This window comes from Chiloscyllium plagiosum, unplaced genomic scaffold (assembly GCF_037043375.1).
Source record: "Chiloscyllium plagiosum isolate Xiang-an unplaced genomic scaffold, Cpla_swu_hap1 HiC_scaffold_48, whole genome shotgun sequence".
Classification (NCBI taxonomy): Eukaryota; Metazoa; Chordata; class Chondrichthyes; order Orectolobiformes; family Hemiscylliidae; genus Chiloscyllium; species Chiloscyllium plagiosum.
In genome coordinates this window covers 21,486,028-21,630,206 of record NW_028270186.1, presented here as the reverse complement: position 1 = coordinate 21,630,206, position 144,179 = coordinate 21,486,028, and the positions used below count along the sequence as shown (strand labels likewise).

General features: G+C 43.1%; 1 protein-coding gene across 5 annotated transcripts; it reads right to left on the bottom strand.

The window, feature by feature from the left end:
* Positions 1-77,488: 77,488 nt before the first annotated feature.
* LOC122543205 (NACHT, LRR and PYD domains-containing protein 3-like) lies at positions 77,489-142,594 on the bottom strand. 5 transcript variants are annotated; one of them, XM_043681652.2, is made up of 16 exons: positions 142,415-142,592; positions 134,770-134,852; positions 128,609-128,699; positions 121,991-122,085; positions 119,569-119,725; positions 110,107-110,273; positions 105,193-105,364; positions 105,029-105,094; positions 99,881-101,651; positions 97,133-97,219; positions 94,546-94,716; positions 94,244-94,414; positions 92,504-92,674; positions 90,130-90,300; positions 80,992-81,159; positions 77,489-80,823 (listed from the first exon to the last, which is right to left on the bottom strand). In XM_043681652.2, exons 6-16 carry the CDS (start codon positions 110,254-110,256, stop codon positions 80,727-80,729), a joined length of 3,195 nt encoding a protein of 1,064 aa, XP_043537587.2. In that variant the 5' UTR covers positions 110,257-110,273; positions 119,569-119,725; positions 121,991-122,085; positions 128,609-128,699; positions 134,770-134,852; positions 142,415-142,592; the 3' UTR covers positions 77,489-80,726. The 5 variants fall into 5 exon arrangements, with proteins under 5 accessions (XP_043537587.2, XP_043537590.2, XP_087840544.1 ...); XM_043681655.2 differs by lacking the exon at positions 121,991-122,085; XM_087984418.1 differs by lacking the exons at positions 121,991-122,085; positions 134,770-134,852.
* Between the last annotated feature and the right edge of the window lie 1,585 nt (positions 142,595-144,179).

The following is a 144,179-nucleotide window of genomic DNA, read 5'->3' as shown; positions in this document are numbered from 1 at the left end:
TTCATCATATCTGTGTCATTCCCCAATATCTGAATAATTCTCTCCATTGCATTCTATTACATACCATTACCCTTTCTTCCATTCTGATTCTCTCTGTACATCATCTTCCCATCGCAGTGCGTTTCTTTTTCTCTTCCCCTCCCTATATCGCTCCCCACATTTCCCTCTATCTCTATATCCACTCTGTAAATTTCTCCCACTCATTGTCATTTTAACTATTTCCCTATTTGCAGTGATCTCTCGTGCCCTTTATTTCCTGCTTAACAGCAAATCTATTCTTTCAAAAAACAACCTGCCTCACTGCTATCAAGCTTTTCAAATAGTACCACTCACAGCTTGAGCTCATTTCAGCCTGGGTTCAAACATGATAAATAGAAATAAATTGAGTAGTGAGGTGGCAGTGTTTGTTATTGCCATCAATATTGCACTTCTCTGAGAACCACATCAAGATGCACAAATGGAGTCGATGAGAATAAGGGGGAAAGCTCTCCGCTGTTTGCAGACATACTCGGCACAAACCTGGTTGTGTTTTCTTTTGCAGTCATTCACCTCAGCGACGAGACAGCTCTTCGGGAGTTCGTAAGGATACCATCCTCGGTCCACCCATCTTCTTTAGCTTCATCAACGATCTTCACTCCACCATAAAGTGGGAAATGGGCTTATTCGCTGGTCATTGCACAAAATTCAGCACCGTTCGTGACTCTTGAAATACTGAAGAAGTTCATGTTCCAATGCAGACAGACTTGGTCAATATCTAGGATTGGGCTGATGTGTGACAAGTAACATTCTCACAACACACTTTCAGACAACGGGCACTTTCAACCAATCTCTCACCTGTACATAGCGTCACGATCGTTGTACCTCGCTCTATTATCAGTCTGTGCGTTATCATTGAGCAAGAGCTGAAGTTGACTCGCCATATGATTATTGTGGCTCGAAGACTGGCGTAGAGAGGAAGAATTGTGAAGCAAACCACTCACGTGCTGCCTCGGAGGTGAAATCGTCAAGGCACAGGTCAGGAGTGTTTTGGAATATGCCCGACTGACCTTACTGATTGTAGCTCGAACAACTGTCAAAAAGCCTTGGCAACATTCAGGGAAAAAAAGCACGCGAATTATTTGCACACGATCCAAACAAAATCACTCTTTCCACTTCCCTTGCTCAATAACAGTATTGTGTTCCATAAATTCACCAGCAATAAGTTGACAGTGCCTTCCAAACCCACCATCATTTCCATCCACAAGGCAAGGCAACATGTGATACATGAAAGACCACACTGGCATATTCACCTCCATGTCACTCACTCCTGATTTGGAAATTGAATCTTTTCCTTTTCTTCTGCATCGCTGGGTCAAGATTCTGGGATTCACTCCCTCATGGAATTTTGGATTTCCCTACGTCATGCATACTTCTGTCAATCACGTCCTCTCATTTTCCTCCTCCGTTATCATTCTCTGCATTTCTTAATCTCGTTCGATGACCCTGATCATGTCACCGTTCTGTCTCAATTCCAGTCCCTTTATAATTTTTCTCCCAAAATGTATCTGTCCGTCATTCATCATGAATTACCTTTCTAGTCGAATGTTATTTGCTTTTATAATCTTTGAGTAACACACTATATATCTCTGTTCCAAAGTGAGTGTCACTTCATCCCGTTCTCTTTCTTGCCTCTCCTGCATTCTCTGTACAACACTATCTCACTGGTTCCCTGCCCCATATTCTTCTTCGCAAAGCAGGAGAAACAGAAAGAGGAATATATGCTCCCTTCTTTCAAAGTATCCTCGGGTATCGCATATCATGTTGACTGGTTCTGATTCAATGTCTTCTCTTGAACTCGAACACTAGTTTATTTCTAATTGACGAAGAAAATTATTCATTCAAGAAAATGGCATTGGAAAGACTGATTGCAATGCTTGAAGGACGATAAACAAGTGAATGCGGGTTTGCAATAATTGCCAAAATGAGCACTCACAATGTGAGGAGAAAGATTAATCCTTACGACGTATGCTGCATGCTGTGATGTGAATGATGTTATCATTTCCTGGGAGAACTGAATGATCATTTAATCGAAAGAATTGTAGTGTTACAGGCATATGGGACGAAATAGTTGGAGGCAAATTCCTCATTTTGACAGCTTCTTCATGGAAAGCTGAACCAATAACTTTCTCCTGTTTTACCGATTGTGTGATTATGTGACGTTTGCAATAGCCATTATAAATAGTGCAGTAAAGGTTGGAACTTCTTTCACTGGAGCGGAGGAGTGGCCTTACAGAACTTTCTAAAATCAGGAGAATTATTAAAAAGGTGAGTAACAAGAGTCATTCTGCAGGTTTGGTAAGTTCAAAGCTAAGGCTATGTCATTAAGGTGAAAGGAAAAAGGTTTAAATAGGACATGAGGAACAAGTTTTTCAGTACTTGGTGTCACACGCTCAGCGCATCATCGCTGATGTCACGCGCTCAGTGACAGCACTTCCGCTCCTCACATTATCGCTGATGTCTCACGCTCAGTGACTTCCGCCCCATACTGCCGTGTATGCCACCACTTCCGGCCCCACGAACGCCACTCATCTGCATTCTGCTGACATGCCCCCTCCCCCCACTGTCACCATCCGCGCCCCCTAGAACCTTGAGGGGAACATCACCACTGCTCATGACTCTACCCCCATGCTCCCACCACCACACCCATTTTAGTTACAGTCTCCGCCCCCCTCCAATCTCTGCACCCACGCTAGATCACAGCTCCAAGCCCTGCCGACTTTTCACCATCCCACGAGACCTCCCCCTCACAGGACGAATGATCAGTTCTCAGCAAAGGACTCACCTTCATCCCCCTCCATCCACACATCAATAAATTTAATACACACCGTGACGTCCAGATTACAGAGTGCTGGATGTCTTGAAATGGTTAAAGATGGGTAAATCCCCAGGACCTGACCAGGCGTACCCGAGAATTCTGTGGGAAGCTAGAGAAGTGATTGCTGTGCCTCTTGCTGAGATTTTTGTATCATCGATAGTCACACGTGAGGTGCCGGAAGACTGGAGGTTGGCAAACGTGGTGCCACTGTTTAAGAAGGGCGATAAAGACAGGGAACTATAGACCGGTGAGCCTGATCTCAGTGGTGGGCAAGTTGTTGGAGGGAATACTGAGGGACAGGATGTACATGTATTTGGATAGGCAAGGAAAGATTAGGGATAGTCAATATGGCTTTGTGCGTGGGAAATCATGTGTCACAAACTTGATTGAGTTTTTTGAAGAAGTACCAAAGAAGATTGATGAGGGCAGAGCCGTAGATGTGATCTATATGGACTTCAGTAAGGCGTTTGACAAGATTCCCCATGGGAGACAGATTAGCAAGGTTAGATCTCATGGAATAAAGGGAGAATTAGCCATTTGGATGCAGAACTGGCTCAAATGTAGAAGAAGGAGGGTGGTGGTGGAGGGTTGTTTTTCAGACTGGAGGCCTGTGACCAGTGGAATGCCACAAGGATCGGTGCTGGGCCCTTTACATTTAGTAAGTTTGCAGATGACACTAAAATTGGAGGTGTAGTGGACAGCGAAGAGGGTTACCTCAGATTACAACAGGATCTTGACCAGATGGGCCAATGGGTTGAGATGTGGCAGATGGAGTTTAATTCAGATAAATGCGAGGTGCTGCATTTTGGGAAAGTAAATCTTAGCAGGACTTATACACTTAATGTTAAGGTCCCAGGGAGTGTTGCTGAACAAAGAGACGTTGTAGTGCAGGTTCATAGCTCCTTGAAAGTGGAGTCGCAGGTAGATAGAAGAGTGAAGAAGGCGTTTGGTATGCTTTCCTTTATTGGTCAGGGTATTGAGTACAGGGGTTGGGAGGTCATGTTGCGGCTGTACAGGACATTGGTTAGGCCACTGTTGGAATATTGCGTGCAATTCTGGTCTCCTTCCTATCGGAAAGATGTTGTGATACTTGAAAGGGTTCAGAATAGATTTACAAGGATGTTGCCAGGTTTGGAGGATTTGAGCTATAGAGAGAGGCTGAAGAGGTTGGGGCTGTTTTCCTTTGAGCTCAGAGGCTGAGGGGTGACCTAATAGTGGTATACAAAATTATGAGGGGCATGGATAGAATAAATAGACAAAGTATTTTCCCTGTGGTCGGGGAGGCCAGAACTAGAGGGCATAGGTTTAGGGTGAGAGGGGAAAGATATAAAAGAGACTTAAGGAGCAACTTTTTCACACAGAGGGTGGTACGTGTATGGAATGAACTGTCAGAGGACGTGGTGGAGGTTGGTACATTTGCAACATTTAAGAGACATTTGGATGGGGATATGAATAGGAAGGGTTTGGAGGGATATGGGCCAAGTGATGGCAGGTGGGACTAGATTGGGTTGGGATACCTGGTCGGCGTGGACAGGTTGGACCAAAGGGTCTGTTTCCATGCTGGATATCTCTATGAGTCTATGGCTCTATGACTTGTTCCGCCGCCACCACCTCCGAGCTTATTTTCACAATCAGGACTCCCGCCCACCTTCCGAGGACCCCTTCGCCCACTTCCAACACACTGCACCCACCTGGACAACCCGTGCTGGCCTATTATCCGCCCTCAACCGCTTCATTTCCAATTGCCACCGGGACCTTAGCCGCCTCATCATGTCTACCCCTTTCCCCTACTCCAACCTCTCACCCTCACAAAGTACTGCCCTCCACTCCCACTGCTCCAATCCCGACCTCACCATGAAGGCAGTAGACAAAGGATGTGCAGTGGTAGTCTGGCGCACTGACTTTTACACTGCTGAAGCCAGGCGCCAACTCGAGGACTCCTCGTCCTACCGCCCCCTCGACCATGACCTCATCCCCATCACCAAACCATCATCTCCCAGACCACATGGAACCTCATCACCTCAGGAGATCTCTCACCCACAGTCCGTGAACCCTGCACTGCCCAGTTCTAACTCCTTTTCAAGATCCACAAGCCTGACCACCCTGGCCAACCCATTTTCGCAGCATGCTCCTGCCCCACTGAATTCATTTCTACCTATTCCCCCAGTCCGGGAACTCCCCACATACGTTCGAGACACCACCCATGCCCTCCACCTTCTCTAAGAATTCCGTTTCCCGGCCCCCATATCTTCACCATGGATATCCAATTCCCTCTACACCTCCATCCGCCATGACCAGGGCATCCAAGCCCTACGTTTCTTCATCGCCCGACGTCCCCAACAACACTCTTCCAATGACACTGTCATTCGTTTGGCCGAACTGACCCTCACTCTTAACAATTTCTCTTTTGAATCATGCCACTTCCTCCAGATCAAAGGGGCAGCCATGATCATCCGTATGGGCCCCGTATGGGCCCCAGCTATTCCTGTCTCTTTGTTGGCTACGTAGAATAGTCCATCTTCCGTAATTACTCCAGCACCACTCCCCACCTCTTTCTCCACTACATTGATGACTGCATTGGCACCAACACGTGCTCCCGTGAGGAGGTTAAGCAATTCATCAACTTCACCAGCACATTCCACCCTGACCTTAAATTTACCTGGACCATCTCTGACACCTCCCTCCCCTTCCTGGACCTCTCCATCTCTATTAATTATGACCGATTTGACACCGAATCTCATAGCTACCTGGATTACACCTCTTCTCACCCTAACTTCTGCAAAAATGCCATCCTGTATTCGCAATTCCTCCGCCTTCTCCATATCTGCTCCCAGGAGGACCAGTTCCACCACAGAACACACCAGATGGCCTCCTTCTTTAGAGACAGCAATTTCCCTTCCCAAGTGGTTAAGGATGCCCGCCAACGCATCTCGTCCACATCCCGCACCTCCACCCTCAGACCCCACCCCTCCAACCATAACAAAGACAGAATCCCCTGGTGCTCACCTTCCACCCTACCAACCTTCACATAAACCAAATCATCCACCAAATTTTCCGCCACATCCAAACGGACCCCACCTCCAGGGATATATTTCCCTCCCCACCCCTTTCCACTTTCCGCAAAGACTGTTCCCTCCGTGACTACCTCGTCAGGTCCACACCAACCTACAACCCACCCTCCCGTCCTGGCATCTTCCCCTGCCACCGCAGAAATTGCAAAACTTTCGCCCACACCTCCTCCCTCACCTCCATCCAAGGCCCAAAGGAGCCTTCCACATCCATCAAAGTTTTTCTTGCACATCCACCAATATCATTTATTGTATCCATTGCTCCCGATGTGTTCTCCTCTACATTGGGGAAACTGGACGCCTCCTAGCAGAGCGCTTTATGGAACATCTCTGGGACACCCGCACCAATCAACCACATCGCCCTGTGGTCCAACATTTCAACTCCCTCTCCCACTCTGCTGAGGTCATGGAGGTCCTGGGCCTCCTTCACTGCCACTCCCTCACCACCCGACGCCTGAAGGAAGAACGCCTCATCTTCCACTCGGAACACTGCAACCCCAGGACATCAAGGTGGACTACAACAGTTTTCTCATTTCCCCTTCCACCACCTCACCCCAGTTCCAAACTTCCAGCTCAGCACTATCCCCATGGCTTGTCCTACCTGCCTATCTTCCTTTCCACCTATCCACTCCACCCTCCTCTCTGACCTATCACCTTCATCCCACTCCCATCCACCCATTGTACTCTTTGCTACCTTCCTTCACCCTCCTCCTTGACCTATAACCTTCATCCCCACCCGCAACTCACCTATTGTACTCTATTCTACTTTCTCCCCACCCCCACCCTCCACTCACTTATCTCTCCACCCTTCAGGCATTTTGCCGATACTCCTGATGAAGGGATATTGCCTGAAACGTCGATTTTGCTGGTCCTCGGATGCTGCCTGAACTGCTGTGCTTTTCCAGCACTACTAATCCAGAATCTGGTTTCCAGCATCTGGAGTCATTTTTTTTTTACCGAGATGATCTGCAAGGTGAGTTGGTGAATGCAGGAATTGGTAACAAATTTTGAAAATATGGATGAGTTCATTTCGAGGAAAGGTTTGGAGGCAGATGGGCCAAGCGCGTGCTTGTGAACTCGTTTGAGAACATGGTCGTTGTGGACTGATTGGAGGAAGGGTGTGTTTCTGTGCTCTATGATTCTATGATTCTAATAAAATGCCAGTGTTTGTTTGAAGCAAAACTGGATGTTCATGCACAGAGATGGAGCTTCAGATGGACAGCGCATTGATAATACTGTTTACAATACTGCTCACCATCCCGTTGGAAAGTTGCTAATACTTTGGATTTGTTCAGAGAAGATTTGCGAAATTTCTATCTGGAATGAGTAGATTAAAATATTAGGGAAAGGTAGACAGGTTAGGCTATGTAGAAAGGGAAAGGATTGGCCCACTCGAGGAAAATCAGGCAATATATGTATGGAAATGGAAAAGCTAAGGGCGGTCCCAAATGAATATTTTGTGTTTGCATTCACCTAAGCGAAGGAAATGTGAAGGATGATGTCAGTGACGTGAGTGCCGAATTTCTAAGCCATGCTGTTATACAAGTATTAAGCTAGATAAATTTCTGCATTGCAGAGTCACCAGAGCCGACAGCACGGAAAGAGGCACATGGTTTCTGGCCAGACGGGCCACAGGAAATAATGAACTTATGATGGAGAAAACAAAACCTATCATCGAGTGACTAAAGGTGGACAATGATTAAATCACGCTGGGAAATTAAGCCAGCCTTTACGGGAGTAACTGTGTCAATCCACATGCTGTGGATTCCAGTCAAGCTACAGATACCCCAGACTGGTTTATTAAAAAATACTGTGCAGTATGAACCCGAAGTTAGACTTGAATGGGACAATGGAATTGCGCCCTTGGGACAATCGGGAACAGGGAGTTATTTGCTAGACACGAGACATCTCATACCTTTATTTGGAGGAGGCGACGTGAAAGCAACACCTACCATAACGACATCTACCATAAGTGTCAATGTGCCAACGCCTCGTTGGGTCTGATTGATCAGGGTAATTACATCTGGTCAATCTATTGGCAGTTCATCCTGACACCCAAAGGGCGCAAAGACTCAGAAGGATAACAATCGCCTAAAAACGCTGCGCAGGGTGGTAACTCGAGAATTACCACAGCAACAGAAGACACCTCCAAGACCATTGGAAGAAGAAGATGCCATCACCATCTGGAGCCCGGGCAAGTTCTCGCGTGGGGGTATACGATCATTCAAATTTAAGGAGAAAGTGAGGACTGCAGATGCTGGAGATCAGAACTGAAAATGTGTTGTTGGAAAAGCGCAGCGGAAGATTCGGAACACACTGATGATGACTGCTGGGTAGACAGAATTGGGTACTGCATATGCTGGAGATTAGAGTCAAGATTCGAGTGGTGCTAGAAAACCATAACAGGTCAGGCAGTCTCCGAGCAGCAGGAAAATCAATGTTTCTGGAAAAAAGTCCTTCATCAGGAATCACAGTTGGAATGAATGTTGGGTGCCTATTTGATTGGTGCACTCCTTCACGAATTCAGGTGAGGAAACAAGTACTACCAGGCACCAAAAGCAAGGTGCAACTGTTTCTGGTATTCTAAATTTGTTTGCACCTGCTAAGTATTTCAACTCTGATTTCTGTGGACGCTGTTCGGCAAACCAATATAATGTTTCTGCAACTGCCTCTCACTTTCCTGAGATTTAAAGCATTGATCTCCTGAGATCGTCTTTCATCTTCACTTATTTTTAAATTTTAGGCCGTTCTGACAGCATGGTGGCTCAGTGGTTGTCACTGCTGTCTCATCCCATCAAGAACTTGGTTTCGATTCCAGCCTCGGGTTACTGGCTGTATGGAGTTTGCACATTCGCCCCGCTTCTGTGTGGGTTTCCTTCCACAGTCCAAAGATGTGCAGGATAGATTAATTGGCTAAATTGTCCATCCTTTTTTAAAGGATGTGTATGTTAGGTGCATTCGTCAGGGGAAATGTATAGTAAATAGGGTAACGGAATGGGTCCGGGTGCGATATTCTTTGGGGGTCAATGTGGACTTGATGCGCCGAAAGACACGATTCTACATAGTAGAGATTCTATGACCGCCTCGTTGTAGCCCACTAGACAAAGCATCTTCATTTTACATTGTCTGTCAAACATGGGGCATTATGATCACTTCATTTCAGTCATTCCTAACCGCATCGTGGTCACGTCATCTCAACCACCCTTATCCCTAACACTGAAAAACCGATGTTGGAGCCTCCTAGGCCTCTAAACCTGACTCAACATTCTATACGGGGTTCTCATTCCTACTTTTCTTCAATTATTTGTGTAGAGAAGAAACGTGAGTGAGGATTAGGGCATATGCATCATAGGCATTTCTTTGCTTCAAAAGTATTCAACTGGTCAACAAGGATAAAATTAGAAATGACCTTGATCTCTCTCCAGGACAATCATGACTGGATGGAATGTAATCAAGATGTACCTCATCAGGATTATAATTGTCATCGAAAACAATGCCCACAAGACGCCAATTTGACCAGGAACTACGCCTGGAGACCTCACGCAAAATTACGGTACCCCGCCCCGATCCCTGAAACATTTAAAATATTTGACTAGGTGTGTCATGAATTTTATTTAGCATTGAGCATGTTCTTCAATTTTGTTTTGCATTTCTTCTTATTATCAATGTATCTTTTCTGGGTTTGTAGCGTTCATTTGATTTTTCATTTTTTCTGACTTTTTTCGGAGATTTTTGATATTTTTGGCTATTTCTCCAATGTGTAATATATTTCCCTTTTTTTTCAATTTTCAAATTCCCTACTGAAAATTTCTGTTACGACTTTTTCTTTCCGGTGGTTTGATAACATTGTTTCAGTACAAGTTTTTTTTTTGTATCTGTTGATATTTTTGTTGTTGCTGTTGTGTGGTCTATAATGTTTGCTTTCTTTTCATTTTTCGTTATGAATTTGTTTTGTATTTGCTCATTGCTCCTGATTTATTTTGTTTACAATAGCTGCTTGATTCTCATGTGTGGTGTAAAGCGGTTTAAGTACAGATTACGTTTTGCTTGAGTTTGATGATCCTGTACTCACCGCACATCAGACTGGTCTTTTATTATGTGATCCATCACGCATTCAGGATCAAGAGGAGCGACTGTGGTGGACAGACCGTTCCAAATGATAAATCTAAGTTACATTTAATAAAGTGGGCAAGTACTAAAATATTCTTCAAAATGAAGCCAGTCTTGACTGAAGTGATCGTGTCAATTCATATGCTGCAGAATCCAGACAGGCTGCAACTGCCCACAGTCTCCAACCAAATTGGATAGCAGCAGACCCTGCAACACAGACTAGAATTTGGGTTTGAATGGGTCACTAGAATGACCCCCACGGGACAATCCGAATCATCAACGTTTGCGCCTGGCACGGAGGTGCCTCACATCCTTATTTGGAGGAGGCTATGTGCTACCAGAATCTGCAGTAATGGGCACTTCAGAACCATCTGCCTTCAGCATGCCAACAATTCGCTGCAGTCGATCTATCAGGGTGATCGAATGTAATCAATCCATTTAATGAAACTGAAGATTCTCCCAAAAGAGTAGAAATTGCTGCCACACCAACCTCAGGAGTGCTAACTCGAGTGGTAACTGGAGAGCAGTAAATCGATAACAACCACCAAAAAAGAAGACTTCTCTGAAACAATCGGAAGAAGATCAGACGACATCACTATGTGGAGCCTGGCCAAGTCCTCGTGTGATGGTACATGACTTTTTAATGTTAGTTACAGCATAAGGAAAATATATGGGTTTCTTTTACCATTATTTCATATTGTTGTTCTAATGTTAATTGTGTCAAATAAACAGATATTATTGTTTTACTGTTGCTTATAGTCCACTCAGTTTTTTTTTGCTCAATAGAAGAGCTCAAACACACGCAACGTTGTTTATGTCCAACTATGTCTCGTATTCTTGCTTGCGGATGTTCTGCTGCTCTTTGACATGACAGATCCTCCTTTCCATTATGGAACTTCACATTATCTGACAGTCATCTCTTCTCCTTTGCTCTTTGCTATTTGGTATCTGACATCTGCTTCCCGTGTTCCTGTGATGCTCCAAATTGCAGTCTCATCTTCCCAAATGATAACGTACTTCCTCCATTGATTTACTCCATTCGCTTATTTTTGTGATCCCACAATCAGAGCTGCTCTCTCAGTTGCATTGATTGTTAGTGGGTTGAATATTTTATGCAAAAGTAGCTTCGAATGGGTTGCTGAGGTACTCTGAACTCGGACAGGGATGTCACATTGACAGTAGTGCTCGTGCAATAGTTCAAACTCCGCATCCATTATGCAACTCATTGAAATTTATATATATCAACACTATCTAAACGATCATCAATATCAAAATTATGTATATAACGGCACATAGCCAAAAAAAATGAAGCTGCCAGATATAGAGCAGAGTAAAATTACTCACTGCCTTCTAATTTCCATCCCTGTGTCCCTGGAATTGTCTCCCTTATTCTGAACCTTCTGTCCCTTATGGACTCGACTGGCCAATAAAATGCATTTTCTTGTCAGAGCGTTGAGGAACAGACTTAAGGTAAAAAAAAGTATTGGTGTCAGTATCTATTCAAAGATGTCAAATTCTCTCCATGCAGGGTTTTCATAATCTCCACCTGAATTCGTATGGCTCCAGAGTACATTGTTAATAATCTTGGAAAATTCAATACTAATGTAGATTGGATGCTGTTCTGGAAACAGGGCAGATGGCTTATTGCTGCGAGAACTACAGTTGCAGTTTCCTCAGTGCAGTATTTGGTGTTCAATATCTCACAACAAATGGTGACATAGCAACGGGTCCTCAACTCATCTGCTACCTTTGCCTTCAGGCTAGAGACAATTTATATTTGTTTGTTTTCTTTCCTCACCGTAAATATAGGAATGATTTTCCTCCCTTTCTTAAAAAAAAACTGTGTGTTCCCTCCATGAGTTAGTCATGCTGGTCCACAGCAGCAGCTAATGTTTCAGTTGTTATCTTCGATCTGGTAGTGAGATACATTCTGATCCTTCACAATGAATGTACGTGATACTGAAGTACAGTGGTTAGCACTGCTGCTGCACAGCGCCAGGGTCCCAAGTACCACTCCAGCCTTCGAACCCAGTTTTTATGGAGGTTGTGTTTTCTCCCTGTGTTTACTTTGGTTATGCTCGGATGTTCCAATTTCCTCCCACAGTCGAGTGCTCTGCATGTAAGAGTGGCTTGTCCATGTGAAATTGTCCCAAAGATGTGCAGGCTAGTTGGATGAGCTATGGGAATTACAATGTTTCAGGGAGAGAGCTTCGTTGTGTGGGATGCTTTTTCGAGGGTCTGTGCAGGCACGTTGGGCTGATAGTCCTGCTTCTGTACTGTGAGGAGAAAGTGAGGTCTGCAGATGCTGGAGATCAGAGCTGGAAATGTGTTGCTGGAAACGCACAACCCAGATGGCCTCCTTCTTCAAGACCGCAATTTCCCCCCCGACGTGGTCGACGATGCCCTCCACCGCATCTCTTCCACTTCCCGCTCCTCCGCCCTTGAGCCCCGCCCCTCCAACCGCCTCCAGGACAGAACCCCACTGGTCCTCACCTACCACCCCACCAATCTCCATGTACAGCGCATCATCCGTCGTCATTTCTGCTACCTCCAAACGGACCCCACCGCCAAGGATATATTTCCCTCCCCTCCCCTATCAGCATTCCGTAAAGACCACTCCCTCCGTGACTCCCTCGTCAGATCCACACCCCCCACCAACCCAACCTCCACTCCCGGCACCTTCCCCTGCAACCGCAGGAGGTGCAAGACTTGCGCCCACACCTCCCCCCTCACCTCCCTCCAAGGCCCCAAAGGAAACTTCCATATCCGCCACAGATTCACCTGCACCTCCACACACATCATCTATTGCATCCTCTGCACCCGATGTGGCCTCCTCTATATTGGGGAGACAGGCTGGTTACTTGCGGAGCGTTTCAGAGAACACCTCTGGGACACCCGGACCAACCAACCCAACCACCCTGTAGCTCAACATTTCAATTCCCCCTCCCACTCCACCAAGGATATGCAGGTCTTTGGACTCCTCCATCGTCAGACCACAACAAAACGACGGTTGGAGGAAGAACACCTCATCTTCCGCCTAGGAACCCTCCAACCACAAGGGATGAACTCGGATTTCACCAGTTTCCTCATTTCCCCTCCCCCCACCCTGTCTCAGTCAAATCCATCGAATTCAGCACCGCCTTCCTAACCTGCAATCTTCTTCCCGACCTCTCCGCCCCCACCACAGTCTGACCTATCACCCTCACCTTGACCTCTTTCCACCTATCACATTTCCGACGCCCCTCTCCCAAGTCCCTCCTCCCTACCTTTTATCTTGGCCTGCTGGACAAACTCTCCTCATTCCTGAAGAAGGGCTTATGCCCGAAACGTCGATTCTCCTGTTCCCTGGATGCTGCCTGACCTGCTGCGCTTTTCCAGCAACACATTTCCAGCTCTGCTTCTGTACTGTGGAGACTTGTATTCTCCTGATGTACTATATAATATAATAACCACACATATTGCATTATGCAGACGCTGACTTTTGTCTCTGAGTCACTGTTACCGATTTTGTCCAGAAACTGATAATGCAATATGGCAGCGTGAAAAGAGCGGCTGTTTTTTTATTCTGGAATATCACAGGTAAAAGCTGATTTAACATCATTTTCTTATATTTTATATTCAGACTTATAGTGTAGCAGTCGATATATATAATCTTTGAGTCTCCACATCAATTGCGTTCGTCCACCACATTCTAATTTCGACTATCCCATTTCTCATCATTCTGCTGCTCAAATATTCCACGATCAGACACATTTTAATGATTAACAGAGACTGCATGAGACTTCGGTCTCACAGAAGTAAACAATCTCACCGGGTTGCAGCATTGGAGAGCTGAGGCAATCCATAAATTTAAATTTTGTTTTAACAACCAATTTGATTCTGTTCTGATCTACATTAATGGTTTATTGAATTAGAACTGGATGCAGAGTTTATTGTATCACTTTGTGCATCTAGGTGGTTCATGATGGAATTGGGCTTCATGCTGGACTTCATTAGTTGCTTCAGAATCACAACATTTGTGCCATTAAACAGATAAAACATAAGATTTCAACAGAGGTGCTGGGACACTTTTTTGATGAATCCAAATACCCAGAAAAGCTCAACACGTTTCGTCATCTGTTAAATTATGTTTGACAGTGACCTCTCAAATGTCAGTATTTAAAGAAAATAACATCAATTTATTTTCTGTATTCTAAATCTAAACAGTAAACAACTATTCACAGCTGTAAGTCCCCATTTCTGTTAACTGCTTATTATCTGCCTCCAACTCTAAGAATATGCTGTTCCAACAAAATTACAAGGTCACATAGCCGCAGTCGTCTTCTGTGTCTTTCGTTTTCTGGCTGTGAATTTCTCAGAGTCGTCTTCTTTCTTTTTACTGCAAGTATATTCATATGGAAAGATAATTTTGATGGAGCGCGTTTTCTAATTTATTGGAGAGTAAACTCTTACATCCATAGGATTGTCGGTCTTAATAGCAGTTCCTCTTTCTCCAGCTTCCAAGCTGCCCGCAAGATACTCCCATTGGACCGTCTCATAATTTCGATGATGGCAACTCAATAAATTCAAACTTAATTTGTTTTTAGTTTCTTGAGGAATAATTTAAAATGTTTTGTTACATTTCAAATGTTGTCAAAAGAGCAACCAAAACTCAGGTCTCCATTTCACAGCCAAACATTACATATTAATAATTTTCCAGTGCACTAGAGGACTGCTAGCTAGTTATATACTCAGGTGCTCGTAATCTCGCAGTTCAGAACAACATCTCTCTCTCTTCAAGGTACATTACACGCCTTCAGCTTCATAAAACATCATCTCTGAAGAAAAAATGTGCCATCATGATGGATTCCATTTTTTCCCCTCTAATTCGTAATCGAATTACTATGAAATGTATATGTAATTAATCTAAATTTGGAGTTTCCGGTGTTTCACTGGTGTTGAACAAGTTTAAAAATCACACAATACCAGATTATAATCTAACAGGTTTATTTGAAAATGCTAGCTTTTGATGCGCCGGTCCATCATCAGGTGGTTCTCGAGGATCGGATCATAAGACACAGAATTTATGAGCATGTTATGAAAATGTGGGTGCGGTGTACTGTTAAGAGAGTTATAAGCTAGAACTATCTAATAGCGCTAAGCGTTCTGAATAAGGCAACACCGCAACACTGGGTTTAAAGCTAGATTAGCTGGTTGCTGAAAATGACAAAACAGATTCGATTCGGGCAAATCAGTTTAAGTTATACCCCCAAAAATACCAAATTCCAGTCAACTTTGTATTTGGTATATTAACCATCTTGAAAGACAATGTTTTGGGGGTGTAAGACTGGCGAAAACTGAACAGTTGAGAGGAGAACTGCCAAGTCGATAACATCTGCAGACTGCCCAGGGAATAGCTCGCTTAAAGCTACCTTTATCGATCAGTAAACTGTGAAGCAGAAATTTCGAAGAAGAAGAAAAGAAGATTCGACATCTGGCTAGTTTTTGAAAAGTTGAATTTTTGTAACTCTTTATCGGAGGTTTTATCAAACACGTCTTATAGAGATGAAAGTAAAAGAAAAGTTCTAGGAAGGATTTGCAGATAGTTGTTAGTGAATTATTATCTATTATACGTTAGGAAATAACGTTGTTACTTAACTTTAACTCATTCTTGGCCTTTCGAGTTTTCTCAGATTACTGCACGGGATAAATCTTTGTTGTAGTTTAAATTAAGCAGGAGGATTTACCCCATGTCGTCACAATAGGAAAAGTGTTATAGTGTCATCGAGCTGTAATGATACATTAAACAAATTTAGAGTAAGTTTTCATCTTTTAGAATCCGTGCGAGCTTCAATTCATTAATATGTAAATCCCAGAACTCATTTTAAGTTACATTCTCAAGATTTATTTAGCTTTTCTAACAATAAGTGTCATCTCCAACTCCGACAATGGCTTAAAGGTGTGAGGTTTAAGACTATCTGTGTCCCAATGTTGAATCAGACTGATTCTATTTCTAAAGTGAGACTTACAGAATCTTATGCAGTGTTTGAGCAAGATAAAATGTAATAATGCAAGTATTACATTTGCAAGTAATAATGCCAATACAAATTCAGTCCATAAACTCATATGTGTGTGCGTGAAGGTTCATGGCAGACTGCAGGTGGCTCCACTGCACTACACACTCTACCATTCCCTGTCTCTCACACACACTCCTCCATACCCACACACTCGGGCAGACAATCTCTCAAACGCAACATCTCGTATGCACACAAGCAAATGCGCCCCACTCCACACTCAAACACACGCATGCACTCTCACACAGGCTTACTCCCCATCAGACTCACACACATACCTGACTAAGCTTACACATACTTTTTCACATACGCTCCACAGACTTGGCCTCCACTGTCTTCTGGGGGAGAGCATTCCAATTATCCACCACTTTCTGCTGAAGATATTTTTCCTCAACTCTGTTCTAAATTTTTATTTTTAACTGTGTTCTCTGGTTCTTGCATGGATGTACAGAATTTTTTGACAAAATAAAACGTAAAATCTGCAAATACAATTTCATCCTGCATTCATATACATCAGATGTTATGGGATGAATTTGTATTTGTAGATTTACATTTTATTTTGCTCAAAAAACTCTATACATCCATGCAAGATTCTGGAAGTTCCATGTTAGAAATAGAATAAGTCTGACTCGACATTGGGACACAGACGACCTTTAACTTCACAGCTTTAAAGATTGTCTGAGCTGAGATGACACTTATTGTTCGAGAAGCTAAAGTTATCTTGAGAATGTAACAAAAGGATTTCTGGGGTTTACATATTAAAGAACTGAAACTAGTATATCCCATTCTAAAAGATGAAAGACTTAATAGACAATAGTTGGAGGAGTAAGCCATTCGGCCCTTCGAGCCAGCATCACCATTCATTATGGTCATGGCTGATCACCCACAATCAGTTTCCTGTTCCTGCCTTATCCGCATAACCCTTGACTCCATTATCTTTATGTGCTCCATCCATCTCCTTCTTGAAAGTATCCAGAGACTTGGCCTCCACTGCCTTCTGTGGCAGAGTATTCGATATATCCACCACTCTCCTCAACTTTGTTCCACATGGCCTACCTCTTATTTTTAAACTGTGTTCTCACCCATCAGCGGTAATATGATTCCTGCCTCCAGAGTGTGCAACCTATTAATAATCTTATATGTCTCAATCCGATCCCCTCTCATCTTTATAAACTGAAGTGTATACAAGCCCAGTCGCTCCAATCTTCTAACATATGACAGTCCCGCCATTCCGGGAATTGACCTCGTGAACCTAAGCTGCACTCCCTCAATAGCCAGAATGTTCTTCCTCAAATATGGAGACCAAAACTGCAAACAAACACCAGGTGCGTTCTCGTCAGGGCCATGTATAGCTGCAGAAGGACCTCTTTGTTCCGAAACTCAATTCATCTTGTTATGACGGCAGCAAGCCATTAGCTTTCCTCACTGCCTGCTGTACCTGCATGCTTGCTTTCATTGACTGATGATCAAGAACACTTAGATCTCGTTGCACTTCCCCTTTACCCAATCTGACTTCGTTTAGATAGTAATCTGCTTTCCTGTCCTTGCCAACAAATTGGATAACCACACCTTTATCCACAGTAAACTGCACCTGCCATGCATCCAACCACTCAACGAGCCATTCCAAGTCACCCTCTATTCTCAACATCCTCCTCACATTTCACCCTTCACCCAGCTTTGAGTCATCAGAAAATTCGCTAATATTACTTTTAATACCTTAATCTATATCATTAATGTATATTGTAACCAGCTGCAGTTCCTGCATCGAACCTTGTGATATTCCACTGGTCACCGCCAGCCATTCAGAAAATGTCCCGTTTATCATAACTTCTTGTCTACCAACCAATTTTCAATCCAAGTCAGTATTTTGCCCCTAGTACCATGTGCCCTAATTTTGGTTACTAAGCGCCGATGTGGGATTTCCTGAAAATCCAGGGACAGGACATGCACTGGCTCTCCCTTGTACACCTTCGTAGTGACATCCTCAAAACATTCCAGAGGATTAGTCCAGCACGACCTCCGTTCGTAAATCCATGCTGACTCTGAACTTTCCTGTTACTGCTATTCAAATGAGTCGTATTTTCATGTTTTGTATTTGACTCCAGCACCATTCCCACCACTGACGTTAGGCTAACTGGTCTATTATTACCTGTTTTCTCTCTCCTGCTTTCTTGACAATTCGGAAACATTAGCCACCTTCCAATCCGCAGGAACTAATCCTGAATATATAGAACATTGTAAAATGATTACCAATGCGTCCACGATTTCTAGAGCCACCTGTTAAGTACCCTGGGATGCAGACAATCAGGTGGTGGGGACCTAACAGTCGATCCGATACCATTTCCTGCGTAATACGAATTCCCTTCAGTTCATCCGTTTCCCCAGGTCCTTCAGACACTATTACATCCGTTAGTTTGCTTGTGTATTCCCCAGTGAAGACAGGTCCAAAGTACCTACTCAGCTCTTCTGCCAGTTCCTTGTTCCCCATAATAAATTCACCCGTTTCTGTCTTCAAGGACTCAATTTAGCCTTAACCATTTCTTTTTTTCCTTTACAAATACCTAAAAAAAAAGCTTTAAGTATTCTCCGTTATATTTTTTGCCAGTTTGCTTTCGTACCTCATATTTTTCTCCACGTATTGCCGTTTTTAGCGATCTTCTGTTGCTCATAAAGCGTTTCCTAGTCCTTCGGCTTCTGCTCATCTTTTCTATGTTATACTTCTTGTCTTTTATCTTTATGCTGTCCTTAACTTCCGTAGTCAGCCAGGGCCGCCCCTGCCTCCTCTTAGGATATTTCTTCCTCTTTGGAATGAACTGATCCTGCACCCTCTGCATTACATCCAGAAATACCTACCATTGTTGTTCTACTGCCATTTCCGCTAGAGCATTGAACTTTGGCCAGCTCCTCCCTCACAGCTCCATAGTTCTCTTCTCTCTATAGTTCTCAGCTGCAATATTGACACTTCGATTCTCCCTTCTCTCTCTTAAGTTACACATTTAAACGATCATATCATGGTAACTATTTCCTAATGGCTCCTTTACTTCGAGGTCCCTCATCAAATATGGTTTGTTGCACAACGCCAGATCCATATTTGCCTTCTCCCTGGTAGGCTCCAGTACAAGTTCTTCTAACAATTTATCTCGGAGGCACTCCACAAACTGCCTTTCTTGGGATCCAGTACCATCCTGATTTTTCCAATCGACCTGCATGTTTAAACCCCTCACAACACCTGTAGTAATACCTTTGCGACAGGCCAATTTCAATTCCTCATTCAATTTACACACTACATCCAGACTACTCTCTGGGGGCCTATAGATAACTCCCATTAGGGTTTTTCTACCCTTAGAATTTCTCAGCTTTATCCATACTGACTCTCCATCTCCTGATTCTACGTCCCCATCGCAAGGGACTGAATATCTTTCTTCACCTCCTCTATCCGTCTGTCTGTACTTTTAGTAGCACGTATAGCCTCGAATATTCATTTCACAGGCCCTCTCCACTTGAATCCACGTCTCAGTTATCTCCACAGTATCGTAACTGCCAATTTCCCACTGAGTATCAAGCTCATTCACCTTATTTATTATGCATCGTGAATTCATGTGTAATATTTATTATTTGTTACTCCCCTCACCCTTCCTATCAATCCCTATTTTACTTGACCATACTGTATGATTCCTTTTTCAGTTTTATGCACTGTTGATTCTGTTGACTTTCTTAACTTCTCTTATTCTCTCTTTCCCTTTCACTTCATCCTAGAATTTCCAGTTTGTCACCCCCCGCTCCCCCCACCCCCCCACACACACACACTACTTATTTTAAACACAACTGTGTTGCAGTGGCAAATCTGCCTGCCAGAATGCTGGTCCCCCACCTATTTGTGTGCAATCTGCCCCTCTTGTATAATTTATCCTTACGGCAAAACGTACATCAGTGATCCAAGAATTTATATCCTTGCTTCCTGCACCAGTTCCTCAGCTACACATTCAAGTGTATTCTCTCCCTGTTCCCGAGGAACAGAAAGCAAACCAGAGATAACCACCCTGGAAGTCCTCCTTTCCAACCATCTTCCGAGTTTTCTGACGTCCTGCTGTAGAATGACTCTCCTCTTCTTTCTGACCACCACCTCTGGCCCTTCACCTACACCTTGAGGATTCCCTGCACTCTGTCGTTGACGTCCACGATCCTGGCATCAGGACGGCAGCACACCATTCTCAAATCTCGCCTTGTTGCCGCAGAAACACCTTTTAGTCCCCTCTGACTGTAGAGTCTCCTATTACTACGGCCCTGCATGATGTTGGATGCCACCGCTCTGCCTCCATGCCAATCTTCAATTGGCAGACCTGTCCGCCTCTTAGACTGGCAGTGTCGTCTGTCTCGACAGTTTCCAAGAAAGTAAACCTGTTCACCAGAGGTACTTCCCCCGGGGTCTCTTGTGCTTGAATAATCTCTTCCTTCCTCATCGTCATCTCCCTTCTCTCTGCTGGTACGCTCATTGTAATGACCTCCGGAAAGTCCTGTCCAGATAATTCTCGTTCTCTCAGATGAGTCTGAGGTTATCTCATTCTTTCTTCAGTTCTGTTACATGCTCTGTCAAAAGTTGATGGTGTACACACTTTCCACAGCTATACGAGTCAGAGACACCATCAGTGTCCCTGACCTGCCACATCATTCACGCAGCACACTGACTCACCTACTTTAACAGCACTCACTTACCTTCCCAACAGCCTCTGTTCTCCGACCTCACTTGCACCCACCTTCCGCCGCTCTCTGCTGCAAAGAAGAATGCTGGCTTCGAGGTAAATACTTAAATAGTATTCACTAACTTTCCAATAACCTTTGTGCTCCGACCTCGCTTCCGCCCAGTTCCTGCCGCTGTCTGCTGCTAGATCTAAATTTGTTTAATATATCGTTACAGCTCCATGACACTGTACACTTTTGGCTATAAATTCTGTGTCTTATAATCCTGTTGTCCACAAACTCCTGATGAAGGAGCAGCTGGTGGTTCCAAATAAATTAGTTGGATATAATCTGGTTTTGTCTGAGTTTTAACTTCATTCAACTAAATTATACTTTCCTGTTAATTTCTTCGTGTGTACGTGTGTGGGTGTGTGTATGTATGTAATATATAAAATATTTGAATCTGTTAGATACGCACCTGTACCTTTTCCTTTAAATCCACGGTAACACATCTGCTATGACATCGTTTTGACCCACAACTTGTACAATTTGTAAATTAAATGTCTGCAAATACAAGCCTCCAATGCAAAGTCTCATATTTTTGTCTTTAAATCTTTCCAAGAATGTAAGAGGATCGTGATCTATGTATATAAACGTCTCCGAAACATTGGTCGTGACATAAGCATTAAAATGTTGGAAAACGTGGACCAAACTTTCTTGATGGTAGTGTGTTATCTCTGGCGGGTGTTGAGTTTCATTAAAAAGTATCCAATTAGCCGTTTAATTCCATTATTATGAACTTGTAGCACTATACTTTCAACTCCTATACCGCTAGATTCGATTGCAAATTTGAAGGGTTTAAAAAAAAAGTGGTGCAACTAAAACTGGGGTGGTAGTTAATACTTCTTGTAAATTCACAAATGCCTCTTGGGATTGTACTATCCACCGACATTTTTTGTTCTATTTCAGTAAATCTGTTAGCAGTGCCATCGCTCTGCCAAATCTTTCAAGAAAATTCTGGTAGAAACCGCTTAGTCCCAAAAATCGAAACACTTCTTCCTTCAAGGTTGTCCGTGGAAATTCATTGATGGCCTTCGTCTTCACATTCCTTAGGAGCAACCCTCAATATTCGCTGTTATGTCCCAAGGAACTCGCGTCTGCCTTAGAAAATTCCGCTTTCTTTATGTTTATTACCAGTTTTGCTGCTCGTAATGTTTCAAAGAGTCCAACCAAATCTGCCATGTGATCTTTTCATGACTTGTGAAAGATCATTGTATCATCCAGATAAACTGCATAATTTGTTAGTCCTGCCATTACTCTGTTTATGTGTCTTTGGAACGTGCGTTCTTCATTCCAAAGAGAATTTCAGTTCTCTTTGAACTGAAATACAGAAACATTTTTCACTTTCACAGATAATAGTTCCTGCTGATAGCCAGGCAGTAAGAGCAACTTTGTGATGTAAGTGACTTGTGCAACTGTCTCCATACATTCATCTAATTATGGTATTGGATAGGAGTCCAATTTTGTTATGGCGTTGACCTGCCCATAGTCCATACAAATTGAATCCCGTCAGATTTGGGAACGAACACGATTGGCGAATTCCACCCACCCTGGCTCAGTTCGATGATATCTTCTGGACCTGCATAGCATTGAGAGGATGAATCATGAATGTCTAGTCTTATCGGAACAGCATTCCCGACTTCCATCTCATGCATGTTAGTATTATTCCTCCCCAACCTCTTGCATAGCATGCATCCATACAGCTGCAAAAAATCTCTGAAGTCGGTTCATTGCTGCTGAGACTGAAACCTGACTAACCTACCCCACTCCTCGAGGACTTCTTCACGATTTAACGTATTTTGAGGCACATGAAACTCCACAACGTCTATATTTGATTCCTCGCAGTCACAAGCACCTGAATCCACACTTCCTTGTCTCTATTTTCATGAGGTTTGAACATATTCACATGATATACCCGATACAGTGTTTCTCTATCGGGCCTCTTTACCAGGTAGTTTACCTGATCCAACTCTTTCTCAATTTGATAGGCTGGCGTTGTCTTGATCTCATAAAAGTGGGAATAACACTAATACGTCATCGCCATGGGAAAATGTCCGAATATTCGAGATTGGACCTGCCACCTGCTTCATTCTATAATGTGACCTCTTCAGTTGCTGTTTAGCTAACTCTTCTATACGATTTCATCTCTCCCTCAATATATAATAGACGTGTGAGAACTTCGACTTCAGTCCAATGGATTTTCTTTTCATTAGTTTCAAAGCTCTTCTCACTTCATGTCCGAAAATTAACTCAAATGGTGTAAAATGAATAGATGCATTTGGGATATCTCTAATGGCAAGCTATATGACTGGGATACATTTTCCCAATCATACGGGTAATCTTGACAGTATGCTCTTAACGTGGTCAACAGGGTTTAAAGTGCTGTGTGCGTAAGCCATCAATGACTTCCTTAAACAGCCTAGCAATAAAATTAGATCCTTGGTCTGACTGAATCTTTCTGTGTAGCCCATGCCGTTTAAAGAAAGCTACCAACTTTTCCACCACACGTTTTGCCTTAATACTCCGTAATGGAATTACGTCCAGAAATCTGGTATAGTTTGCAAGTAATAGCTCCACTTTTAGATTTTGGGAGGGGACGTACAAAATCAATCATACTCTGCGTGAAGAGTTCTTCTAATGCAGGAATTGGCAACAAAGGTCTTGGTTTTGTTCACTGCATGAGGCATACCTACCATTTGGCACGTTTGACGTGTATGGCAAAATTTAATAACATTCTTGTGCAGTCCAGGCCAATAGAAATGCCAAGTGACCTCCTGTTGGTAATTTATGTACTATCCATAATACTTCCGGTCTCTGTGGTACCTACAGCACACCTCTGGTGCATTACCGCCCATTTCGCCACTGTACTAACTATCTGTGGTCTCCATTTTCGTCTTAGTATTCTATATAAAAGATAATAACACTTAGAATTAAATTCTGATTTCGCTTCTGAGTATGCATAAATATATGCATCTTTTATTGCCTCGCCTTTCTGTTGTAAGTCCATTAGCCTTTCAGGACTAAACATTTCTGCCTGATCCGCTACCTGTTCATGTTTTGTTTTCAGCAACATTATATCAGACAGGGTGTCAGCTAACTGAACATCAACTTCTTTGTCTTTTTCCTCAGTCTTGGCTTCTTGCTGTGACATGTGACATTGGTTCCTTGTTGCTACCTAGTCTGGAAAGATTTCAGGGTATTTTTCCTTTAACTCATCCGTTCTCTGGTCTTCCATTGGCCTCTCCACAACAGGAGATATAACCCCACATTGGATCCAGCTAAATCCTGCCCAAGAGGAAACTGTATCCCTGGAACTGATATTCTGTCAATGACTCGCACTGTTAATTTCTGAGTCTTGATTTGGATTTCCAAACTGATCTTACACAGGGGAACGCGAAATTTCCGTCCAATGACTCCACAAATTACCTCTCTCTCGGGTAACATGTCAGAAAGAGGTCACGAATAGAGACTGATCAGACTCCGTGTCTCTCAAAGCTATAATTTCCTTCTCTTCTCCCCTCTGTTATTATCATATAAGTCATACCAACAGAGGTTTTTTTTTTAAAATAGAGATCAAGCACTAACTCAACATCTAGCCCCTGCCGAGATTGTGCACTCTCCTGCGGCTCGTCCAATTTTCTTGGTGTTTATAGAGTCATAAAGTCATATAGATGTCTCTACGACTCTATAAACCTCAAGAAATGTCGAGAAGTTGCAGGCGTGTGCACGATCTAAGCAGGTGCTGGGTACTGAGTTAGTGCCGATCTCTATAAAAAATGTTCACCTCTGTGAGTACAATTTACTCAATAAGAACAGGGGGAGAAGGGAAAGAAATTATAATTTTCTGAGACACGGATTCTGATCAGTCTTATTTGTGAGATATGAACGTATTTGACCTGCTGATATGTTGCTCAAGAGAGCATTAATTTGTGGAATCATGGACTGGAATTTTGCGTTCCCCCGTGTAAGATCAGTGGTTTCCGTTACTAATTTCAGTAAAGCCTTTTGTTAACCACACCTCTTCCCACAGTGCCTTTCTTCAATGACCAGCACTATGACTTTAAATGTCCCAACTTATCACAGTGGAAACATCTGAGGCCTTTCACCTCTCTTCCAGCCTCTTGGGTTTCTTTTTTAACCCGTGGGAAACATTTACCAGTGCGCTATCATCTTTGTTTTGTAGTTTTGGATCTCCCCTGCTCCCTATTTCTATCACTCACAGGATGAAACCTTTGCTGGAATTTAAGTTTTGCATTATGCTCCAATGCATATTCATCTGACATCTCTGTGGCTTTTTACACTTCTTGAACTTTCTGCTCATTCATATGAATTCTTATCACATTTGAAAGTTGAGTTTTTAAAATTCTTTCAGCAGATTAATCTGTTTTAGAGCGTCAGAGGCATTAGCACAGATCCTAAACCCCAGACAAATCGGAACCACTGCTTTTTGTAACTCCTCGTGAAAAAAGAACATGGGCAACAGAAGGTTGTTAAAGGAGCAACTTCATCTTAGTGGCCAGAAATGTGCAGTTCTGTTAAGTCAAAATGCAACATTATAGTTTGCAAAGTCCAGACGTAGGACTCCGCGAGGGTCGGCCAGCTGCAAGCTGAGATTACTGCTCAGAACTCATATCATTTTTTTAATACATTGAATTTCGCAGAACCTATACCGGATGAATGCTGGGCAAAGGGCGAGAAGACAACAGGAAAACGGAAATGCTCTTGTTTCTGTAAACCAACTCAAACGCTGGCATTCCCAGTTGGAATGTTGCATCAACCTCGGGCTTTCCCAGCAGACAGTCTTTCCAGTCCACTACTCTCTGACAGCATTGTCTCACTTCTGATGTTGGCCTTACTCCGTGTTTTACCTTGCTATCCTACCCCTTCAAAGACACTTGCCCACTCTGTCTCCCTAATTTATTGAAACTAGAAGAGCTGTGAAATCAGAAACAAGGACAGAATTTTCTGGAAAAGCTGGGCAGGTCTGGCAGCATCTGTGAAGAAAAATCAGAGTTAACATTTTGGTCGAGTGGCCCCTACCTCATTACTGATGGTAGCAAGAAAAATGCCAGTTTACATGCAGCAGTTAAGTTGGAGGGAGGGAGTAAATTGGCGTAAATCACAGTTGGGGTAAAAAGGCAATGGGACAGAACAGTCGAACACAAAATAAATGGATAACGATAGTGCTAGCAGTTTGAGTAACTGTTAATGGGGATTGCTGGTGTCCAACAATGTGTCACAGGAGTTGATGTGATAATATGGCTTGATGTATATGTTGGGGTATTTACATAAGAGAACTCAAGTTGTCGTTGGACTCAATGGCAAATCCAACAACTTTATGACTTGAGCTACCCTGGTTCCTTCCGCCAAATCCCACCGTATGTTGCAGATAAACTGACATTTTACAGCGACCACTAGTTCTAAGCAAGAATCATTCGAGCCGAAACGTTAACTCTAATTTATCTCCACTAAAGCTGTCAGACCTGCTGCGCCTTTGCACGAATCTCTGGCTTTGTCCCTCCCTCATTTATTCCTGCTTCAACTGTCACCTTTGTATCCCCTCCATCATTGGTGGACCATTGTCATGTAAACCTTTTATTGTCTTTCGTCACTTGTCTCCGCTGTGTTCTGAAGATAGAACCCTTACTCGTTGTGGCCATTTCGCTGCATCATAGGAAGAAGTTAAACATTTGAAATGCTGAGTGCTCCATCAATCTGATCATAGACTGAGTTGTAACTTAACTGACCATTTCCCACCCTCACAGTTAACATATTGGTAATTATGTTTCGTAAATAATGGTGTATCTAAATGCATCACTGGTTACCTGATCTCCATTCTGTTACTGGATTAACTGGCAGTTTTACCCAGGGCTTGTTATTTACACGAATTACGACTTCTTTTGTGAAATGTTTCTTTTCCAGAGGATACATGAGCAATATCCGTGATCTCATAATTTAAACAGAAATGGACAGTTCTGTCTGGTTCATTGTCACTTTAAGCTTTGATCAGATTCTGGCCGTTAATGAAAGCTAAGCATGGCACAGAGAAAACGGTAATCGAAGATGTGGAACAGCAATTGTGCCAATCTGCTCAGTCACGTTAATAAATTGATGGAGAACAAAATGCACACAGGAACATCGTAAATCTTGACCAATACAGTTTGAAGTTTCCCCAAACGACAAATAAAAATACTAACAGCTAATGGAACTCCCCTGTCTCCTGATGCAAGAGCATATATCTAATACACTGCTTTCTGGAAAACAGTTGAGTTCTTCCATCAGATCATTTCCCCTTGTTTCCATTTGTCACCATTCTTTTGATCAACGTTGCAATGTACAACACTTTTTTTATTTTCCGGACCAGCAGAACTGTCTGGGCACACAGCAGTGGGAAAACATCCGGAGACCAGGAGATAGAGAGTCAAACATAATGGCTTATTGGATTGGATGTAGTTTGGGGAAATTTCAAGCTGCAATGGTCAACATTTCGGATGTTTCTGTGTGTTTACTGGCATGTAAGATTACAAATCTGTATCATTAAATCTATTTGTGCTGGAATTAAGAAATTGCGACTAAAACCAGAGAGTGGCCCACACTCATGCTGAAGTAACCGTTGACTTCAATTAATCAATTCGTCAAATCAATTGATTGATCAATTATCGCATCACTGAGAGTGCCCAGCAACCAGTAACTTCGAGTTATTCTTCAGTGGAAGATTTGATGGAGACGTTCTGTTTTCAAACTAAATGAATATGTTCACTTTCGTTTTTCCCACAAACTGAGGCAGAGTTTCTTAATTTTATGAGAGAACAAGCATGATTTTCTGTAATACAAATAGGGCTGTCTGATAAATGTAGCTTAATGCCATTAATATAGGATAGATCCTGTATCTAGTGTATAGCCTGCTCTGTCTCAGTCACAATGTAAGTGAACAAGAACTGAGGTATTTATATATAAAACAGGTGCACGGCTCTTAATCGTGTCCATTACCTTCAGCACATATCCCATTCAGCATCCTGAGTAAGCTATCAAATCCAGTCTAACTCTCATTTAACTGCAGCTCCAAGTAATACTACTTGAGACCACTTCTCCAGGTTAAAAACCTATTGCATCGTTGTCGCAACGAAGCACTAGTTCTTGATCACTACCATCCTTGACCACTCCCTCTCACATTCAATTGTCTCTAGTTACTCCCGTCGAACTCGATCCATGCCACTCCTCATTAAGCAACACTTTATTATCTCCAAGATCATTGTTGTCTAGACACATAATTCAAACAGCAATCATCAGTAACGTTGCACTCTTTGACAATCGAACATCATAAATATCTATCTGACTTCGATAGAGAAGACAACCTAACACCCTTACCCGATTTGGACTTCATGTGACACCAGAAACACAAAAACGTGATTGACTCTTAAATAGCCTCTGAAGTGATGAAACAATAAATTCTGCTCAATGACAATAAGGGCCAGATAATTAATGAAAGTCCTGTTAGCGACCCCTGTAAACTTTGAAAGGATGTGGAAAAGAATGTGTTCTGACTTTGAATTTAAATCCTTGTCTTGAGCCAAACAGCTCATGTGGTAACTGGAGGATTTCAGTTTTGCAACATGCTTCCATTTATCAGAGAAACAGGTTAGTTAAAGGAGGACTGGGCGCTGCCATACAGCAAAGTTTTATATAATTTGCTGAAAATCGTTGGGTAACTCAAAGCGATAGCTAATGACTACGCAATTAATAGTTATTACAGATGATAGAGACTAATCAATAGTATGCCATCAGCTTAATTTATCGAGCAGTAGGGAGGGATTGACAGAACTTACCATGTATTTTGCATAGTGATTGGGAATACATTAGAGAGTGTCATCGGAATAACTCACTGAATCATAGGGAGAGTACAATTAGAGGAAATGTTAAGGTACATTATCGAGCAATAGGGAACGATTGACTGGATCTTAGAGATAATAAGAGTTCAAGTCGATGTCATGGGGCAATTTACAGAGAGTGAGGAAGCGATTTAAAGCACATCATGGGATTACTTTGCATACTGAGAAGGAGTACTTAGAGGACAGCATTTGGGAATAATTTGGAGCGATAGTCAGTAATTGATAGAATGTCGCAGTGGTAATTTTCAGATCATGAAGAGGTAATTGAAAAGACACTCTGGTAAATTGTAGACTGTTACAGAGTGAATGACGGGAGTCGGGGGTAATTTCCATCGTGAAATGGAGTTGGAGTACATCACATTGGCACCATGTCAGTTATTTAAGAAGTAATTGATCATATGTGATAACGCAGGCACTCCAGAGTCTCAGGGAATTTATAGAATGACAAGGAATCGAGGGGATAATTTACAGAGTGAGCACTCCACCCACAACCTGCAATCTCGCATTTCTCATGCCTCATGCACACATCTTTGGACAGTGGAAGGAAGCCCCACTCAAACACAGGCAAAATGTGGAAACTGCATACAGTCACCCGAGTCTGGAATCGAAACTGGCTCCTCGCTGCCGTCCTTCCCTGTGAAAAACAATATCTGAAAGGAAGACAAACAGTTCAATTACAGCATGGTCTCCAGTTATTAAAAGGAACCTCATGGTGATAATTTGCAGAACATTTGAGAATAACAGGACGTCATTGCCATATTTTGCATTGTGATCGAGAGTAATGAATCAGACTTCATGTGAGCTGTTTATAGTGAGAGCGAGTGAGTGATAAGATGTAATTGGAGTAATTTACAGTATGACAGGTAATTTAAAAGACATCATGGAATAATTTATACAGTCCTCAAGCATAAGTGAGAGTGTTATGGGTTTAAATGTACTCATAATAGGGAGGGATTTGGAGGAATTCCTTGGGGTGAAGTACAAAGTCGTATGTATGATTGGGGTAACTCAGTGTGTGGTAAGAAGTGACATGGAGGGCGTTCTGCGGTAATATACAGATTGATAGGGAATGGTTCGTAGGAGAGTATAGGCTTAGTTTACATCGTGATAAAGATAATTGTCAGGCTTCATGGGGATTATTTGCAGAGAGATATGAAAGGATTGATGGAGCTCAATGTGGATAATTCACAGAGTGAGAGGGATTGAGTTATGACACTTCATGTAGGTAATATACAGAGTGACAAGGAGTGATTTAAATGTTTTCATGTGGTAACTTGCAGATAGAGCATGACGTGGAGGATGCAAAATCATATTTTACACCGTGATGAGTAATTAATACAGGAAGTCATGCGTATAATTCATGGAGTCTTATGGAGTGCTTGACGTGGTGTCATAAAGGAATTATATTCATGATAGGGAGTGAGTGAAATGACATAATTGCGGGTAATTTACAGAGTGAAATGGAACATGGGAGGTGATGGCCGAGCAATATTATTACAGGGTTGTTAATACAGACGCCAGGTGATGACTTGGAGAAAGTTGATGGGAATTGAAATGAATAAAAGCCTGGGATTAAGAGTTTAACCATTGCCAATTGTCGGGGGGTGGGGGGGTGGGGGGAATAAAACATCTAGTTCACGAAATCTCTTCAGTGAAAGAATCTACTATCTTTGCCTCGTCTGCACTGTAGGTGACTTGAGATCCGCAGAAATAAAATTGACTCTTAAAATGCTATCTGGGCAACTATTGATAGACAATAGGCATTGCCCTATCCAGTGACACACATCATCCTGCGAATACTTTTTTTACGAAGTCTTGCACAATCGTAATTAGGGTTACCTTATTGAGAGTTACGTAGTGAATCACGGGTGTGATGGAGGTAATGTACAGATGAAAGATTTGGAAAGGATTATTAAAGACCGGATTCATAATCATCTAGCAAGCAATAATTTGATTGCAGATAGTAAACATGTCAAGGGCAAGTCATATCTCACGAATCTTATTGAGCTTTTCCAGAATGTGACCAAACAGGTGGATGCGAGTCGGGCAATTGACGTGGTGTACATGGATTTCAGTAAAGCCTTGGTAAAGTTCCATATTGTAGACTGCTGGAGAAAATGAAGAGACATGGGATTGAGGGTGATTTAGCAGTTTGGATTTGAAACTGGCTTTCTGTAAAAAGGCAGCGAGTGGTGGAAAATATTCAGGCTGGAGTCCCGTTACTAGTGGTGTGCTACAAGGATCAGTTTTGGGAACACGACTGCTTGTCATTTTTACAAATAACGTAGACACAGGCAGAGGTGGATGCGTTCGTATGTTTGCAGATGACACTAAAGTCGGCGGAGCGGTGGCCAGTGTGGAAGAACATTGCAAATTGCAAGGGTACTTGGATAAACTGCAGAATTGAGCTGAGACGTGGCAAATGGAGTTCAATGCAGCTAAATGTGAGGTGATTCACTTTGGGAAGAATAACAGGAATGCAGAATACTGGGTAAGTGGGAAGATTCTTGGTAATATGGATGTGTAGAGACATCTTGGAGTCCATGTACGTAGATACCTCAAATATGCCACCCAGGTTGATAGTGCTGTTAAGAAGGCATACGGCATGCTAGGGTTTAATTGGTAGAGGGATTTAGTTCTGGAGCCATAATGTCATGCTACAATATAAAAAAAAAGTGCTGTGGCCGCAGTTTTAATACTGTGTACAGTTCTCGTCTCCCCATTACAGGAATGATCTGGAAACATTAGAGGAAAGGAGCTTTACTAGGATGTTGTCTGGTTGGGAGGGAAGGTTTATGAGGAAAGGCTGAGAGACTTGGGACTGGAAAGAAGAAGGCTAAGAGGAAATTTGATAGAAACATACAAGATCATCAGAGGGTTAGTTTGGGTAGAAAGTAAAAGACTTTTTTTCCCCTAGGACGATGACGTTAGCCTGCACGATGATGCATAACTACAAAGTGAGAGGTGATAGACTTAAGGCAGATGTCAGAGGTAGGTTCTTTACTCAAAATGTGGTAAGGGTGTTGAATTCCCTACCTGCCAATGTAGTTAACTCAGTCACATCAGCGAAATTTAAACAATCCTTGAATAAGCACATGGATGATGATGGAATAGTATAGGAGAATGGATTTAGATTGCAGTTAACAGGTCAGCACAACATCGAGGGTCGATGGGCCTGTTCTGCGCTGTATTGTTCTATGTTCTACGTTCTATGTCATGGGGCAAATTCAGATTGTTTAGTATTCATTTAAGAGTGTCATATGCCTTATTTGTACAGTGATATAATTGACGTCATGCAATAATTTACATAGTGATGGGGAATGAATGACTGGGCCTCGTGAGGGCATTTTATAGTGATATGCAATAAATGAGAAAAGAACAAAAGATATGAACAGTAAAGAAAGAGGCCCTTCAGCCCTCCGAGACTGTACCGATCATTATGCCCTAACCAAACTAAAATAAACTTCTGCTCTTATTTTATCCATATCCCTGTATTCCCTTTCTACTCATGTAACCATCCAGATGCCTATTAAGTATCGCCACCTTGCCTGATTACATTGCCTCGTCTGGCAGGACGTGGTTCCAGGCTCCTACCACTCTTTGTGTGAATACCTTCCCTCGCACATGTCCACACATGTCCTTTAAACATTCCCCCTCTCAACATCAATGAGTGGACCCTTGTATTTAAAACTTCAACTCTAACCATGCCTCTCGTAATTTTTGTAGACTTCTATCTGTTCTCCTCTCAGCTGTCTTTTTTTTTAGTGAAAACAGTGCTGGTCTTTTTAGCGTTCACTCATAACCAATGCCCTCAAAACCAGACAACCACCCTGATGAATCTTCTCTGCACTATCTTAAAAGTTTTTCCGTCCTTCTGGCAGTGTTCAGACCAGAACTGCGTTCAATAAACCAAATGTGGCCGAGCAAGGCTCTTATTTGGCCACAACGTAGTTTGTAAACTCTTGTACTTGATGCCCTGGCCCAAAAGGCAAGCATGCCAGAATCCGTTTTTAAGATCTTGTCCATCAGTGTATAAATATATATATATACGCACACATACACACACAGACACATATGCATTCTGTAACATCCTTTCACAATCATTGGAACTATTAACAACTTCATCAATATTCGCCTCATTGGCAAACGTATTAATAAGACTACCCAAACGTTCCTCCAGAATTTTTAAACATATGATAAATAACAGAAATCCTCAGACTGATCTGAGTAGAACACCAGTAGCGTACCCTTTCCATTCTGAAAAAACCTTGTATCTTCTATTTTCAAGCCAATTTTGTGTCTGTCCACCGAACACATCCCGAATCCCGTGTGATTTTATTTTTTTCTCCACGTGAGACGTTATCAAATGACTTACTGAAGTCCATATACAACCCTTCCCTCATCAATTATCTTTGACACCTCTTCAAAAAGTTTAATCCGGTTGGTGATGACCTTTGCTATAGAAAACCATGTTGCCTGTCACTAACTATTCCATTTTCGCCCAAATGTGCATATATGTTGTTCCTCGGTATCTTCTTCAAGAGCTTCCCAACGCAGATGTCAGGCTTATTGGCCTATAATTTCCTGGACTATCACTATTTCCTGTCTTCAACAAGGGAGCAGTATTGGCTAATTTCCAGTCGGCTGGAAGCTCACCTATGTTCAAAGAGAATGTGAAGACATCTGCTACTGCCCAAAATATTTCTTCACGTGTGTCTCGCAGACACCTCGCAGAGATTCTATCTGGCCCTGCGGACTTTTCTACCTTAATGCAATTTATGATCCCCCAAAATCACTCTCACTCTTGTCCTTGCACATAACTACTCGAAATCTTGTGGAGTTATGCTGACGAAGCCCAAAATGGCACTCCTATTGAAACCAAAGTCACCTGCCTCATTCCTGAATAACAAGTTTGATGGGGCCTCCTCTCTGGTTGTATTGTCAACATATTGTCTCAAGGTTCCCTCACGAGCACATCTAAGAACATGCTCTCCATTCGAGTCCCTCTTTCGAAGAGAATCCCAGTCAGTAAAAGGAAAGCTGAAGTCACCATAACTACACTGCTTTCTCCAGAATTGTCTAATATCTCACGACACAGCTGTTCCTCTATCTCCCATGCACTGTTGGGAGATCTACAGAGCACACTAAAAATTGGGAATTCATCCATCCTATATCTGAGCTCCACTCATACATCCTAGCAGCAAGATCTCTCCGACATATGATGTAATCACAGCTGTGATGTAATCCCTAATCAATAATATAATTCGCCCACCCGTTTCGTTGTAGGACGGCATGGGGACTATTTAAAAATAAGACAGAATGATTCAGAGTACTTCTTTGGAATAACAGAGTGTTTGGGGAACTAATGATAGGATGACACGACGTCATTTACATTATGATAGGGAGTGATTGACAGCACGTCAACGGGGTAATGCACTAAGTGATAGGAAGGGACTGCGATGGCATACTGTCAGTAAATTTTGGAGTGATTCAGAGTAATTGATACGATGTCATAGAAGTAATTTTCAGAGTGACGGTATAGATCTCATTTATCTATACTTGGTCTATAACAATCTAAACCATTCCTACCCATTAATTGGTCCAAATGCGTTTCGATCTTGTTAATCGACACATCTCAACATCTGCTGGTAACTTATTCCATCTGTGTGCCACCATCTGTGCAAAACCGTTATCCCTCAGATTCCCTTTTATTCTTTCCCCTGCAACCTTAAACTGGTGACCTCTCGTCCTCAATTCTCCAAGCCTGGGAAACAGACTGAGTGCATTCACCTATCCATGCCTCTCAGGATCTTATACACTTCTATAAGATCCCGCCTCAGTATCCTACCTCCTCATAAAGAGTTGTCCTAGTTTGTCCAAACTCTCAGTGGTACTTTAACCCTTGAGTCACGGCAACATCCTTGTAAATTTATTCTGCACTATTTCCAGTTTAATAACATCCTTCCTGTAGCAACACAACCAAAACTGAACACAATACTTCAAGTGTGGGTAACCAAAGTCCTTTCTAATTATAACATGACTTTCCAAATTCTGTACTTAATGCCCTGACTGAAGACCAATATGCCACAAGCATTCTTCACTGTCTTGTCCACCAGTGTACCTGAACTCTAAGGTGCCTCTGTTCCACTACACTCCTTGAGTCCATATCATTCTCCATGAAACTCCGACCTTGACTTGACTTTCCAAAAGGCAAATTCTGAATTAGTGGTGCTGGAAAAGCACAGCAGTTCAGACAGCATCAGAGGAGCAGTAAAATCGACGTTTCGGGCAAAAGCCCTTTATCAGGAATATCTCTATGCTACTTTCTCCCCACCGCCACACTCCTCTCATTTATCTCTCCACCCTTCAGGTACTCTGCCTGTATTCCTGATTAAGGACTTTTGCCCGAAACGTCGATTTTACTGCTCCTCGGATGCTGCCTGAACTGCTGTGCTTTTCTAGCACCAGTAATCCAGAATCTGGTTTCCAGCATCTGCAGTCACTGTTTTTACCTTTCCAAAATGCAAAACCTCACACTTATCTACATTAAACTTCGGTTAGACTTTCTCAGCCCACTTCCCCAGCTGGTCGAGTCCTACTGCAATTTATGGCAACCTTCCTTACTGTCAACGATCCATACTATTTTAGTGTCATCTGCAAACTGGGACCCCTCCAGGTTACTTTGTCCTTTCATTCGTTGAACATTTTCATCCAAATCACTGATATCGACAACAACCTGTAATGGATTCACCAAGGACACCTGAGTAACTCCACTGTTCACAGGCCTCCAGTTCAACACAAATCCTTCTACTGTTTCCTTCTGCTTCATACCATCCAATTTGTCCGCAGCTACTGTAATGAAAATGCACCTTTTTCCCTAAAATATGTTCAACTATTTGCTGCATCATTGGAACTGAATTCGCCACGTCCCGGGGGTTAGTGTTGACGATAAACATGACTGGATTCAACATATAAATACAACGGCTAAAAGCGCAATCAAAAGGCTGAGAATACCACAGTGAGTAATTCACTTCCTGACTCGTCAAAGCCTATCCATCCTTCCTTTATCGGTACAACCTGCACCAGCTCAGCTGTGGATAGTATTAACATGTCTCCTTCTTCCATTCCTCAGCCAGCCCATGCAAGACTCCAGACCTTCTCCAATCCGTTAGCCCTGGATTCCATTCGATCTAATCTTCCAGAGCAGTCTGCTGTTTAAAACCACATGAAAGGCCTTACCTCAATCAATATTGACTTCATCGACTGCTCTGCTCTTGTCAATATCCTGGTAGGTAAAAACAATGACTGCAGATGCTGGAAACCAGGTTCTGGATTAGTGGTGATGGAAGAGCACAGCAGTTCAGGCAGCATCCGAGGATCAGTAAAATCGACGTTTCGGGCAAAAGTCCTTCATCAGGAATACCTCTATACTACTTTCTCCCCGCCGCCACACTCCTCTCATTTATCTCTCCACCCTTCAGGTACTCTGCCTGTATTCCTGATGAAGGGCTTTTGCCCGAAACGTCGATAAAGCTGTATTCCTGATGAAGAGCTTTTGCCCGAAACGTCGATTTTACTGCTCCTCGGATGCTGCCTGAACGGCTGTGCTCTTCCAGCACCACTAATCCAGAATCTTGTCAACATCCTATTTACTTCATCAAAGAAATCTAACAAATTTGTGAGGCATGATCTGCCACAAACAAGGCCTTGTTGACTACTCCTAATCCGACCTTGTCTTTCCAAATGCATGTACGCGTTATCTCTCAGAATCTTCTCAAGTAACTTACCTACCAAAGACGCTAGACCTCTTGGTATTTTGTTCCCAGGTTTCTCTTCACAGCCCTTCTTTGATAATGTCACAATGTTTGCTACAATCCAGTCCCCTGGATTCTCACTCGGTGCTACTGATGGTGCAAATATATCATCCAGGGCCCTCGCAATGGGTTCTGCCAACTCTTGCAGTGTGTTTGGAAATATCTAGTCATGACCAGGCGATCTACCCACTTTCATATATTCTAATACGTCCAAAAACTCCACTACCATGATATGAACTCTCCCTAAGGTATCACTTCCAACTTCCCCAAGTTCACAGGTTTTCATGTCCCTCTCCATGGTATACACGAAGGAGAAATATTCATTCACGATCTCACCCTATTTGCTGTGGTTTTTCCAGACTTGTTAACTTCTGATCTGTAGGGTTTCCATTCTCTCCCCCTTTATTCTTTTTCCTTTTATATCCTTAAAGCATCTCCTTGTATTCAGATTAATTTTCTCAACCAAGCCTATTTTGTGCCCCCTTTTTGCCATACTGTTTCTTTTTTTTTCAGTACATTCCTGTATCCCCTCGCTACCTTCAGATTCCCGTGATCCCAGAAGCCTGTATCTGATCCATTCCTCTTTTTTTCTGATCGAAAGGTCAATCTCAATTGTCATCCAGGGTTCCTATTCCTTCCTACTCTGCCCTTCACCCTCACATGAACATATGCGCCTTCAACTCCAGCTATCACTCATTTAAAGGGCTCTTGCTGCCTGGACATCCCCTTATCTGCAAAGAAACTATGAAAAAGTGAGGATTCAGATACCTGGGATTACAGTCAAAAAGTGTGGGGTGCTTGAAAATCACAGCTGGTTAATCAACATAAGAGGAGCAGGGGAAGCTCTTCATCAGGAATGTGGGAGTTTGGAGGTGTTGCCAAGGTGGATCAGAAATAAATGGCCAGAGTTTCAAGCTCGCGAGGGGAGCAGTGAGAGGGAGACTCACTGAGATCCTTGAGGGAGGAGGAGATCTTCGTCAAGGTGTGTATCCTTGGAAGATAAATTCCTGATGAAGAGCTTATGCTCGAAACGTCGATGTTCTTGCTCCACGAATGCTGCCTGATTGGCTGTATTTTGTTCCAGCGCCATACTTTTTGACTCTAATCTCCAGCATCTGTAGCTCTCAGTTTCTCATAGTTGATTATAAACTTACTGCAATGCATCTTCCAACGATACCCACCTTGAAAAAAAATTTGTGATAAAGTTATCACTTCATTACTCCTTTTAAAATATTTTCCCTCTCACCATAAACCAGTGACCTCTAGATTTGCACTCTCCTGTCCTAGGGAAAAGAACTTGACAAGTTGGATAAGTTTGACCAACTATGACTGACAAGGAATAGTAAAGTGAAGGAACCTTGCATGACAAGAGAAGAGGAGCTTCTCATCAAGAGGAAGAAAGAAGCTTACTTAAGATTGAGGAATGACTAATCTGGCACATCTCTAGAGGAGTACATGGTAGCTAGAAACGAACTCAAAAATGGGTTGAAGAGAGCTAGAATGGGTAGGAAAAATCCCGGGCAGGAAAGAATCCGAGAAACCCAAATGTGTTCTACACTAAGGAGAGGAACAAGATAAAGATCAGATTGAGGGTAGGGCCAATCAGGGGCAGTGAGGGAACTTGTGCCTGGGGTCTGAAGAGGTGGTGTGCCACTAAGTGTGATTTTTGCTTCAGTATTTACTTGAGAAAGTAACCATAATGATAGTGAGAACACCGTGGCCCATGATAATATGCTTGAACAGATTGATATTAAGAAAATGGATAAGCTGGAACGTTGGGAAGCATCAAGATAAACGGTCCCCACATATATCCAGGGTTACTACTGGAAGTGAGGAATGAGATTGCTGTCCTTCTGGCGTTAACCTTTGCATCCTCACTCGCATCAGAAGTAGTACCAGATTTGTGGAGGGAGGCAGATTTTGTTCCTCTGTTGGGAATTGCAGACCAGTCAGTCTTACGTCTGTGGTAAGGATTCCGACTATTTTGAAGTACATTGTTTGTTTAAAGATAGTCAGCGTGGCTTTGTGAGGGGTAGGTCATGCGTCACCAGCCTTATTGCGTTCTTTGAGGATGTGATGAGATAAGTTGACGGAGGTTAAGCAGTGGATGTGGTATAAAAGAATTTCAGTGAGGTATTTAATAAGGTTCCCCACGGTAGCTCATTTAGAACGTTAGGAGGTATGAGACACAGGGGATTTTGGCTTTCTGGTACAGAAATGGCTGGCGTGAAGAAAATGTGGCAGTGTATGGAAAGTATTCCACCTGGTGGTCATTTTCAGTGGTGCCCCTCAGGAATCTGGTCTTGGGCGTCTGCTTTTTATTTTCTTTTTATAAATGACTTGTTTGAAATAGTGGAAGAATGAGTTAGTAAGTTTACCGAAGACACAAAGGTTGTTGCTGTTGTAAATAGTGTCAGGGGGTGTTGCTGGATCCAACAAGACATTGACAGGATGCAGAGCTTGGCTGAGAAGACACAGATGGAGTTCTACCTTGATAAATGTTAAGTGATTTATTTTGGAAGGTCGAATTTGAACGTTGAATACACAGTCAAAGATAAGATTACAGGCCGTGAGGATGAACAGCGTGATCTTGGGGCCCATGTGCATCGATCCCAAAAATTTGCCACCCAACTTGTTCAGAAGCCGCATGATGTATTGTCTTTCATTAACGGGGGTTTGGGTTTAAGAGCAGCACGGTTTTGCTGCAGGTCTATTAAACTCTTGTCAAACCACCCTTGGAATATTGCGGCCATTTCTGGTTTTCTTTTTATAAAAAGGCTGTGGGGGGGGGGGGGGGGGGGGAAGAGGGGATTTACCAGGATGCTGCATGGACGGTATGATGGCTCAGTGGTTAGCGCTGTAGCCTCGCAGCACCGGTAGTTCAGGTTGAGTGAGCTATGATTAGATTAGATTAGATTACTTACAGTGTGGAAACAGGCCCTTCGGCACAACAAGTCCACACCGACCCTCCGAAGCGTACACCACCTAGAGCCATACTCCTACATTCACCCCTTCACCTAACACTACGGGCAATTTAGCATGGCCAATTCACCTAACCTGCACATTTTTGGATTGTGGGAGGAAACCGGAGCACCCGGAGGAAACCCACGCAGACACGGGGAGAATGTGAAAACTCCACACAGAGAGTCGCCTGAGGCGGGAGTTGAACCCGGGTCTCTGCCGCTGTGAGGCAGCAGTGCTAACCACTGTGCCCATCATGTTTCTTACTGTAGAGAAGGAAGAGAGGTGACTTGACAGAGGTGATTCGCTCAGTGAATGTTCCATGGTGTTCCCATGGGCCACTCCAGTTCCAAACTACGGGCTCTCAGGAGTTGCACTTGGAGTCTTTTCCTGCTCACATCCCGGACCTGGGAACTGGAAATGAGCCTGGATTCTCACATAGTTCAAAGGGAGCAAACCAGGCATTGAGCTTAACGGCCTTAACTTACTACTTGAAACTAAGCCTTTTGTAGGATGATACTAGCTGATATTCTGTTTCTCTGATCGACTGGGCCCTTGCTAGAACAAAGGAATTTAGATAAATGAAACCATAACTTGCACGACTTTTTCCGTCACTTAGTTTAAGATTGTACAATACAAATTTTCTGGTGCAGGGAACTGTTAAATGTTTCACCCACTTAATTTTCCCGATAGAATCACAGGCTTCATACAGCACCAATAGAAGTAATATTCACCATTTCATCTACATTAGCTGTTCAAGACAGTATGGTTGCCAGGTTCTAATTTCCCACTATTCCATAATCCTTTTGCCATCCATTTCTTTCATTGCAGTACAATACATGTTCTTCACTGGTGATGATTCTTCCTCCCTTCTCCCTTCTCCCAATTTAGCGCCTGATTTTCCTTTTTTTTTGGACATTTCAGTCCACCATAAGGAAGTGTACTTTCACATGTTTTTACTTGTTTTATTTAAAATTATAGATTCGTTTCATTGCTAAGTTTATCAATCTCGAAATGAAACGACATTACACCACTTTGTGATCACTCTGGATCATTGCCCATGTTACTAAAGCTTGTCTTATGCTCTATCTTATGATTTTGTGCAGACCCAGGGAGAATGTGCAAACGTCACTCACACACACACGCAAACACACATACACATACACACGCACACTCACACGCACACACACAACACTTGGTACAGCAAACAACCTCAGTATTGTTACAACGCAACCAATTAGTATGCAGAAAAATACGCTGCACAGGCAATTTAGAGAGGCAACACTCACAAATCAGAGGTACTAGACATATAACCGAGTTTCACAGATGTCTACAAATCAGACACAGAGAGTACAGATTGCATAGAAATAGCTGCGGAATTGATTGTTGATGGTGTAATTTTTCAGTCAGTCTCAACGTTTAATCCAACTAACAAGTGGAGTAAAGGGATAGTTGAACATATTATTCAACTGTTCTCTGAACTTAGGATATATGATGACATACATTGCAGTGTTTGTGCAGCGACTGAGCTCCTGGAGCATGTAGCCCAGTCCCATTACGCAAAGAGGTAGATCAATGAATTGATATCCCAAACTTACCGTTCTCCAATTTATTGAAAATACCATTGATACTGACAACAGTAGAAAATTCCCTGCGATGTGAAACAATAAAATGATGGAATTCATTCGATCTTTCATCTCTGGGTATCTGGCGCTCTTCCTATTCCTTTAATGCTGGAGTCTCTTGCCGGTTTTGTTGGTCACTATAATATTCTGACCGTTAAAAGAGTGAAAAGCAGAATACGAATAAAGAGAACTCCTGGTCTTACTATGTAATGGAAGAACTCAATTGACACCTGAGAAAACTTGACATCTCTTATGATGCAACAAAACCATGTTTTTTTACCCTCGGATAATACTGACCTTTGAACATAAAATACCAGAAAATATTCTTCAAACAGCTCAATCCAGTCAGAATTCCCAGAACCAACGCCATTGTTGTCATATTGCAATATTTAATTTTCAGAAATCGGGCAAAAATGGCCACAAATTGATCAAAGGTGAAGGTGATGGAGAACCAGACAGAACAGTCGGTGGCTGCATAAATCAGGACAGCGTGGGTATTATCCACAGGGATGCCGTCGAAGATATTATGCCTTTCCTTATATACAAATGGAAAGTGTGGCAGCATGAGGTTAATGATAAGGTAGGTGAACTTGCAGCGTGGGTTGGTACCTGGGACTTCGATGTTGTGGCTATTACGGAGACATGTGTAGAACAGGGACAGGATTGGCTGTTGCAGGTTCCAGGGTTTAAATGTTTTAGTCGGGTCAGAGGTGGGGGTAAAAGAGGGGGAGGTGTGGCATTGCTTGTCAAAGATCGTATTACAGCAGTGGAAAGGACGATGGATGAAGACTCGCCATCTGAGTTAGTTTGGGCTGAGGTTAGGAATAGGAAAAGTGAGGTCACCCTGTTAGGAGTTTTTACAGGCCTCCCAATAGTCCTAGAAACGTAGAAGAAAGGATTGCGAGGATGATTCAGGAGAAGAGTGAAAGGGTGGTTGTTATGGGGGACTTTAACTTTCCTGATATTGATTGGAAAAGCTATAGCTCTAGTTCGTTAGATGGGTGGTGTTTGTCCAATGTGTGCAGGAGGGTTTCCTGACACAATATGTAGACAGGCCAACAAGAGGTGAGGCCATACTGGATTTGGTTCTGAGTAACGAACCAGGCCAGGTGTTAGAATTGGAGATAGGTGAGCACTTTGGGGACAGTGACCACAATTCGGTGACTTTTACTCTAGTGATGGAGAGGGATAAGTGTGCACTGCAGGGCAAGAGTTATAGCTGGGGGCAGGGAAATTATGATGCGGTGAGGCATGACTTAGGATGTGTGGCTTGGAAAAGTAGGCTTCAAGGCAAGGGCGTAATTGATATGTGGAGCTTATTCAAGGAGCAACTATTGAGTGTCCTTGATAAGTATGTACCTGTCAGGCAGGGAGGAAAGGGTCGTGTAAGGGGGCCGTGGTTTAATAAGGAATTGGAATCCCTTGTTAAATGGAAGAGGGCGGCCAATGTAAAGATGAGGCGTAAAGGTTCAATTGGGGCGATTGAGAGTTATAAGGTAGCCAGGAAGGATCTGAAGAGAGAGCTAAGAGCAGCAAGGAGGGGACATGAAAGGTCCTTAGTTGGTAGGATTAGGGAAAACCCTAAGGCTTTCTATAGGTATGTCAGGAATAAAAGAATGACTAGGGTAGGAATAGGTCCAGTCAAGGATAGTAGTGGGAAGTTGCGTGTGGAGGCTGAAGAGATTGGGGAGACACTGAATGAATACTTTTCGTCAGTATTCACTCAGGAACAGGACATTGTTGCCGATGTGAATACTGAGTCACAATTAAGTAGAATGAATGACTTTGAGGTATGTAGGGAAGAGGTGTTGGAAATTCTGGAAAGGGTGAAAATAGATAAGTCCCCTGGGCCTGATGGCATTTATCCTAGGATTCTCTGGGAAGCATGGGAGGAGATTTCAGAGCCATTGGCCTTGATTTTTATGTCCTCGTTGTCTACAGGAGTAGTGCCAGAAGATTGGAGGCTAGCAAATGTGGTTCCCTTGTTCAAGAAGGGGAGTAGGGATAACCCTAGTAACTATAGGCTGGTGAGTCTCACTTCTGTTGTGGGCAAAGTCTTAGAGAGAATTGTAAGGGATAGGATTTATGAACATCTGGATAGGAATAATGTGATCAAGGATAGTCAGCATGGTTTTGTGAAGGGCAGGTCGTGCCTCACAAACCTTATTGGATTCTTTGAGAAGGTGACTAAGGAGGTGGACGAGGGGAAAGCGGTAGATGTGGTGCATTTGGATTTTAGTAAGGCGTTTGATAAGGTTCTCCATGGTAGGCTACTTCAAAAAATACGGAGGTATGGCATTGAGGGTGAGTTGGAGGTTTGGATTAGGAATTGGCTGGCTGGAAGAAGACAGAGGGTAGTAGTTGATGGTAAAGGTTCATCTTGGAGTGCAGTTACTAGCGGTGTTCCGCAAGGATCTGTTTTGGGACCATTGCTGTTTGTCATTTTTATAAATTACCTGGAGGAGGGGCTAGAAGGTTGGGTGAGCAGGTTTGCGGATGATACGAAAGTCGGAGGAGTTGTTGACAGTGAGGAAGGATGTGGCAGGTTACAGCGGGATTATAGATAAGCTGCAGAACTGGGCAGAAAGGTGGCAAATGTAGTTCAATGTAGCTAAGTGTGAGGTGATTCACTTTGGTAAGAGTAACAAAAAGATGGGGTACTGGGCTAATGGTCGGATACTTGGTAGTGTGGATGAGCAGAGGGATCTTGGTGTCCATGTACACAGATCTTTGAAAGTTGCCACCCAGGTAAATAGTGCGGTGAAGAAGGCATATGGCGTACTGGCTTTTATTGGTAGAGGAATTGAGTTCTGGAGTCCTGAGATCATGTTGCAGTTGTATAAGACTCTGGTGCGGCCGCACCTGGTGTATTGTGTGCAGGTTTGGTCGCCATACTATAGGAAGGATGTGGAGGCACTGGAACGGGTGCAGAGGAGGTTTACCAGGATGTTGCCTGGTATGTTAGGAACATCGTATGAGGAAAGACTGAGGCACTTGGGGCTGTTTTCATTGGAGAAAAGAAGGTTTAGGGATGACTTGATGGAGTTGTACAAGATGATTAGGGGTTTAGATAGGGTTGACCATGAAAACCTTTTTCCACGTATGGAGTCAGCTATTACGCTTTAAATTAAGGGGTGGTAGGTATAGGACAGATGTTAGGGGTAGGTTCTTTACTCAGCGAGTCGTGAGTTCATGGAATGCCCTGCCAGTAGCAGTGGTGGACTCTCCCTCTTTATGGGCATTTAAGTGGGCATTGGATAGACATATGGAGGATAGTGGGCTAGTGTAGGTTAGGTGGGCTTGGATCAGGGCAACATCGAGGGCCAAAGGGCCTGTACTGCGCTGTATTCTTCTATGTTCTATGTTCTATAATCACCAGGAGATCTGCCATTGCCATATCCATAGCGAAAGACACATTCGGAGAGAACACTTTTTCCGGGACAAGATCACAAATGTTACTACTTAGTTGTGAGGAAAGCAAACAATGAAGTAATAGTTTCTGCTTGGAATAATATCTGTTTACTTGAACATTGTATGAGATGTGCAAATGACACTCTGTATCCATTACTGTAGGCAGAGATTGTGCCAATACTCAGGTTATTCGTTCGCTACACCTACTGTAATTCCATAAAGTGAGCACTGAAAGGAAATTTAAGATGTTCTAAAATTTGTGGTTCCCTGATTTTTTTCTTATATTTTAAATTATTTTTTCACCTAACAGAAACCACGGGAAGTCTAGTTGATTTAGGAAATGCTGTTCTGAGATCAGTCATTGTAAATTTGTACTTTTAAATTAGAATCACATTATCCTTTCAATGTGAAACAGGCGATTTAGACCAAATTGGTCCACACCAACCCTTCGATCATTATCCCACCCAGACCCATTGCCATCCTCCTAAAACTATACATCCCCACACTAATGCATCTTATACATCCCTGAACATAATGAAAAGAAAATGGACAATTCATCGAACTTGCACATAGATTTATTAATTCAGAGAGATGTACAGCATGGAAACAAACCCTTCGGTTCCACTTGTCCATGCCGAACAGATATCACAAACTAATCTTGTCCCATTTGCCAGCAAATAGCCCATATCCCTCTAAACTCTTCCTATTCAAATACCCATCCAGATGATTTTAAATGTTGCAATTGTACCAGCCTCCATCATTTCCACTGGTAGTTCATTCCATTTACACACCACCCTCTGCGTGAAATAGTTGTCATCTATCTTAACCCTTTCACTCTGAACGTATGCCCTCTAGTTCTGGACTCCCCCACCCCAGGTAAACGACATTTTCTATTTGCCATAGCCATGACTCTCATGATTTTATAAACGTCAAAAAGGTCACCACTCTGCATCTGATGCTCCAACGATAACAGCTCCAGCCTATTCAGCCTCTTCCTATAGCTCAATTTCTCCAACACTGGCAACATCCTTGTAAATCTTTTCTAAACTTTCTCAGGTTTCACAATATCATTCTGATACGAAGGAGACCAGAATTGCACGCAACATTCCAAACGTGGCTGAACAAACGGCTTGCACAGCCGCAATATGCCCTCCCAACTTCTATACTCAAGACTCTGAGCAATAAAATAAAGCATAATAAAAGTCTTCTTCACTATCCTAAATAACTGCGTCTCTATTTTCAAGGAGCTATGAACCTGCACACCAAGGTCTCTTTGTTCAGCAACACTCCGCTGGACCCTACTAGTAAGTGAGTAGGTCCTGCTCTGATTTGCTTCTTCAAAGCGCAGCACCACACATTTATATAAATTAAACTTCGTCTGCGACTCATCAGCACATTGGCCCGTTTGATCAAGATCTCGTTGTAATCTGAGGTAACCTTCTTCGCTGTTCACTACACCTCCAATTTTGGTGTCATCTGCAAACTTACGTACCATACCTCCTATATTCACATCCAAATTATTTATGTAAATGAAGAAAAGAAGTGGAACCAGCATCGATCCTTGTGGCACTCCATTGGTCATAGGCCTCCATTCTGTAAAGCAAATCTTCACCCTCTGTTTTCTACCTTTGAGCCAGTTCTGCATCCAAATTAGCTATTTCAAATTAGCTAATATATATTCAATGACGTCAGACCTTATTAAACAGTCTCCCATGGGGAACCATGTCGAACGCCTTACTGAAGTCCACATCGATCAGGTCCACATATCTGCCCTCATCAATCCTCTTTGTTACTTCTTCAAAAAACTCAGGCAAGATCGCCAGACACAGGTTCACATGCACAAAGCCATGTTGAGTATTCCTAATCAGTCCTTACCCTTCTAAATATGTGTCAATCCTGAGCCTGAGGATTCCCTCCAACAGATTGGCCACTACCAGCATCAGGGTCACTGGTCTATAGATCATCGGCATGTCCTTAGCACCTTCCTTAAATAGTGGTAAAAAGTTAGCCAATCTCCAGTCTTCCAGCAACTCACCTGAGACTATCAATGACACAGATATCGCAGCGAGGGGCTCAGCAATCACATCCTTAACTTCCCACAGAGTTCTAGATTACACCTGATCACGTCCTTGGCGATGCATCCACCTTTATGCGTTTCAGGACTTCCATTGAAATATGGACATTTATTCAAGACGTCACCATCTAACTCCCTCAATGCTACATCTGCTATGTGCTTCTGCAAAGTGAACACTGACGCAAAATACTCGTCTATAAACTCCCCCATCTTCTGCAGTTGCATACAAAGGCTGCCTTGTTGATCTTTCAGGGGCCCTATTCTCTCCAAAGTTACGCCTTCACGTATTTGTAAAAACACCTTTTGGATTCTCCTTTGCCATCTTTGACAAAGGCTATCTCATGCTGTCTTTTTGCCCTCCGGATTTGCTTCTTAACTACACTCTTACTGCCTTTGAGATTGTGGGAAGAAACTGGAGCACTTGGAGGAAAGTCACACAGATACAGCGAGGATGCACAAACGCCACACAGGCAGCCACCCGAGTCTGGAAACGAACCCCTGTCTTTGGCGGTGTGAGGAAGCAGTGCAATCCGCTGAGGCATCGTGCTGCCCATGAGCCTGCGTCCCAAATTCAATCATGCACTCATTTTCTGGTAAATGTGGGCAGTAGAAACAGAAACCCTTAGAACATTGAATAAGTATTTAGATGCTAAGGCGTACTTGGCGAAGGACCATGTACTCGAAAATGGCTTGACAATCATCATGTACTCAGTTTTGAATAACAGAGAGATGATGATTTGTATGGTCGTTTCTCCGCTGCAGAGCTCTATATGCTGTGCTGCCAAGCAGATGTATGTTTCTACAAAGTTATTCAGAGTTGTTTGCAGATCCAAATCTATAATTTGATGTTTAATTTCACCACATGTTATAATAACATTAAAATTAGTAATTTGCTGCATTAATTACTGTTTTGGTGCCATTATTAATACATCACTGCTTTTCTAACATAATCCAGATATGTGTTTTCTAAGTTTCATTTCTCTTTTACTGCATAGTATGGCACTGGACAAATTTAGTTCGGTTTTCCACAAAAAATAAAAGGAGTGCTGTAATTGATTAAGTAAACTGAATCCATTCTCCGCGATGGCATATAATGTCAGATTCAAATAACACTAATTGGGTCACGGGGGGATTGTGATTCGTGTTTAGCCTGTTTAGCCTGTTTAGTAGTTCACGTGGGAACATTATACAAATAACAAACAGAGATCGCACAGTTTTAGAGAGGAATAGTGAGCAAGGGGGAAAGGGTACGATATAGTGGAACAAACGAGTGAAGGTGTACGATCTGGAATCAGTGAATTGAGCTTTGCAGCAGTATTCGACAATATGAACAGAATCGCTGGGAATGCATCCTCAAGTGTTTGGAATGTCGGAGCAGCAGACTGGAATTTTCCAACTGATGGCAAGGGATTCTCTTCGGAGGTTCACCTCCTCATTGTGAATTATGATACATTGACGTTAGTATCACGGATCTATCGGGCACTTCGGATTGTAAAATACATTTATTATCCCATACTTGCTGTTGTTGGTGTGCCTGGTAAGTTTTTCTATCCAGCCATTGTATCTTTAAACTACGTGACATGACTGGAGCAATTGTTTCTTATCTTTATTGCTATCAATATTCCTGACCATTATTTACATCTAGCTCATAGAGCTGAGAATGATTGCTCACCGCTTTACTAATCTTCCAGGTGACTCGCTCCCTCTCTGCTCTCTCAGGAGCTTTGATAATTCTCAAAACCAAATAATTTGCTTTGCTAACTCTTCTGCACTTTTTTTCATGGTCCTTCTTTCTCCCATTTTAATTAGTTACCATCGCTCATGATCTGAAATCATGTCTACATTGCCAGAAATCCCAATCATACTCAGAGGCTGATACAGAATTTTCACAAAAGTATTAATCCCTTTCCCCGGAATGAGAACCCACCATCAGAAGCAATTGTATCTCATAGAATTCTTCTGCTCATTGGATGCAGCATGCACTTGAATTTGCAGTCCTCATCTCTCTTTCTCTGTATCGCTCTTAGTCTCGCACTAATGTTTATAGTGTTGATGTTTATAGCAGAGATATAATTTAACCTACTTCATTCATGTTTCTGTTATGCAAGTTAACTTCCAAATAACTTGTTGTGCAAGAATTATATTTTTAAGCATGCGTCTTTATTAATCATCTCAAGATGTGAGCTTATAAAATGTTAAAATTTTCCTTGGAGACCGAATTTTCAAATTCTGGGAACATTCATGCAGCAGTATTTCATGTGTTCACTAAAGATGTGCACTCTTTGCGAAATTGCGTGTCTCAGAAATGGACACCATGTCACAAATCAGGTCTGATAAATGCTTTCGACGGGTTTGAGATTGGTAAAGAGTAAATCATAATCGTCTTGCACTTGACCCTGAAAATGCTTGTCAAAAGTTGTACACAATATTTTTCATTAACTGCATTGCTGGTGTGACCAGACTGATTTGTACTCACATTACATATGTACATATACTCCCTTGTCTGTGATTTGAAGGCGCCAGCGTTGGACTGGTGTGGGCAAAGTTTTAAAATCACACAACATCAAGTTACAGTCCAACAGGTTTATTTGGAAACAGTAGCTTGAATAAAATAGCGTCTTAAAATGTCAATCGTCCCAGAAGCACTTTCAGTTTTGTCCAAGTTCATGGCGCATAACAGTATAGCTTCAAGTCTGTTTTCCAGTCCATTTCCATTTTCCAGTCTCCTTCTATTTAATTGTCAAAACATCTCTGCAGCTCTGCCTTCAAGAATATTAAAAGTTCTTGTTATATCACTTATTTTAACACGCAAGGTTCTAAGGCTCACGTAATGCATGAAAAAACATTTCCCTCATGTTGGTTTCTGAACAATGATCGAAATTATGCCATGCATATAAACATCCTCTCCACGTGTACGCTATCAAGACTGCTGAAGATCTTTCATGCTTCTGCCAAGTTAAGCTTTTCTTATCGAGATTGTGAGTGATAAAAGGCTAAATTGTTCAACCTTTCCTTATTCATTCCAAATATTAGTTCCAAATGGCCAGTGAATTTCCTTCAGTTCAGCTGCATCCTTCTTCAAATCAGACCAAAAGTGAACACCGTTGTCCAGTTGCAGTTTCACTGATGCTTTGTTCATTAAAGTAAATCCTTTTACTTTTAGATTCAATAATCCGTGTGATGAAAGAAAATTTGTATCAGTTTTCATGAATACTTGCTTTCTTTTACATGCCACCCACAACCAGATCCTTCTGAATCCTCGAATCCCGAAATCTTTCACAATTTAGGTAACATTTACTTTTATTCTTCCACACAAAAGGGACAAGTTCACATTTTTCTCTTAATTTCCCAAACCTTTGTCCACACCATTTCAAGTTTGAGATAATTAATACTGATGCACCACTCTTTCACTTGGCACGTCTTTGAAGATTAGAATAAAGACTATAAAGTCACACACACTTATAAAAATAGAGATCCAATAATCTGTTCAGTACGACCTACCTGGTAGTTGCAATTATCTCGAATTGCATATATCCTTATAATTTTGCTCCCTGTTTTAAAAAAAAAAATTCTTCTATTTAGAACTGCTCTGTATAGAATAATGAACTGTTTGAACATATTTCAGGAAGAAATTTCGAAGATGGTGAGCAAAGAATTCCCATCCACTTGCACAATTCACAAAGAAAAAAAATAGATTAATCAAAGGTGTTATTGCGACCAATTTACGTGTGTTGTTCTTTTTCAAATTAATTTCCCATTTAGCTTCTTACATAACAATTCTTGCCTTGAGCAGTGAAGCTTATCATTTGTATACTTAATGATTTTTAGAGTTTTAATTTAATACTTGCACTTTTAGCAGAATAAGGTAACCTATTTAAGAATCTCTCACAATAATTATACAAACCTAATTATTAAAACCGAATGCTTGAAATTTATAATTCTGCTCAGCTTTTTCTTTCTTGCAGTTAATCTAATGGCGATTCACATTCTTTCACGTGGGAAGTGTGGTCTCTCCAAATGCATCACTCGTTACTTATCCACCATGGCAGCAGCGGATCTATTAGTTATTATTATTGACCTGATGCTTAGACATATTCCAATTATTTATCGGGAACATTTTTATTTTCTGTATTCCATCCCTGTTTGTAACGTCCATGCCATCCTGCTTTATACAGTGACAGACTGTTCAGTGTGGTTCACTGTTGCATTCAGCTTTGATAGATTTGTGGCAATTTGTTGTCTGAAACTGAAGAGCCAATATTGCACTGAGAAAACTCAAGTTATTGTTTTGGGAACACTGATTATAGTAAACTTTTCAAAAAATATTTTCTGGTATTTTATGTTAACTGAGAGATATTTGCTTGGCCACAGCCCCTGGTTTTGTGCTGTAACAATCATGGCTTTGCTATCACAGACCTGGATAGTCATCGAAACGATTCACTATATTCTGAATCCCTGCATCCCGTTTGTTCTTATCTTGCTGCTTAATGCTTTGACTGTCAGACATATTTTAATGGCCAGCAGAGCCCGCACAAGACTGAAGGCTAGCAGCAACAAAGAGAGACCCAGAGACCCAGAGATTGAGAACCGGAGGAAATCCATAATTCTACTCTTTGTTATATCTGCGAATTTCATCCTCTTATGGGCCATGCTCATGGTCTATTCTATATGGTACAGAATGTCATGGTTGGGCTACAGTACTGGGTATCTCCACGAATTTGTTCAAGAAATGGGATTCACGTTGCAACTCCTGAGTTGCTGCACAAACACTGGCATCTATGCTGTGACCCAAACAAAGTTCAGGCTTCAGCTGAAACATTTTGTGACATCTCCCTTCATTGCAATTTCTAATTTCATTAAATGATTAGAAAACCTATAAAAATGGATATTCCAGCAGCAAAGGCCATTCTGGCACTGATGAACTGGACAAGATCATCAACTATTTCAGTGATGGTGACATAATTGTAACAATCTCGTCCCTCACGGGATCTCTGATTTAGGCATAGTGAAGAGAACCTTCATCCCTAAGTTCGATGATGCAGCGATGGTTAGATTTGTCTGCGGCCCCATGAATCACACGCATTGGAAAGGTGTACTCTGAAGAGCACTGGAAAATGTGAGGAGTCTTCAGTCATTTAGCACATCGACCTTACCATGCAACACCAACACGAACATGGCTGATTGAACACATTTAGTTCTGACAAATTTGAAAATCCGAAAATTATCATTCTATGACTTAATATATTCAGACATGAGTCGCTGCAGTGCCCTGTGGTGGAGAATTCCAACATTTTGCTATTGTCTGAATAATAATAAAAGTTTTCTCTGACTCACATACGTCGGTTGCATCCCTCTGATGTTGAACTTCATCTACAAGCATCTATCTTGTCTGTACTGTCAATTGCTAATAAGCTTCAATGAGATCACCTTTAATTTTTCGAAACTTTAAAGTTTGCCGGTTAATTTTGCACAATCACTCTTTATAGGAGAATCATTTCATTCTGTCGTGCAATTATAGCATACATTTTATGGTCAACCCTCGATGACAATGATATCTTTCCTTCTAAACGGAGAGGAAAACTGTACACAATGACCTCAATGTTTTGTAAACACGCTACTATATAATTGAAGCAAAATGTCATGATCACATTGAGGTCTGTAAAGCAGACCACTGGAGTATATATATTTTATCCCAATATCAGAGTAAAGTTATACGTTCATCTTATTCTCATCATGCATATTCTTTGTCACTGACATGTCATTGCCTGTCACAATTCATTACGTATCATCCTATAAATCAATCGGAACTTGTTACAGTGTTGTAATAAAACTTCACGATTTTAAAGTATTCACTTAAACTTTCCAGGTTTAACTGATTTTCAGACTCATGTTGATCCAAAGCTTGGATTAGGTCTCCACTGAAACATGGATCACTACTTATTGCAAGTACTTAGACTTTAACGCCATGAAAGCAGCGATCAACCGTCAAATGTTACTCTGCAGGTATAATTTCTGATTGCCTTTCCAAAGCAAACAAAATCTCCCTTATTCTTATGGCGACAAGCCAGCAGACACAGACAAATGAATTAGAAACAAACGAAATTTGAAGCAAGTTCAGTGGTTCCACTTCACTCTTTGCTTAGATGATCCTTTTGTTTCAGATGCTAGCGAAAACATTTTTCAATGTCACTTTTGTTTTCTCCCCATGCTTCCAACATTATTATGGCTTGGTCACTGACTGAAATCCTTAAGTTATTAGTTCAAAATCACAGCTTGCAAGCACAACTAAAGAAAATATGAACTTGTTTCCTTTAAAATGACTGAAACTCTTACTGCTGAGAGCAGAGATACAGCTTCTATGCTCTTGGACCTCAAATCATTTTTCTCAGCTCAAGGTGTTCACTTATCAGTGAAACAAACGCATAGTTGATGCCTGGTGGAAGGATTTGGTCATCGATATCGCCATACTAGAACGGAGACCTATCGATATTCTTGGCACCCATAAACGTCTACTCCATCTACTCTGCATATCTCTGGACTGTGAGGAAACTGAAGAAGCCGCAGGAAACCCACGCAGACACAGGCAGAATGTGTAAATTCCATAAATTGCCCGAGGTTGCAATTAATCGGAGTTTTCTGTCTCTGTGAAGCAACTGTGTTCACCACTGAGCCATACTGCCACCAAAAAACTCTTTTTTTGGAGGCATTTTCAGTGAGAAACTAGTTCGTCTCCAACCTAATTATTACACTGAAGAAGCTGGAAATATTGTGAAGCTACTCTGGGGCTTAATTTACCTATAGGTACTAACAATGTTGTGTTTTGAGGCTGTTTCAGATTTTTGGAAGGCAAGAAATAAGGGGAAACAAGCGTCAGATACTAAAATAAGTTCAGAAGAAAGTAATGTCGAGTATGTGCCGTGACAGCAATTGTTCACGAGGAGGACATGTAGATATGGGCAGAGCAAGCAAGATCGGTAACAGATTGGTAAAGAATGAAGGTTGAACAGGTCACACAGAATGAAGAACGATATGGAGGAAATAATTGTGCCTGAGAGTGGAGACTGAGTTTCACAGAGTTGAGATGGAGATATGAAATGGCAGGTCAAAGTGCCCGAAAGACAGTGAAGGGGAGGGGAGCGTAGAATAAATTAAAGGGAGAGATAGCAATAAAGATTTATTGAGATGGATGGGAGAAGCTGCACAACTAATAAACCATTCACAATGATTCACGAGAGTAGCTGTGTTTTTACTTTCTGTCAGAATGCTGTCTTTTTGAGTGATATTTCAAATTGGTCTCACTCCTGTGGCTTTTTTCCTTTCAGTATCTCAGTCTCTTCCACCAATCTCTTACCATTTCGAAGTTTTACATTACATTTGTGAACAACATAGTTCGTGATAACGCATAATTTTGAACCTGAGCCTCAAATGGTTGTTCTCATAGAAAACAAGGAAACACAGGTCTGATTGTCTGCAATGAAATTGAATCCTATCCAAATCGGTAGTGTGCAATTATTAAACTTGCTTTGCACACTTAGGTTACTTGGTCAATAACATCAGTGGTCAAAGGGACTAATGGCTGATGTGGCTCTTGAAGCATTTCCTAGAAAATACATTGACTGAAACACTGCTACAATATGTCCTTTCAAATATCTCCTTTCATTTCATTGAATTGTAAGTAAACGAGTTGGCACATTAGTAGCACCACAGATGGCGTAATCTCAGAGCCACTGAATATATGGACATAGATTCAAACTCCATCATAGCAGATTAAATTTGGATTCAGTAATTAAATAATGAACTCTAGAGAGTAATGGCAAATTTTCTCCATGTCCCCTATAATGGAGGAATCTGGTCGGCCTACATGTGACTCCAGAAATGTGCTTCTTTGTTCATTGTCTTCCAGCAATATTCAGTGAGCAGTAAAAGCTGGCACAGCGCGATCTTGCATGCATGAATTATTAAGAAAAGACATCCCTCCCTGCATCAATTATTCCAAAGTAACTGCTTGTCTCAAACTGTGTTCACTTCAGTTTCATAATCCTTGCGTTCTTGAGAAATCCAATGTACCATCCAAACGTCTTACAAGGTCTTAATTCCATCCCCATATTCCTCATGCATTATGCCTTTGCACACCGCAGTGTCTCAGTTTACTGAACATTTCGAAAGCAATGAACTGTCATCAGTCCTCTCCAGCTTTCAAGCTGGTGCTAGATCCAACATTTGCTGTTGTGTACCCTGAATTAAAAAGCATTTTATCTCTTGCTTGTTTCACTGCATTCTACTTCAGACGTTCAAATAGATCTCATGCTTTTAATTCTCAATTCTGGTGTTGTGTAAATAAATGATAAACAATCTTCCTTTTATGCCATAGAAAATTGAAAAGAAATACTGAGCAAAATATCTCCTCTTGCAGCTCATTAAAGAAGTGGGAAACGACGAAAATTTCAACACAGAAAAGTTATGTCTTTCACTCTGCTCTGCATCAGCTCAGAATATTCCCTGATTATTTTTATTTCCCTTTTAGTTAGCCTCATTGCAGTCGTCATCCTGTCCCACAGAAAGTGTTCTTTGTCCAAATGCGTCATTAGCTATCTGGTTGGGATGGCAGTGGCTGTCACGGAAGGTAAACTGAGGTGGTTGGCTGCAATTTATTTCCGAGATTCATATCTCCTGATTACTCCTGTTTGTTGTCTCATGACCACGTTGAGTTTTGCAGCCACAGTTGTTTCCATTTGGCTCACTGTGACTTTCACCCGTGATCGATTTGTGGCCATTTGCTGTGAGAAGCTAAACAAAGTACTGCACTGAAAAAAAACCCAGTGGCTCTGGTTCTAACAACAGTGAGCATACTGAGCTGTTTGGAGACTCTTCGTACCCACTTTACACAGGAAGCTCGATTTATGATTGTTGCTGCTGTTCCCTGGGAATGTAGATTGAAACGAAACTTTGTTGCTTCTCGGCATGGACCACATTTGTCATCTTTTGTTTCATATTAACTCCCATTCTCCTGTTTTTTCTTGTTTTGCTCCTCAATATTCTGACTGTCAGGCGCATTAAAGTGACAAGTCGAGTCCGACATGGCCTCCATGGCTGCACCTTTGTAGGGAATCACAAAGACCAAGAGATGGAGAAGCGAAGAAACTCCATTATTCAATTCTTCAGTATATCTGGCACTTTCATTGTTTTATTGGTAACTTGGGTTGTTTATAATAGAATATAGAGCATAGAACAATACAGTGCAGATCAGGCCCTCCATGGTGCGCCGACCTGTGAACTATTCTCAGTTCGTCCCCCTACATTATCCCATCAACATCCATGTTCTTATCCAAGAATTGTTTAAACCTCCCTAAAGTGGCTGAGTTGACGATATCAGCAGGTAGGGCATTCCACGCCCTTACCACTCTCTGAGTAAAGAGCCTGTCCTCTGCCATCTGTTTTAAATCTAACACCCCTCAATTTATAATTATGCCCCCTCGTACAAGCTGACGTCATCATCCTAGCGAAAAGATTTTCCCTGTGAACCCAATCTAATAATCTGACCATCTTGTATGTCACTATCAAATTCCCTCTTTGCCTTCTTCTTTCCGAAGAGAACAGAGCCAACTCTCTCAGCCTTTCCCCATATGATCTTCCCTCCAGAGAGGCAACATCCTGATAAATCTCCTCTGCACCTTTTTCCAATGCTTCCACATCCTTCCCCAAATGTGGGGACCAGAACTGTACACAATATTCCAAGTGTGGCCGCACTAGCGTTTTGTATAGTTGCAGCACATATTGCAGCTCCGGAACTCAATCCCTCTACGAATGAAACTCCGTATGCCTTCTTAACAGCACTATCCACCTGGGTGACAACTTTCAGGGATCTATGTACATGGACTCCAAAATCCCGCTGCACATCCACACTACCAAGAATCTTTCCATTGACCCAGTACTCTGCCTTCCTCTTATTCTCCCCAAAATCCTCACCTCACATTTATCTGCAAATTGCAAACATATATGTTTTTGCATCCTGCTCAGATCTACTTATATAACAGAACAGACGTCAGGCATGTAACAGCTCCTCAGTACATGTACTAACATTTCCATTTACACTGTGACCCAGCGAGAATTCGGAAATGAACTCAAGAACAGTGTAAACTACCCATTCCCACACATTGCAAAATTAGTAAAAGCTCGATCCCGTTTAGAACAACTCTAAACTTATCCTTGGCCCAAATATACTGTCGGTAACACAGGAACGATGTCCAGGCCAGAATAAGCCTCAATCTGAAAGAAACTTCAATTATCGCCCCAGCCATCAACTGGTGCATCTTTTATTGAGTGGCAAGGATGAGTTGGTGGTGAGCTTGAATTGACAAGCTGTGAGCAGAACCTCGCCGAGTGGGTACAGTGCTTTGTGCGTGGAGCACATTCGGCTCTCCATTGTGTCATTAATTTTGTTTTGTTCTGAATAATACATAGCTGAAACAATGACTTAAATTCACAGACGTCACCAATGCTCCCCATTCCCTCCTCTCACTTTCGACATAACCATTTACTAGTCGCTTCCTCTCCCCAGAGACATTACATGTGGAACTCCTCAAATATGTAGCCTCGAGAAGAGCGGGAATCTGCATACAGAGGGATCTAATGGGGATGTGGGTGTGTTTCTGATTGGTCTGAGGCCTCCTTGAGTAGGGATGATATCAGTGTTGACATCAGGAATGACAACATCAGCAAGGCTCAGGAGTCGTATGTAATGTGAATGTTTTCACCTCTTTTTTAATGTTCACTCCCAACTCTATATATCTCTCATGTGGAAGATCATCCCGCTTCTCCAAAACAACTTCAAAATCAAATCATCTCACTCTCATGTTCATTGTACGACATAGGTTGGCCACTTTGACCACCACCATGCCAATTCTGCATCTCCGAAAGAGCAGGACAATTGGTGACAAGGTGGCTCTGTCATTAGCACTGCTGAGTCACAGGACCAGGCATCCGGGTTCAATTAGCAGAAAGTGAGGACTTCAGATACTGGAGTATCAGATTTGAAAAATGTGGTGCTGGAAAAACACAGCAGGCCAAGCAGCGGCCGAGGAGCGAGAGGATCGACGTTTTTCAGGAATGAGGCTGGTGTGCCAAGCGGGCTGAGATAAAAGGTAGGGGGGAGGGAATTTGGGGGAGGGGCGCTGGGAATACGATAGATGGAAGGAGGTGAGGGTGAGGGTGATAGGCTGGAGAGGGGGTGGGGGCAGAGAGGTCGGGAAGAAGATTGCGGGTCAAGAGGGCAGTGCTGAATCTGGGGGTTGGAATGGAGAAAAGGTGGGAGGAGGGGAAATGAGGAGGCTGGAGAAATCTATATTGGAGGGTTTCCAGGAGGAAGATGAGGTGCTCTTCCTCCAGGCCTCATGTGGCCAGGGTCTGGCGATGGAGGAGGCCAAGGACCTGCATGTCCTAGGCAGAGTGGGAGGGGGAGTTAAAGTGTTCAGCCAAGGGGCAGTTGGGTTGGTTGGTGCGGGTGTCCCAGAGTTATTCCCTGAAATGTTCTGCAAGTAGGCGGCCTGTCTCCTCAATGTAAAGGAGACCACATTGGGTGCAGCGGATACAGTAAATGATGTGTGTGGAGGTGCAGGTGAATTTGCGATGGATATGGAAGGATCCATTGGGGTCTTGGAGGGAGGTGAGGGGGAGGTGTGGGCGCAAGTTTTGCACTCCTTGTGGTTGCAGGGCAAGGTGCCGGGAGTGGAGGTTGGATTGGTGGGGTGTGTGGACCTGACGAGGGAGTAGAGCTTCAGAGCAGAGGAGATGACCTGGGTGGCGGGGGGGGGGGGGGGGGGGGGGGCAGTGAGAGAGGGACTCGCTGAGATACTTGTAGAGGGAGGAGGAGAGCTTCTTCAAGTTAGGCATCCTTGCAAGAGGATTCGCAGTAGGTTAAGGTTCAATCCCACTTTTGTTTGAGTCTATGTTTGGAGTTTGCAAATTCTCCTGTGTCTGTGTGGGTTTCCTCCAGGTGATCTGGTTTCATCCCACAGCCCAACAATGTGCAGGATAGATGGATTAGCAACGATGAATTGCATAAGGTTTGCAAGTGGATTCGCTACCGTAAATGTAAGTTACTGGCATTGTTTGGGATGCTCTTCGGAGGGTTCATGTGAAATAAATGTGTCGAAAGGCCTGCTTCCACAATGCAAAGATTCTATCATTGTAATCGTTGAAGTAACGGTCTTTGCTCATCATTATGCAATCGCTTCTCAAAAAAATCATCTGTCTTTTAATTCTAGAGGAATTGGACATGCATCGCCTTATTCTGATACTGAGATGAGAAACGAAAGGCATATAAGGCTCGACCTTAAAGTGCAGATAGACTGGCTGTGGGGAGATAAATGTTAAAACTGCTGAAAGTTTTGAAGAAATGATGGAAAGCATCCTACCTGCATGTTTCTACATTGGATGTTACATTGTGTTTGCATTTGACATGGCAGAGCAGATTTGGAGGTGGATTTTGGTAAGGTGCAGAAATAACAGGGTTGTTGTCATGGGTGACTTCAACATCCCTCATATATATTGGAACCACCTTCGTGCAAATATTCTTGATGGATCAGATTTTGTCAAGTGCATCCAGGAGGGATTCCTGACTCAAAATGTAGGTAGGCCGAGAAGAGGAGAGGCCATATTGGATTTGGTGGTTGGCAACGACCAAGGTCAAGTGTCAGAACTCTGAGTGTGAGAACATTTCAGTGAGAGTGATCACAACTCCCTGACCTTTACTATAGTCATGGAGAGGGATGGGAGCAAACGGTATGAGAAAGTATTTACTTGGGGGAGGGGGGAATACAAAACTATTAGGTAGGAACTGTAAAGCATAACTTGGGGATAGTTATTCACAGGGAAATGAAACACATAAATGTGGAGGTTGTTTAGGGAGCACTTGCTGCGTGTGCTCGATAGGTTTCTCCCACTGAGGCAAGGAAGGGTGCGAGGATGAAGGTAACCTGGATGACAGGAGATGTGTAACATTCAGTCAAAAGTAAGGTAGGCAGGAAGGACCTGACGAATGGACTAGGACTGCTACGGGGCAGGGGGGGGGGGCATGAAAAAGCTTTAGCTGGAAGGATGAGCAAAATCCCCAAGGCGTTGTACATTTATGTGAGGAACACGAGGATGGCCTCAGTGAGGGTAGGGGCAGTTCTGGAATAGTGGAGGGAGCTTGTGCCTGGAGTCAGAGGAGGTGGGGATGACCTTAATGGATTTTTTTGCTTCAGTATTAACTACCGAGAAGTAACTTGACGTTTCTGAGAACAGCGTGAGACAGGCTGGAACAAATTGATGTTAAGAAGGAGAGTATGCTGGAAATTCTGAAAAATATAGGAACAGATAAGTTCCCTGGATCAGCCCGAATATACACTAAGTTTCTTCAGGAAGTGATAGAAGACATTGCTGCACCTTCGGTCAAATCTTTGCTGTCTGCTGAAGTAGTACCAAGTTGCTGGAGGGGTGCAAATGCTATTCCCTTGTTCAAGAAGAGGAATGGGGATAACCCTGGGAATTACAGACCAGTTAGTCTTACACTGTTGCTGGACACACTATTGAAGAGGATTCTGAGAGACAGGATTTATGACTACTTTCATTAACATAGTTTGATTAGAGGTGGTCATGGTAGGGATCATGGTAATAGGTCGGAATGGTAGATGGAGCAGACAGGTGGGAAGGAAGATGGACAGGTAGGACAGTTGAAAAGGGTGGTGCTGAATTGCAGCGTTGGATCTGGGATGATTTGTGAGGAGGGCAGTTGAGGAAAGTGGCGAAATCAACATTGATGAAATGAAGGATATTTTTAATAGGAATTTTTCCACATTCCACAAGATTACAGAAGCACACGTTGTAGCAGGAGAGTTCAAAAGGCACAGTAAAGGAAGTAGACATACCTTTCTCCAAGATGTTTTTTGATCAAATATGTGGGACAGAACAGGAGCAAATAGGCAAACGTTTAAGTATCTTTAGCTCTGCTAAGCTGATTGAATTACAGCAGGAAGATGAGAACTTCAAATAGTTATATCAAAAGGCATTTACGGAGAAGGAGAGTGAACACATCCCTGTGTGTTATTAATCAACAGAAGATGTCTTAATGAGGAAATGGAGACACTCTCACATTCAAGCAGATGAGAATGGGCAGAGATTCATATTTTTTTTTTGCCAGTAGTGTGGAGAAAGGAGGTGCTGTGACTGGCACATGGGCTGCCACTTGGAGATCAATTAGGGGTGAGGAAAGCACAGACGAAGATGCAAAGACATTTTTACTGGCCTGGACTACACAATGATGCAGTTGAAGTTTGCCAGATGTGTTGGACATGTCAACTAATGGGAAAACCAGGAATAAGACCTGTACCTTTAATACTTATTTCAGCATTTGAAGAACAAGAGTCTTGTTTGAATGTGTAGGTCCTCTACCTCAAAAAAAGTGGGAATAAGTATTTATTATCAATAATGGGTGTGTCGACTAGATTTCCAGAGGCAATCCCATTATGAAACACCACAGCTGAAAGCGTTGTCAAATAATTACTTTCCTTTTACTAGATACCGACAGAGATCCAGTCAGATCAAGGATTAAACTTCGCATCCAAACTATTTAAGGCGGTTAGGGATAGCTTGGGAATAAATCAATTCAAATCTACTGTGTGGTGCTGCGTAATGTGGTGAAGTTTAGTCCTTAATCTTACCATCCAGAATCGCAGGAGTGCTTGAGAGATGGCATCAAACACACTCAAGTTGTAAAATTATGGTCTCGGCTACCTGCTTAAGAATGTTTTGAGTGGTCTGGCCTGGTCCATAATAAAAGTGAACAAGCACTCACAGGCTTTTTGAAAACTAATGAAGAAATTCCGAGATGGAAGCAAATTTTTAAAATCCGATTAGTGAAAAACAACTCAACATGTCTTGCATAAGCATTTTAAACCAATTTTCAATCCATGCACAACCTTTTGCCACACTGTACATCTACACGACTGTACATGTGTGTGCATAGAGCAGATTATAGGAGGGTAAAAGTTAGACATCGAGGTATTTTGTGTTTACAGGATATATCTGCTTACAAAGAGCCAAAATGTATAAAAATGAAATATAAGTTTTGATTCCTCCTTGATTTCTACCAATTTTGGTCTGAAAAGCAGATATTATAAGAAATATTTATTTATTTATTTATCTATTATGATGTGTAAGTTATTACAAAGTCCTCACTATTTAAGGCGTACCTAATATTGTCTTGGATTTCAGCAGATACTCTTGCGAATTATCACACTGTTTTTGCATAAATCCCAATCCCTCTAAGCAAGTGCAGTTGGCCCGTTCAACAGTGTGTTTATTTGGAGTGAAATATATGTGGGGCACGGGAAGGAGATTGCACATTGGAATAAATCTAGTGTAAGGAACCTGCGCTGAATGACCTCCCTTTGTGCTGAAGCAATTCTGTGTTTCTGCAATTAAATAACAATACTTCATGTCCAGCTGTGATCTGATATGAAAAATAGGAGAGAACCAAATTCCAATATGAATCAAATGACTTTACAACCAACGCTGTTCTTTTTCCTGTGGGAAAGGTATGATAAGGCTTGTTACAGCTTTCACACATCAGCAATCATGTGAAGATAATCCACTGGTGAACCAAAACTTGAAACATCGGTACTGCCTAAAACAGTGTGGGAGTGTCTCTTTCACCTTTCAAAAATGATATCATAGAAATTATTTTACATCCAGGGACTCCTCTGGTAGGAGGTTGTTCAGATGCAAATTCAGCAAGACTGGACAGTATTCACACTTCGACTGGAAAGTAGAAAGCAATATTCACTCGCCACAAGTGACACACGATGACTTTTCAAAAATATGAGTATCTAAACATCATGCGTGAAAGTTCAAACACATTACCATCAACAAATTGACAGTGAAAGTATTTTTCCTAGGATGATGACATTAGCTTGTACGAGGGGCATATCTACAAATTGAGGGGTAATAGATTTAAGACAGATTTCAGAGGCAGGTTCTTTACACAGAGAGTGGTAAGGGCGTGGAATGCCCTATCTGCTAATGTAGTCAACTCAGCCACATTAGGGAGATTTAAACAATCCTTAGAAAAGCACATGGATGATTTGGGGATAGTGGAGGGGGACGAGCTGAGAATATTTCACAGGTCGGCACAACATCGAGGACTGAAGGGCCTGTTCTGTGCTGTATTGTTCAAAAATGCTCCAGTATTAATATTGTTATGACACGGGGGTAAAGCCTCTGCTTAATGTAAGCTAGCACCCACAGTAAAGATTTATCCCATGCAGTAACCTGTGAAAATTCGAGAGGCCAAGAACTATTTAAAGTAGAAATTAACTACTTTACTTCTTAAAGTATAAGAGAATAATTAACTAACCACTATTTACAACTCCTTCATCTAACCTATTTTTTACTTTCACTTTCTACAATACTAGTCTGATAAAACCGCCCAATTAAGGTTTACCAAAATTCAACTTTTCAAAAACCAGCCAGATAGCAAATCTTCGTTCCTTCTTCTTAGCGATTTCTGCTTCACAGGTTACTATTCGATAAAGGTACCTTTAAGAGAGCAATTTTCTGGGCAGTCTCCAGATGTCGTTGGCTTGACAGTTGTCCTCCCACAACTGTTCAATTACCCTGGTCTTATACCGCCAAAGTATCGGTTGTTTCGTTGTTCTTTTAAGATTGTCAATACACTAAAATCAAGCTTGATTGGAATTTAGTATGTTTTCGGGGTATAAGTTAAACTGATTGGCCTAATTCAAATCTGTTTTTGCCTCCAGGCAACCCAAGTAATATAGCTTTCGACCAAGTGTTACATTGTTACCTCATTGAGAATACTTGGTGCAGTCAGGTAGTTTTGCTAGTTTTTAACTTTCTTAAAGGTTATGCCCACAGAATCATAACAATATGTTAGGAGTTCAATGCACCATAAAATAAACTTGACTAACCAGATCAATGCTGCAAGAGAAGGTCAGATCCGAGGAGTACTGCACGAGGAATTCATTATCTCACTCCGCAAAGCCTGGCCATCATTGACAAGGCACAAGTCAGGTGTAATGTGGAATTCTCCCCATATTCCTGTATTGGTGCCCGTCCAGCAGCACTTGAGAAGCTCGACACCATCCAGGTCAAAGCATCCGCTTGTGTGGCACCACATCCAATCCTTGTACCTGTGATGCTCTGTAATAAGAGCGTATATGCATCAAAGACATATTGCAGAACTTAACTAAGGCAACGCCAAAGCATGGTCATAAATCACCACGACTTCCAATGAGAAGGACGGGGCAGCATGTAACTGGGAAGTCTGCCACTGCAAATTCTCCTCCAGGACACTCATAACTTTGTCTTGGAATTATATCACTGTTCCTTCAGTGACACTGAGTTTGAGTCGTTTAATGCAGCAGTTCAAGCTGGCAGCTCGCTACCACCTTTCTATGGAGCAAATTGGGAGAGGCAACAAATTCTGTCCCAGCCAGCAATAGCGGTAGATTGTGCTGACATAAAATATCTGACAAAGTACACTGTGAAATTCGGACCCATACATCGTTTGGCCAGTTTTGAGAAGATTTGTAGCTCAGGTTGAGGTTCTAGATGTAGTTTTGCTTGCTGAGCTGGAAGGTTCATTTTCAGAAATTTCGTTACCATACCAGGTAATATCATCAATGAGCCTCCAAATGAAGCATTGGTGGTATGGCCTGCTTTTTAGTTATGTGTTTAGTTTCCTTGGATTGGTGGTGTCATTTCCTGTTCTTTTTCGCAGCGGTGGTGAATGGGATCCAAGTCGATGTGTTTGTTGATAGAGTTCCGGTTGGAATGCCATGCTTCTGGGAATTCTCACATGAGAATGGATGTGAGAATGGATGTGTTGGCCTAGTCGAAGTGGTGTCCTTCCTCATCTGTACGTAAAGATACTGGTGAGAGTGGGTCATATCTTTTTGTGGCTAGTTGATGTTCATGTATCCTGGTGGCTAGTTTTCTGCCTGTTTGTCCAATGAACTGTTTTCCTGCAAGGTATTTTGTAAATTACATTAGTTTTGCTTGTTATCTGTATAGGGTCTTTCAAGTTCATTAGCTCTGTTTTAATGCGTTGGTGGGTTTGTGGGCTACCATGATGGCAAGAGGTCTGAGTAATCTGGCAGTCACTTCTGAGATGGCTTTGATGTAGTGGAGAGTGGTTAGGGTTTTGGATGTGGTTCGTCTGCTTGTTTGGGTTTATTTGCGAGAAATCAGTGGAGTTTGTTCATTGGATACTCGTTCTTTTTGAATACACTTCAAAAAGAACGAGTATCCAATGAGCTCTTCGTAGTTCCTCTGTGCTGCAGTGTGTGGTGGCTCATTGAAATGATGTTCTAATGCAGCTTCGTTTGTGGATGTTGAGATGATTGCTTCTGTAGTTCATGATTTGGTCTGTTGACACATTGACTTGGATCCCATTTACCTCCTCCTGAGAAAATGAAGAGGGAATAGCATCACCACAGAAAATAACATCACCAATCCAAGGAAACCTAGGCACATAAATAGAAAGCAGGCCATACCACCAGTGCTTCATCCGGAGGCTCACTGATGATGTTATCTAGTATGGTGACGAAACGTCTGAAAACGAACCTTCCAGCTCAGTGAGCAAACCTACATCCACATCATTTGGCCATTGTCTGACTCACAAACCTTTCAAATGAGTAGTGATATCATTGGATTCTGTTCTTCCACTATTCTTTTTTTTGATGAATCATATTGGGTTTCTCACTCCCTTTATCAGTTCCATATTCCCTGCCTGTTAACTGTTTCCAGCAGAAGCGTACTGCCCTCCCCTTTCCCACAGTTCTCTATGTCCCCTCCCAATTCGTTCATATTTGATCCCGCCCTGGCTCCCATTCTCCACTGCCCCATTGTGACCAATCGTTTCTCCCAGTCCCATTAGTACAGCTATATTCCAACATGTACCCAAGCCATTCACACGCGTGCTTGTCCTTGCCAGGTCTGCATCGTGGCCAAATATTCAAGGCTTTTCAGCCTTGCTGTATCATTATTAAAGTTCTGTGCCCGTCGAATTCATGCAAGTCTGCCCTCTTGTCCTTGCATTGTCCGCCCTTTTCCAGTCTCAGCCTTCCTCCTTCCCAGCCATTTCTGCCACTGCAAACTACTTGCACGTCAGTCTATTTTTCTCTTCACATGTTGTGGTTGACTCTCCATCTGTCTGTCTGCCCGCTGCCTCTCTCCGTTTTACCCCCTCTCTCATTGTATTTCTCCATCCCTTGAGTGTGTCCAGCCCCTCCATTGTGTTCCTCTCCCTCAATTAGTCTCTTTGTCTGTACATAATTTGTTGTGTCACTAACTACATGTATCCAGTCCTGTGATGACCCTCCCGTCCTCAAGAACGTACAAGATTGCAGTGCAAATTCAGGGCTCTTGATTCATGTATGTGGCAACAATGGTGTCGTTTTAAAATAATCCCGTCTAGGTAGACATGGTCCATATCCATCTACTCCTTAACTGTTCAACTGTCTGTCGATATGCCCCTTAAACATTGATATAATATCAGTTTTTACCCCTCACCTGGAAGTGAGTTCCAAGCACCTACCACCCACTGTGCAAGAATTCCCTTGCACATCTACTTTACACCTTTTCCCTCTCACCTGATGCATATGCCATCTCGTATTTGATACTTACACCCTTTCAATTTAAACTCTGGTTATCTACCCTGTCCATACTTCTCATAATTTCATGGACGTTTTTCAGATCTTCAGTCTGCCTGAGAGGCCCAGCAAAAACAGTCCAAATTTGTCAAAACTCTCCTTAGAGCTAATACATTCCATACCAGACAACGCCTTGGTGAACATGTTTTGCACCCTCTCCAAAACCTCCAGATCCTTTCTAAAGTGCAGTGACTACTATTGCACTCAATGCCTCAACTGCGACCCAACTAAAGTATTATAGATCTCCAACTTTTATCCTGAGTTCCCCAACTGATGAAAGCAAGCATGCTGGATGTCTTTGTTAGCTCTTTACGCAATTGTCTTGCCACTTTCAAGGAGCTATGCACTTGCATCACAAGACCCCTCGGTGTCTCAGTGCTTTTCTGAGTCCTGCCATTTATTTCTGCTTTCTTTCTTGCATTCAACATCCAAAAATCCATCTGCTAACGTTCGTCCAGATTAAACTCCATCTGCCCTTTCGATACATATCTTTCGAACTGATCTCGGTCCTGCTAACTTGTGACAATTTTCGTCACGACCCACAACTTTATCAATTTTCGTTTCATCTACAAATTCATGTATTATATACTCGTGTACAAACATGCACATATACGTAGACATACAGACAGAAACACATAAACTTAGAAAACAGACGATCCTTCGTCCTAGGAGACAGAGCGTAATTGTGAAAGTTTGCTTTTGCAATAGGAAGGTTGTGACCGGTGACGTTCCACAGGGATCACACCGGTACCTCTGCTTTTCCCGATCTACATAAATTATCAGGAAGAAAACGTTGCTGGTCTAATTGATTTGTGGTCGATGCAGAAAGTTGAGTTGCAGAAAATGAACAGGATAGTCAAAGCATACAGCAGGATATAGGTCAGCTGGAGGCATGCTCAGAAAAAAAATGGCAGATGGAGTTTAATCCGGACAAATGTGAATTGATGCGTTTGGGAAGGTCACGTACGGGTAGAAATATACAGTGAATGGCAGTAGTTCGGAGTATTGATATACTACAGAGAGATCTGAGCGTGCACATCCGTAGTTCCCTGAAGGTGGCTCTGCACTCAGGTAAAATAGTAAAGTAGGCCTATAGCATGCTTGACTTCATTGGAAGGGACATTGATTTTAAGGATAGACAAGTTATGCTGCTGCGTTATGCAATTTTAGTTTGGCCAAATTAGGAATATTGTGTACAGTTCTGATCACCACACCACTAGATGGATGTAGATGTTTTGGAGACGTTACAGGAAAGTTTTACAGAGTGTTGCCTGGTATGGGCGATTTTAAATATGAAGAAAATTGGAGAGGCTTCGCTTGTCTTCACTGGAATGCCGGAGGTTGAGGGGTGACCGCACAGACGTTTATAAGATTGTGAATGGCATAAACAAACTGGAAAGTATGAGGCTTTTTTTTTACCGTGCTGGAGGGGTCATTTACTAGGGGTAACAGATCCAATGTGCTGGGGAGAGGGGGACCGGGTGTGTTTAAAAGAGACGTTGAGGAAGCTTTTTTACACAAAGGGTGTTGAAAATACTGAATGCGCTGCGGAGGAATTGGTGGAAGTAAGCACAATAGCAGCATTGAAAAAACACCTGGACGATTGCAAGATTAGGAAATGATGAGAGGGATACAGTTCCTGTGAGTGAAGACAGTTATAGTATAGAAGGGCAAAATATGTCAGTGCAGGCTTGGAGGATCGAAGGGCCTGTTCCTGTGCTGTGTTGATCTTTGTTGCTTGTTATCTCAGCACTGATCGTTCCAGAACACTATTAATTACAAAATTTCTCTCAGAAACACAACTATGCTTTTTCTCCTTTAACCAAATTTTTTCTAACTTGCTGATTCACAGTGAGGCCATGAAACCAGCCCATCATGCTTGTCAAAAGCTTTAGGAAAATCCATGCATACAAAATCCGTCCATTTATACAGTACTCATGAATAATTCCCGTTACTTCCTAACAAAACTCAATTTTATTGATAAGATAAGACGTCCCCCGTATAAAGCCACGCTGACTATCCACAATAAATCCATTCATCTCCTATTGCAAGAAACAATTATCGCTAAGATACATTGGTTTCGATTCCAATTTAATTTCTCCCTTTTCTTCCTAATAATCCACAATTGAAAATTGGACCACATGCGACATTGTATCTTGTTGAGAACACTTGGTGCTTTCAGGTAGTTCCGCTAGCTTTTAACTTTCTTAAAGGTACAGTACACCCACGTCTTCATAACAACTCCGCCCTTAAGTAAAAACGAGCCATCATAATGAAAATATGTTTTCTTCCCTCTAATCTTGAAACACATTACTTTAATCTAAAGTTCATGTTAACTTCTTCCCCGATAACTGTATGTATATAACATTAAACAAAGGCAAATCTCATCTAAACTTTATCAGTTAAATCCGTGATAACGCATCTGTGGTTACATTTTTTACGACCCACATGTACAATTTTGAAATTGTAAGTCTGTAACATAACGGTCCAAAGAAATCTTTTCATACTCTTGTCTTTAAAACATTCTAAGAAAATAAGCGGATGGTGATCCATGTACACAACCGTCTCCAAAACATTGTTCATGACATACACATTAAAATATTGTAAGGCCAGTGCCAAGCTCAATAGTTCTTTTTAGATTGTGGAGTATTTCCTCTGGTCGATACTGATCTTCTTTGAAAAGTAACTAACTGGCATTTCAATCCCACCCTCATCAAATGGTTTTGAAAAGTTTGGTGCAGCTAAAACTGGTTTGGGGCTTAATATTTGATTTCAAATGTTCGAATGCTTCTTGGCATGGTTCTGTCCATCAAAACTTTGTGTTCTTCTTCAGCAAGTCAGTTATTGGTGCTAGACACTGCTGAGGTTTGGGAACGAACCTTTGAGACCGAACAATTGAAGTTCGAGGTTGGTCGTGGAAATTCCTTCACCTGGCCTTCATCTTGGATTTCTGTGAGGTCAACCTTACATGATCAATGTTATGTCCCAAGAACGTCACTGCTGCTTTTGCGAATTCAGTTTGATTGAAGTTTATCACCAGTTTTGCTTCTCAGTCATCCAAAGAGCTCTGCCAACTATACCATGTGATCTTTCCAGGACTTAGTAAAGATCACTACATCGTCCAACTTGACTGCACAGTTTGTTAACCTAGCCACAAGTCTGTTCATGAGTCTTTGGAATGTGGTGGGCGTGTTCTTCATTCCAAGGGACATCACTTTAAACTGAAATAGCCCATTTGGAGTTACAAAAGCAGAAATTTATTTTGACATCTCAGATAAAGGTAACCATGCATTAAGTTCAACTTGGTGATGTAACTGGCTTGTCCGACTCTCTCGATGGAGTGCTCCAATCTAGGAATTCGATGTTAGTCTGAGTTTGTAACGGCAATCATCGTGCAGAATTGTTGAGTCCCATCAGTTTGGGAACTAAGATGATTGGCAAACTCCACTCACTCTGGCTCTCTCGATGATGTCCTCTTTGAGCATTGCCTCCGCCTCCATTTGGACCTGTCTGGCTTTGAAAGGATTAAGCTGATAGGGGTGGAGTCTAATCAGAGCAATATTCCCTACGTCTACTTCGTGGACAATAGCATTTGTCCTCCCCACCTGATTCTTACATATGCCCTTATACTGCAGTAACAAATCTTTCAACTAAGTTCTATGCTCCTAAGACAGATAGATTACTAACCAATCCCACTCCTCAAGGATTTTCCATTTAAAAAATATATTTTAAGGCACCTCAAAATTCACATCATCTGGATTTAATTCCTCACTCTGTGAGGCAGTAACTTACACCTGTTTCTCCAGCTCTTTCTCTCTAGTATAATGTGGTTTCAACATATTCACATGACATACATCTACCTGGCATCTTTACCAGATAGTTCACCTGACTCATTTCTTTTTCTCAATTTGATAGGGACCACTAAACCTGACTTTGAAAGGATCTCATATCACTGGTTATAGTACTAACACGTCAACCTCTCAGGAAAGCATTGGATTCTCAGAGCTTTTATCTGCCACAGGCTACAAACATTTGTGTGCCCTCTTTAGATGCTGTTTAGCTAAGTCACCTACTTAATTAATCTCTCTAAATCATAAGCACTTAAAATAGCCTGTTTAACATCTTCATAATCTCTTGACACTTCATCTGACAGCACAGCAGATACCTCACTAGGTCTGCTGACCAGCTTAGTCTGAACTACCATTAGCCATAAATCCTCGGACCACTCAGTATGCCCAGCCAAGCTTTCAAATCAAATGAAGACTTCAACTGTTTTCTCATCAAAATGTGGCAGTTTTGACATTTTTATATATACCTTCTCTTCCTGTTAACTTGACTTCGATGACTGAGTCACAAGTTCTCAAGTTCAAATTCTCTCTTTTTGCTGAGCTAAGAATCTTCCTTTTCCTTTTCCCCTCTTCTATTATACTAGTCCAATAAAAACCCTGATTAAGATTTACTGAAAAATTCAAATTTGAAAACCAGTCAGCGGTGGAATCTTCTCTTTGCAGATTTACTCTCCAGGTCAGTGTCAGTGTCTTTCTCTGTGCTAACCCCTTCTCCAGACAGGTACCTCTCAGACAGTTCTGACTAGCAGTCAACAGTCTGGTGGCAGTTCTCCTCTCAACTCTTCAATTTTCCTCGCTCTTATACCCCCAAAGCATCGGATTGTATCATTGGCTTTTAAGATTGCCAATATACAAAACTCAAACTTGATTGGAATTTGGTATTTTGGGGGTATAATTTAAACTGATTGACCTAATTCGAAATTGCTTTGTGTCCAGGCAACTAGCGACACTAATTGCTGGAACATATGCTACATTGTATCTTTTTGAGAACATTCAGTGCTGTCAGGTAGCTTTTAACTTTCTTAAAGGGACAGTACACATACATCTTCATAACACAAGTCTGGCCAAGGAGGGAATTAAGACCCCTAAATGAGAATCTCTCCAAGGACTCGCACTAATGCCAGCGGAGTCAGTGACAGATAAATGATAGTAGTATAACGAGAGCCTGATGGGCCAAACCAGTTCAATTCGCTGAGCATCCAGGAGAGGAACTCTCTCTACCCTTCTCTCTCACCAATCCTCTGCTGCTTCCCCCGGTCGACATTCCAAACAAATAAAACCATCCCAAACACAATTTGAGGCGTCACTGTTTTCAGCGGGGGAGAGGGAAATTGTTGTTTTGTGAGACAAGGATGTGGACAAAGAGTATGTGTGTGTGTATGTATGTGTGTGTGAGTTAATGAGTGAGAGAGGGAGGGAGCGATCGCAGAGACAAGCTATATAGGGGAGATGTCAAAAGTAGGTTCTTCACGCAGAGTGTAGCATACACTGCCAGCAGTGGTAGTAGAATCAGAGACATTAGGGATGTTTAAGCAGCTGCTGAACAAGCACATGGACGGCAGTAAATGGAGAGGTGTGTAGGTTAGGTTGGTCTTAGTTACGATAAATGCTTGGCCCAATGTTGTGAGCTGAAGGACCTGTACCATGTTGCACTGTTCTACGTTCTCAGAGGTAGCTGGGCTCGGAAAGGGAGACAGCGTCTGGAGGGAAGCAAGCAGTTCCACTATCTCTTCTCTGCCCAGCTCCAATAACTTCCTTTTAAATGTGCCATCTGCAAAATGAAATCCTGGGAGAGCAGTGATTTCTTTTTTTCAGAAAGTAGTTCCAATGAAATCAACAACCTTTAAGAGACATTTAAGAGAATCTTGGACATGCATATGGTCACAGAAATTTAAGGGTGCATACATGAGGATCAGTGGTCGGCACAACATTGTGGGCTGAAGGGCCTGTTCTGTGCTGTACTCTATGTTCTAACAACCTCTTGCCGAATGTCCAGTTGCCCAGGAACTGCAGGGAAACCATACCACTGCCACCCCGCCCCAAGGGTTATTTCAGGATATTGTCAACTAAAAGCACTATGGGTCTTTTAAAAGGCCAGGTAAAGATAACAATGCATACAATGCCATCTGTGAGTGAGAGGCAGGAAAGAGGCAGGGAAATTGAGAGAGTGGGACACAGGGAAAGAGACAGAGGAAGACAGTAAGAAAGAAAGAGCTAGAGAAAGAAAGGAAGAGTGAGAGATGGAGAAAGAAAGAAAGAGAGAGAAAGGAAGGAAGAGGGGGAGACATAGAGAAAGAGAAGGAAAGAGGACGAAGCAAAGGGAGAGAAAAAAAGAGGAAGAAAACAAGAGAAAGCTAGAAAGAGCGAGAGAGCAAATGAAAAAAGAGTGCAAGAGAAAAAGGAAGACACAGAGAAAGAAAGAAAGAGGGGAGAAAGAGAGCAGCGGAGAAAGAAAGAGGGAAGAGGGGGGATGAGAGGGAGAGGGAGAGGGAGAGGGAGAGGGAGAGGGAAGAACAGAGAGCGAGAGCGAGAGCGAGAGCGAGAGAGCGAGAGAGCGAGAGAAGAACAGAGAGAGCGAGAGAGAGAGAGAGCGAGAGAGAGAGAGAAGAACAGAGAGAGCGAGAGAGCGAGAGAGCGAGAGAAGAACAGAGAGAGAGAGCGAGAGCGAGAGAGAGCGAGAGCGAGAGAGAGCGAGAGAGAGAGCGAGAGCGAGAGCGAGAGCGAGAGCGAGAGAGAGAGAGAGCGAGAGAGAGCGAGAGAGAGCGAGAGAGAGCGAGAGCGAGAGAGAGAGAGAGAGAGCGAGAGAGCGAGAGAGAGAGAGAAGAACAGAGAGAGAGAGAGAGAGAGAGAAGAACAGAGAGAGCGAGAGAGAGAGAGAGCGAGAGAGAGAGAGAAGAACAGAGAGAGAGAAGGAAGGAGAGAGAGAGAGAAGGAAGGAGAGAGAGAGAGAAGGAAGGAGAGAGAGAGAGAGAGAGAGAGAGAAGGAAGAACAGAGCGAGAGAGAGAGAGAGAGAGAGAGAAGGAAGAACAGAGCGAGAGAGAGAGAGAGAGAGAGAGAGAGAAGGAAGAACAGAGCGAGAGAGAGAGAGAGAGAGAGAAGGAAGAACAGAGCGAGAGAGAGAGAGAGAGAGAGAAGGAAGAACAGAGCGAGAGAGAGAGAGAGAAGGAAGAACAGAGCAATAGTGAGAGCAACATGTTACAAAGTTGAAGGCTGTACTGTACCTTTAAAAGACAGTGAATGCTGTTCTGCAGTGAGACCTTATAAGCACCTGTGTGATTTGACCAGATGGCAGCCTCTGTGTGCCAGAAGATCAAAAATGCGTAACATTTGGCTGTGAAATGCATACCTGACTGGATTGGCTAAATTTGAATTGTCAAAACAGCAATCAATTTAAATTATGCCTCAGGAAACTAAACCCCTGTTGTGCTTGAATTTATTGCAACAAACCAATGAAACAATCCAATGTTGGGAATATAAAAATGCAGGCAGAGCAAGTGCTATCAATACAGATCCAATAAATTAGGAAACTATCATCTGAAGCATATTTGCAGTAAAAAGAAAGAGAACGACCCAGGGAGATGTTCAGGCAGAAGACAGACACCGAAGATGACAGCTGCTGTGATGTTTAGAAATTAAGTTGATCTAATTTTAATAAGTGTCTACTGGAACAGCATTTTGATATAGCGTTGGAGCAAGGCAATAAGCAGTTAAGAGAAGGGGGCCTTAGAGTTGTGCACAATTGTTGTTTAATGCTCACTTTTGGAGTTAAAGAATAAATTGATAATATTTTCTTTAAATAGTGGAATCTGGGAGTTCTCTGACATGCATACCTTTAATAGATTACGAGGTGAGGTGAGCTTTTCTGGGTGTTTGATTTAATTAACAGAAGGGTTCACCGCTGTGTCATAATAATTTGGGGGCTTGCGTCCGAGTTTTGGACAGGTTCAGAAAGATGCAATCTGAGATTTGGACAGATTTGGGGTATGAAAGATCCCAGCAGATTTAAACAATTGATTAGCACCCCATATCTTTAAATAAAACGTCAGTGAGACAAGTTACATAATTTCAATTCCTTGTAGTTGGTTAAATCAAAAGTGAGAGAAATGTCTCTTAAGATTGCTAAAGAGGCTCTGGGTTCTGAAGATGCTTTCCAAATTTGCCAAGAAAGTTTAGAAAGACAGAGGAAGGGCACACTTTTAGAATTAGGTTCAACCAGTCACAAAAGGAAATCTGAAATTGTAATGGAGTTGGTCAAGCACTTAGGAGTGAGTGAGTGAGTGAGTGAGTGAGTGAGTGAGGGCAGTTTGACACCTTACTGTTCCTGTTCTCTGGGGTTTAATATCAGGGGATGTGCTGGCAAAGTGGAAGGCAGCGAGTGGTGGGATGCTGCAGTGCTTTTGGTGCTATTAACTTTTTAAAATTTGTAATCACTTTTCATTATTCTCATGGTCTTCCCCACACCTCGGGAAATATGATTCGGGAGCTGAAACCCAGATGGTGCAAAGACAGAGATAATCAATTCATGGTGCAGTCAGAAATCCTCAGACAATCCTCAGAACAGGAGAGAGAGAGAATAGTAAGAACTCATCCTATCTTGCCATTGACTTACACACAGACAAGAATTGCAGGATTCCTGCCATCTCTGGGAATTAACACAAGGGGCAAGCTCTGAGCTTGGTGGGTGGGGCAGAGCCAAAGGGTTAAGAAGATGGAGAGGGGTGAGGGCGCTGCACAGAGCATAGTGTGATCCCACAGATTTCCTTGCCTCCATCTCACTACAGCTATCTCCACTTCTGTGTTCCCCACACTCTCTCCCACATCTTTCCCATCTCTCCCTGTTCTCTGTATCTCCATCCTGTTCAGTTTGCCGTGTGGATTGCCCTCCTGTTTTCCCAAAGATTTTCATTGTTCAATTGTTCCAATCTCCAATCCCTACCCACTTCTCTCTACACTTTTCTCTCTTGCTTTGACCTGTGGGATTTTGCTGTTCCTACCTGAGGATCATTCTATCTTCATAACACTCTCACGCTTCGCTCCCCCCGATCACTAGCTCACTGTTGTAACGGTCTCTGTGGCTAGCCTTCTCTCATTCACTTCCTAGCTTGCTATCTCTCCTTCTCAGGCTGTCTCTATCTCTCCTTGGGATTTCTCTATATCTGCCTCTCTCCCTGCACCTTTTCTCTCTTCCTCTGTCTGCCCCTACAATTTATCTGGCTTCCTCTTTCGCTTCTAACCCTTTTTGAAAGCAAAAGTTCTCTCTCTGGAGTTAGCTGTATAACTATTTCTACTTAGTTTGTCTTGTCTGCTCTTTTCTTGTCCTCTCCCTGGGTTTTACACTCTTGTCTGCTCATTCATCCTTTGTTCTATTGCTCAAATGACCTGTGTTTCTCTGTCTCTCTGTTATGCTCTCCCTGCCCTTTGTTGTCTCTGCTTGGGCATTTCTTTCTTTCTCTGGCTTCTCGCTTTGCTTTATTCTGTCTCTTTCTCTCCCTCTTACCGGGCAGCTGTCTCTCTTTCTATCCCTGTTCTTCAGTTTCTCTCTGTGGGATCTTCAGTCTCCCAGAACCTGATCGACTCCTCACCCTCTATCTGTCTCTCTGTTTCTGTGTCCCAGGTTCTTTACCCATCCCATCTGCTCCGCTTTCCCTCTCGCCAGAGATAGACTTGGACTGAGTGCTGCATGGGGTTGCACACTAAACACTGTCCCATTTCTGTCCCCTCTGGCTCCTGAGTTTTACTTCTGTTGTTGATAAAGCCTGGGTGGGGTGGGGCAGAAGTGGCAAAGCAAGACTGGCGACTGGGTTTCGTTGTGCATGGAAGCCAGAGTTAAAATTTCTCCAGCTGGGACTTAGCGAGGGTGGAGATATACAGGCTTGTACAAGAATGGACATACAGAGGGACTTTGGAGAGGGGGTAGAGTTTGGGGGGAGGGAAATTAACATCCACAGTGGGAGGGGGCATTGAGGAAGGGAGAAAAGAGGTGAAAGTCAGTGGGGCTTGCAAACCTCTGGGTGAATTGCAGCAAAGCAAAGAGTGAGGGGCTGCATAATGGGTGAGGCACAAAACTGAGGGGAGTGTGTAAATTGAGGGACTGCATTATTGGGGACAGGCACAACTTTTGGGGAGCAGCAGGGGCACAAAACTTGGGGACAACAAAAGAGAGAGGAAGGGGGCATCAAAACTTGGGGACAGCATTTGGGTGGGGGAGTATAACTGGTGGATCGGTTCAGAATTGGGGGCTTGAAATTTTGAGGGAAATCTGAATGTGGGGTGGTACAAACTGGAGAGTGGGGATCTTGCTGTGCATCACAGCCATCAGTCAAAAGGCCAGCTAGTCTCTGCACGTGATCGTGTACACTTTCGGACAGGGGCTGGCAATCTGAGAGCGAGGGAGGGCAATGGGACAGCATGCCTCATGGGTTGTGGGGGGGGGGGGGGGGGGGGAGGAAAAGGGGTGGAAGAGTGGGTCAACAGGGAGTGGGTGAGAGAACCTGAGGGGAGAGAGCATTTGGGAGGAGCATAGGGCTGCAATATGAGAGCGAGAAAGAAAAATGGCAGACAGTGGAGCAGGGCAGGGTACCATGGAGGGGCAGTCTCTGCAGAAAGGTAGACCCGAGAAGCCACTCAAGGGGGGAAATGGGGAGGCACTGGACAGGAAGCCCGTCATTTCGTGGGACATAGGCATGACAGGTCGAGCAAAGCAGTGAGACGTCCGCAGTTGTGTGACTGGCACCTTGCTGTACATTCAGATGGTCAGGAAAAACACAGCAGGAGCTGGACATTCCTTGAAGGGCTGTGCCCTGAGCCAAGTTTAAGTACAACTGGGGTTCGTCACTCAAAGTCCATCTCCTCCCAGATCTGCCACAGAAATGGCAGATGCCGTTCCTCAGGCGGAAGTTTCAATTCTAGGGGGCCCAGGTTCAAGGTGCGAGGGGGAAAGTTTTGCAGAGTGTGGTAGGCACCTGGAACACACTGCCAGAACGGGTGGTGGAACCAAAGACATTGGCAACATTTAAGTGGCATCTGGATGGTTACATGAATAGGGAGGGAATAGGGGGATACAGACCAAATAAGGGCAGAGGGTTTGTTCTTTAGTTTATAGTTAGGGCATGATGAATATCATAGGCGTGGAAGGCTGAAGGGCCTGTTCCTGTGCTGTACATCTAGAACATAGAACAATACAGCCCAGAACAGGCCCTTCGGCCCACGATGTTGTGCCGAACATTTGTCCTAGCTTAAGCACCCATCCATGTACCTATCCAATTGCTGCTTAAAGTTCGCCAATGATTCTGACTCTGCCACTCCCACAGGCAGCGCATTCCATGTCCCCCCCAATCTCTTTGGTCTTTGTATCCCAGTTCATGCAAATCAGCTCCTGGCTCCCTCTACTTGGAACACACCAACCATCATCGTTGATAGATGAGAGGAGGGTTTGGGAGAAAGCAACAGGTCAATGGCTTAGCCCAGGACTGTCTCAGTTTGTTCTTGTTCTTGCCTCACCCCCACTGGGCCCAGACTTGGAATACACACAGACACACAACTACAGTTTCAAACTGGCAGCAGCCACAACACACTTTTAAGACACAAACACAAGATTTTTGTACAAATTAATGCAAGTTTACTCCAAAAATGAAAAAAAAAATGATTGCACTGGATTAACACACAAATGAACACAAAACTGTTGCACAAAATTTAAAATGAAACCTAAAACAAACACACCAAGTCAGCAAATCTAATGAGATGTATGCAAATCATGAAAAATGCATTATATAATTGAACACCACTCCAATTTAAGCAATCATAAATTTCTTAGTTTTAAAATAGTGATGGAAAAGGATAGACAGGATCTAAAAGTTGAAGTTTGAAATTGGAGGAAGTCCAATTTTGACAGCAGGAGTAGACTTGAGGAAAATCAGGAGGGCCAAAAGGGGACACAAGGTAGCTTTGGTAAATAGGATATTCCAAAAGGATTTCATAAATAGATTAAGGACAAAAGGACAACTAACAAGAGAATAGAGCCCCTCAAAGAACAGCAAAGCAGCATGTGCGGATCCGCAGGAGATGGGGGAAGATACTTAACAAGTATTTTGCATCAGTGTTTACTGTGGAGAAGGACATAGAATACACCCAATGTGGGGAATTAGATGGTGAAAAATGTCCATATTACAGAGGAGATGGTGCAGGATGTCTTAAAAAGCATAAAAGGTGGATAGATCACCAGGACCTAATCAGGTGTATCCTTGAACTCTGTGGGAAGCTTAGGGAAGTGATTGCCGGACCCCTTGCTGAGATATTTGTATCATCGATAGTCACAGCTGAGGTACTTCAAGACTGAAGGTTGGCTAACGTGGTGCCACTATTTAAGAAAGGTGGCAAGGAAAAGCCAGGGAACTGTAGACAGGTTAGCCTGATTTCAGTGATGGGCAAGTTATTGGAGGGCCTCCTGACGGACAGGATGTACATGTATTTGGAAAGGCAAGGAGTGATTAGGGATTGTCAACATGGCTTTGTGCGTGGGAAGTCATGTCTTACTAGCTGGATTCTGTTTTTTGCAGCAGTAACAGAGGAATTACGAAGGCAGAGTGGTAGATGTGATCAATATGGACTTTGACAAGGTTTCTCATGGTAGACTGGTTAGCAAGTTTAGATGACATGGAACACAGGGACAACTAACCATTTGGATACAGAACTGGTTTGAAGGTAGAAAACAAAGGGTGGTGGTGGGAGGGTTGCTTTTCAGACCGAAGGCCTGTGACCAGTGGTGTGCTCCAAGGAATGGTTCTGGGTCCACTACATTTTGTCGTTTGTACAAATGATGTGGATGTGAACATAGGAGGTATAGTTAGTAAGTTCGCAGATGGCACTAAAATTGGAGATGTAGTAGTCAGCGAAAGTTACCTCAAAGTACAACAGGTTTTTGATCAGATGGGTCAATGGGCAGAGGAGTGGCAGATGGAGTTTAAATTTAGATAAATGTGAGGTGCTGCATTTTGGAAAGGCAAAACAGGGCAGGACGTATACACTTAATGGTAAGGACCTGGGGAGAGTTGCTGAACAAAGAGACCCTGGAGTGCAGGTTCATAGTTCCTTGAAAGTGGATTCACATGTGGATAGTACAATGAAGGTGGCTTTTGGTATGCTTTCCTTTATTGGTCAGAGCACTGCGCATAGGAGTTGGGAGGTCATGTTACAGTTGTACAGGACATTGGTCTGGCCACTTTTGGAATACCGTGTGCAATTATAGTCTGCTTCCTATAGGGCGTTGCAAAACTTGAAAGGGCTCAGAAAAGATTATAAGGATGTTGCCAGGGTTGGAGGATTTGAACTAAAGGGATAGGCTGAGGCTATATTCCCTGGAGCGTCAGAGCCTGAGCAGTGACCTTATCGAGGTTTATAAAATAATGATGGGCATGGACAGGGTAAATAGACAAGGTTTTTTTTCCCCCAGGGTGGGCGAGTTCAGAACTAGAGGGCATAGGTTTAAGGTGAGAGGGGAAAGGTTTAAAAAAAAAAAGGACCTAAGGGGCAACCTTTGCACATAGAATTTGGTGCATATATGGAATGAGCTGCCAGAGGAAGTGGAGGAGGCTGGGACAACCGCAACATTCGAAAGGCATCTGGATGGCTATATGAATGGGAAGGGTTTAGAAGGATATGGGCCAAGTGCTGGCAAATCGGATTAGATGAGGTTAGGATATCTGGCTGGCATGGACAAGTTAGACTGCAGGGTCTGTTTCTATGTTGTACATCCTCATGACTATTTTGAGCCAGCCCCCTGCATTTCTGTGGCTGGGCCTTTATCCCGTCAGAGAGCGACGATCCCCATTCAGCTTCAGTTGGGAATGGCCAACAGGTTTCCAACCTGGAGCATGGGTGGTCATACATGAGGAATAGAGAATCAGATCTTTGAAAGTTGCCACTCAGGTGGATAGAGCTTGTAAGAAGGCCTATGGTGTATTAGCGTTCATTAGCAGAGGGATTGAATTCAAGAGTCATGAAGTGATGTTGCAACTGTACATGACTTTGGTTAGGCCACATTTGGAGTACTCTGTGCAGTTCTGGTCGCCTCACTTTAGGAAAGATGTGGAAGCTTTGGAGAGGGTGCAGAGAAGATTTACCAGGATGTTGCCTGGAATGGAGAATAGGTCGTACGAGGATAGGTTGAGAGTGCTAGGCCTTTTCTCGTTGGAACGGCGAAGGATGAGGGGTGACTTGATAGAGGTTTATAAGATGATCAGAGGAATAGATAGAGTAGACAGTCAGAAACTTTTTCCCCGGGTGCAACAGAGTGTTACAAGGGGACATAAATTTAAGGTGAAGGGTGGAAGGTATAGGGGAGATGTCAGGGGTGGGTACTTTACCCAGAGAGTGGTGGGGGCATGGAATGCGCTGCCTGTGGGAGTGGTAGAGTCAGAATCTTTGGTGACCTTTAAGCGGCAATTGGATAGGTACATGGATGGGTGCTTAAGCTAGGACAAATGTTCGGCACAACATCGTGGGCCGAAGGGCCTGTTCTGTGCTGTATTGTTCTATGTTCTATATAAACACAAGTTCATGCCAAAGTGATAATTAACGTGCTGACAACTCCACATTGAGTCCAGATCTTGTACCCTGGAGTGACTTGAGTTGATGTTTTCCATCTGAACTGAACTTGTTGTCCCACAGCCTGAAAGAGATGAAATAGATTATACAATAGATTTAATAGCAGTGTCAACAACAGGGTGACTGAGGTTACTGTTTCAATCATAATTACTGACAAATATTAGCTAAAAGGAGTAACTGATGTAGATTTCGATTTTAGCAATTAATTCAAACACGAACATAAACCACTCACTCGATGCAAGCTAGACCAGTGCATTTCATTATGATTCGGCGGAGTGCTGGGACTGATTGATCAGTGAAGGAGTTGCATTCCAGATTCAGCCGTGTCAGTGTCCGGTTAGAACTAAGGGCCGAGGCAAGATCTTCAGTACAGGAATCTGAGAGACGGTTATCATCCAGCCTAGGGATCAGACACACAAGGAACAGAAATCAGGGTCTGGAATAAAGTTTTATTAATATTACTGTGACTGATACTATAATATAGTTTTTGATTAGTAACTGGACTAGAAGACTTGCCCACTTGTCACAATTCAGAGACAAATTTAATACTTTGCCATCTTTGAAGTACTTTTGACATGTAATCACCGCTGCACCATAGCAATTTCCACAAATGACAATTGTTGAGCTATCACTTTAAGAGGGAACCGGATGAATGAGCAAGAAACCAGGATGTACTACATGGAATAGTCTAACATGCAGTATGTCCAATGATTTCTCTGCAAAACAGTTAAGATAGCTAACTGCTGCTACCTAACCATTTCAATTTGGAGATTTCTCTGCTCGCCAGCATCTTTTTCAAAACTACAGTACCAATTGCCAGTCTTTACTTTCCGAGTTTACATTTTATTGTGTGTACCTCTTCCCAGAAGAGTGTAGCATGAATGAGTGTTGCTACTGAACGCTTTTTGGAAATGTTTCCCATATTTTTGCGAGGGGAAAGTAAGACTGCAGATGCTGCAGAGTCAGAGTTGAAAATTGTCACGCTGGAAAAGCACAGCAGGTTAGGCACCATCCAAGGAGCAGGAATGTCAACGTTTCAGGCATTTGCCATTCGTCAGGAATGACTGCCCCTCATGGGACCAGTAAAACATGATAGAGACTGCTGTTAACTGAAGACAACCCAGTTTTACTAAGATGGATGTGAGAAGTACAAAATCGTGAGCCATTATTTAGGCCACTGGTTTAATATCCAGAGAAGGACACTCTCTCAAACTAATCTCGCTGCAGAAATATTCTGACCTATGGTTATACAATATTGGGTGGCATGGTGGCTCAGTGGTTAGCACTGCTGCCTCAGTGCCAAGGACCCAGGTTCAATTCCGACCTCGGGCAACTGTCTGTATAGAGTTTGCACATTCTCCCCGTGTCTGCATGGGTTTCCTCTGGGTGCTCTGGCTTCCTCCCACAATTCAAAGAGTTGTGGGAAAACCCCAAGGCTTTCTATAGGTATGTCAGGAATAAAAGAATGACTAGGGTAGGAATAGGTCCAGTCAAGGATAGTAGTGGGAAGTTGCGTGTGGAGGCTGAAGATATTGGGGAGACACTGAATGAATACTTTGTCAGTATTCAATCAGGAACAGGACATTGTTGTCAATGTGAGTACTGAGTCACAATTAAGTAGAATGGATGGCTTTGAGGTATGTCGAGAAGAGGTGTTGGAAATTCTGGAAAGGGTGAAAATAGATAAGTCTCCTGGGCCTGATGGCATTTACCCTAGGTTTCTCTGGGAAGCAAGGGAGGAGATTGCAGAGCCATTGGCCTTGATTTTTATGTCCTCGTTGTCTACAGGAGTAGTGCCAGAAGATTGGAGGCTAGCAAATGTGGTTCCCTTGTTCAAGAAGGGGAGTAGGGATAACCCTAGTAACTATAGGCCGGTGAGTCTCACTTCTGTTGTGGGCAAAGTCTTAGAGAATTGTAAGGGATAGGATTTATGAACATCTGGATAGGAATAATGTGATCAAGGATAGTCAGCATGGTTTTGTGAAGGGCAGGTCGTGCCTCACAAACCTTATTGAATTCTTTGAGAAGGTGACTAAGTAGGTGGACAAGGGGAAAGCAGTAGATGTGGTGTATATGGATTTTAGTAAGGCGTTTGATAAGGTTCCCCATGGTAGACTACTGCAAAAAATACGGAGGTATGGCATTGAGGGTGAGTTGGAGGTTTGGATTAGGAGTTGGCTGGCTGGAAGAAGACAGAGGGTAGTAGTTGATGGCAAAGGTTCATCTTGGAGTGCCGTCACTAGCGGTGTTCCGCAAGGATCTGTTTTGGGACCATTGTTGTTTGTCATTTTTATAAATGACCTGGAGGAGGGGTTAGAAGGTTGGGCGAGTAAGTTTGCGGATGATACGAAAGTCGGAGGAGTTGTAGACAGTGAGAAAGGATGTGGCAGGTTACAGCGGGATATAGATAAGCTGCAGAACTGGGCAGAAAGGTGGCAAATGGAGTTCAATGTAGCTAAGTGTGAGGTGATTCACTTTGGTAAGGGTAATAAAAAGATGGGCTAGTGTAGGTTAGGTGGGCTTGGATCGGCGCAACATCGAGGGCCGAAGGGCCTGTACTGCGCTGTATTCTTCTATGTTCTATGTTCTAAAGATATGCAGGTCAAATGAAGTAGCCATGCTAAAATTGTCCAGTGTTAGGTGCATTAGTTGGGGTAAATATAGGTTAGGGGAGCATGTCTGAGTGGGTTACTCTTCAGAGGGTCGGTGTGGACTTGTAGGGCCAAATGGCCTGTTTCCATATTGTAGGGAACCTATCTATACTGAGTACTTACTTTCTTCATTTCTCAGCTTGTACCTAAGTAACTTTTTATAAGTTGGCACTTACAGTGCCATCTTATGTATACTTTTCACAGTATTCATTTCAGTACATGTGACAATCAATCTAATTAAAATCAGAGTGAGAGAGTTATACAGCCCAGAAACACAGACCCTTTGATCCAATATGGGCGACATGGGCTAATCAGATCTAGCCCATTTGCCAACATTTGGCCCATATCCCTCTAAACTCTTCCTATTCACGTACCATCCAGATGTCTTTTAAACGTTCCGATTTACCTGCCTCCACCAGCTCCTCTGGCAGTTTGTTCCATGCACGTACCACCTTCTGTGTGAAAACGTTATCCGTCAGGCCCCTTTTAAATCTTTCCCCTCTCACCTTAAACCTATTTCCTCTGGTTTTTGACTCCCCTATCTTGCGAAGACCTTGGCTATTCACCCTATCCATGCCCCTCTTGATTTTCTACAACTTTGTAAGATCAACCTTCTGACCCCAATGCTCCTATTCAGCCTCTCCCTATAGCTCAAAGCTTTCAATCCCAACAACATCCTTGAAAGGATTCAGAAAATATTTATGGTTCTTTCCCTATAGCAGGGAGCCTAGAACTGAATGCAATATTCCAAAAGTGGTCTAAGAAATATCCCACATAGCTTCAGCTTGACATCCTAACTCCTACACTTGTTACAACATGGCAGTAAACCCTTCTGCTAATTTAATCACCTCACCTCGTAATCTGTTAAAATATGAGTACAGAACTATACAAATTCCACTATTTAAAGAAAAAAATATCAAATTCATTCTTTAAGTTCAAAACAGACCATTAAGCAACAACTTTTGATAACTCTAAGCTTCCATTCTCTTAAACATTGGTTACCTACCTCCCACTGTATGACAACATACTGATCCGATAAAGCCCCGATTAAACTTACAGCAAATCAATTTTAGAAAACCAGTCAGTGGCGTGGATCTTCCTGTTTGTATATCTCCCCGGGTCACCTTGGGCATTCTGCTGCAAAGATGTTTCATATGAGAAAGGTACTTTTTAGAGAGAGAGTGTTTGCGGGCAGTCAGGGGCAGAAGGTGCTTTTTCTCTGGCTAACTGTCCAAAATGCCTCCTTTTTATACCCCAAAACATTGCATCATCTCATTGGTGCCCAAGCAGTAACATTCAAATTCAATTGGGTTTTAGTATCTTGGGGCACAGTTTTAACTGATTGGTTCAATTCGAAATGCTGTGAAAACAGCGAGGTACCTAGGTTACTGCCAAAAATGTTACATCTTTTAATTTTCTGGTACACACTGTGACATGACTGGTGTTTGCCAGCTTTCACTCTCTAAGGTACAGTGCACACCTTTAACTTCATAACATACTTAAGGTACTGCCCAATAAAAGCAAGCGTTCCAAATGTCTTCTTCACTATCCTGTCCAACTCTAACTCCACCTTCAAGGAACTATGAACCTGTACCCCTAGGTCTCTGTTCAGTTACACTCTCCAAAATCCTACCATTGTGCGTATAAGTCATGCGCTGATTTGCCTTTACAAATGCAATACCTCACATTTATCTAAACTAAACTCCACCTGCTACCCCTCTGCCCATTGGTTCATGTATTCTTAGATAAACGTTCTTCACTGTTTACTACACCACCTATTTTGGTGCTATCTGCAAACTTACTAACCAAACCTCCAAAACTCATATCCAAATCATTTGTATAAATGACAAAAGACAATGGACCCAGCACCTGATTAGCAAGTTTGCAGATGACACTAAGATTGGTGGAGTAGCAGATCGTGAAGAGGACTGTCAGAGAACGCAGCAGAATACAGATAGATTGGAGAGCTGGGCAGAGAAATGGCAGATAGAGTTCAATCCAGGCAAACGCCTGGTGATGCATTTTGGAAAATCCAAATTCAAGAGCAAACTATACAGTAAATATAAAGCCCTGGGGAAAATTGATGTACAGAGAGACCCGAGTGTTCATGCCCATTGTACCCTGAAGGTGGCAACACAGGTCAATAGTGGTCAAGGAGGCATACGGCATGCCTTCCTTCAGTGGATGGGGTATCAAGTACAAAAGATCATGTTATAGTTATACAGGACTTTGGTTCAGCCACATTAGAAATACTGCACACAGTTATGGTTGCCAAATTACCAAAAGGATGTGGATGCTTTGCAGAGGGTGCAAGAGGTTCACCAGGTTGTTGCCTGGTATGGAGGGTGCTAGCTCCAAAGAGAGCTGGAGTAGATTAGGATTATTTTCATTCGAAAGATAGAGGTAGGGGGGGGGAGGGGGGGGGGGGGGGGGGGAGACTTGATTGAGGTCTACAAACTTACGAGGGGTATAGACAGGGTGGATAGCAAGAAACTTTCTCCCCCAGAATGGGGGACTTAATTACTAGGAGTCAAGTTCAAGGTGAGAGGGGAAATGTTTAAGGGAGATATGTGTAGAAAGTCCTTTACTTGGAGGGTGGTGGGTGCCTGGAATGCATTGCTAGTGGAGGTGGTAGAGGTGGGCACATTAGCATCATTTAAGATGTATCCAGACAGATACATGAATAGGCATGGAGCAGAGGGATTCATATCCTTAGAAAATAAGTAAGTAACAGGTTTAGATAGAGGATCTGGATCAGCACAGGCTTGGAGGGCTGAAAGGCCTGTTCCTGTTCTGTAATTTTCTTCGTTCTTTATTCAATCCTTGTAGTAAACTACTCATCACAAAAAACAACCAATCAGTCCAAAAGACTATGATCTACCACCACCCTCCATCTACTTTCAAATTAAGTTGGCTAGTGCATTCTGTATTCAACATGATCTAATCCTGTCTACCACATGGAATCTTGTCAAATGGCTTGCTCACAAGCCATTATACTGTAGGTGGTGTCTACCTTTATCAAGCTTCTTTGTCACCTCTTCAAAAACTCAAACAAGTTAGTGAGACATGATCTCCCACACACAAAGCCACGTTGACTATCCCTAATAAGGCCTATCTTTCCAAATGCATGTAAATCCTGTCCCTCAGGATCCCCTCCAACAACTTAGCCATCACTGACATCAACCTCACTGATCTACAGTTCCCTGGGCTTTCTTCCCACCTTTCTTAAATAATGGACCACATTAGCCACTCTCCAAATCTTCTGGAATCTCTGATTGACACTCAAGCATTTATGGCTGACGAAACAAAGAACATTTTGAAAATTATTTTTCTTGCTGTTGGTGAAGCTATCTTTATATCAAAAGCCTTGCTTTATTTTTCTAAACCCCATCAGGAGACACCTTTTTTGTACACGCCCACAGATGCGATCAGATCCTGGTCCTCAAAGTCACCTCCAAATTCTCTCCAGCTATATATTTCTTCACACCCTTAATTAACTTCTACTCTACTCAGTACATTGCTACTAAGACTTCCCGATCATGTGGACTTCTGCTGCTGGCGCTTTTTCAGGTTTTTCCTATACTTCTTGTCCTTGTTAAGCTACAGCCTCTGCCTTTCTAGATTGCAACTGGTTGACCTTCTCTACCTATTGATAGGATTTATTTCAACAGATCTCTTTCAAGGCATCATTTGGATGCACACTCTTACCTCCACATTATATTCCCAATTCACAAGCCCAACCTACTGACCCTCATCCATACATTCATCCAGTTTTCATATTTTCCAGTGGACTTTCCTGCTTCACTTATAATAGTTACCTTGCTCCCTTGAATAGCTCTTCAGTTGATCATTTGACTTTCGTAACTCCCTTTTAGTTGTTATCCTTTGGGATCGATGGACTCATTGACAAAGAACTAATGCCTCCATCATCAGACAAACTGCAAATTTGTTTTTGCATTCAAGCAATGAGGGTCACTGGATGGGCCAGAATTTGTTGCTCATACCAAATTGCCGAGAGGACAGTTAAGAGTCAACTACATTGCTGTGGGTTGAGAGATACATATAGGCCACACCAGAAGAGAACAACTGTTTCCTTCCCAAAAAGGACGGTCAGAAAAACCCATCTGGCTCACCAACAATAACGGTTTCCTAAAAACTGAATGGATTGCGGATGCCGTAAACCAGAAACAAAAACACAACAAATGCTGGAGAAACTCAGCAGGTCTGGCATCATCGGTTGAGAGAAATCAGATTTAAATGTTTTGAGTCAAATGACCCTTCCTCAGAACTGAAGGCAACTAGGAAAATATCAGTTTATAATTGTGGTTTCTTAGTCATCATTAAACTCTTAATTTCAGATTTTTATTCAATTTAAGGTCCACCATTTGCCACGGCACCAATTGGACCCAGGTCCCAGTCTCTCTGGATAATTAGTCTAGTAATACCAATAGGCAATACCCCCCCAGTTGTGACAGTTTGATCCTCACAGTTGTGCAACAATTAAAACGAGAGGGGTAACTAGTACCTTACCATTTTCTATAACATCTGCAGAAATTTGTAATCAATACCAAACAACCTTTAAGCATATACCTAAACAGTTTGTTCCCATGCTGTACTTTCTCTCATTTGTACAGTATGGAAACAGATGCTTCAGTCAAACCCATACACGTCAACCAGATATTCTAAATTCATTTGGTACCATTTCCCAGCATTTGGCCCATTTCCCTTTCAACCCTTCTTATGCATGTACCATCTGGATGCCTTTTAAAGCCGTGTAATAGCAACAGCCTCCATTCCTTTCTATGGCAACTCATTCTATACACGTACCACCCTCTGTCTGAAAAGGTTTGCTGCTCCAGGGAAATTAGCTCCAGCCTATTCAGCCTCTCGCTACAGCTCAAATCCTCCAATCCCAGCAAAATCTTTTCTGAGCCCTTTTAAGTTTAACATCTTTCCTTCTCTGGGCTTCTCCAATCTTTAATATCCTCACTCTGCAAATTAATCCTAACGCGCTGATTCGGAGCACATCTAACCCACTTTTGTGCAACCAATAATTGACAGTTTGGTTGACCTGCCAAAATGTGAAGGACCATGTTGTATATTACTGCATAGCTTCTTTCAGACATCCCGTTGCTGACCAGGCTTTCAGCTGCTGTTTATCATACCTATTGTGTTTATATTCACACGCATACCACGGAATTAATCATTAGCAAATCTCTCCATAGCAGTGAGACATTTTGTCAGTGACTCATATCAGTTCCTACTTAGGTTTCCTTAGCCACAATCATCTTACCTTTACTATGTATTATTGTAGACTGGCAATTTGTTTACCAAATCTAAATATCTTGAAGGTTGCGAATCTATGAATTCTTTCCAACAGAGGGCTATTGAGTGCGTTTGCCCCAGCCTTCAAAACTTCCAGCCCGCTCGCTCGCTCCAGCTCTACTCTTGTCTCAGTAGCCTTACTCACTACCGTCACTGCCCTGCTTGCTGCTCTTTCAGTCAGATGCTACTTCACGGCCGTATTTGCAACACGTTAGGGAAACCGTCAGCATGGCGGCTGAGTGGTTTGCAATGCTGCCTCACAGAACCAGGGACTCCGATTTAATTCCACCAGCAAATTCTGCACATTCTCCCCATGGTCTGCAATGGGTTTCTCCCAGGTGCTCCAGTTTCCTCCAACAGTCCAAGGCTGTGCAGGTTAGGTCGACTGGCCACGCTAAATTGCCCACAGTGTCCAGACTCAGTGGATTAGCCACGGAAATGCAAGGTTACAGGGGTAGGGTTGTGGAAATGGGTGGGATACTCTTTGGTGGGTCAGTGAAGACTCGATGGGCTGAATGGCCTGCTTCCAAACTGGAGGGATTCTATGATTCAGTCTGTGGTTGTAACTCTTCCAGGGACAGGGTGAGGTTTCTGATTGGGTGGCTACATGAGTAAATTTCCCTGGTCAATCTTCCCACTTTTGGTGTGAATCCTCCATCCACACCCCTGTGTATTTTGAGTGCTGTTGAGCTTATTGACCTCCATTGGCTCCTGATTAAGCAATATTCAATTTAAAGTCTTTTGTTTTAGTATTAGTTCCCATCGCAGTCTTACCCCCCTGTTTCACTGTAATCCCTCTAGCCCTACTATTTTCGGTGATACCTAACTTGGACCAAGCTTTTGATCACTGGACATAATTCAGTTCTGTGTCACTTGATTTTCCAAAGCTCCTGTGAAGTGACATGGGACCTTCCATGACACTAAAACATGCAAAATTAACAGTAGTCGTTTGATCAATTCCCCTCCCAGCCACCTCCTGTCTCTTAGAAAACAACGCGCTTGATGTATTTTGGAGGCCACAAATATTTCAGCAGAAGCTGGTCATTGTCTCATTGTTCAGGTGAAGCGCACTTTGATTTTAATATTGTGTTGTAACTCACCTGCACCTCTTCAAAACAGAATGCCATAACACCATTTACGTTCACCAGGGGGAACATACGGGTTGTCAGTTTAAGGTGCTTCTTGAACATCAGCCACTCAACACTGCATTGAGTGTCAGCCTTGAGTTTTTGAGCTGAGGTATCTGGACAGACATTGAACCCACAGCCTTCTGACTCAGAGCATTAATGCTATCATGGGTCCATCATAGGGACACTCTGAATTCAATTATGACCGATTGCGAGCTCTGACAAATACCAGTTAGTGAAAACAGTTAACACAGTCATGGCGCTTACCGCAGTTTTTGAATTTTGCATTTTGCATTCCGCAGAGCTGCAGACAGAAGCTTCACTCCTGAATCACGCACTTTATTGTGGCCCAAGTCCAACTCGATCAATGAACAGTTTGAACTGAGAGCGAAGGTGAGATACTTCATGCTTGCATTTGAGATCCCATTCTCACAGAGCCTGCAGACCAGACAGTGGTAAGGGTATATATAAAATGCAAAAAGAGACATCCATAATTCTCCCAGCAATGAAACTATTACTGTTGTACAGAGCACATTTGGAGATGAAGTGTGGGGCAGTGACAGCGCAGGAGCAGAGAAGGATGGGCCAGTGAATTAAAGCTACAGGCCAGTGTGCCATTATGGACTCACCTCTGGGCCATTCTGGATATGACTGGGTTAGAGCTGGCAGGAGAAAGTGAGGACTGCAGATACTGGAGATCAGAGTCGAAAAGCCCAGCCAATCAGGTAGCATCTGAGGAGCAGGTGAATCGATGTTTTAAGCATGAGCTCTTCATTAGGAATTAGTTCATTCCTGATGAAGAGCTCATGCTCAAACCGTCAATTTGTCTGCTGCTCGGACGACGCCGGACTGGCAGTGCTTTTCCAGCACCACATATGTCGACTGGTTAGAGGTGGTGACCAATATTTGTTCACAGAGCAACGTGAAATCAATTAAACATTTTAAAGGATCTATCAATGCACCTCATCTGGAGTGGAGTGGAATGTTTCCGCCAGCAGATGGATTCCAGGAGTTCCGAATGGGGAAGGGTTCTGAGCCTGCACACATTCATCAGTTTCTGGCAACTCTCTCAAAACTATCCACCATCTTTGAGACATCAGAAATGCTGCTGACACTGGTTTCCCTGGAAAGGAATTGCCCTACATAAGGGCTGGCTGCTGTTTCATTTCTGATGGTGCAGTTGTCTGTGTCAATGCAGGAGGACCTACTGTTGATCCTATAACTTTAATTGTCCAAATACCTTAAGTAAGTCAACCGGATACATAATTAGCTTAACGGCAGGAGACAGAGGTGACGGAGGATTGCTTTTCAGACTGGAGGCCTGTCACCAGCGGTACACCACAGGGATTGGTTCTGGGTCCCCTTTTGCTTATCACAATGATTTGGATGAGAGTGTGTAGAAGGCATGGTTAGCAAGTTTGCCGATTACACCAAAATTGGTGGCATAGTAGACACTGAAGAAGGTTTTCTATAATTACAAAGGAATCTTAATCAAATGGCAGTAAAATGGCAGATGGAGTTCAAGCTGGATAAATGTGAGCTATTGCATCTTGATACAACAAAGGTAGGGCTTAGACAGATAATGGTAAGGCCTTGGGATAGTGCTGTAGAACAGGGGGACTGTGGGGTTCAGGTACATAATTCTCTGAAGTTTGCGTAAGGCATTTGACACGCTTGCCTTCATTGCTCCGTCTTTTGAAGATAGGAGTTCAGAAATCATGTTGAGAGCGTACAGTAAACTGGTCAGGCCTCTTCTGGAACATTGTGTCCAGTTCTGGTCACGCAGTTATTAACCTGGAGAGGGTTCAGAAGAGAATTACTAGGATCTTGTCAGCTATTAGGTGGTTGTTTTGGTCTTTTTACATCGAGGATCTGGATTGGCACAGGCTTGGAGGGCCGAAGGGCTTGTTCCTGTGCTATAATTTCATTGTTCTTCGTTCTTTGAATGAAAACGAAAGGTTGAAAGGTGACCTTACAGAAATTTATAAAGTATTGTGGGGTACAGATAGAGTTAATGGTAGCTGCCTTTTCCCTAGGATGGGAGATGTCAAGACGAGGAGGCACATCTTTAACTTGAGAGGAGAGAGATTTTAAAAAAAGGCACAAAGGGCATTTTTTTTTTTTTTTTTAAACACAGGTGGTTCATGTGTGGAATGAGGAAGTGGTGGATGTGGGTAAAAATCTAAATGTCTTTCAAATGTTGCAAAAGTAGATGAATAGGCAAGGTTTGGAGGGATATGGGCCAAATGCAAGCAGATGGGACAAGTTCAGTTTGGGATTATGCTCAGCATGGACTGGTTGAACCGAAGGGTCTGTTTCTATGCTGTATGACTCCATAACTTTATTTAACTGGGAATCTTGGAGACAGTCACTTAACATGCTGCTTCTGCAACAGTAATTTCTAAAGGTACTGAGACTAGACATTCTATGCTCTTGTTTAATCTCAATGTTGGAATAAGAAATAAAACATGGCTCTCAAAGTGCTAATTATGAACACAACTACTGGTAACATTATAGCCTGCATTAATAGTAATCACGCTGTTGTTGAACATTGCATAGTGCTTATTATGAGCACTCCGACTGATAATAAAAATAATGGACTGTTTCTCAATCTCAAATAGAATCTCAGATTGGTACTTACCACAATTTCTGTACTTGACAGTTGGGATTGGCTAGAGCTTCACACAGTGCTTTTACTCCTGAATCCTCCAGTTTATTATAACCCAGGTTTAGAACGGTCAGTGCCGGGCTTGCACGGAGCGCTGAAGCCAGATCTGCAGCACAAGCCGATGTGAGACCAACTTCTTTCAGCCTGGCAAGCAGAACGACAGATCGTTTAAATGAGCATCCCAAAGCTTATTAATATCACTGCTACTGATCCTTCTTAAGGATATGCATTATACTAACAACATAGCATGAATCAAAACAATTACTGATGTGAAGTTCTGCATTTTAGAAAGGCAATTCAGGGCAGGACTTATGGGTAAAGGTCCTAAGGAATGTTGTTGAACAAAGATCTTGGAATGCAGGTTCACTGTTCCTCGAAAGTGGAGTTGCAGGTAGCTCAGATAGAGAAGAGGGCGTTTATTGGTTCGAGCACTGAGTACAGGAGTTGGGAGGTAATATTGCGGCTATACAGGACATTAGTTAAGAGTGTGGTACCGGAAAGGCACAGGTCAAGCAGCATCTGAGGAGTAGGAAAATCGATGTTACGTGCAAGAGCACTTCATCAGGAAGCCCTTCCCGATGAAGTGCTTTTGCCCGAAACATCGATTTTCCTGCTCCTTGGATGCTGACTGACCTGCTGTGCTTTTCCAGTACCACACTCTTGGCTCTAATCTCCAGCATCTGCCGTACTTCATTTTATCCAGGATAGTAGTTAGGAAAACTGTGTGCAATTCTGGTCTCCCTCCCTATAGGGAGGATGAAGGCATTGTGAAACTTGAAAGGGTTCAGAAACTATTTACAAGGATGTTGCCAGGGATGAAGGATTCAAGTGATATGGAGAGGCTAAATAGGTTGAGGTTGTTTTCCCTAGAGCTTTAGAAGTTAAAGGGTGACCTTACAGAGGTTTATAAAATCAAGGAGGGCATGGACAGGATAAATAGGCAAGGTCTTTTCCTCTGGGGTGGGGGAGTCCAGAGCTGGACAGCATAGGTTTAGGGTGAGGTGGGGGAAGACTTTAAAGGAATCTAAGGGGCAACCTTTTCATGCAGACGGTGGTGTGTGTATGGAAGGAGCTGCCAGAGGAAGTGGTGGAGGCTGGTACAATTATGACATTTAAAAGGCATTTGGATGGGTACGTGAATAGCAAGGGTTTAAAGGGATATGGGCCAAGTGCTGGAAAATGGGACGAGATTAGGTTAGGATATCCTGTCAGCATGAATGGGTTGGACTGAAGGGTCTCTTTTCAGAAAAATCATAGAATCCCCACAGTGTGGTAACATGCCATTTGACTCAACAAGTCCACACTGATCCTCCAAAGAGTAACCCACCCAGAACCATTCTGCTACCCTCTTACTCTAAGTTTCCCCTGACTAATTCACCTAACCTACATATCCACGAACACTGCCAGCATAGCCTATTCAACTGATCTACACACCTTTAAACTGAGAGGGGATACCAGAGTATCCAAAGGAAACCCATGCAGACACGGGGAGAATGCGCAAACTCCACACAGTTGCCCAAGGCTTGAATTGAACCTGGGTGCCTGGCGCTGTGAGGCAGCAGTGCTAACCACTGAGCCGCCATGCCACCGTGCTATACATCTGTGACACTATGTAACATTTATTAATAACAATGTGTGTATTCATTACATTCATAAAAAAAGTGACAAGTGTCTAGTTACAAGAACTTCAATCTATCACAATTAGGTACTTACACCAATTCCTGTATTTTACTGTCCGAGTTCCCCAAGGGTACAGACAGGAGTCTCACTCCTGAATCTCCCAGTTTGTTATTACTCAGGTCCAGATTTGTCAGTGATCGGTTTGTAGTGAGAACAGAGACAAGATCCTCAACACAAGAAGCTGAGAGACCATCATCAGCCAATCTGGAATTGAAAGACAGTGTGGATCGGGATCAGTCCCAGTGCTTGTTAATATTACTATTATTGAAAGGCACAATAGGTAGAGTGTCAGACAACGAGTTATTACTAACAGTCTCTCTCAGTTTGGTACTTACTGCAGTTTCTGTATTGTACAGTCAGGGTTCCTCAGAGCGACACACAGTAACTTCACTCCAGAATCACCCAGCTCATTATTACTCAGATTCAGAACATTCAGTGACCTGTTTATACTGAGTGCAAATGAGAGCTCTCCGGCACAACAATCTGTCAGACTGTTTTCCTCCAGGCTGAAGAGAAAAGGAGGGAGGCAGAAGGGTGTTTGGGGGCGGTGACCGTGAAGGAGATAGTGCAGTAGACAAAAGAAAAATAGCAACAATGAGTGTAACTTCTCCAGATCTATTGAAACCACATTATGCTGTTAACAATGTATCTGAATTAACACAGCACAAGTAACAAAACAGCACAAATTGAAATAAATATACAAAGATCGGATAACCATTACTGAAAAATGACTGCAAGGTGAAAAAGACTGGGACCGGAACATTCAAGGGTACAAGACATTTTGTAAAGACAGCAAGCTAATAAAGGTGAAAGGGCAGATCTGTTAATTATGGGATGATATTGCTACAATGGAAAGAGATGATCTTTGTTTTGGAAGTGATAATTTTAGGCTTAATCTTATAAGGAGAAAGTGAGCACCCGCTCCTCCATACTCACCTCCATCCAAAGCCCCAAAGGATCATTCCACATCCGACAGAAATTGACCTGCACCTCCACTAATGCCATCTGCTATATCGGTTGCACTCTATGTGGTCTCCTCTACATCGGGAAGACAGGATGCCAACTTGCGGGTCATTTCAGAGAACATCTCTGGGACACCCGTACCAACCACCAAAGTCCCTCAGCCCGAACACTTCAACTCCCCCTCCCACTCCACCAAGGACATGCAGGTCCTGGACCTCCTCCATTGCCAAACTCTAACCACCTGACATCTGGAGAAAGAACTCATCTTTTGTCTCAGGACCCTTCAACCACACAGGATTAATGTGGATTACTAGTTTCCTCATTTCCCCTTCCTCCAACCTTATCCCAGTCCAAAGCCTCCAACACCGTATCGCCCTCTTGACCTGTCCATCGTCTTTCCCATTGATCCGCTCCATCCTCATCTCTGATCTATCACCTTCTCCTCCACCTTCATCTACCTATTACATTCTCAGCTATCCTCCCCACCCCTCTCCCATTTATCTCTCAACCCCACCGGCCCACTAGCCTCATTCTTGATGAAGGGCTTATGCCTGAAACGTTGATTCTCCTACTTCTCGGATGCTGCCCGACCTGTTGAGCTTTTGCAGCACCACACTCAAACCAAATCTTATAAAGGGTAGAACAATGTTTAGGGGAAGACAGTGGCCTAGTAGTGTAGGCACTGGACCAGCACTTGGACCAGGCACTGGCCAATGTTCTGGGGTCATGGGGTTCACCAACAGCCTTAAATGGAAGGAAATGTGCTGGCCTAGCCTACATGTGACTCCAGACCCACAGCAATGTTGTTGATCCTTTGATCTCTTTTCCAAAGACTCCAATAAACTAAGCACAGATAAAGACAAAACCTATAGATGGCTCTACGCAGATTTCCAAAAGATATCAGACAAGGCAAAAGGTTAAAACGCGACATGACAGATTGTTGTTGTATATTAGCATGCGTAGAGAATTGCTTATGATTCAGCAAAAAGTAGGCATTAAGCATCATTGCCTAATGGTCGGGACAATGTGATAAACTGATTTTGACTTGCATTCATAATTTAGATGTAGGAATCAAACGCATAGAGATTTGTAGCTAAGTAAGTTGGTAAGAGACAGAAGTAATTTGCAAAGGCAGGTTCATAAGGCAAAAACATTGGCAGATGGAGTGTAATGTGGGTAACCATGAAGAATAAATACTTAAGTGGAGAGAAACTACAGAACTCTGACATAATAAAGTTTAGAGAGTCTCTTAACACAAATCACAAAACGGTAGAGCGTAGGAACAGCAAGTGATACGTTGTTTATTATAAGGGGAATGGATAAGAGAAGTAGAAACATTATGCTACACTTGTACATTGCATTGGTGAGAAAACATCTGAAGTAATAGGTCTCTTATTTATGAAAGGATGTAAATACTTCAGAAACCTTTCAGAGAAGGTTCACTTCTCAAATAAGGTTCACTTGACTGAAAGGCTGGGCCTATATCCATTGGGAGGTTATAATAACCAAAGGCGACCTTATTGAAACATATTATACCCTGAGGAAACTGATAAGTTGTGCGCTAAAGGGATGTGCCTCCTTGTGGAAAAATGCATACAGATTAAAAATTAGGGGCCTCTAGTTTAGGATGGAAGTCAGGAATTTTGTTTCTCTCGGAGGCTCATGATTCTTTGGAACGAACTTCCTCAGGAAGCATTGGAGGAAATAAGAGTGAATATTTTTGAGGCAGAGGTAAATGAATCTCGATTGACTAGGGAGACACAGATTATTAGAGGGTAGGATGAAATGTGGAGTTGAAAGCACAAACAGATCAGTCATACTCTTACTGAATGGTGGGCAGGCTTGATGAGCCTAATGGATGACTCTGGCTCCTAATTCATGGGTTTGCATGTATGGTTACTGTGCACTTTGTCCAGCATCCAGTTCTTAGTAAACAATTCCAAATAATCTTTCACTTACCCCAGTTCTTGTATTTTACAGTCTGGCTTCCTCAGAACTACAGACAGTAGTTTCATTCCTGAATCTCCAAGTTCATTAAAACTCAGTCTAAAAACAAGAGTCATAAACAAGTTAAATCAAAACTTGAATAAAACTTAACAGCAATATACTGCAGATGCTGGATATCTGAATTGCTGGAGAAGCTCAGCAGGTCGAGCAGCATCCATGGAGAGCTTGAGGGAGAGCACCCGAGCGCGAGACAGCGAGAGACAGCATGAGAGAATGGGAGTGCGAGTCAGTGCGGGACAGAGCGCACGAGAGTGTAAGCAAGTTAACATTTCAAATCCAGTATGACACTTCTTCAGAAGTGTAGTATTTGTTTGTCATGAATGTTGCCAACCATATCAAAGCGAGTTCAAAAGATAATGATAACATTTCCTGTCACTGGCAAACAATATTGCTCCATACAACTACCTATATATTTAAAAAAACACCATCACTTATGCGTTTTTCAAATCCTTTGAATAGCCCTCAGCCTAGTTCGATTTGATGATCAAAATTAATATACTAAAACTTAGCATGTAAATACTTCCATGTTGGAGGAATTTTGCAATTCTTCTTTTCTATAAGTGAGATGATTTTACAATGGACCAAAATATTCTGAAACGTTCGCAAAGATCCATTTTAGATTCTCCCACCTGAGGGAATTAGTAGCTGATTCTTTTATTATTCATCACAAAATTACTAATTAGAATTATAGAATTGTACTGTACTGCACATTCAACTGTGTCTGTACCAGCTCCTGAAAGAGCTATCCAGCTAGTCACATTCTGCAACCAAATTCTGTAGCCTCTAAATGAATCACTTTCAAATATATATAGAGTCTCTTTTCGATCCTCCTATGGAATCTGTCTCAAACACTCTCCCAGGCAGCATATTCTAAATCTTCTGAGGAAAGAAGTTTCTCATCTGACTCTTAGCTCTCTTGCTGTTAATCTTGAAATTTTGATCCCTAGTTACTGGCAATACTACTAGTGGAAACAGAATATCTTTCCTTACCCTGTCAAAGATGTTCATTGCAATCTAGGATCCATCCCATTCTCCACCTGGTGAGGTCTCCTCCTACATATTTGGCACCTGTTAGCTTCCCGCCACTTCACAGAAGCAACATACCCATTTACTATCTCTGCCAGACTGACCTTGCTTGATCCTTATGGACCCCACTATCATTCACTAATCTTTCACTGTTGATATGTTTGGAGAATATTGCACCATTTGTTTTCGCGCAGCTTGAGATCTTTTTCTCATGCTTCCTCTTAAGCCTTCCTTAGTTCAGCCTTCCGACTCTGAAATACTCTTCCTGATTTCTATTGCTATTGTTATTCCAGAATGCAGTTTATCGCGTTTTTATTTCTTATTTTCTCAACAATATCCTTCATTATCGATGGTCTTGCAGACTTGGATGCCCCATATTTATTTCTCATGGGTATGGACCTAGGGTGCTCTCGATTCATCTCCTTTCTGAAAATCTCCCCTTCTCATCCCCTGTTTTATCCACAAAAGTGTATTTCCAATCAACTAGCTCTGGTACAAAATCTGCTGATTTCTACTCAGGGGTCTTAATCCTTGACTGGTTTTTATCTTTTCTAACTTAACATTGATTATTATATTATGATCACTTTTTCCCCAAATACTCCCTCCTCTGACATCCTCCACTTGGCCTGCCTCGTTTCCTTGGATCAGATTCAGCATAGCTCCCACCTTCCCTCCCTCGTAGAACTGGAAATGTACTGTTCCAGAAAGTTCTCCTGCACACATGGCAGAAATGTCTCCCTTGCTGTGCCACCCTGGAGAGGTATCCTGGTTGCTCAAACATACTTTCCAAACATTTTTCAGTTATGTCACAGATCCTTGCACCCAGAGGGTAAGGGATCATACCAGATTCACTATCTTGGCTGCAAGCTAAAATGCTTATCCTGCAAAACAGTGAGTCACCCACCAACACGGTCTTTCTAATCTGCCTAATGGACTGTCTCTTTCCAGAGTAACTTCCTGCACCACGATACCGTGGTTTTCCCTCAAGCCATCCACTTGTTTGTTTCCAGCCACTGTCTGGCTAAGCCAGACTAGATTTTATTTTATTATTCACTCGCGTGACATGCACATCACAGGCTGAACCAGCATCTTATTGCCCGTACCTTGTTGCCTTAGAGAAAGTGGTCTCGATGAGGCGGTGCCGGAAAAGCACAGTCTGTCAGACAGCATCCAAGGAGCAGGAAAAATCGACATTTCAGGCAACAGCCCTTCATCAGGACAGGGTGAAGGGCTTTTGCCCAAAATGCCGATTTTCCTGCTCCTCGGATGCTGCCCGATGTTCTGTGCTTTTCCAGCACCACTCTAATCTCTACTCTGATCTCCAGCAGGACTCACTTCTGCCCAGACAAGGTGGTGGTGTGCTGCCTTCTTGAACCACTGCAGTCCACCTGCTGGAAGGTGACCCACAATAACCTTAGGGAATGAATTCCAGGGTTTTGACCCAGCAACAGTGATGGAATGGTGTTATACTTCCAAGTCAGGATGCTGAGTGGCTTGGAGAGGAACTTTCAAGGGGTGGTGTTCCATGTATCTGCTGCTCGCGTCCTTCTACATTGAAGTGGTTGTGGGTTTGGAAGGTGCAGTCTCAGGGTCGAAGGACTGTACCCAGAGAATTAATTCAAAACATGCCTTTTCAATAATTTGCTGAACAGGTAGGTATAAAGAAAGCATTACCTCAACACACGACATTTGTGGAGTATGGAATCCAGCCGCTGCAATCCTTCGCACTTAATGTAACAATTCCGCAGGTCGAGTTTTCTAACCCAATCACAGAATTCAAAGACACTGGATAGGACCAGATAGTCAATCGGAGTCAGTCTCAGTCCACGTAAATTAAATATTTCTGCAGATTCCACAATTTCCTGAAGCAGTTTCTTATTCTGAGACTCAAACATGTAGTGCAATGTGTTCAACAGGTTGGTTTGATCAGGTTTACTTGCTGCGTTTTTAATCTGTTCCTCAACCTTCTCCTTCACCCAAGCAATCACTTGACAGATTGTCGCATGACAAAATGGACCAAGGAGCTTCTCCAGGGGCCTGGCTGACTGAGAAGACAGACCAATAACAAAACGGAGAAATATCTCAAAGCGCCCATCTTCCTTGCTATGGGCTTCACTGAGGGGTTCCTGTATGTTCCCAGAATCTGAAGTGAGGAACTGTGCCAACGCAGCTATGAATTCTTGGATGGTGAGGTGCGGGAAAGTGTAAACTATGCTGCGAACAGAATCATCTCTCTCCAAAAGTTCCATCAGGAAACCAGACAGGAACTGGGAGGGCTGGAGGTTGTACTGGATCAAATCTTCATTTGTAAACACAATTGTCTTCTCAGAGACTCCAGCAAAGGCCATTTCACCAAGCTTCAGTAACACCTCACGAGGGTTTTCAATCTCTCGACCATGGTTTTCCAGAACGTTATAAATATAGTAGGAATATAGCTGAGTGATGGTCCTGGGAACATGCTGCTGTTTCCTGCCTCTTTGCGTGAAGAAGGAACCCAGTGACAGACCGAGGATCCAGCAGTATGAAGGGTTATAGCACATAGTGGACAGGATCTCGTTCTCCTTCAAGTGTTTGAAAACAGCTGCTGCCACTTTCTTATCTTCATAAAACTTGTTGAAGTATTCCTTCTGCTCATCACCAACAAATCCCAGGATTTCAGCCCAAACACTGACCTCAGCCACTTCCAATAAATGTAATGCAGTGGGACGAGTGGTCACTAACACTGAACATCCTGGGAGCAGCTTGTGCTGGATTAAACTGTACACAATGTCAGACATCTCACACCAGCTTTCAGGGTCTGTGCACATGTGCTGAGGTGCTGTGCTTCTCTGATGGCCAGCAAAATCGATCCTCTCCTTGAATTCATCCAAACCATCAAATATAAAAAGCAAACCCTCTGGGTTCTTCCAGAGCTCTCCCAGAACATTCTCAAAGTAAGGATACTCATCCAGTATCAGATTCCTCAGGTTAACCCTGCCGTTATAAGTGTTTAAGTGCCGGAATTTAAAGCTGAAAACAAATTGAAAGTGTGGGTATATTTTCCCAATGGCCCAGTCATGAACAATCTTCTGCACCATTGTTGTTTTTCCAATCCCTGGGACTCCACTCACTACTGCTGAACTCCCGAAATTGGATTGCCAAAACCATTTCTTTAATTTCTGGACCAAAAATCCTATCCAGGAAAAACTGCTCTGGAACAAGCAATCGACTGGAATTTTTTCCAGTTCTCTCCGGAGATGTTTCTCTCTCCACTCCTCATGGTCTCGACCTCTTGCCAGCAATTCATGCTCTACAAGTTTCCGATCTCGAAGAGCAGAGATGACTGTTAGCTCAGTATATCGATCAACCAGCTGGAAAGTCTTCACCTTCTCCTTTATTATGATTGTGCTCACTTGCAGTGTTTGAGTTTGTACCCGGAGTACTTCCTTGTGTTTTTCCTGAACACCTTTAATTAGAACAGATAGAAAGTGGGGTTTAGATTTAAGACAGATGTCAGAAGCAAGTCCTGTACGCAGAGAGTGGTAAGGGTGTGGAATGCCCTACCTGCTAATATAGTCAACTCAGCCACATTAGGGAGATTTAAACAATCCTTAGATAAGCACATGGGTGATTTTGAGATAGTGTAGGGGGAGGAGCTCAGAATAGTTCACAGGTCGGCGCAACATCAAGGGACGAAGGGCCTGTTCTGCGTTGTATTGTCTATGTTCTCGTACGTAAGATTTAAAGTTGTTTATCATGACTGTTTGATTTGGTGAAATATTGCAACATCTTAATGCAAGGAGTATACTGTGTAAGGCAGATGAACTTAGGGCTTGGATTGGTGCCTGGGAGTATGACATTATTGCTATCACACAGACTTGGTTGAAGGAAGGAGATGATGATTGGCAACTAAATGCTCCAGGATATAGACACTTCAGACAGGAAAGGGAGGGAAGTAAAAGAGGGGGTGGAGTTGCATTGCTGGTCAGGGACGATATGATGGTTGTGCTAAAGGAGGATACTATGGCGGTCTTGGATAGTGAGGCATTATGGGTGGAGCTGTGAAATAAGAAGGGTGCAGTTACATTGTTGGGGCTGTATTACAGACCTCCCAACAGTGAGCGTGAGGTAGAAAAACAAATAGGTAAACAGATTATGAATAGATATAGAGGCAATAGGGTAGTGGCGATGGGAGATTTTAATTTTTCCAACATTGACTGGGATACACTTAGCGTCAGAGGTCTGGATGGAGTAGAATTTGTACGAAGCGTCCAGGAGGGTTTTCTAGAGCAGTATGTCAATAGTCCGACGAGGGAAGGGGCCATATTGGACCTGGTACTGGGGATCGAGCCAGGACAAATGATAGAAATTGTATTTCTTTGGGAACAGTGACCACAATTCTGTACGTTTTATAATACTCGTAGATAAAGAGGAGAATAGACCTAAGGGAAGAGTGCTAAACTGGACCAAGGCCAATTATATCAAAATTAGACAGGAGCTGGGAAATGTGGATTGGACACAGCTCTTTGAAGGGAAGTCCACATCTGAGATGTGGGAAGCTTTCAAAGAGAGGCTAATGGCAGTGCAGGATAGGCATGTCCCGTTGAAGGCAAAGGATAGGAAGGGCAAGATTCATGAACTGCAGATGACAGGATAAATTGCACAACTAGCCAAGACGAAAAGGGAAGCTGCCTCAACATAATGTTGAGGCAGCTAAGAACAGAACGGGCCCTGGAGGAATACCGGAAGAGTAGGACAAGTCTTAAACAAGGAATCAAGCAGGCTAAAAGGGGTCATGAAATAGCTTTAGCAAGCAGAGTTAAGGAAAATCCCAAAGCATTTTATTCTTATATAAGCAGCAAGCGGGTAACTAGAGAAAGGATTGGTCCACTAAAAGATAAGGAAGGAAGGCTGTGTGCTGAACCTGACAGAATGGGTGAGATTCTGAATGAGTATTTTGCATCAATGTTCACTCAGGAGAGGAACATGATGAATCATGAGATTAGAGATAGAAGTTTGATTAGTCCAGATCGCGTTGGCATAAGTAGGGAACATGTGTTGGGTATGCTAGAGGTTATTAAGGTAGACAAATACCCAGGACTGGATGGGATTTATCCAAGGTTGCTGAGGGAGGCGAAGGGGAAAATAGCTGGGGCCCTGACTGATATCTTTGTGGCATCCTTAAATACAGGCGAGATGTTGGAGGACTGGAAGATTGCTCATGTTGTCCCCCTGTACAAGGGTAACTACAGACCAGTGAGCCTGACGTCGGTGGTAGGGAAGTTGCTGGAGAGGGTACTGAGAGATAGGATCTATTTATTTGGAAAGGAATGAGGTGGTCAGTGATGGGCAACATGGTTTTGTGCAGGGGAGATCGTGCCTTACCAGCTTGATGGAGTTCTTCGAGGAAGTGACCAAGTTGGACGATGAAGGAAGGACTGTTGATGTCATATACATGGAGTTTAGTAAGGTGTTTGATAACGTTCCCCATTGTAGACTAATGGAGAAAGTGAAGTCACATGGTGTGCAGGGTGTTCTAACTAGGTGGATAAAGAACAGGTTGAGCAACAGGAGACAGAGTAGGAGTTGAAGGGAATTTCTCAAAATGGAGAAAGGTGACAAGTGTTGTTCCACAGGGATCAGTATTGGAGCCACTGTTTGTAATATACATAAATGACCTAGAAGAGGGCACTGTTGGCATGATCAGCAAATTTGCAGATGACAAAGATTGGTGGAGGAGCAGAAAGCATAAGGGACTGTCAGAGAATATAGGAGGATATAGATAGACTGGATGGAGAGTTGGGCGGAAAAGTGGCAGATGGTTTTCAATCCAGACAAATGTGAGATGATGCATTTTGGCAAGTCTAATTCTAGAGCAAATTATACAATGGAAGAGCCTTGGGAAAAGTTGATGGGCACAGAGATCTGGGAGTGCAAGTCCATTGTACCCTGAAGGTTGCTGCACAGGTGGATAGAGTGGTCAAGAAGGCATATAGTATGCTTGCCTTCATTGGTTGGTGTATTGAGTATAAGAGCTGGCAAGTCATGTTAAAGTTGTACAAGACGTTGGTTCGGCCGCATTTCGAACATGGTGTCCAGTTCTGGGCACCACATTACCAAAAGGATGTGGATGCTTTGGCGAGGGTGCAGAGAAGGTTTACGAGAATGTTGCCTTTTATGGAAGGTGCTAGCTATGAAGAGAGGTTGAGGAGGTTAGATTTATTTTACTTGAAAAAAGAAGATGGAGAGGGGACCTGATTGAGGTTTACGAAATCATGAAGGGTAGAGACAGGGTGGATAGAGACAAGCTTTTTCCCGGGGTGAAGGATTCAATAACAAGAGGTCATACTTTCAAGGTGAGAGGTGAAAAGTTTAAGGGTGATACACATGGCAAGTATTTCACACAGAAGGTAGTGGGTGTTTGGAACGTGTTGCCAGCAGAGGTGGTAGAGGCAGGCACGGTCGATTCATTTGGACTCTGGACAGATGCATGAGTAGGTGGGGAGCAGAGGGGTACAAATGCTTAGGAATTGACTGACAGGTTTAGACAGTACATTTGGATCGGCTCAGGTTTGGAGGGCTGAAGGGCCTGTTCCTGGGCTGGAAATTTTCTTTGTTCTATCTGCACTTAAACAATATACAACTCATATGGCTTCTCATGTAGGTTGAATCTCTTCAATATAGTTGAGGATTTGGGATGGTTCTGAATAATTCTGAATTGAGTTTCCCACGCTCTGAACATTTGATTAGTAGATTTTGAAATTCCAAACATCTATGATCAAACATTCTGATTTTCAGAAGTGAAATAAAACAATTTGAAATCTCCATTGCTTTATCTCTTACCTTTCAGGTTGCTGGGGACTTCAGGTAAACGTTTTGCAATGTTCACGTTATCAAGTTGTTCCAAATCTGTTTTAAATCATTTAAATTTATGAAATCAAATCTTTGTAACATTTTAGCAAAATCTACAACATTACAATCTGAAATTGGATTCAATGTAACCATACCAATTTCCTGTATTTCGTTAAGTATTTTATCCAACTTTGGTAATCTATGGTGCATTTTCACAAAGGATTCCCACATCATTCTTCGAGCCACAGAGCCTTTCCCCATCACAAGAGTTAGGAGAAGTTTGGAACTGTCCGCCTGGTTTCCCTTCTCCACGAGTTCAATGACTTTCTGTAAAACATATCAATAAGTATATTGAAGAGTCGAATGAGAGGTAAAGACTGTGAATGAGAAGGAAAAAGGATCTGCTCAGTGATGGTATTCCCAAGTTCGCATAGAAAACAATCACTGGATTAGGCAGCATCTATTCTAACCATCATATCAATATTCCGTAAACATCTTAGGGACTGGGCACTGAACATTATTCAGCTTTTAAGCCTGTTACATGATTCAAATCAGAGCTCATTTTTCAGATCAAGGATCCTTGTTCTGGAAAATGCTTCACTCGATAAACTGATACCTGGTGTAAAGGAACATGGTTGTCCTATAGATCAAAGCACCTTGTATCACTACAAGTTTTTCTTAGGCATGAAAGCTTGATTCAATCACCTTTTACAATGTGCAATAAGACCCAGACAAAAGTAGGCACAATTTTCCACAATTCATGACACAAAAGGTTTCCATATAATAATACCTTTAAAAACAGAATAATTTCTCGTATTTCAAGCCTACAATCATCGCAATTTGCATTTTCAATCTCAAACACAACTAGGAAGGTGAAAATAGGGAGACTGAATCATAGAATCTCAATAGTGAGATTCGGCCCAACAGGTTCACACCAATCCTCCAGTCCCATTCCTCTATTCCTGTAACCCTGCATTTCTCACAGCTAATTCACTTAACCTACACATCCCTGAACTACACTTTGGACTGTGGGAGGAAACCAGAGCACCCAGTGGAAACCCACACAGACCCGGTTAGAATGTACAAGCTACACAGACAGACAGTCACCAGAGGCTGGAATCGAACCGTAGTCCCTGGCACTGTGAGGCAGCAGTGTTCAAAACTGAGCCAACGTGACAGTCATCTGAAAGCGTGTAGCGAGTGAGAAGGAACAGAGATGTCCATTGATGTTGGAGGGTTTTAAAGAGGTACTAGATTAAACATAGTTGATGTTTACACCACCAATAGAATTAAACTTCAGGAAGAGAATTTTAAATTGGAGTCACAAGAGGACCATGGTCAATCAAACACACAAATGCAACAATGTAAAGGCAGAATTTTGGATGCAAAGTTTACGATAGATGGAGGAAGGTCAGCAACAATACTATTAAATAATTTGAACTAATGGTGGCACCATCACGAATGAGAGTTTCATTCGTTGTGAGATTACAATAGGAGCAATAATAGCCTTATGGAGGCAGAATCATGCAATCTTTAGGATGCAGACGATTCAAGATCAGGAACTCAGTTTAAAACTAAACGATATAGAATTTGGAAAGGTAGGTGCAATTTCGACAATTGCTGGGGAGGGGAATTAAATGTAATGACGAAGGAAAGTCTTTTTTAAATTAAGGAAAGGATCACGATGTTAGGTATAAGCTTTGGAAAATAAGGTGAAGGATAATTCAAAGGGCACTAAGGACAATAAAGTAACTCGAGAGAGAATAGGGCCATTAAAACCAGCAAGGCAGCAGGAAATGGGGGAAATACTAAGCAAGTATTTTGCATCTTGTTTACTCTGGAGAAGGATATGGAGGATAGAGAATGCAGGGAAATAAACAGCGATATCTTGAAAAAGTGTCCATAGCACAGAGGAAATGCTGGATGTCATAAAATGCATGAAGATGGATCAAGCTGCCAGTACCCTCGGACTCTGTGGGAAGCTAGGGGAGTGATTGCTGTGCCCCTTGCTAAGCTATTTGTATCACCGATAGTCACAGCTGTGGTGCCAGACGACTGGAGGTGGCTAACGTGAAGCCACTATAAAGAAAGCTGGTAAGGAAAGGCCAGGGATCTATAGGCCGGTGAGCCTGACATCAGTGGCGGGCAAGTTGTTGGAGAGAATACTAAGAGACAGGATTTACATGTATTTGGATAGGCAAGGATTGATTAAGGATAGTCAACACTACTGCCTCAAAGCGCCAGGGTCCCAGGTTTGATTCCAGCCTCGTGTGACTGACTGTGTGGAGTTTGCATGTTCTCCCAGTGTCTGCGTGGGTTTCCTCCGGGTGCTCCGGTTTCCTCCCACAATCCAAAGATGTGCAGGTCTGGTGAATTAGCCATGCTAAACTGCCCATAGTGTTAGGTGCATTAGTCAGAAGGAAATGGGTCTGGGTGGGTTACTCTTCAGAGGGTCGGTTTGGACTTGTTAGGCCGAAGGGCCAGTTTCCACACTGTAGGGAATCTAATCTAACCAAACTGGACAGATTACACCTGGGCAGGACTGGGACTGATGTCCTTGGGGGAGTGTTTGCTGGAGCAATTGGGGAGGGCTTAAACTAATATGCCAGGATGTTGGAAACCAACATAAGGAGTCAGGGAAGGAAGGAACAAGGACAAAAACAAGTAGTTAGTAAAGGGAAAACGAAAAAAGTGATACGCAGAAAAACCAAGGACAAAATTCAGAGAAAAATACTTGAAGCAAGACAATGTTAAAAAGACAAGCTTACAGCCTTTGTGCCTTTATGTGTGGAACATTTGCAACAAAGTGGCTGAACTAATCATGCAGAGAGATGTAAATGGGTATGATATGATTAGGATTATGGAGACATAGCTGCCTAATCTATATGCCAATTAATATCACCCATGATCACAGATATTCCCTTATCACATGCACCTTTAACAGGAAATTAGAGGTGTACGTGGTAAGGGAATAGCGGTGATGATGGGTGACTTCAATCTGCACATAGATTGGGCAAAATCTAATTAGCCATAATGCCCAGAAGGAAATCCTGGAGTGTATATGGAATGGTTTTCTTGACTAATATGTGCAGGAGCCAACTAGTGTGGCATCTCAAATTTTGCAGATGGCACCTGGTTGGGCAGGAGGGTAAACTGTGACGAGGATGCAGCGATCGGGACAGGTTGAGTGAGTGGGCAAGTCAATGGCAGATGCAACATAATTTAGATAAATGTGAAGTTATTCATTTGGAAGTCAAATGAAGGCGGCAGATTACTACTTAAATTACTAAATTGGGAGAAGGGAGTGTGCAGCAGGACCTGGTTGTCCTTGAGCACCAGTTGCTGAAAATAAGCATATAGGTGCAGTGCAGGAAAAATGTCAAATGGGATATCGGTCTTCATTGCAAGAGTTTTTTTTTACTTCATTCATGGGATGAGGGCATTGCTGGCCAAACCCGCTTTTATTGCACAGAGGATATTGAAGAGTCATCCACATTGCTGTGGGTCTGGAATCACGTGAAGGCCCAACTGGAAAAGGATAGCAGATTCCTTCCCTGAAGGACATTAATGAACCAGATGGTTTCATTAGACAACAGATTCACAATCAACATTAGACTCTTACTTCCAGATTTTACTGAGTTCAAATTAAAACATCTGCTGGGGGGGGGATTTACATCCAGGTCCCCAGAACATTAACTGGGTCACTGATGTCAGGGGTAGGTTCTTTACCCAGAGAGTGGTGGGGGAATGGAATGCGCTGCCTGTGGGAGTGGCAGAGTCAGAATCATTGGTGATCTTTAAGTGGCAATTGGATAGGTACATGGATGGGTGCTTAAGCTAGGACAAATGTTCGGCACAACATCGTGGGCCGAAGGGCATGTTCTGTGCTGTATTGTTCTATGTTCTAACAGTCTAGCGATAATACTACTAGGACATTGCCGCCCCTTTGGGTAGAGGAGCAGGGATGTGTTGTTGCTGTTATACAGGGCCTTGGTGAGACCACACCTCGCATATTGCGTGCAGTTTTGGTCTTCTCTCCTGAGGAGAGATGCTCTTGCTCTCGAGGGAGTGCAGTGAAGGTTTACCAAGCTGATTCCATGGGCGGAGGGACTTGACATACAGGAGAGATTGAGAAGGTTAGGATGGTTTTCGCTGGAATGCAGATGAATGTGGGTGGGGGGGGGGGGGGTTTGATCTCAGAGACTTATAAAATCCTAACAGTACTGGACAGGGTAGATGCAGGGACGTTGGTAGACTATTTAGGATGAAGATGAGGAGACACTTTCTCATGCAAAGAGTGGTGAGTCTGTGGAATTCATCACCACAGGAAATAGTTGATGCCAAAACATTAAATATATTCAAAGAGACAGCTAGATATAGCACTTGGGGTGAACGGAATCAAAGGTTATGGAGAGAAAATGGGTTTAGTCTATTGAGTTGGACAATCAGCCATGATCATGATGAATACCGAAGTAGGCTCGAAAGGCCAAATGGCCGCCTCCTTTCTTGTAGGTTTCAAACTGCTAAAAGTTTCAAAGTAGAAATGAAACTTAATAGATCACTTTGCACAACACGGGGCACCAGAAACAATAACCGCAAACTGTCAATTCTGCGAAGTCCTCCTTCCTAACATCTCATGCCAATTAGTGGGCTTTTAAAGGAGCAGAAGGGGTTGATGCCAGTGGTGGGGCCTCACTCAGGACTCCTATTTTCAACTGCTGCTTCTGTCCACGACTCATCCGCTCTGGCATCCCAGGTGCTTACGGAATTGAAGGCTTCAGCCATCTGATTTACCAAGCAATTTGGGGCAGAAAACAGGTCTCAAGCCACAATGTCCCTGAGATCACTAAATGGGTGTGGAAAAGCCCAAATGAAGAGTGGTTGCATTTCCCACCAAGCTTTTCAGAGCAAAGTCTGTTAATTTTGCCCCTAGTTTCAGATTCACAATATTTCTTCACCTCAATTTCTTCCTGCTGTGTTTCTTTTTACCCTAGATTTTGAAGACATTACATTGTGGTAGTTGTGCCACCTTTAACTAATCAAACAGATTGCCTGACCCACCCACTTACCTGATGCTCCTGTCCAGTGAAATGCTTTTCATACGTTAGCAATGTGCTGATTTCAGCCGAGACTTCTTCAATCGCTTGTTCCAGTCTGTCCCGGTACAACTTTGTCAATTTGAACAGCTGGTCCTCATTGCACTGTGTCAAGAACTCCATATTTGTCAAGTGTGGATCTGTGATTAAAGAAAACGGAGGAAACAAAACAGATTTAATTTCATCCAAATACTGCATTACCCACATCCCAAATGATATCCATGTGCTACATCAGCTGAAAATCCAGAGAAAATGCACATACAACATTCAAATAATATGCTCTTGACCCAAAAGGCTTTTTCTCATGTATTAATTATTTGGGCTCGCAACTGGCAAGTTACATTCAGAATTATGGGCAAATACATCAAATTCATACATCCTTCAAGGAAAAGCATCACACTTAGCTATGGCATTTAATATAACATTCATAGCCAGAATTTCGGTGCATATAACCAAAGGACACACTTATTGTTATGAAATGATAATTAGTGTCATTTCAGTGCATTCCTGGGCTGATCAATGAGGTTTCTTACCCTGCACATTACCTTGCATGGCCCTCAGCTGGAAAATAAAATCCAGTTGGCCCTGCCATTTATAGGTCAATAGAGGCGTTTTGGAAAAGATGCAGTGCGGAGAAAATAAACTCAACAGTAGTTAACGAAAGAAACTGATGTACTCACATGGGATTCTACTTCAGGGAAAGTGAAGTACTATCTTAATCTGGGGTGTACACCCCAGTCCAACACCAGCGTCTCCAAATCATATCTTAATCTGAGTGTAGATTAAGATATAATGCAGGGAGTAAACTGTTTTGGAGCAAAGTTTGTTCTAGTTAAGAGTTATAGAGCAATTTTAAGCTGTATAAAGCTTGATCCAGGTGGGATGTCAGGAGATTGTTCTTTTCCCATTCAAATGGTGAAAATCTTGAAAACATGTCATGTTGAGCAATTGGATTAGATTCCCTACATTGTGGAAACAGGCCCTTCAGTCCAACAAGTCCACACCGACCCTCCGAAGATCAACTCACCCAGTCCCCTACATTTACCCCTGACTAATGCACCTAACAATACAGGAAATTTAGCATGGCCAATTCACCTAACCTGCATATTTTGGACTGTGGGAGGAAACTGGGGCACCCAGAGGAAACCCATGCAGACACTGGGAGAATGTGCAAACTCCACACAGTTGCCCAAGGTGGGAATTGAACCCGGGTCCCTGGCGCTGAGGCAGCAGTGCTAACCATTGATCCACAGTGCCGCCCCCAGTTTAGAGTCCTACAGCATGGAGGCAGGTCCTTTGGCCCACACTAGTCTGTGCTGACCAAAATGTCCATTTACACTAAACGCCACTTCCCTGCACTCAGTCCATATCCTTCTGAAGGAGAATGTGAGGACTGCAAATGCTGGAGATCAGAGTTCTAAGTGCAGGAAACATGATGAAGAGCTTATGCCCAAAACATTGATTCTGTTCCTAGGATGCTGCGTGCTCCGCTGTGCTTTGCCAGCACCACACTCTTGACCCATATCCTTCTAATCCTTTACTATCCATGTATTTGTCCAAATGCCTTTTAAATGTTATTAACGTACCCGCCTCAACCAGTTGCGACACCTCATTACATATATGCATATCCCTCTGTGAAAAAAAGTTGCTCCTCAGGTTCCCTTTTATTTTTGCCCTCTAACCTTAAACTGATGCCCTCTGTCCTAGATTCCCCAACTCTGGGGAAAAAGACTGAGTGCATTCACCTTATCATGCCCCTCGATCTTCTAGAAGATCCTCCACCTCTGTCTCCTCTGCTCTAATGAAAAAAGTCCTAGCTTGTCCAATCTCTCCTTATAACTCAGACCCTTCAGTTCTGGCAACATCCTTGTAAATTTCTTCTGCACTCTTTCCAGTTTAGTTACATCCTTCTTATAGCAAAGTGTCCAAAACTGAACAATACTCCAGGATGGCCTCAGCAACATCTAATACAACTTCCCCAGCTGATCAAGGTCCTGCTACAATTTCTGATAATCTTCCTCACTGTCCATGACAGCATCTATTTTAGTGTCATCTGCAAATTTACTAATCATGTGGCACAGTAGTTAGCACTGCTGCCTCACAGCGCCAGAGACCCAGGTTCAATTCCTGCCTCAGGCAACTGGCTGTGTGGAGTTTGCACATTATCCCACTGTCTGGGTTTCCTCCGAATTGGCCATGCTAAATTGCCCGTAGTGTTAGGTGAAGGGGTAAGTGTAAGGGAATGAGTCTGGGTGGGTTGCTCTTCGGAGGGTTGGTGTGGACTTGTTGGGCCCAAGGGCCTGTTTCCACAATAAGTAATCTAATGCCTTTTAGATTCGCTTCCAAATCAATGATTAAGACAACAATAATGGGCCCAGCACCAACTCCTGATGCACTCCACTGGTTACAGGCCTCCACTCCTCCAAGCATCCTTGCACTATTACCCTCTGCTTCCTACCATCAAGTGAATTGTCTCCCCAATCTGGCAGCTTTCCCTGGATTCCATGCCTAATATGTGGAACCTTATCAAAGGCCTTAATGAAATTCATAGACTACATCTACCACCCTTCCCTAGTCAACCTTCCTGGTCACTTCAAAGAACTAACAACTTGGAGAGACATTATCTTCCACTCAAAGTCATGCTAACTACTCCTAATCAAACCCTGTCTATCAAAATTCATTTATGTATTATCCTTCAAAATCTTCAAATAACTTGCCTCCTACAGATGTTAAGCTTACTGGTCTGTAATTCCCAGGTTTTCTTTGCAGCCCTTCTAGAATAAGGGCACATTCTCCACTCTCTCGCCTTCCAGGACATCACTTGTGGCTAATAATATTGCAAAAATAACAGGCACAAAGTCTGCAACTCCTCTCTAGCTTCTTGAAGTGCCAACACCACCTCTACTGTGAAATGGACTGTCCTTGCTTTGGAGTTGGGTCATTCAAAGGCTTAACATAGAGGTCTCATCTCAGCGTGGTGCGGCTATATCAGTGTGGCACGGCTATCTCAGCGTGGCATTGCAGTCTTTGCTGGGCCCTATTGGGCGGTTTCGGCCCGGTTTTCCAGCGTAATGGGAAACTAGGAGCCGTTAATTGAACTGCGATTAATTTTTCCTTTTTTTGCCTTCCCTTATTTATTAATTTAGACTGTGGTATGGCAACATATCAAACATTTCACGGTAACTTTCTAAATAAAAATACACGTGACATAAATTGCTATTCTATTCTAGTCCTAAACCTAAAAAAAATTTGACCGCTGGTTCTGAACTCCCCAACCATCCTGCAACTTATCTAGTCCTGTTAGTGTAGAAATCTAAAAATTCTATCTCCCAGATCCTTCAATGGGTATAATCCCAATATTGTAGAGGTCGCTTTTGGAGTACTGTGTACTGTTCTGATCATCCAGCCACAGGAAATATTAAATTTGAGGGTGCAGAAAAGATTTACATGTTACCAGGGCTGGAGGGGTTTGGTTATCGTGAGGCTGGATAGGCTGAGATTTTTTTTTAAATATTGGAAAGGTTGAGGGGTGACTTTGTAGAGGTTTATAAAAATTATAGCTACATGAATAAGGTGAATAGCAAACATCTTTTCCCAAAGGTGGGGGGGGGGGGGAAAAAAAGAGTTCAAAATTAGGAGGCCTAAGTTTACGATGAGAGGAAAAAGATTGAAAAGGAATCTGAGGGGCAACTGTTTCAGGAGGGTAGTTCACGTGTGGAATGAACTGCCAAAGCGGTTGGTGTAGGTACACTTTTAACACTGAAATGACATTTGGACAGGTACACAAGTATAAAATGTTTCGAGGGACATGGGCTAAATGCAGGCAACTGGGACAAATTCAGTTTGGAAAACTTGGTTGGTATGGGTGAGTTGGACTGCAGGGTCTGTTTCCATGCTGCATGACTCTAACTGTAACTGACTCACTCATATGTCAAACTCTAAATCTTTAAAGTATTGGTTTATGAGTTTATGGACATGGGTGCCTGAGCCAGAACTTCTCATCAATCGTTCACTGCCCATGAAAAGGCAGTATGAGCTAACTACTTAATCCAATGGAATGGGGAGGTCGATCCACAATGCTGTTCAGGAGCAAACTACAGTTTGTTAAACCAACATTGTCCCTTCCATCATTACTGACAAATGTCAAATTATGTAGCCAAGAAATCTTTTTCTCCCTACATCCAATTCTTATCGACAATGGAGCCGTTACCCTTTTAGTTAAAATGCGTAGATACGAATTCAAACCAAGCATAGTTTGCTACACTACCTTTATGTCTTAATGTTGTTTATATCTCAAACTGGCAATTTCTGTTTAAGTGTCCTTGAGTGGCAATGGAACATAACATGGGAAAAAAAACTCAACAAAATTGAGAAATAATTGCGTTTGCAAGACCAAGAAAATATTTCCCATTTTACCCTTTAGGTTTCAACGATACGTTCTGAATCTCGATAACGAAAAACAAGAATTTCCATGAATTTGTATTTAAAAGATGAGCTAATCTTGTCCCATGTCAACGCAACTTGCAATTCTCCACTCCTCAGAAGAGAAACTCGACAATACCATAGAGTCATAGAGATGTACAGCATGGAAACAGACCCTTCGGTTCAACTCATCCATGCCAACAGGTATCCCAGCTCAATCTAGTCCCACATCCCTCCAAACCCTTCCTATTCATATACCCATCCAATTAAGACTTGAAATTCAGATTTGTTGAAATGGAGGCCCTCTGCCAAATAATGTTCCTTTACTAAACATGACCTTGAATTTTCCACATACAGCATCAACCTTAAGGCTTAGACCACATACAGTTGGGCTTTACTATGGTGCCAGGAGACTTGTAACCTGGAAGGTGTGAGCAGCAGCAGGAATATTTTCTTTCCTGACACGAGATTGCATGAGGAGGAAACCAAAAGACTATTTGTCACATAATTAATGCGGTGAGGAGTAGAAGATAGCACAAGGAAGGTCATGTCGGGACACTTGGCATGAAAACTTCCCAAAAACAACAAACTAAAATGGACAAAATATCCCATTCCTCTGTGCCCACTCCTTTGTTTGTAGCTTGATGACAATTCATGTTTGGTAATGTGCCTGTGAATTGCTACACGATGTTCTATTCCTATGAAAATTATGCACAATAAGCACAACTTTGTGGCTAATTGTAATATTGCCCTGGAATCCTTTATTAATACTAACCTCCATAATAATTTCAAAGTCCTTTAAAAACAAACACTGGTTCATACATATCAGATTAAATGTCTCATACTCTGACATGCCAATATAGGCTAAATGTTTTGTACACTTACAGAGACAACATACAACACTTGCTTTGACTCTTCAGTGTCTGACAGTTCATTTTTCCCCTACACAAGAAATAGGAGCAGGAGTAGGCAATTTGGCCGCTCGAACCTGCTGCTATATTCAATAAGATCATGGTTGATCTTTTCATGGACTCAGCTCTACTTAGCAGCCTGCTCACCATAACTCTTATTTCCTTTACTGTTCAAACATCTATCTTTGCCTTAAAAAAACAAAAGTAGCCTCAACTGCTTCACAAGGCAGGGATTTCCACAGATTCACAACCCTTTGGGTAAAGAGATTTCTCTTCAACTCAGTCCTAAATTTTACTTCCCCTTATTTTGATGCTATGTCCCCTAGTTCTAGTTTCACCAGCTCGTGGAAACAACCTTACCATCTCATCTACTCCCTTCAAAATACGTTACAATAAGAATTCCCCTCAATCTTAATTCCAAGGAGTATTGTCCCCATCCCCTCAATCTCTCCTCAAAAGCCAACTGCCTCAACTGCTGAATCAATCTCGTGAATATCCTCAGCACCCCCGGCAGTGCCAGTACATCATCATTTCCCTATTCAGCCGCAGCGTAAACTCCTAGTTTTTAAATTCCATCCCTCGAGCAATGAAGGACAATATTCAATTTGACTTCTTAATTACCTGCTGCACTTAATTACCTACCTGACAAGAAATCTATCAGAACTTACCTGGAGACAGCCCAAACAAGTCTGAAATTTAAAAAAAAAAAACGTGCTAGACATGTAACAGCAAATCGCAAGCAACTGAAAGCAGGAACTAACTGGTCAAATCGGAACACAAGCAAAAACTTACCTTTTCCGCTGAGTCCTAAACACACTCCCTCCTGTAAAAATAAGCTACATAGTAAATTACGTGCTACACTGGGTCCTAGGCAGACCCTCTGCAAAAGTAGACTAAACTGCTCCACAGGGTCCTAGGAAGGATCACTTAACTAGAAGCAGTTGCGATCCACTCCACCAGACCACACAAATGTAAAAAGACTCCGAGGAAGCGAGTCAAGCGTGCCGGTCTGCTAGTAAGACTGAGACTACTTGGTTTCAAGACACCCCTCCCACCTCCTAACTTACTCCTGGCAAATGTATAATCTCTGGAGAACAAGACGGACGAAACTCTGATCACGGCTCAGCTTCCATTGTGAACTGCAGGATTGCTGCGCACTCTGCTTCACGGAAACCTGGCTCAACCCCATCCATTCTCGATGGGCATTTCAGACTGATGGTTTCTCTATCCACCTTATTGGATTGTACAGCGTCCTCAGGTAAGAGAAATGGTGGAGAGGTTTGCTTTTTAATCAACAATTTGTGATGCATGGACATTGCAATCCTGGGCAGCCATTGCTCCCCAAACCCTGAATCCCTCACCATCAAATGCTGCTCCTAACTATCACAGCATTTACCACTCTGTTATACTAACTGCTGTGTCCATACCACCACAAGCAAAGGTTCAGGAAGCTCTGGACGTACTGTATCCACCATCAACACTCTGAAGATGGAACACCCTAAGGCACTGTTTATTGTAACTGGTGACTTCAATCAAGCCAATTTAAGGAAGGTGCTGCCCAAGCACCACTAGAACATTACCTACCCCACCAGAGACCCGAACATTTTAGACCACGGCTGCACCACTGTGAAGGATGCCAACTGCTCCAACCCCTGCCCTCATTTCAGGAACTCTGACTAATGCCGCGTTTCTCCTTCTGGCTTACAGGCAAAAGTTCAAGCAGGAGACCACCCTCACGGATACAGATCCTGTGGTAGTCGGAGGAGAGAGGATCAACTCTGGTGCTGTCTGGAATCAGCTGATTGGGCCATGTTGAAACAGTCTGCAGGTACTTTGGAGGAGTACGCCACCACCGTCACAGACGTTTATCAGCAAGTGTGTCGAGGGCTGCATACCAGGGAAGTCAATCTGGGTGGTACTTAACAGGATACCCTCGATGAACCAGGACATACAGAACCTGCTAAAAACCAGGCATGAGGCCTTCAGATCAGGAGACCCACTCAAATATAAAAGGAACCCAAGTATGACCTTCACAGAGCCATTAAGACAGCCAAGGACCAATAGAGATGCAAACTAGCGACACAGACAGACACCCGGCGACTATGGCAGGGACTGAATGACTTCACAGGTTCTAAAAACAGCCAGTGCAAGATAGCAGACAATAACATATGCCTCCCAGATCATCTCAATGCCTTCTATGCTCGCTTTGAGCAGAACTTTGGCAGAGAGGTAACACCCGTTCCGACAACTCCTGATGAACCTATCCAAACAGTCACTGCAGAGTCAGATCAGTTTTGCTTTGTGTGAATCCAAGGAAAGCAATGGGACCAGAGTACTAGGCTGTGCACTCACAGCATGCGCAGATGAACTGGCAGAAATCTGCTCTGACATCTTCAACCTGCAGCAGGCTGCTGTCCCTGCCTGTTTCAAGAGGGCCAACATCATCCCTGTGCTGAAGATAGGTTTTGAGACATGCTGCATGAGCTATCGCCCAGTGGCCCTAACTTTGGTGGTCATGAAGTGCTTTGCAAGGCAGGTCATGGCATTAATCAACTCTAGCCTCCCCACTACTCTTGACCCACTCCAATTTGCCTATCGGACCAACAGATCCACGTTACATGCCATATCACTGACCCTCCACTCCGCCCTAGAACATTTTGACAGCTAGAACAGCGATGAAAGAATCCAACTCATTGACTAAAATACAGCCTTCAACACTATTATCCCTTTGAGACTGATTACTAAACAGTGATCTTGGACTAAGACTCACTCTGCAACTGGATCCTCAGTTTCCTAATCCACAGGCCACAATCAGTGAAGACTGGAAACAATATTTCATCCGCACTAACATGCAACCCTGGATACCCCCAATGGGTGCGTACTCAGCCCCCTACTGTAATCATTATTTACCCATGACTGCGTTGCCAAATACCAGACTATTGCCATTTACAAGTTCACTGTTGACACCATAATTGGCTGAATCTCAGATGGCAACAAAACAGACTACAGACGGGAGACGGAATCTGGAAAAATGGTGCACTGAGAACAACCTAGCTCTCAATACCAGCAAAACCAAAAAGAACTTACTATTGAATTTCGGGGGAATGTTACTCATACACATTAACAGCACAAAGGTGGAACGAATGGAGTGTCAAGCTTTTGGGAGTAGTCATCCAGAACAAGCTTTTTTGAACTCTTCACGTGGACACACTGGTTACAAAGGCCCAATAACGTCTCTTCTTCCTCAGGCAGAAGAGGACATTTGGCATGATAGCAAAAACCATCACCAACGTTTATAGATGCGCCATTGAGAGCATTCTGTCTGGATGGATCACTACCTGGTAATGGCAATGTACCATTTAAGACTGTTATAGAGAGTGGTGAACTCTGCCTGAACAATCACAAAGGCCAACCTCCCATCCATAGAACCCATCTACCAGGCCTGCTGTCAATGAAAGGCTGCTAGCATTCACAAAGATCCATGCCACCCTGGCAATGCTTTTCTACAACCTCTACCATCCGGAAGGTACAGAAGCCTGAACACGTGCACCAGTTGGTTTCCTAACAGTTTCTACCCTACTGTTGTTCGAATGCTGAATGGACTCTCAAACTCTTAACATTCGCCTGCACCTGTGTTTTTATTTTTGCCGCTGTTTACCTAATATTTACTTACCTATGCGAGTTAACTCTGTGATCTGCCTGTATTGCTCGCAAGACAAAGCTCTTCACTGTGCCTCAGGAGACGTGTCAAACTCAATTCAAATTCACTTGCAAACAAACTTTGCCAATCAAGCACAAGGACACTCAGGTCGCTGTGCACAGCACCATGCTGAAAATTTTCACCATTTAAACATCGGTCCAATTTGCTATTATTCTCACCAACCTAGTTCTCCATCTGCCAGAGCCATACCCACTCACTTAACCTATCTGTATCCCTCTGTACACATTCAGTGCAGTCTGGACAAATTGCTGTTCCACCCATCTTGGTGTCACCTGTAAACATTGACACACTTGGACCACAACTCAATCATCTCCATTGAGATTTACCAAAAGATTTCATTTTTCATTACATGCAAACAATGTAACAAAATCTGACACTTACCGGAAGTGGGGTGGTGGTGGTGGAAGGGTTAGGGAAGAAGAAACAAAACAATAAATTTGGTTTAATTGTGTTCTTTGTCGTTCTGAGGTAGTTGTATCTTCTCCAGTATTCACATCTACAGCCTTTGTGGTGTCACATGTCCCCAGATTCTGATGATCTGCAATCAATACATTAATAGGAGGATTAGGCAGAGGAAATGATGCCCTGATTTTTTTTCCCCATTTTTAGCAAAGTGCATTGTCACAGAGATTAATGGAAGTTGGCCTGCCATGGCCATAGTCAACTTGTCCCTCTCAAAAATCTCTGCTGTTCAGCTCATGAATACTTACTCTCCAACAGAAGACACTGCTGTTGGCTGGAGTGGGGCAATTGCTCAGACGAGGGGAAGGAGACCTGCATCATCAACCAACTCAGGAGTGGATGAGCATTGGTGATGTCTATGTCCAGCAACAGATTTAGTGCAAGTGTGAGGTGGCAGTGAGAAGATGGTGTCATGCACCTTTGTGCACGAGCTCCGGTACTTTCCGGAATGCAAAGTGCTGGACTAATGGTAAGATTGTTGGTAGTGTAGATGAGCAGAGAGATCTGTGTCCAGGTAGGGGGATCCTTTAAAGTTGCCACCCAGGTTGACAGGGTTGTTAAGAAGGTATACAGTGTTTTAGCTTTTATTAATAGAGGGATCGAGTTCCGGAACCATGAGGTTATGCTACAGCTGTACAAAACTCTGGTGCTGCCACACTTGGAGTATTGTGCACAGTTCTGGTCACCGCATTGTAAGAAGGATGTGGAGGCTTTGGAAAGGATGCAGAGGAGATTTACCAGGATGCTGCCTTGTATGGAGGGAAGGTCTTACGAGGAAAGGCGGAGGGACTTGAGGCGGTTTTCGTTGGACGGAAGAAGGTTGAGAGGTGACTTAATAGATATATAAGATAATCAGAGGGTTAGACAGGGTGGACAGGGAGAGCCTTTTTCCAAGAATGGTGATGGCGAGCACGAGGGGGCATAGCTTTAAATTGAGGGATGATAGACATAGGACAGATGTCAGAGGTGGTTTCTTTACTCAGAGTAGTAAGGGTATGGAATGCTTTGCCTGCAACGGTAGTAGATTCAACAACTTTAAGTACATTTAAGTCTTCATTGGACAAGCATATGGACGCACATGGAATAGTGTAGATTAGACGGGCTTCAGATTGGCATGACAGGTCGGCGCAACTCAAGAGGGCCAAAAGGCCTGTACTGCACTGTAATGTTCTAGGATCTTTGACGATTCTCCTGCACTGCTATGCAGTACATCTGACCTCAGAGAATGCACTATTCTCGGCAGCTATCGATGGCCAGGCCAGCTGTGTCTGGTATCTCAGCTGGTTACAGGTTGGTCATCATTGCTCCCATTCCTGCATCAGGACGTGCAGCTTCAATCTGCAAAGTGAGGAGCCAGCTTCACTGTAGGAGATATTTCAGCTTCCTGTGAGGACAGTGAGTGAAGTCGTTCCTAGATGCAGTATCTATAGTGCCAGCAGCTTGTAACCAGAAGGACCAAACAGCAGCAAGAATACCTCTGCTCCTGCCTCATGATTGCAAGAGCAGGAAGGCAAAGCCGTCGGTTACGAAACTGATGATGGGTGCAGCAGAAAACAACATGAGAAAATTCACTGCTAGTCATGACTGGACACTTGACATGAAACGCCCCAAAATATCACAACCTAAAATGGGGAAGAGATGCCCCACCTCTATGTTCACTCCTCAGTTTGTGGCTTGATGTCAATTTATGTTTTGAAATACTCCTTTGATTTGCCACAGGATGTGATATTCACAGGATGTGAAAATAATAGTTAATAATGGCAACTTTGGGCTTCTATTTATAATATTGCCCTGGAAGCCTTATATAAGGCTGAACTGCACAATAATTTCCCCAAGTCACTCCCTCCCCACCCCCTACACACACACCCAGATTAAATGCCTCATATCTCGGGGGGTAGGTATAGGACAGATGTTAGGGGTAGGTTCTTTACTCAGCGAGTCGTGAGTTCGTGGAATGCCCTGCCAATAGCAGTGGTGGACTCTCCCTCATTATGGGCATTTAAGCAGGCATTGGATAGGCATATGGAGGATAGTGGGCTAGTGTAGGTTAGGTGGGCTTGGATCGGCGCAACATCGAGGGCCGAAGGGCCTGTACTGTGCTGTATTCTTCTATGTTCTCTGACGTGCCAAATGCATTCCTAATGATCTGTACATTTTCAGATACAATATTCAACAGTTTAAGATTAATCAATTAGTGACTTTTCCACTTTATACTTCATTTTTATTTACCAAGAGACTTCTTTATTCAATAATTTAAAACTCTTTCCTTACAAATAATGTTATAAAATCCGACACTGATCAGGATAAAAAAAAAGTGCTTCCAAGAATTTGGTCAAACTACCTGTGTCCTTGCTAATTCCTGAAGTTGTGGTATCTTTTCCTCTGTCTGGATCTTCAGCCGTTGGGGTTTCACCCCCTATCCCAGATTCTAATTACCTGTCATAAATATAATGATGGAAAGATTAGACAGAAATAATGGACTGAATTTTCCCATTTTTAAGCCAAATGTGTTCTGAGGTTGATTCATGGCAGCTGCTCCACCATAGTCAGTGCTGACTTTTCTTACACAATCGTCCGCTGTTCAGTGTATTAATGCTGCCACCAGCCTCTTCCCACACAGTTCATGCTACCAACTGGAAAGAGTGGCACAGGTTCTCACCACAGCTGGGACATTGTGATGCTCATGCCGCTGATACCAGATCCAGACTACAGCTCCACAAAAATTCAGATGCTCTCAGAACTGGCCGCTATATTGTGGTCATAGAGTCAAGATGTTTAACACCAAAACAGACCCTTCGGTCAAACTCATCCATACCGAACCAGATATCCTAACCTAGTCCCACTTGCCAGCACTTGGCCCCATCCCTCCCTGTTCACGTACCCATCCAGATGCCTTTCAAATGTTACAACTGCACCAACCTCCACCACTTCCTCTAGCAGCTCATTCCATACATGTACCACCCTCTGCATGAAAACTTTGCCTCTTACGCCTCTTTTATAATCTTTCCCCTCTCACCCTAAACCTATGCCCTCTAGTTCTGAACTCCACCAGCCCAGAGAAAAGACCTTGTCTATTTATCCTATCCATGCCCTTCATGATTTTACAAAACTCTGTAAGGTCACCCCTCAGCTTCTGATGCTGCAGGGAAAACAGCCCTAGCCTATTCTGCCACTCCCTATAACTCAAATCCTCCAACCCTGGCAACATCCTTGTAAACCCTTTCAAGGTTCACAACATCCTTCAGATAGGAAATAGACAAGAATTGCATGCAATATTCCAACAGTAGCCTAACCAATGTCCTGTAAAACTGCAACATGACCTCCAAATCTTATACTCAATGCTCTGACCAACAAAAGGAAAGCATACCAAAGACTTTCTTCACTATCCTATCTGTGACTCTACTGCACTCCAATGTCTCTTTGTTCAGCAACACTCTAGGACCTTTCCATTAAATGTTTAATTCCTCCTAAGATTTGCTTTCACAAAATACAGCACCTTGCATTTATTTAAATTCAACTCTACCTGTCACTCCTCAGCCCACTGGCCCACCTGATCAAGATCCCATTGCAATCTAATGTAACCTTCTTTGCTGTCCACTACACCTCCAATTTTGGTGCCATCTGCAAACTTACTAACTATACCCATGTTCACATCCAAATTATTTATATAAATGTCAAAGTAGTGGACCCAGCACCAATCCTTGTGGCACTCCAGTGGTCACAGGCCTCCAGTCTGAAAAGCAACCCTCCACTACCACCCTCTGTCTTCTACCTTCAAGCAGTTCTGTATCCAAATGGCTAGTTCTCCCTGTATTCCGTGAGATCTAACCTTGCTAACCAGTCTCCCATGGGGAACCTTTTCGAACATCTTATTGAAGTCCACACAGATCATGTTCACTACTCTGCCCTAATCAATCCTCTTTGTTACTTCTTCAAAAAAAAACTCAAACAAGTTCGTGAGACAATTTCCCATACACAAAGCCACGTTGACTATCCCTAATCAGTCCTTGCCTATCCAAATAGATGTAAGTCCTGTCCCTCAGGATTCCCTCCAACAACTTGCCCACCACACGTCAGGCTCACCTGTCTGGAATTCCTTGACTTTTCCTTACCATCTTTCTTCAATAGTGGTACTGCATTAGCCAACCTCCAGTCTTCCCGCACCTCACCTGTGACTATCAATGATACAAATATTTCAGCAAGGGGCCCAGCAAACAGTTCCTTCTCTTCCCATAGAGTCCTAAGGTACAACTGATCAGGCCCTGGGAATTTATCCACTTTTATGCATTTCAAGACATTCAGTACATCCTCCTCTGTAATATGGACATTGTTCAAGGTGTCATCATCTATTTCCCTACACTCTATCTTCCTTGTCCTTCTCTGCAGTAAACAATGATGCAAAATACTCGTTCAGCATCTCCCTCATCTACACACAAAGGCCACCTTGCTGGTCTCGGAGGGGCCCTATTCTCTCCCTAGTTAGCCTTTTGTCCTTAATGTATTTGTAAAAAACCTTGGGATTCTCCTTAACTATTTCCCAAAGCTATCATGCCACCGTTTTGCCCTCCCGATTTCCCTCAAGTATACTCTTACTGCTGTTAGACTTTAAGAATTCACTCAATCTATCCTGTTTATACCTATGCTTCCCTCTTTTTCTTAATCAAACCCTCAATTTCTCCAGTCATCCAGTATTCCCTACACCTACCAGCCTTTCCTTTCAATAACAGGAATATACTGTCTAGACTCTCATCATCTCTTTTCTGAGAGCTTCCCATTTTCCAGCTGTCCCTTTAACTGCGAATATCTGCCACCAGTCAGATTTTGAAAGTTATTGCCTAATACCGTCAAAATTGATCCACCTCCAGTTTAGAACTTCAACTTTCAGATCTAGTCTATCCTTTTCCATCACTATTTTAAAACTAATAGAAGTGCGGTAACTGGCCCCAAAGTGCTACCCCACTGATATCTCAGTCACATGCCCTGCCTTATTTCCCCAACAGTGGGGAAATAAGGTGGTTTTGCACCTTCTCTAGTAGGTACATTCACATACTGAATCAGAAAATTGGCTTGTACACACTTAATAGATTCCTCTCCATCTAAACCCATAACACTATGGCAGTCCCAGTCTATGTTTGAAAAGTTAAAATCCCCTACCATAACCACCCTAATATTTTTAACCAAAGAACTGAAATTGCCTTACAAATTTGATTCTCAATTGCCTGCTGACTATTAGGGGGTCTACAATACAATCCCAATAAAGGTGATCATCCCTTTCTTATTTCCAAGTTCCACCAAAATAACTTCCCTGGATGTATTTCCAGGAATATCCTCCCTAGGTACAGCTGTAATGCTATCCCTTATCAAAAACACCATTCCCCCTCCTCTCTTGCCTCCATTTCAATCCTTCCAACAGCATTTGTATCCTGGAACATTAAGCTGCCAGTCCTATCCATCCCTGAGCCACGTTTCTGTAACTGTTATGATACCCCAGTCCCATATCCCTCACCCTGCCCCGATTTATCTGCCACCTTCCCTGTTAGGCCTCTTGCATTGAAATAAATGCAGCTTAATTTATCAGTCCGACCTTGTTCTCTGCTTTGTCCCTGCCTGCCATGACTGTTTGATTCACTTCTTTTCTCAACTGTACTAGTCTCAGATTGATCTCTTTCCTCACTGTCTCCCTGGGTCCCACCCTCCAACCTTACTAGTTTAAATCATTGAGCAGCTCTAGCAAATCTCCTCGCCAGTATATTAGTCCCCTTCCAATTCAGGTGCAAGCCATCATTCTTCTACAGGTCACTTCTACCCGAGAAGAGATTCCAATGATCCAAAAAAAAGGGAATCCTTCTCCCATATAGCAGCTCCTCAGACATGCATTCATTTGCTCTATCCTCCTATTCCTACCCTTGTTAGCTTGTAGCACTGGGAGTAAACCAGATATTACCCTTGAGAAACTTCCTTCTTAAATTCCTGCTTAACTTTTTATATTCTCTGTTCAGAATCTCATCTTTTTTTCCTTCCAATGTCATTGTACACATTGGAAGCAATGACCTCCTGCTGGTCCCTCTCCCCTTTCAGTACATTCTGCACCATCTCGGGGGCATCTTTGATCCTGGCAGCAGGGAGGAAACACACCATTCTGATTTTTCGCTGCTGGCCGCAGAAACATATGTCCGTGCCTTTGTCGAGAGAGTTGCCTATCACAATCAATCGCTTCAAACCAGACATACTCCTCATTGCATTAGAGCCTGTCTTGACACCAGAAACTTGGTTGTTCATGCTACATTCTTGAGAACCAATCACCCCTACGTTTTCTAAATGGCATACTGGTTTGAAATGGGGATGGCCACATTACCTACCGAGCTCTCTAACCTTTCCTGGAGTTAACCCATTTATGTGACTGGATCGTGGCTTTTCCCCCTTCCTGTAACTGCCATCCATCACAGTCCCTTGCTCTTGTAAAGTCCTCATTGCCTCCAAGTGTCACTCCAACCGATCTATTAGGATTTGCAACCAATGGCATTTATCGCAGATATAATCTTCAGTAACATGTAAACTCTCCCTAAACTCGCACATTTAATAGGAAGAGCATACCACTCTACTAAAGGCTAGTTTTACTTCTACCAATCTACAAAACACTGGTCCAGGCTAACTTAACACTAAACTTAGAAATACAAGCCATAAATCAAGAGACATATCTTAATAAAACATATAATCAAGAACGAACCCACTCTACTCACTATTGTAGATATACAGCAAGGCTACACTTAAAATTATTAACTTAGCTCTTTCTGTGCTGTGACCACACCCAAACAGATTCCCAAGATCAGTTATGAATTTTGCTTTTTCTTAAATTTTTCCCAGATGCACTCCCATGGCCAGCGATACATGAATTCAAAACAGCAAAGGCAGTAACTGTGCAGGTTCACTGCTGTGTCAGTTAGCAATGTCAGTTTCTTTATCTTGCGCTCTCTCTCTTGCGCTGATTACGTGGTGCCTGTTGTCTGACTCTCATCCTTTTAAAAATGCCACTGTTTCAACTTTTATCACTCCAAAAGTTCCAAAACAATCTAACAGCTTATAAACCCTTTCCCACTAGAACCCAGTGAAAGACACAAAGGGGAGCTCGCACCCAGTCTCTCCGACAGTGACCCTGAGGTTTGGGTGTTCAAGATCAAAGCAGTGCAGTTTACCGCTGACTGCCAAGAGTACTTGACATGCTCAGCCATCCTGGGCTGGGACTTAAGGACTCAAGGCATGCTATGCAGACACGAAAGAGAGACACATTGCATTGTGGAAAAGAAGTTAATTACCTTCTGTGTTCTGCAAGGTTAGATTCTACTACTTTCACTTACACAGGATTAGCACCCACTAACTCTGGCACTGCTCATGTACTGTAACACTCACTATTGCATCCAACACGTCCATTTAACAGCTCTCACGCACCCAATCCTCCAAATCATTAAACCTTCATGCAACAATTTCTTCTGTTTTTGTTTCCACTACCTCCACTCCTTTCCTGTTCCCTCATGCTTAGTCCCTACTTTGGTCCCACTGCAGGGAAGTCTCGCAGAACAAAGCCGAGACTGTCAGCAAGCTCGCAGAGGATAGCCCCCTTACTCTCCAACAGAAGACTGCTGGAGTTGCTGGAGCAGGGCAACTGCTCAGGTGAGGGAAAGGAGGCTTGCGTCAGCAACCAGAGTAGTAGGTGAGCATTGGTGCGCTCTATGCTCAGCAGCAGATTTAGTACAAGTGTGAGGTGGTAGTGAGAAGATTGTGTCACGCACCCTTGTGCAGAGCAGAGGATCATCGATGATTATTTGCAACAGAGTGTTACAAGGGGACATAAATTTAAGGTGAAGGGTGGAAGGTATAGGGGAGATGTCAGGGGTGGGTTCTTTACCCAGAGAGTGGTGGGGGCATGGAATGCACTGCCTGTGGGAATGGCAGAGTCACATTGGTGACCTTTAAGCGGCAATTGGATAGGTACATGGATGGGTGCTTAAGCTAGGACAAATGTTCAGCACAACATCGTGGGCTGAAGGGCCTGTTCTGTGCTGTATTGTTCTATGATTCTCCTGCACTGCTATGGAGTGCATCTGACCTCAGAGAATGCTCTATTCTCAGCAGCTATCAATGGCCAGGCCAGTTGGGTCTGGTGTCTCAGCTTCTTCTGGTATGTGTACTGGTTAGAGGTTGGCCATCATTGCTCCCACTCCAGCCTTAGGACATGCAGCTTCGATCTGGAAAGTGAGGAGCCAGCTTCACTGTAGGAGATATTTCAGCTTCCTGTGAGGACAGTGAGTGAAGTCGTTCCTAGATGCAGTATGTATAGTGCCTGCAGCTTGTTACCAGAAGGACCAAACAGCAGCAAGAATATCACTTCTCCTGACTCATGATTGCATGAGTAGGAAGACACAGAAGTCGGTTACATTACTGATGGGTGGAACAGATAACAATGGAGAAAATTCACTGCTATTCATGACTGGACACTTGGCATGAAATGCCCCAACATGTCACAAGTTAAAAAGGGGAACATGTTCCTACCTCCATGTTCATTCCTCTGTTTATGGTTTGATGTCAATTTATGCATTGAAACGCTCGTGTAAATTGCCACAGGATGTGATATTCCTATGATAATAGCAAGACGGGCAGCGTTGCGGTTCCTCTTACACATGTGCGCTGGACCCCTTATGTAGGAGAGACACACACACACGATTAAATGTTTCATGCCTCATGTTTCGTGCCAATATATTCTGAATGATTTGTACATTGTCAGATACAACATTCAACGGTCATTTTGATTTGTCAATGAATGACTTTTCCACTTTGTACTTTACTTTTATTTACCAAGAGACTTCCTTTCTCATTGATTAACACCTGATTCCTTGCAAATATTGTTACAAAATCTGACACTGATCAGGGAAAAAATATGCTTCCAAGAATTTTGGAAAACTACCTTGCCCTTGCTCATTCCTGAAGTTGTAGTATCTTCCCCCCGTTTGAGTCTTCAGTCATTGTCATGTCATAGAATCCCAGATTCAGATTATCTGTAATAAATACAACAATGGAAAAATTAGACAGAAATAATGGACTGAATTTTCCCATCTTTTGGCAAAGTGCTTTCTGGGGTATACTCATGGCAGCTGCTGCACCATGGTCAATGTTGACTTTTCTCACACAATCGTCTGCTGTTCAGCTCATATTAGCTGCCACCGGCCTCTTCCCACACAGTTCACGCTACTGATGGGAAACAGAGGTGCAGGTTCTCGCCACAGCCAGGACATTGTGATGCTCACACTGCAGATACTATACACACACTTTAGATCCACAACACTTCAAATGCTCTTAGTCAGGAATTGTGTGTTACCCTGTGGCCCTGCACCACTAGAACCCAGTAAATGGCACAGACACAGGAACCCAAACCCAAACTCTACAAAACTGATGGAATGGACTAGAATTTCACATGCTTCATGCTGAATGTCACCTGTATTTTCTATTTTTATTTATCATAGTTACTCATCCCATTTATAGGAAATAGTCTTGAACCAATAAGTCATTACTAAATCCATTATGCACTCAGTTTTAGTGTATTTTTTTATTAAAAAAAGTTTTTTTTAGAACTTCTGTATGCATTATGAAACATGTTACAGTCCTCTAGAGATCATTTTAATTCCCCTCAGTGGCAATTATTCCAAGGGGTAAGAATTTATTTCACTGAATCATCACTGTGCAGTCCTCAGTTCCTGCTATACAGATACATTCTGGTTATTTCTAACCTAACAGAAACATAGAATATCGGCATAGGAACAGGAAGAGGTCAGTCGTTCAAGATGGTTGCGGCTGAGCATCCAACTCTGTTCCCTCTTTCTCCCCATACCCTTTCATCCCTTTAGCCCAAGAACTCAACTCCTTCTTGACAACATTCAATGTATTGGCTTCAACAACTTTGTCAGAATTCCACAGCGTCACTTCTGAGCAAGGAAATGCTCCTCATCCCAGTCCTAAATGGCCTGCACTGTAACCTTGGACTTGGACTCCTGGAATAGGATTGCCTAGTCAATGGGAACACCCTTCCTGTGCATACTGTTTCATCCTGTTAGGATTTTATGGCTTTCCATGAGATCCACACTAATGTGTCATAACTCCACTGAACAGATTTTCACCTGAGCCGGTCTTCCTCCACAGGCCAGCACCCCACAGACCATAAATAGGAACAGGAGTAGACCATTTGGCTCAGAGGTTGCTATGCCATTCAATAGGATCATGGCTGATTTGACATTCCGCACATGCAGTTTCCTGCCTTCACTACCACAACTCAATTCCCCAGCTGATTTAGAATTTATCGTGGCCCTAAATATGAACAAGAAGAGGTCATTCGTTCAAGAGGATTGTGGCCGAGCATCCAATTCAATACTCTGTTCCTTCTTTCTCCCCATATCCTTTGCGTCAGCACGGTGGCTCAGTGGTTAGCACTGCTGCCTCAGCACCAGGGACCCAGGTTCGATTCTAGCTCGGGTGACTGTGTGTGGAGTTTGCACATTCTCCCAGTCTCTGCGTGGGTTTCCTCCGGGTGCTCTGGTTTCCTCACAGTCCAAAAGATGTGCAGGTTAGGTGGATTGGTCATGCTAAATTGCCCATAGTGTGAAGTGCATCATTCAGAGGGAAATGGGTCTGGTTGGGTTATTCTTCGAAGGGTCGGTGTGAGCTTGTTGGACCCAAGGGCCTGTTTCCACACTGTAGGGAATCTAATCTAATCTACACAAGGACTCTGCTGCCACAGCTCTCTGTGCCAAAGAGTTCTGAAGCCTTGCAACACTCCAAGGGAATAAATTCCTCCTCATTTCTGTGAGAAACTGGAGCTTTTTTATTTTGAGACTATGCATTTTGTGCACAAGTCGCCTCAAGTCCTTTGGTGTTGCAGCTTTCTGCAGTTTCTCCCCATTTAAATTTTTTGGTTTCAGTTCTTTTATTCCCCTTTCCAAAATGTTCAGATTCACATTTTTCAACATTATACTTACATTTGCCAATTTTGGCCAGTGATTGAACCTATCGCTATCTCATTACATGCTGCCAGATGTGCTGCAGAATAATCAGAGCGAATGCTTTGGGTCCAATGGTCCAGTGGACCACTGAAGGGTCACGGAACCAGAAACATTGACTCAGGTGAGATTTTCCAACGGTTATGATATTAACTTCATGGTTTTGGCCAATACTGTACAAGAGAAACAAAAAAGGTGGGAGAAAAACTGCAGGTCTGACAGTAGGGAAACATAGAACATAGGTGCAGGACTAGACCATTCGGCTCTTCGAGCCTGCACCACCATTCAATATGATCATTGCTGATCAAACAATTTCAGTTTCCCACTCCTACTCTCTACATACCACTTCAGCCCTTTAACCACAAAGGCCACATTCAGATCCCTTTTGAATTTATCTAATGAACTGGGCCCAACAGTGTTCTGTGGGAGAGAATTTCACAAGTTCACAACGCTGATTGAAGTAATTTTTTTCTTGTCTCAGTCCTGAATGGCTTACCCTTATTCATAGATCTGGAATTTCTCAAAATGGGAACATTTTTGGCTTTCATCAACAGGGGTATCAAGTTTAAGAGCCATGAGGTTTTGCTGCAGCTCTACAAGTCCCGGTGAGGCCACACTTGGAATATTGTGTCCAGTTCTGATCGCCCTATTTTAGGAAAGATAGAGGATGTGGAGAGGGTGCAAAGAAGGTTTACCAGGATGCTGCCTGGACTGGAGGGCTGGCCTTATGAAGAAAGGTTGAATAAGCTCAGACTTTTCTTTCTGGAGAGGAGGAGGAAGAGAGGAGACCTGATCAAGGTATACAAAATAATGAGAGGAATAGATCGAGTCAATAGGCAGAGACTTTTCACCAGGGCAGGATTGACTGGTACGAGAAGTCATAGTTTGAAGATATTAGGAGGAAGGTAGGTTCTTTACGCAGAGAGTTGCGAATGCATGGAATGCGTTGCCAGCTGAAGTGATGGAAACAAAGTCATTGGCGACATTTAAGCGACTGCTGGACATGCACATGGACAGCAATGAGTCGAAGGCTGCATCGGTTAAGTTACTATATTTTACATTAGGATAAAGTCTCGGCACAACATCATGGGCCTAAGGGCCTGTTCTGTGCTGTACTTTAATGTTCTACATCCAGCCTGTCTAGGTCCATCAGAATTATTAGATTAGATTAAGGTGTGGAAACAGGCCCTTCGGCCCAACAAGTCCACACCGACCCGCCGAAGCGAAACCCACCCATACCCCTACATTTACCCCTTACCTAACACTACAGGCAATTTAGTATGGCCAATTCACCTGACCCTGCACATCTTTGGTGTTGTGGGAGGAAACCGGAGCACCCGGAGGAAAGCCACGCAGCCACGGGGAGAACGTGCAAACTCCACACAGTCAGTCGCCTGAGGCGGGAATTGAACCCGGGTCTCCGGTGCTGTGAGGCAACAGTGCTAACCACTGTGCCACCGTGCCGGGTTCCACCATTATAAATGTTTATATCAGATAGACCTCATTCTTACAAATTCCATTGAGGACAGGCTCAATTGATCCAGTCTTTGTTCATCTGTCAGTCCTGTCATCCTGGAACTAAGTCTGGTGAACATTCACTTGCTCCCTCAACAGCAAGAATGTTTTTCCTCAGATTAGGAGACCAGAACTGCACACAATACTCAAGGTATGGCCTCACCAAAGCTCTGTATAACTTCAGTAAAACATCCCTACTCCAATACTCAGACCCTCTTGCTAGGAGGGCCAGCATGTCGTTACCTTTCCTCACTGTCTGCTTCACCCACATGCTAACCTTCAGCGATTATTTCACCATGACACCCAGGTCTGGTTGCACCTCACCTTTTCCTAAACTGCCACCATTCAACTAGTAAATCAGCCTTCCTCTTCATGCAACCAAAGTGCATAACCTCACATTTATCCACATTATATTACATCTGCCAAGTATTTGCCCGCTTGAACAGCCTGCCAAAGTCACCCTGCAGCCTCTTGCCATCCTCCTCACTGGAGGCCCTGCCACCCAGCTTAGTATCATTGGCAAATTTGGAAAGGCTGCATTCAATTCCTTCGTCCAAATTGTTAACGCATAGTGAACAGCTGGGATCCAAGCACTGAACTCTGCCAACTAGTTCTCGATCAGAAACAAAAAAAACTGCAGATGCTGCATTCCAAATAGAAAGGCAGGAGGCTGGAAGAACACAGCCAGGCCGGATCAGGAGGTGGAGGAGATGTCTATGTTTCAGGTGTAACCTCTCTTCAGGACTGGGGGTGGGTGTGGGGGCAGCTGCAGATAAAGAGGGTGGCAGGGTCAGGGAGGTGGTGGAGATAGGTGAAGACAGTTCTCTATCAACATCAATACAATCCCTCAGACACCATGAGGGATTCAATTTTGTTTACTAACCTTGCGTGGAAGCTTGTTGAAAGCCTTTTCAAAGCCCAGATACTACAACATCCACTGATTCACCCTTGTCTAGAGATTCACTCCACTGGTCACATCCTCAGAAGATTTGTCAAGCACGATTCCCTTTTCATGAATCCTTGCTGACTTAGACCGAACCTGTCACTGCTTTCTCAATGCTCAGTTATTACATCCTTAAATAACTGACTTGAGCATCATCCCCACCACCGATGTCAGGCTAACCGGTCTGTAATTCCTCACTTCCCTCTCCCTCCTTTTTCACAAAAGTGGGGTTACATTAGCCACTCTTCAGTCCATTGAAACTCTTCCAGAGTCTATAGAATGCTGTAAAATGATCACCAATGCATTCACTATTTCTGGGGCCACTGGCGTAAGTACTCAGGGATACATAGCATCAGGCCTTAGGACAAAATGGATTTTAATTCCACCAATTTTCCCCAATACCTCACTGATAAGGATTTCCTTCAGTTCCTCCCTCATGCTTGACACACTGTCCCCTGGCATTTCAGGAAGGTTATTTGTGTTCTCCTTGGTGAAAGCAGATCCAAAGTATTTGTTCAACTGGCCAGCCGTCTCTTAGTTGTCCATCATGAATTTCCATGATTCTAACTTTAAGAGCTTGTTCTCACCAATCGTCTTGTCTTCACAAATCAGTACAAGCTTTTGCAGTCAGTTTTTAAACATTTTCTGCAAACTTACTTTGTATTTTCTTTTCCCCTTCTTAAACCCCTTGTTGAATTTTAAATTTGTCCTAGTCGTCAGGTTTGCTTTTTCAGGCCAATTTAGATGAATTCTCTTTGGCTTTAACACTATCACTGATTTTCGCTTATCAGACATGGTTGAGCCACCTTCCCTGTTTTGCTCTTACACCAGACACGATGTACAATTGCTGAAGTTCATCTACACGTTCCTTAAATGTCTGCCATTTCCTATTCATCATCAACCCGTGAAGGTATCCTTGGTTTGTTTATCCTAGCCAATGCATGTCTCGTGCCCAAGTTAGCTTTAATTTCAGGATCCTCATCTCAAATTTAACTGCGTCACTCTTCATCTGAATAAAGAATTCTATCATACTGTGGTCACTCTTCCCCAAGGATTTCACACCCATAAGGTTGTTAATTAATTCTCTCATTTCACAATACCCCATCTACGATGGCCTAGTCTCTAGTTGGATCCTTAACATACTGGTTGAGGAAACAATCCCTCATATGTTCCAAGAAATCCTCTTCCATCGCATTGCAACTAGTTTTGTTAGTCCAATCAACATGCAGATTAAAGTCACCTAATACCTGCTGTAGCCTTGCTGCACGCATCTCTAATTTCCTGTCTGATGCCTTCTCTACAGCACCATTCTGCAATTTTTCACCATTTAAATAGCCCACTTTGCTGTTATTCCCACCAATATGGATTTACCAACATTGTACTCCATCTGCCAGATCCTTGCCCACTTACCTATTGGATTCCGTCTTCACACTTTGCTCTATCATGCATCTTAGTGTCACCTGCAAACTTTGAGACCTACACTTTGCCCCCAACTCCAAATCGTTTCAATTTTTCTTTACTAAGTGATTTCACTTTTCATTACATTAGAATTCCTCTTCATGCTAATAATGTGACAAAATCAGACACTTATTCGGGGGGTGGGGGGGGGGGGAAGCATACTTTCTCATTCCTGAAGCTGTTCTATCTTCTTTGCTGCTTGAATAATCTGCCATTCGGTTGTCACATTCCCAGATTCTGATCATCTGTAAATCAATATTAATACGAGGATTAGATCAAAATGATAACCTAAATTTTCCCATTTTTTGGCAAAGTGCATCGTCATGGAGATTCATTGCAGTTGATCTGCCATCGCCCACACCTCCCCCCTCACCTCCCTCCAAGGCCCCAAAGGAAACTTCCATATCCGCCACAGATTCACCTGCACCTCCACAAACATCATCTGTTGCATCCTCTGCATCCGATGTGTGCGCACTCTATATTGGGGAGACAGGCCGCCGGCTTGCGGAGCGTTTCAGAGAACACCTCTGGGACACCCGGACCAACCAACCCAACCACCCTGTGGCTCAACATTTCAATTCCCCCTCCCACTCCACCAAGGACATGCAGGTCCTTGGACTCCTCCATCGCCAGACCATAGCAACACGACGGTTAGAGGAAGAGCGCCTCATCTTCCGCCTAGGAACCCTCCAACCACGAGGAATGAACTGATTTCACCAGTTTCCTCATTTCCCCTCCCCCCACCTTGTCTCAGTCAAATCCATCGAACTCAGCACCGCCTTCCTAACCTGCAATCTTCTTCCTGACCTCTCCGCCCCCACCCCAGTCTGACCCATCACCCTCACCTTGACCTCTTTCCACCTATCACATTTCCGATGCCCCTCCCCCAAGTCCCTCCTCCCTACCTTTTATCTTAGCCTGCTGGACAAACCTTCCTCATTCCTGAAGAAGGGCTTATGCCCGAAATGTCGATTCTGCTGTTCCCTGGATGCTGCCTGACCTGCTGCGCTTTTCCAGCAACGCATTTTCAGCTCTGATCTCCAGCATCTGCAGACCTCATTTTCTCCTCCATTTAGGTAGTAATCTGCCTTCCTGTTCTTGCCACCAAAGTGGATAACCATACATTTATCCACATTAAACTGCATCAGACCACTCACCTAATCTGTCCAGGTCACCCTGTAATCTCCTAATATCCGCCTCACATTTCACCCTGCCACCCAGCTTAGTATCATCAGCAAATTTGCTAATGTTATTACTAATACCATCTTCTATATGATCATGAATATATATTGTAAAAAGCTGGGGTCCCAGCACTGATCCCTGCGGTACCCCACTGGTCACTGCCTGCCATTCCAAAATGGAGCCGTTTATCACTACTTCCTGTCAGCCAACCAACTTTCAATCAAAGTTAGTACTTTGCCCCCAGTACCATGCGCACTAATTTGGCTCACTAACCTCCTATGTGGGACTTTATCAAAAGCTTTCTGAAAGTCCAGGTACACTATATCTACTGGATCTCCCTTGTCCATCTTCAGAGTTACATTCTCAAAAAATTCCAGAAGATTAGTCAAGCATGATTTCCCCTTCATAAATCCATGCTGACTGTGACCTATCCTGTTACTACTATCCAGATGTGGCGTAATTTCATCCTTTATAATAGACTCCAACATCTTCCCACCACTGAGGTCAGACTAACTGGTCTATAATTTCCTGCTTTCTCTCTCCCACCTTTCTTAAAAAGTGGTACAACATTAGCCACCCTCCAATCAGCAGGAACTGATCCCAAATCTATCGAACTCTGGAAAATAATCACCAATGCATCCACGATTTCTCGAGCCACCTTCTTCAGTACCCTGGGATGTAGACCATAGGGCCCCGGGGGACTTATCAACCTTCAGACCTAACAGTGTCTCCAACACCAATTCCTGGCAAATATAAATTCCCTTCAGTTCAGGTCCTTCAGCCACTGTTACCTCAGGGAGATTGCTTGTGTCTTCCCCAGTGAACACCGATCTGAAGTACCAATTCAATTGTTCTGTCATTTCTTTGTTCCCAGTAATATATTCTCCTGTTACTATCTTCAAGGGCCCAATTTTAGTCTTAACCATTTTTCTGCCTTTCACATACTAAAAAAGCTTTTACTATCCTCCTTTATATTTTTGGCCAGTTTACCTTCGTACCTCATTTTTCCTCTGCATATTTCCTTCTTAGTAATCCTTTGTTGTTCTTTAAAAGTCCTCGGTTTACTCACTTATCTTTGCTATGTTATACTTTTTCTCTTAACTTTATATGTTTCTTAACTTCCCTCGTCAGCCACAGCCACCCCTGCCTCCTCCTAGGATCTTTCTTGCTTTTTGGAATGAACTGATCCTGCATCTTCTGCATTATACACAGAAATATCTGCCATTGTTCCTCCACTGTCATCCCTGCTAAGGTATTGCACCATTGTACTTTGGCCAGTTCCTCCCTCATAGCTCCATAATTCCCTTTATTCAACAGAAATATTGCCACTTCCAATTGTACCCTCTCCCTCTCAAATTGCAGATTGAAGCTTATTGCATTATGGTCACTACTTCCCAATGGCTCCTTCACTTCGAGGTCTCTGATCAATTCTGGTCCGTTACACAATACCAGATCCAGAATTGCCTTCTCCCTGGTAGGCTCCAGCACCAGCTGTTCTAAGAATTCATCTCGGAAACACTCCACAAAGTCTCTTTCTTGAGGTCTAGTACCATCCTGATTCTCCCAGTCTACCTGCATGTTGAAATCCCCCATAACAACTGCAGTAACATCTTTGCGACAGGCCAATTTCAGCTCCTGATTCAACTTACATCCGACATCCAGACTACTGTTTGGGGGCCTGTAGATAATTCCCAAGAGGGTCTTTTTACCCTTAGAATTTCTCAGCTCCATCCAAACTGACTCTACAACCCCCGATTCTAGATTCCCCCCGCGCAAGGGACTGAATATCTCCCTTACCAACATGGCCACCTCACCCCCTCAGTCTGTCCTTACGATAGTACTTATAGCCTTGAATATTCATTTCCCAGGCCCTGTCCACTTGAAGCCACGTCTCAGTTGTCCCCACAATATTATATCTGTCAATTTCCAAAACAGCCTCAAGCTCATCCATCTTATTTCTAATGCTTCGTGCATTCATATATAGCATTTTTAATTTGTTACTGCCCTCACCCTTCCCATCAACTCCTATTTCACTCAACCTTACAGCACGATCCCTTTTTGGGTACTTTAATCATCTTCTCGCTTCTGCAAGAAGACGTTCACTACTTTGTGTTTAATACACACAAGACCACCAACACCCACTAACTCTCCCACTGCTCATGGGCTACAACCTTTACTATTGCATGAATGGCTCTCACTCACCTCACCCTCTTCTTACCTTAGGTATTTCTGTTCAGTTACTGGGAACACCATACAACCTTTGGTATCACCACTAAGTGTTCTCCTATCCTGTTCCATCATACTCAGTGCCTCCCTTTCTCTCCTACAATGACACAGTATCCACTTGATTATGAGAGATTATGCAAGCTGGCAGAGGATAGCCTCCTCGCAATGCGAGAGGAGAACACACTGCTGTTGTCTGGAGCAGGACAATTGTTCACGAGGGCGCCAAGACCTCCACCAGCAACCAGAGTGAGCTCCATTTTGCTGTGCTCCAATGCTCTCTCAACTGTCACTGCCAACTCTGAACCAAATTTTGCTGATTTTCACAACTAAATTTGCCTCCTTTCTCTTGTCCAGGCAAGTGATTATAAGGAGGCCAGCGACTCCCACTCAGTTCATCTTCCACCTTTGAAGAGGAAACAACACAATATTCTGAGAAGACAGGGTGCCAGATGTCCTTGTGGACAATCTCCACTCAACAATGCTATTAAAAGAGGCAGCAATAGATCCACAACATAGGCTGTTCCACCAATATTGTCTCTTTTATCATCATGGAAGAGAATTAAAACAACCTTTTTTATAAATCTACCCCAAAAAACATTTTTGTTCATCTGATTTGCCTTATCTTATTCCTTCTCAACTTCAACTGCTGGAATGCAAAATCCAATTGATAACTGACCTGTCACCCATTTGTTTGCTCAAGTCTGTCCAAACGAATTTAACAAAAGCAGATTTTGCTGACATTTCTTTACCCTCTAAAGTTGTGTGGATCTCAGGCACTCAAGGAAAACTTCCCTGAGTGGAAATATGAAGAGGTTAAACAGAGCATGAATGAAAAAGAAAATCCGATTCTTGACTCAGAAAAGATTTCTGATCTCCCACGAATGAGTCAATGGTGAGTTTGGGATCTCACTAATGAGTAAGATGAATGTTCTTGTATTGGCACTTAATTATATCCTAACCCCCACCCCAGCCTCATTTCTTGAAAACTCAATTCTCCACCACTCTCCAGAGAAAATACAGTGTCTCATCAGTTAGCTGATGAAGAGCTCTATTTTAATGCACCTTTACCAACATAGCCTTGCATGCTCCAGAAGCAGGATCCCTCTTTATCCTTCGTTCACTGAAGTCTCTACTGGCAAACTACCAGACTCATCATCAGGGCTGATCTAGACCAACACAGAACATAATTCAGCCCTTCAGGACAACAATTTGGAGCTCAGGGACAACTTGACTTCCAAACTCCAACCATGTCACTTTGCACACAACGAAGTACAGTGATCTCAGACATCAACACAGCTTGCATTCTATGGCCTTTAGCTCCATTTCTTAGCACACACTTTGCACTTACAGACTGCCAGTCTCTGTGGATTGCATAGTGTTTTAGCAAAAACATCAGGAAGGGTGAATAGTCAGGGAGGCAGAAGTGGGTGAAAGCTGATGAGTGGAGCAGCTCCTTGGAATAGTTAGGTCAATAATAGGTGAGCATTGGTGAGGTCTGTGTGCAGCAGCAAAGTTAGAATGAGTGTGAGGTGGCAGAGAGAAGATTGTGGCACACACTCTTGTGAAGAGCAGAAGATCATTGATGGCTCTCCAACACTGCTATGTGTTACATCAAACTTTGAAGTAAGTGAGGATGACAGATGCTGGAGAAGAGAGTAGAGAATGTGTTGCTGGAAAAGTACAGCAAATCAGGCAGCATCCAAGGAGCAGGAGAACAGATGTTTTGGGAATCCTGATGAAGAGCTTATGCGGAAACGTTGACTCTCCTGTTCCTTGGAAGCTGCCTGACCTGCTGTGCTTTTCCAACACCACACACTTAACTCAAGACATCAGGCATTGGAGAATGCACTGCCCTGGGCAGCTAACTCTGGCCAGGTCAGCTGTGTTTGGTGCCTCAGCTTCCTCTGGTGTATCAGCTGAGTAGGCATTGACAATCTTTTCTCCCACTCCATTGTCAGGACCTCCAGCTTCCATTGCACAGTGGGGAGCCAGCTTCACTGGTGGAGATATTTCAGTTTCTTACAAGGTCAGTGAGTGAAATAGTTCAGAGATGCAGGATCTGAAGTGTCACACAGCTGGGTTTCAAATATAGTGCCAGCAACTTGTAAAGCAGAAGGTCCAAGCAGCGGCAGGAATTTCTCCTCTCCTGCCTCAGGATTGCACATGCAGGAAGAGAAAGTAGTCAGTCAGTCACGTAACTGACGAAATGATGAGCAGAAGACAATCTGAGTAAAGTCTTCGAGGGGAAAGGGAGGACTGCAGATGCTGGAGATCAGAGCTGAAAATGTGTTGCTTGAAAAGCGCAGCAGGTCAGGCAGCATCCAAGGTAGGAGAATCGACGTTTCGGGCATGAGCATGCCCGAAAAGTCGATTCTCCTGCTCCTTGGATGCTGCCTGACCTGCTGCGCTTTTCCAGCAACACATTTTCAATCCGAGTAAAGTAACAACAATTCATGACAGGACACGTGGCATGAAACTTGCCAAAATATCACAATCTAAAATGGAACCCCACCTCTGTTTACTCCTCTGGTTGTGGTTTGATGTCAATTTATGTTTTAATACATGCCTATGCATTGCCACAGGATGTTATATTCCCTTTGAAAACAGTATATAAAGCAGCTTTGTGGTTTCTAAGTATAGACGGCTCCTGGAACCCCTATATATTACTGAGCTGCATAATACTGTCCAAGTTCTATATATACACATACCAAATAAAGTGTCTCATACCTCTGACATGTCAAATATATTTTGAACGACTTGAACGTTTTTAGACAACATTCAAGTCACTGATTTGTCAGTGCATGACTTTCATTTTGTACTTCATTTTTATTTACCAAGCGACGACTTCTTTCATTGACTAAAACATCTTTTCCTGCAAACAACGTTACAAAATCTAACCTTGATTAGGGAAAAAAACATACTTCCAAACGTTTTGTGAAACTACCTGTCTCCTTTCTCATTAATGACGCTGCAGTATCTTCTCCCTTGTTTGAAACCCCAGCCACTGGGGTGTCAGACATTTCCAGATTCTGATGATCTCTAACCAATATAATAATGGAAAGATTAGACAGAAATAATGGGCTGAATTTGCCCATTTTTTTGGCAAAGTATGTCATCGGGTAGATTTGTGGCAGTTAGTCTGTGTGTGAAAAGTCAACAAGCATCTACAATCAATCCATTTATGTTGCCACCAGCATATTTTTATCCAGCTCATGCAACCACCTACAAAGGACTGTCTCACCACGACTGGGACTTGTGATGCTCACACTATTGATACCATATCCTACTCCAACTTCATAACACATCAGATACTCTCAGTCATAAACTGGCTACTACCCTGTGGTTCTGCACCACCAGTGGCACTGTCTGCATCAATAACCCAAAGGACTAGAATTCGTGGTCACAGATGACTCTGCCTTACAGAAAAGTACTTACGGAGTCTCACCAGTAATTCTTGCTATTACTTTGCATAATAGTTACTCACCCCATTGAAAGATGGGATGAGTAATCCATCTTGAACCAATAAGTCATTACTAAATGTATTAAGCACAGAGTTTCATTTTGAACTACCTGATTTCATTGAATGGCATTGGCAGACATGATGGGCTGAGTTGCCCCCTTCTGCTCCTGTATCGTGTGGTTGTACAAGAGCGGCTTAACGGTTTGGGTCTTTAATTCATTACAGTTTAATAAAGTGAGCGGCAAACTTATTGCAACCTACAAAAATCAGAGGGGGCTTGCCAAGGTAGATGTTGAGAAGTACTTCCACTTGTGGAGGATTCTCAGGGCAGCACGGTGGCCCGGTGGCCCCAGCACCTTGGGCCATCTGTGTGGAGATTGCACATTCTCCCAGCATCTGCGTGGGTTTCCTCCAGGTGCTCCCGTTTCCTTCCACAATCCAAAGATGTGCGGGTAAGGTGAATGGGTCATGCTAAATTGCCCGTAGTGTTAAGTGCATTAGTCAGGGGTGAATGTTGGGGAATGGACTGCTCTTTGGAGGGTTGGTGTGGACTTGTTGGGCTGAAGGGCCTGTTTCCACACTGTAGGGAATCTAATCTAATCTAACCTGGGGACATCGTCCCCATAGGCTTGTGAATAGAGTTGTGAATATCTGTGGTGCAGGAAGAGTTGTAGAGGCGAGAGCACAGACAGTATTTCAAGAGGAAATGGGTACATTTGAGAAATATCAGGAAGCCTGGCATGCAAGGAAAGTTGGCCCCTGAAGCCAGTTGATTGGGACAGGTCGGAGCAGCTCCCTCTTTCACTTTTGCCAGTTTTGTCACTTTGCGCCGAGGCAGAAATGCACTCCTTCCCCTTCAACATTATCGATTAACTTCAGGGACCAGTCGGTCAGCAACAGGAGAGTGACACCACTGTAACAGGAAATGGATTGCCTCACCGTCAACACAGGGGAGAGCGCAACAGGCCTGAACAAGCGTCACTGGACTCAAACGTTCACTCTGCTGTCTTCTTCCCCACCGGAATGCTGCCAGCCCGTCCGGAATTTATCCAGAAACTTCTGCTTTTTGGCTCCAGTTGGGAGCCTCCAGCCTTCCTTCCGTATTCCGCTCGGGGTGGAGCGGCGCATGCGCGGACACGGCCATTGGCGCAGGTATCTATCAATCCGCTGCGTCCAATAGACAGGCGAGCTCCTTGTCCTCGTGACCTTCAGCGGCCCCGCCCCGCCCCGCCCAATCCCGGGATTGAGCCGGGAGCTCCCCCGCGCAGGTTCCTGACCTTTGCCCCCTCCTACAAGAGGGCAGGAAAGGGACCTATGGCGTTTCTGCAGCAGGTTAGAGAGGTGAAATGCCCTCTTCCCCGAAGACCGCCAGTGCAGACCATGCCAGTCAGAATCACTGATATCTCAGCTGTCTGGAGGAACAAAGTTAAAAATCACACAACACCAGGTTATAGTCCAACAGGTTTAATTGGAAGCACACTAGCTTTCGGAGCGACGCTCCTTCATTTTTGACTTGTACACCCCAGTCCAAGCCCGGAGGAATGTACAGCAATGTGGGAGCAAGGTCTATTTCCCACCATCACATCTAACACTCATTTCATCACTGCTAATTACCATAAGGCTCATGCTCTACTATTCTGGCCATAAAACCGTAAGATATAGAAGCAGGAATTCAGCCATTTGGCCCATTGAGTCTGCTCTGCCATTCAACCATGGCTGATAGGTTTCTCAACTCCATTCTATCTATTTCTTGTCTTAAATATACCCAGCCTCCACAGCCTTTGTGGCAATGAACCAACTATTGTCTGAAAACTTTTTCCTATCTCACTTTCATCCTTGATACTGGTAATTCAATATTCCCACTGTGCTACCTATTCATTTGCTCAGGGCCACCTACCCAACTGCACCAAAAGCAATAGCTGTGCCCCCACTTTCATTTTTCTTTGTAACTTCCTCTGTCTCAATTCCAGGAGGAAAACAATAGACAATAGGTGCTGGAGTAGGCCATTCTGCCCTTCGATCCTGCACCACCATTCAATATGATCATGGCTGATCATCCTTAATGAGTATCCTGTTCTTGCCTTATCTCCATAACCCTTGATTCCACTATCCTTGAGAACTCTATCCAACTCTTTCTTAAATGAATCCAGAGACTGGGCCTCCACTGCCCTCTGGGACAGAGCATTCCACACAGCCATCACTCTCTGGGTGAAGAAGTTTCTCCTCATCTCTGTCCTAAATGGTCTACCCCATATTTTTAAACTGTGTCCTCTGGTTCGGCACTCACCCATCAACGGAAACATGTTTCCTGCCTCCAGAGTGTCCAATCCTTTCATAATCTTACATGTCTCAATCAGATCCCCTCTCAGTCTTCTAAACTCAATGGTATACAAGCCCAGTCGCTCCAGTCTTTCAGTGTAAGGTAGTCCTGCCATTCCAGGAATTGACCTCATGAACCTACACTGCACTCCTTCAATAGCCAGAATGTCTTTCCTCAAATTTGGAGACCAGAACTGCACACAATACTCCAGGTGTGGTCTCACCAGGGCCCTGTACAGCTGCAGAAGAACCTCTTTGCTTCTATACTCAATCCCTCTTGTTATGAAGGCCAGCATGCTATTAGCCTTCTTCACTACCTGCTGTACCTGCATGCTTACCTTCATTGACTGGTGTACAAGAACACCCAGATCTCTTTGTACTGTCT

What these genes read in the sequence shown, in the direction of transcription:
- LOC122543205 (XM_043681652.2), bottom strand. Translation starts at nt 110,256, where the DNA reads ATGGAGTTCTTGACACAGTGCAATGAGGACCAGCTGTTCAAATTGACA. An exon ending in CACAAATGTCGTGTGTTGAG is followed by an intron (nt 97,220 to 99,880) that starts GTAATGCTTTCT and finishes TCTTGTTTTTAG; the next exon opens with ACTGAGTTTTAATGAACTTG. An exon ending in TGTACAATACAGAAACTGCA is followed by an intron (nt 94,415 to 94,545) that starts GTAAGTACCAAA and finishes TTTCAATTCCAG; the next exon opens with ATTGGCTGATGATGGTCTCT.